Source organism: Gavia stellata, chromosome 12 (genome assembly GCF_030936135.1).
Source record: "Gavia stellata isolate bGavSte3 chromosome 12, bGavSte3.hap2, whole genome shotgun sequence".
Lineage (NCBI taxonomy): Eukaryota > Metazoa > Chordata > Aves > Gaviiformes > Gaviidae > Gavia > Gavia stellata.
The window spans coordinates 25,734,361-25,878,539 of record NC_082605.1 but is presented as its reverse complement, the minus strand read 5'-3'; the positions used below and the strand labels follow the sequence as shown (position 1 = coordinate 25,878,539).

At 42.0% G+C, this 144,179-nt stretch overlaps 1 protein-coding gene across 1 annotated transcript; it reads left to right on the top strand.

Annotated features, from left to right (window-relative positions):
- The first annotated feature begins 26,068 nt into the window (after positions 1-26,068).
- Positions 26,069-142,292, top strand: FGD5 (FYVE, RhoGEF and PH domain containing 5). Its single transcript, XM_059823209.1, has 21 exons — positions 26,069-26,099; positions 35,944-38,878; positions 71,568-71,697; positions 84,981-85,039; positions 85,150-85,180; positions 98,914-99,065; positions 101,037-101,193; positions 104,602-104,689; positions 107,676-107,726; positions 109,292-109,350; positions 114,117-114,188; positions 115,678-115,746; positions 123,411-123,494; positions 125,110-125,189; positions 129,254-129,353; positions 132,482-132,619; positions 133,684-133,786; positions 135,522-135,652; positions 137,392-137,520; positions 139,285-139,433; positions 140,176-142,292. The coding sequence occupies exons 1-21, from the start codon at positions 26,087-26,089 to the stop codon at positions 140,210-140,212; spliced, it is 4,767 nt and encodes a 1,588-aa protein (XP_059679192.1). The 5' UTR covers positions 26,069-26,086; the 3' UTR covers positions 140,213-142,292.
- The last annotated feature ends 1,887 nt before the right edge of the window (positions 142,293-144,179 follow it).

Here is a 144,179-nt window from a genome sequence, read left to right as displayed (position 1 = left end):
GTGGCTGTACAAGATACTCTCTAAGCTACAAAAGGTGGCAAATCCACTTCAAACATGGATACAGGAGAGGTATTCAAACAACAGGGACTTATTAATCTCACGTGCCATTCCCATTGCCAATAACTGGATCTGCCTGTTTATTTAACTTTTTGAAAATAGTAAATTAACCAAAAAGTGTAACTTAATGTGGACTAGGTTTACTCAGGTCTGACAAATTACTTTAATTTTAAAATAAATCTAAGGGAAGACCTCTCTGAAAAACATGAAAAAAATGCTTCGATGCCTTTTAAATAAACCTTTTCATCTGAAAAATACAAAAATGTTTCCTCTCAGTGTTCCCTCAGACAAACCTTTCCAACTCCTCATTTTGAAGGAGCATTTTCATTTTAAAATCTGTCCTGAAGGTGGAAGAAAGAATTTTGGAAGACACAGATGATCACAGAAATAAAAGCAAAAATGAAGCATTCCATTCAAGTTAAAAGAAGCCCTTTGGGTGGATTTTGAGATGATGTTTTCTGAGGTGGATCTCTGTTCTTGCCACAAATCATCAGCTTTAGTTTAGCTTTGAGTAAACCAATCTTCCTCATATCCTTTTCACAGGTTTTTGGACAAGACACTAAACTGAAAAGTGAATGTTTGCCCAACTGCACCAATGATTTCATAAAGTACTAAAGCTCTGAAATACATTAATTGTATGAATTTATGTAGCACAATCAGACCAAGGTTAATATTTCACCAGAACTAGTGTGGAAAAAATGAGAAATCCAATCTTGTCCTTTCATTGAAGACAGCCAAGGTGACTCTTTGCAGTTTACAGCTTTCCACTACTGAGCTAGAAGCACACGGTCAAACTTCCAGCCTAGAACACATTTTTATAGCTTGATTGTAAACTCTTGGAAAACCAGGTTTTATAATACAAACACAGAGAAGCCCTGAATATTCAGTGGATACAAGTCAGCACCATAAGGAAAACCAATTAAAATCAGGAAATATATGGCCAGCAGAGATGTTCTCGTCACTGGTACAAGACATCCACTTTGTGGCATGCAAGAAGGACTCCAAGGGAAGCATTGTAGGAAACAGAGGCAACAGAGAAATTGTGTAGCCGGGCTGAACTTGGAAGCACTCCAGAACATGAAGGGCTAGGTTGGTGAGGGACACAATAGCTGGCAGACACTGGACCTGCGTTCAAGTGTCTTACAGGAGATACAGACTAAAATAGTTCCTAGGCTAAGTCGTTCAGTGTTTTGTACCTCTGTACAGCTTATTCCATAGGCTCATGTACACACAGAGACAACTTCCCATTAAAGAGACTACAGATAGCCCTGGACATGGAAATGCAGAGCCAGCAAGGTTCACACCCCCTTTAATCACTTATGAGGGGTTAGCTATAATCCAATCCTTTCTGTCTGGACAAGTTTAGTCTTTTTAGAGAAAGTATGCTTAAGAGTTGGGGTGGGTTTTTGTCATGGATAGATTTTTGACATGAATAGTTTTGATACTTCCCTAATAAATCATCTTGCTTGCATTCCTCAGGTCAGCCTGCTGATCAGGTCAGAACCTGAACACCTGAGTCAAGCTGCAATCACATCCAGGTTGACAAGTCCTTTCTTCCGAACCAGTCATCCACCTGCACAAACCTGCAGGAATCACAAATATGTCTCTGCCTTCAATCCCACAAAGAGCACTCACAAGGATGCTCATTAACTGCTTTTTCAGGCTCCTAAAACAATGCACAGCAACCCCTGTCTTAAAAAATATATCTATTCTCTAATTTGAAAAGCTGTTTCTTACATGGATCCTTCATGATAAAAGACACACATGTACTCTGAATTGACATCAACAACAGAAGTGTATGTTTGCACATTAAAAGCTCTCCCGGTCCAGCATGTATTCAGGTAGACACCCAGCAGACATCAAAGCCTAGAGTGCATTTCAGGTCAAACAGATTTCTCTCAATAATTGTTATTTTCTGAGTTGACTTCTACAGACAGTGAGAGGGAAAAAAACCAGCTTAATTTAGCTGCTGACTTCCAGTAAATAATGGAGAGTGCTAGAGAAGTAGGAGTTGGCTGTGAGTCCAACTGCTCTGCCACCCTTCCCCATTTATCTTCCCTCACTGATATAAACAGCTCACAAATTTACTGAAGGCTTTGACAGTCTTGGGAACAGCTGTAATGTGCAAGCATAAATGTATCTTTGTGTTTGCATTGTAGATACTGCATAGCTCAGACATTTCAGGACAGTGCAAACCCAAATTGGGATGCTGGATACAGCATGTACAGCATTTATGGACAGCAGTGCTGAGATGAACTGCAGTGAGTGCTTGTGCTCAACTGCAAGGAGCAAGTGACAGGGCTGGCCGATTGCTGTCCAATATCTCATCCTTACAATTATCTTTGGTGCTGCATTTTGGATCCTTACCTCACTGAACTCTATGCTTTTCAATTTGCCTCATCATCTACTCCAGGCAAAAGAAGGGGACACTGAAAGGTTCCTGGTTCATCCTCACACCAGGTTTTTCCTTCACAGAGGTACACAGACATTTGGGTATCAGTTAGCGTCACCCTGCATGTGAGGTGCTCCTTGGAAAGCTGTATTAGCTAAGCTAACTTAGCTTGGGAATCTAACCCCAGCCATACGTGAATCACGCTGCTACAAGAGGAGACGTCTCCTTAATAGGGCTGAAATGAGCCAAATCCAGTCTTTGAAATTGGATTCAAGAGTTCCTCCATGCCATGCCTGGTCTCAGGGTAAGAAGGATGTCTGAAGTTCTCTACAGCCACTGTGCCTAAGCTCATCTTTCTAGCCATGAAGGCTGACTGTGGTCCTTCTTCAGTCTCTGCTAGCTGTACCTGTAAGGTACAGATCTTTGCATCATGCCCTATTTCCTCATCTGATGCTAAATCAAAGCCTTCAGTCTCAATATCCACACACCTGGAAGTTCCATACTCTTTTTTTATCTATTGGGAGTACCTAAAAATTATATAAAAACATAGTGGTATTGAATTAATAAATCTTAATGAGTCATTAATATATACAAACAATGTGTTTTGTTATGCTTCATACAAGTCTGTCATGAGTATAAAGAAAAATTCATGCAGCTTTATTTATACAGAAATCTACAGCATAGTCCACAGTGGTGTATTGCTTGTCATGATAGAATCATGAAAGATATATGGAAATATATCTCCCTGAAGATCACCACAAGCAAACCATGCTTGTGCATGCAGGCAGGAGCAAGAGTCATGCTGTAGAAGCAACAACATCTCAGAGTGTGGTATTATGTCACGGTGACATTTAAATTCCCATTCAGATTTTAAACGCACTAGTTGTCACCTAGTAGCTCTCCCACCTCCAGACAGTGCAAAAAGGTATTCCCATTTATCCCTGAAGAAAAGCCAAAATGGAAAATGCTCCCATTTTACACTGGAGGCACATGTCCTTTCTGAGGATAAGGCAAAGAATTTGATGAACTAGTGAGTATAGAAGGCACTTACTGATTTTAATTCAGAAGTCCTTGGGTATCAGTAATGCTTAGGACAAGTATGACATAAAGATTTTGCTTTTACTACAAAAGGGATATTAAAATTTTTGTCTTTGCCATGGGGCTTATAGTATCCCCAAGGCTTGCACTGGAGCTTCCCTCCACCATAAGACATTTCAGAGCTGCCAGCAGTAAATGTCAGGCACTTAACAGTGCTCATGTTAGTGCTGTAAGGTGATACCATTCAGAAAAACTAGAGAAAGGGCCTCTAAATTTCTAGCCTAGCTGCTTATGCAGCATGGATATGTTTAGCCCCAGTGAAGAGCAACAGAGCTTCATTGACTTCAGCAGAACTGCTGCCACTTATATTGAGAGACATTTCTCTCCGTTAGTTGTATATAAATTCAGTGTTTGAAATGGATGAGCTCTAATTATGGGCTTTACCCCTGACCTTCCAGTTAACAGGTATTTAAACACTGTACATCTCTTGGTAGTGTACCTGCATGAGGGTTCATGATGTTGAGTCCATGCTATCTCTTCTCCCTAAGGCACATTAATCCTTTCAGGTTGGTGTCCAGCAGAAAGGCAGATGGTTTGCCCTGCACCACTGCCTTCATAATGCCATAACTCTGTGATTGCTAAAATAATTTAATAATAACTTGTCTCATCCTTTTTGGGGGAAGCAAACCTCTCTAAGAACTACTTGCACAGACTATCCATGCATAGAGAACAAATGGGGTAGAAGGCAGGTCAGAAATGTGCAGTCTTTGTGGTTTTAGAAGGCTTTACATTCTTCCTTGTAAATGTCCATGAAATAACTTCCTTTGTTTTACAAGCACATTTCACCAGCAGAGAACTGCTAAAAGCGTACATCATACATCTATTAAAGGGAAGGCTGTCAAGGAAGTTCCCTGGTTATTCTTAGTGCTGGGTTACTGCCTGTTAACAGTGGTCTCTTTCAGCTTCTTGAAGACCTTAGTATCCTCTGTTGAGTGATAATTATGAAAGTAACTTTGGAGAAACCAACACACTGGCTGATTTAGAGAAAAGGCAGAGAATATAACTGTGATTTATTTGTTCCCAACCAGCAGTAGCCATCAAATCATCAACTGCTCATTTGCATTCCCTCAGATGGTGCTCAAGATAACAAAGTCTTGGTAGAAGAAGAAAGCTAAAAGATTCCATAAAAGGGTAAGACTAAAAGTGAGCATTAACAACCATAGGATGGTCCTGACTGTTTGTAGACTAAGGTGATGGACTTGCATGAAAAACTGCATAATTAAAAAGGCTCCTACACTCAAAGATTGCTATTGACATGACTCTGCTAAGCCACTCATGAGGAAGCAGGAAACTCTTGGTGCATACTAAGCAATATTTGGCTGCCCTGATCATCACTTGTGTGAGCACTGGCAGGTGTTACAGGCTCCAATGGCTGAGCTGCTTTTGTGATCAATTGATGCTTTAAGGAATAGAAGTGTGCTGGTGACAAGGTCCCCAAGGTAAATGAAAGCACAATGAATCCAAGAACCATACACCTCCAAAGCTCTCCCTTGCTCCAAACACACAGACCTGCTCTCAGCTCCTACAGGACACCCAAATACTTTGGGCAAAGTCTGGCAAACAGCTCACCTTTCCTGAAGTGCTTTTGCATTTGCAGCTGCTTCGTTGAAAAGTTCAAATGTTATAAAGTCAGGATGCCTCAGACCTAATCTCTTCCTATTCCCAATCTGTTTCTATGTGCATCTCTTTCTATTCCCATGTGAGACATTTTTAGAATTATAACAAAAATCCTGTTCCTAGAGTCCCTGTTTCGGGTGTTCTGCCAAAGTGAATGCACTCAGGTATTTTGCAGCCTAGCCTTTTCAAACATAGACAAATACTGCTATTTAGATATGTTCTATCCAAAGTGCTCACACAGCAGTCATCCCCAAAGTATCCCAGTACTTCACAGAAATCATCAAAAACTTGTCAAAGTCTTTTGTAACATACTTTTTTTTTTTCTTTTTTGCTTCTGCACCTGGGAGCAAGTGCAGGGAGAGCTGGGTGACAACTCATGCTTGAAAATGAAGAAAGGCAGAGAAAAATTCAGCTGGAGACAATTACAATAATGTCATCATCTTCCTTATTATTTTTTAATACACTACTATGACTGGTATGTTACTTGTAATAAGCCATTGGATTTCTCCTTAAAATGTTGTTCATCCTATAACTGTAATGATGTTCTTCCCTTGGTGGCTTTCAGAGGTCAATAAATGTAAGTAGTACAGCAGCTGCTTGGTCCAGGGCTTAATTAGCTCCACAGAGCCAGCTGGTGAGAGTGGAAGCGAAGCAAAATCCTATTCAGGATAGTTTGAATAATTTGCTGCAGACATGGAAGATGAAAATGCCAAAGAATTCCCCGCTGTAAAATGGAATATATAGACTTTGCTGGTGTATGGAGGCAAGTACTGATTGCTGAAAAGGCAGCTATTTTGATCAGAGTGGCAACAACTTACATCAGTCCTCATTTTGCAAGGTATCAATAACTGCAAACACAGATTTGCTTATTCGAGGCAGTCATCAGCTAACTTTAGCAACCTCCAAATTGTGGCTATTAAGGAAGGCAGCTTTATGAGACCCTAGTTGCTTTGCCACAAAATTTTACACAAGGTTTCCAAAGGGTCCTCGAAAGACAACAGGGTTCAGCAAACTTAGCTTTGGGATGCAGTTATTAGCTTCTTCTAATGACCTGTTGGACACATGTATCCCCCAATCAAATTTCAGGACCACAATTAGACAGATTGTTAACCTTAAGGATGTTTCATGATACTTCAGTGGCAACAGCACAGTATGGAAAGTCATTTCAGTTTAATCGGAAGCAATTAGACAAGAGAAAAATTAATTTCCATGAGACCCTTTTCTTCCCTGTTTGGTGGAAGAATTCAAACCTTCATTTTCAGGCCTTCCTCCAAACCTTCCAGTCTTCTCAGGAAGGATAACTTATATGGTGAAGAAATCCCCTTCTCACCAAGTCCTTGAACAGCACTCAGAGAAGAGACAAGAATGAAGAAATTACTATCAAATGGCAAAAATGAGGCTGTATGACAAGCTAGTGAGACACTTGAGCAGAAGAAGAGACAATATGGTGGTCCAGAAAGTTCTGAGGACAAAGGACTGACTAGATTTGATACAATGAGGGGTTCTTCCCACAGGGGAAGAAGAGAACCATCACTGCTTGCAGAGATGGGTGTGAGGTTTGTTTAGCTTCATGGTATCAAACCCTGGAAAAAAATATATTTTGCTAAGATACTTTTTATGGGCTCACACCTCATCTAAATGAAATAAAAAATGTTCCACTGCTCAGTCCATGCAGAGGATTTGATCTGTCATGTTTATATCGGTAGCATCTCCTTTTCATTTCATACTCTATAGATTAACCTGCTGTGTTTAGAGAGAGGAAAGTGTGCTGTACCATACTAATGAATTTTTAGTACAGCTTCACAGCTTTGGTGAACAAACTGAAATACGCTGGTTGTCTCTGTCCCCTGCACATCTTCATCTAGTGGAATATAGTCCCTATTTCACCCGGTTGCAGAAGCAGGCTAACAACCAAGAGTTGCAAGTTACTCTTCACAAATAAGCTGGACTGTGCACGAGTTATTCTAGGTAAAGATTAGAAGAACAAATTTGGATCTGGATTTTAAAAATGCCTTTGACTGGTAGTCTCTGTTCAGACTTTGGGTTCAGCTTTTTATGGAGAGATAATCAAGCTGCAATATGCAAACCTTTTTACTTTCACTTTTGTTAAAACCCAGGATTTTTTTGTTAAGAAAAGGAGGCATCGGTGTTAGGACAAACAGAATCACAGCTATAACCCTGACAGTTGTTCTTAGGTTGATAAAGAATTTTCCAATGAAGCCAGATTTCTGTGTGGTGCATGCGAGTGGGGAAGGTTTTCTAGGAAGGAAACTTTTTCAAATGTTTCTCAGAGCATTTGTCCTGCTTCCTGATCATCTGGCTCTAATGTGCCCATACTAACCTCCCTGCCAACAGATGGGCAGAAATTGCAGGTCTGCTTATGTAGCAAGTAAATCCTGCATTTGGTCCAGCTTATATGTGTGGCAAGAGGACCATACTATCCAGTGCCTGATTGAAAAAACAGCTCTGTCAAAGAAAAGAGAGAAAAGAGAACAACGCATGAAATGAGAGAGAAGAGAATGAAAATAGGAGGAAATGAAGCAAATGTGCAACCAATTATGTATCTGTGATTTTTGTTAAAACCAAAGAGATAGGGAGGAAGAGAGAGTTTCATCCTTACGGGCAAATTTTACTGTAGGAAGTGTTTTAGTTGCTTTCATTCTAAATTGAGGTGAATAATCACTATCATAGCTTTCACTGGATATTGCATTAGCACGAAATTGTCCCAAATCAGAGATGGGGTGGTCCCTTGATGCTGTACACAAACATAGCAGAGAGGATCCTTACCTCAAAAGGGCCCAAGTACAATAAAGGAAACAAGAAGCCAGTGCAGTGAACCTTGTTATTCAAGTGCACAGTGCCCACAGGACACTATCATGCTGTACTGAACTGAGATTTGGTGGTGTTTGAAGGCATATAGCATTTTATATTTTTTAAAGTGAAAAATTGAAACTGGTCATAGAAAGCAGATACTTTCACAGGAACACATCTTTTGCTGAAAACTCATTTTTTTTCCAGCAGAAAGCTTTTTCTTAGTGGATTCCAAGCTGGATGCCACGTGGTGGTTTGGGAGGCCACAGAAATGATGCTCTGTGGTCAGGTCTTTATTTATGGAGTCGTATTACCTTCACAACTTTTCCAATTAAAGCTTTGAGGGATAGACTATTTGGCAGAGTCATTTGTATATGGAAAAGAGGATCCAAAAGAGTTGGGGAATCATGGGTCTAGGTGAAGCGTTTCTAAAATGCTAAGATGTAGAGGACCAATGATTTGGCAGTTACTATAACACTCCATGAACTAGCAATTTCAATTTGGAAGAATTCCCTGTTCCATCTGCATTTTTTCATAAGACTACTACACACACACACACAAACACCAGAAGCCAAGAGAGACTTAATTATTTTTGTCTCTGGATTTAACCTAGCATTTAACATGCTTTTCCCAAGTTGCTGAAGAAGAAAAATGCATACTGCAAAATCTCTGATAGAAATTACTAATAGAAAAGCTTAGTTGGATAAGATGACCATTCAGAGACAGAACTCCATCTGAAGCTATTAGAAGTCAGAAGGGTGCCTGCATCTTATCAAGCTTGTTCTGAAAGGTCTCAGAAGAGCTGGAAAAAATATGAAGGCTTTCTTTTATCCTATGGCTTGGCTAAATGACCTCATTATGGAAAACAAACCCTGTTCTAGCCAGCTGTTATCATTTCATCCCCAGTCCCCATGCTTATCTCCTTTGAAGTTGAGAAGAAAGTAGAGATTTCCAGAGACAAATGTGAGCCCCCATGCTCTTCCTTAGCTAAACAGTGTGAAGGAACAGCCTTCCCCCCCATACATAACACTAACCACAAGCCTCACAGCTGCTCCAAAGCAAGCCACAGAGTCAGCCAAGAAATGCTTGTAATAGAGCAGTCAGGAAAGTGCTGAGAGACCCAAATGCTGTTGCTGGGAAAAACACATTTCAGTCCTTCACATCTGGATCTCACAGTTGATAGGGTCACCTCATGTGTGGCCAGAGACACTGCCAACATACTTAGGAAGTTCACTCCTATCCTTCAGAGGTCACACTGCATGCAGCATGGCAGAATCAAAATAGAAAATACAACTGGAGAGCAGAGCTATAGCAAATGGGGAAGAGTAATTGCACCTCCTATATTTAGCTTGTCTTTTCAAGGTGTTAAGTTGGAAAGACAGTTTTGAAGCTCAGCTGTAAAAATTCGTATCTCATTTGTGCGCCTTTTTTCAGTTGTGTTCCACAAAAACATATGAGTCACATTCTTACATAGTATGCCAAAAAAAAAATTGAAACCCAGAAATATTTGTTCCAGGAAAACAATTATTTTCATTTTCATTTTCAAAGTTTCTTTAGGACAGCATATGCATGTAATTTTCTTTAATACTTCTTAAAAAACAGTTATCAGTGTGTGCATATTTATATACATTAAACATATGTGTGTGTGTATATATGCACACAATAATCAGTGTATGTGTGTAAATACATATACAAGTACATATATAAATATCTATAAACAATAAACATATTGTATGTATATTTAGATGCCTGACAGTTCAGTTGAACCTGATGAAAAGCTCATAATCTTCAAAACTTGGCTGTGAACTAACAAAACACAGGCATTGTGAGGTTGTTCAGTGGCCCGGTCATACCAATACGGTAAGATACAATACCTATGAGCTACCATGGCCAGTCACTTAAGCTGATTTGACCGATTGGTAGTTTAACTGAGGTCAATTACATAATACTCAAAATCATGTAATTATGGGAGCACAGTCCTGGGAGGTGGCTTGAACAGCAACATAGTGCCAAATTCTATCTAGTGTGATCCTGGTGAAGCCATTGGAAATCTGCTGAGAATAAGCATGTCCTGTTGGGACACAAGAGCTGTGTACTTGCTCAGTGGCAGTAATTCACCCCTCTGGAGGGCACCAGTTTATCCTCCTGATATTTCTAGGAGGTTTACGGAAGTATTTCTGTGAAGCTCAGGGCAAATATTATCCAATTTGCCTATTACACCTGGATCCATAGCCCTTAAGGGCAGGTACCATAGTTCCATTACTGTGGTAGCAAACCTTGCAGGACTGCACAGCACCTGCTAAAGAGGGAGCAGTTCCCTCTCTGTCCCTGCATCCTACTGCAAAGGCCAACTTTGGTAGCCAGGCTGCTACAAGGGAAAAGCTGTGTAATTCTTTCCAGGAAGTGTCTTTTTGTCATTCTGCCTTCTAGGCACAGAGTCCACCCTAGGATCTACCACACTATGTCCTCTTACAGATGTCCTGCTCAGAGGGTGCTTAAAACTGAGCCACTAGTAACAGAAGTAATAAAAATATAAATATTTATCAGCTTCTTGTAGTCTGTTTCAGTTTTGTTTAAGATGTCAGCTCTTCGGGCAGGAAAAATGTATTTTTCCTTGGCATGCTTAGCAAATAGTAACAGCAAATTGACCAAGAGGTCTTCGGGACACACTGCATCTGTATACATGGTCATACTTTGTTCCCCCATAGATCCTAGTTGTAGGTTTAAAAACAACATAAATAAATGATTGTCTTGCTAATTAAATCCACATTTGGACCCATGCTATGCAGATTCCATTTCAACTGGTTATTTTATCACTTTTTGCACTATACCTACAAAAAAGTTTTTGTGCTAGATTAGTACAGATTAAGGTCTAGATATGTGTGGGCAGTAGATAGGATACAAGGCTGAGGATGGATAAACATGCACATATTTTTCCTTTGAATTGGATTCTTTGCAAATCACTTTCCTAAATTCTCCTTCCTGTCCATTAAAGAAAATTATTAATTGATTAATCTATATCTGGCCTACAAGAAAAAGGAGGTGGTAGAAAAATTTCAGGAGCTTACTCCTGATATTAAAAGGGATGGAAAGTACAAATTGGCAAGAAACTCAGCTGGGCAAGGGAGTTTTACAGGTAGATCATATAAATCAGGGGACTTGCAAGTGGGAGAAAACCATGCAGTGAAAAACTGTGGAGACAGAGATAGGAGTGCTGAATCAATGATGTGAAGCAGAAGAGAATGCATGAATTTGAAGAGGACAGGAGACAAGCAAGGAAGGCGATTACCACCTTTGTTTCATGCAGGCGGCGATAGGAGAATATGACTATTACTAAATCTGAAAATGAGGAGGCTACAGTAACCAGGAGAGAAAGTGCTAGGGTTTGGGTAACTTTTCTGTCTGAAAAGAAATGACAGTTAAAAAAAAATTCCTAGAGATAAAAATTATTCTGCAAAACCAAGTCACAATTCTCTTGCAGCATTCATAAATAGCTTAAAATCTTGTTTACAGTTGTAATTTCTATTTGATGGAGTTATTGTCAAAGAGATTAGGAACTCCTTTCAGTTCAGAGACATTTAAATTTAGCAGCAGGAAAAAGAAGTTTGTTGAGTGTGGAATCCACCCCTGCTGCTCCAAAACAATCAGAATCAGGAAAAAGTAATCAAAAGGGAGTTTTAATGAGTTATAGAGCTATTGTTTACCAGGGAGGGCTGAAAGCCTGAAGCCCAAGCCTAGAGGACCTCTGTGACCCTGCACTGCCTCTTGGTGGCAAAATATTTGCTTGAAATTACGTCAAAACAACACAATGTGTGTGTCCGAAGGCCAAGGAGGGGGGGGGAACATTGAGAAAAATAGTGGAAATTCCCTGAGTCTCAGTGTACCGAAGGCTCTCCGTGAAAAACAAGGCAATAAACAGCAGCTGTATTTGTACATTCAAGCTAACACAGGCAGTGTCTCCCTCAGCGGTGCACAGGGGAAGGCTGTATCTGCCAGACAGCCAAGAAACAGTTGCAACCCTTTGCTCCACAGCCACCAAGCGCGGGGCAACTGCAGGGCAGATCCTGCTGGGGCAGGAAGCTGAAGGGGGCAAGCGCCCACGGGCAGAGCGGGCTGCCAGTGCCTGTGCAAGGCCCAAGGCCCTCTGTGGCCAGCAGTCCCAGGGTAAAGAGATGCTGCCGTAGTCTCATGAGGCTGTCAAAACGAAAGCTTCACAGGGGGATGAGGAAGCTCTTCTGGAGAGGGGCTGAAAACAGGAAGCTAATTTTTCCGAGGAAGTAGTTATACAGAAGTGCTGGGTTTTTGAGGAGGGAGACTTTTGTTGCTTTCCCAGAAGTCTCCCTGAGGTAAAAAAGCACAACATCAACTTAGTGCTCGGAAGCAACAGGACAATTTTACTGTGGTGCTCCCCAGCAGTTATTTAATCAGTAGCATGTCTCTGAAAGTAGCCTGCTGCACCTGCCTGGTCAGGGAGAGAGAGCATTCCTCTCTGCCTGTCCCTGGTGACGTCTTGGGTGGAAAAATCTCTGCTAAAATGCTCATGACTTGCATTAAATGCAAGTCATGCTCCAGGGAATGGGTACAGCCCCCACCAGCCTTCCCAAAAGCATCTGAGCAGGCGGAAGTCAAAAAGTATAAAAATAAGGAAAAAGATTAATGTTTCCCAGGGAAAATGGGCACATTAAAATGAACAGCAGACCTCCCTCTGGAGAAACAGTAACGAGCTGTGTGCACTGCTCAGACAGCGGAGTCGGTGGTGACAGGGGTGCTACATGTAGGCTGAAGTTACATAGTATGACAGATGACCTGCTCAGCCACACACTGCATGACCTGGAGAATTTGTTTACATGTCCAACAAAGTAATATTCCCAACACAACAATCCCACCGGGGTACCAGCCAGATCCTTGGGAAAAGGAATTAATTTTTACCTTTGTTAAAATTCCAAATAGCTATGTTTTATCTGCACAAGATCACTTAATCGGGCATATGGCTTTCCAGGGAAATGTAAAACAATAGCTTTGTCTAAAGTCCTATAATTTTCTATTCACTCATATCACTCCACCAAGAAGCCAAAATATTTTAATTAGATAGAATGTCTAAAGTCAGGCTGCAAATAAGAACTTAAAAGCAGAAAACACCCATAAAGAGACTTCAGAAGTGGCCACTAAAAATCAGATTCTTCAGCTTTTTGCAAGGCCTGTTAAAGATTTTTAGCCCATTAACATCCACAGCACCTACAGCTGCCACTTGAGCTGTAGACAGTCAGCATTTTCTGCAGGTCAAGTTCAAATGAGCTGAGGCTGGACTCAGTAAAATTAAAGCATTCAGGCCCAGTGACTGCATCTGAAAGTTTCATACACACTCAATAATACATGCTTGCACATTTACATGCACACACCTGATTTTCTAGAACATGTGCAATCATGAGCGGTACTAAGACCTACTAAGGTCTTGCACCACTATAATTAGCATCTGTAAGTGTAGTTCCATTTGGTATATCTATACCATATATGTTAAGAAAAAACTCACCTTGATGTCATGCATGTGTCTAAATAAGACCCAAGATGTTTGTTACAAGTTTATCTGTTAGAAGTATAATCTACAATAAAGGCAATATAAATGAGCTAATACTACACAGTTTCTCAGCTTTTACTATGCTGGTAACTTTAGGTCCATTTCTGAATTTAGAATCAGATTATGGATTTGCACAGACATACCAACACCTGTAAGAACATCATGTTTATATACATAAACAGAAGCCTAATTACAACCATTCTTAATATTTTTGGCACTTATTCTTCAAAACCACAAGCCCTCACAAGCCCTCATTCAGCTGTCAATCTGGAAAATGCCAGGATGTCTCAAAATGTTATTTACAAATGAAATGCAGGTCATCAGCTTGACTTTTGGAGCAGAAGAATATATATATATATATATATATTTTTTTTTTTTAAGCCAGCAGAAAAAATAGTTGTAGTTTCCTTTCTTGATGAAGGAAAACATGTTTTGCCTTGTCTTATATCTGTAAGCAAAGCTAGATCTGGGAAAAAAAGACATATAGTAAAAGGCACAACTACCCCCGCCTTCCTCACTGCTCACTCTCTCCTGCAATTGTGTAAAGCAAGGAAGTAAAAGGCTGGTAGAAACTGAAAAACATGTTTTTCTTTGAAAGTCCATCCGCAGAAATATTTATCAGCTGTTGGCAAAACACACAAAAAATAATATTCTTTTTTTAAAAGCCTGGTCCTTTTTTCACTGAAAAATGGAGGAAGTTTGAAGTCCCTGCTGTGAAAAACAGGGTTTTTATTTGCTGCTTTTGCTTTTTTTACTGCTCACTAGAATCACTGAGGTCTTTTGCCACTCAGATCTGCAATACTACCCAGTGTATTTTTGTCTTCTGGTCGTCGCAGTCTTCCTTCTTCATGCATGAATGCCACCAAAACTATCCATGGAGAAGAGAATCTAAAAACCCACTCATTTATCTGGTTGTTATAAATAATTGGCTAGTAGAATGATCATCCACGGATGGGTATGTGGGCAGAGACGGGCTGTGTCCAGACCATTCAGAGTACTAAAGCAGTACGACTCCTGGCAGACTGCCCTCAGAAAGGTCCCTGTTTTGGAGGATGAAGGAGCCCCAGTGGGGGCGGTCTCTGTAGAATACACCAGGTCCAGTCTAGCCAAAGCCAAACCCCAAACCTTCCTCTGATTTAATGTAAACAGCCAGGCGGGTCTCAGGGTCCAGGATGGTCTTGTGGGGTATATAAGGACATCATAAACTAGGAGCTAAATCCCTCTCACACCTCACACTGAGTCCTAGAAACAGACCTCTTTCTTCCCAGCCTCTCTGGCTCCCTTCTCTCTTCAGCTTGCAGCAGGGAAAGTTGATCCCAAAGGAAACACACTTGTTTTCTGAGTCCTTCCACACCATTGCTTGACAGGATCTGCCAAAAATGGACTTAAACTCTTCTCCCACAAACAGGTGCCCAAGGAAGAAAAAAAAGTAGAACAAAGTCCTTTTCTTTATTTTCCCACTTCATTTCCTCAGTGTCCATTATACTGAAATCACAGCACTTCACAAGACTGTGAAGAAACCTTCCTTATGGCAGGAAGAAAGACACTTAGAAAATGTGGACAGATACAAAAATGTCCCAGAACGAGCATGACTTGAATTCTAATGGCTTCAGTAAAGAGGTGTGCAGAGCACTGCAAGAAATTTAAAGAGGCCACTGTATCTGTGTTGTAATGATATGGAAGTAATGGGCTAAAACCACCCTGATACACAACTGGTTCCATCACTGTTGCCTTAACTAAGGCATACAAAAAATGTCATCAGACTGACCATGAAAAGGGTCTGGTTCAGCCACAGCTAGAGGAAACCAAAGATGTCCTGGAGTGATGGAAACCCAGGTAAAATATTGTCTAGCTTCCTGCAAAAAAAAAAATCCAATATCCTGATTTTAGGAATGCAAAGTACTTTAAACCACATTGAGAATATGTGAGCTAGTGGGTGCTCCATAGCTCTCAACAAACAGTCTGAAAAATGGTGCAGGGCAGGAACATTGGGGAACACACCAGAGTCTCCTGGTTACATGCACTGAGAAGGGATAGAAACAATGATGACACTGTCTCCATTATTAGAATCAATTACATTAATGGATATATGAGAAGAGGGAGTGGGGAGAGGCGAACTGCTTCATAGGCATATGAATAATGAGGTGTTAGTGTGTCATATCTGTCCTTATAAATCAAAACACTTAAGAAAATTAAATAGCTTCTAATAATCTCACTTGATTAAATTGTGTCCCTCTTTTTCTCTGCTTGGATCAAAATTGGATTCTGAGATCTCTGACCCAGCTTTAGAGGTATCGTAAATACTACCACCCAGCATATACAATTATTGTGTGTCTCGTCACTTCAGTCCTCCCTATTAAAATCCCTTCAGCTGAACTTTCCTCCTCTCCTCTTGATACCCTGTCACTGAAGATCTGAGTCTGGGATTGGCGTGTAGACAAGAGAGAAGGAAACAGAGTGTGGGAGAAGTTGCAATGTGAGTCCACTCTTTATCAGATGGTAAGGAATTCAGAAAAAAATTTATTTAACAGCCCAGCAGCAGGGAAGATCTTTAAATCAGACTTCACATCATGTTTGACTTGAAAGGCAACCATGATACAAATTTGAGAAGCCAAGTTTCATTAATTCCAGGGCTCAGTACTTCTGAAAGTACATACTACCCGAAAGTGAGCAGAAGATACTCTTGCTTTACTGTGACAAAATGATTGTACAGACACTTACTTGTTTTGTGTACACCTTCTTCTCCCAGTGATATCTAAAAATGTTCCAAATGTATAACTGGGGAGTGATTAATTCAGGAACAGTATTTATGTAGCAGTTGTGCCTACAGGACCACAAAGAAGTGCTCCAAAGAAGTCAGTCGCTCAGATACCTTCCACAGAGAAATCCTGGTGAAGTCTGAAGCTAATGTCAAAATTAGGAATGAAAGAGATCTTTACATCCTTGAACATCTGCAATGACTTAGAAATGCTTGCTAGGGGCAAAGCCATGCCAGGCAGAAGAGAGAGGTCTCAGTGCTGATGCTCCAGATCAGGAGGATACCTGAGTGCATTCGTTCCATAAAGCTTTCATGCATCCTGTGTTGCTTATGCAGCAAACTATGATCAATATTGGTGGGGCTTCTCACCATACATACCGGTGCCCAAGAGCAAGCTGAAAAATTGCCTGGTTCAGTGAGAAGTGAGTCAGCATTGCAGGAATGCCTCACACCCTTCCTCACATGTACTTCCGCTTGAAGCACATTGACTTGCACTGCAGCCAGGCCATGGAATAACACCCCAGAAGCTGGAAAGGACTTGGCCTGCTCTAGACATGGAAGAATAGAAAAAGTGATCTTGGCTGCCTATGGGAGAGACTGAAGAAACAAGGAGGGAGATGCTCAAGATAAGAAATTTTTGGCATTTCAGACCGTCTTCATCCCAGTTTTGGCTTCCAGCAGAGCTGGCTCCAGGGGATAAATATATCACAAGCAGTTTATCCCAGTCTGGGCCATTGTGAAAAATGTTTCCGTATTCTGATCACACCACTTTTCTATAACCTCTCCTCATGCAGTGTAACATCAACTTTTAAGAGCTAGATTTAGGGTTTTTTCCCCCAAAGAGCAAGTCACAGAAACAGTGATGAACTGGAAACACTGTAGCAGCAATCTTGTGTCTCATTACATTCTTCTTACATTTATAACTAGGCTGAAACAAGAAAAGGTACATCCAGCTTGTGTTCAGCTTAAAACCTACTGTTTCTTCACCTAATTTGGTGAGGGGAATGAAGGTGAGCTTGTCTGCTTTATGACCCAGATCGCTCAATCTATCAAAATAAATTGCTTCTCTCAGCAAACTTTGCTTCTCCCTTTAAAAGTCATTTGCAGTGACTTTGCTTCTCCCTTTAAAAGTCACTTGCAGTGAAGGACACGCTTCTGTGTGTATGAAAATCACAGGAAACTTAATGAGAAACCTTTCTGCTATAAGGCCTCTCTATCCACTACTGGCAAAGGCATTCAAGTGGTCTGGGTTACAGCAGACATAAGCCACAAGTACGTAACAGCTTCCCCCTGTTATCAGTAATACATAGCAGATTACTGTAGGTACAGACATATGCGAAATAATTAGCCTAGATTTTGAAGGTAGCCATTCTAGGATCAACAACATAGCTTGCTGGCAGGAAATCGGATAGTCTGAGGGGATCCTCCCCTGTGGCACTCTACTCTCAGGAAGTCTTTGGTGAGAAAGGAGCTGAATGCAAAGGGAACGATAACTTCTGAATGGTGCTGTGTCCTACTGCTCTGTTTCCTTAAGCCTGAACACCGGGAAGAATACTTGGACATCCAAAAGGCCAAATTTTTTACTGTCTGTGCAAATACAGAATTACAGAAGTTAATACTCATTTCAGCTATGCTCTGCTAGCAATGGTCCTTCAATGATGCAAACTGCCAATTACAAGCATGTGTGTAGTTTTCTCCAGGACTATAATGGACTGCATTCAAACTACAAGTGATTTTCTGAAAGCTCCACTTCAGACTTCTCAAGGAGACCTGATCATAAGTGGAAAACTACTCAATGAGCAAAGCATGAGATGTCAGTATTTTTTAGTCATACGATACTTGTGGGATACAACAAGTGGTCATTAAAAAAAAAAAAAGGACTAAATAATATTAAGATACACCATGCAAAAAACCTGAGAGGGTGACAATGTTGCCATGTTCAGTCAATTCTCCAATGCTAAGGTGGAGGAACAATATTACAAAATTATGTTCCAGAGGTTGCTGAGACAGGATCAATATTTAGTCATGAAGATGAAAAGCATTTACAAATGCTTCCAATGGATAGGATTAGCATCTGCTAATTAACCTCCAGACTGTTTAATGAAGCAGCAACGTGGGCACAGAGGGGTGGGAGCAGTGGTGCACAGAGAGGCACTTTCCAGCCTTCAGGGTAGATTATGGCTTGAATTATGACCTCCCACTGTATCCGTTATGGCACCCCAGTGGTTAACAGGAGCCTTCTTTGTCCAGGGGTTGCTGCGGAGACGGTTCCTGTACCTCAGGAAGCAGGGAAAAGAGAAGTTTCCTGTTTTGAAGAAGGTTTAAGAACTATTTTCCTCCAATCAGGCAGCAGATGCCTGGGCAGGAAATGGAGAACGCAGCTGCCAGCCCCACTCCCCCCACTCCGGGTCAGCGGCTGTGCTAGTCAATGCAGCCAAGGTTTGCCATAGCCAAAAAGGCCCCAGTGACGGGAGGACTTGTGGTGGAAGGTGCCTGGAGCGAGACTGACACTGGAGCGAGACCAAAACAAATCCAAATACTGAGAGGAAATGGGCGTTCGACTTCCTCCCTATATGTACCTCTCACACGGCACATTGCACCCAGTATATGGCCCTGATAAAAATGAGGCGTGTAGTTAATTGTCATGGTTCAAAACAATGCTCAGAGGTAGCAATAGTCATCGTTGCTGTAACATTTTCTCTTGTCGATGATTCACTGCTGAGGGAGACTTACATGTATTGGGGGTTGTCAAATGCACGGTCCCGTCAAATGCAGGAAACCAGTCAAAATTTCTCCAGCTGGGGGTGTGTGTGTGCGTATGTGTGTGTGTCCCCTTTTTCAGATGAAATTTAGCAAGAGTGTTTGCTGACCTCCAGGAGTGCAATTCAGCTCTGGCCCCAGTGAAGCTAGAACTGCTGTTGACTTTGTTTGTGCCAAATCTCAGCCTTTTTGACTCAGTGCCCAATTTTTCTTTCACTGACATCACTTTTACACCTGCATAACATTTGACCCTCAATGGTAATGCTCCTCACTTAACACTTGCTCACTTTGAGCGATGTCTAAAGCACCCATTTGCCATCCTTCGGCTCCCAGCTCACAATTTGATTCTCTGTAATGTTATTTCCTCCGGTGCTTTATGTAACAGACGGCATCTGAGAGGGTGGGAAAGGCTGGAGAAAAACAAGACTAACTGCAGTAGGTAAATCCATAGAAGTGTATTTTCAGCTACTTCTCTGTTGCCAGTAGAGCTCTACTGACATTTTGCAAATACAGGCACCAAGTGCTTTGGAGTGCAGGATCGTCACATCCCACTGAGTAAAGATAAACATGTTTCTGGACACATCCTTGTCCAAGCTAAGTTACATTAAATGAAGCTTTGCCTGGGTAAGACATGGACCAAATCTGAGCAAGGACTTGAGGATTAGGTATCTGGGCAGCTGAGAAGGAAAGAAAATGTCCATGGCAGAGAGGAATGAGGGGACCCAACTGTGGAATTGTATAAGCTCTCAGATTTTGTACCATTGCCTACCAATATTATTTTTTTACAAAAATACTAAGCAATAAAAATCTCAGAAACTTGATCCATCAGAGGAACCTTGATGGCACCATGAACCTGAATGGAAGGACATAAGCCTCCTTCCTGAGAGGACTGGTACTCATCCTAGGGGCCCTTTATTGAAAATGGTGGGTGAAACAATCAGATGTTCATTTGATTAAGTGAGAGTCAAAGACATACTTAGAGCATTTCACAGCCGTATTGATTTGTAAGGAATACAAACACAGACTGGTCTCCCAGGAACTGACTCCACTATCCTTCTAGTCTCCCTCTCCTAAAGTATTCTGGGGTCTGTACACATCAACCATCCTTCAAAATCTAGTATCTCCTGCAGTTTGTGATGAACTCTCTTAACTAGATAATGGACAGCATGTTTTCGGTGTTAGTCATGAATAACTGGTAATTGTAATCCCTTTTCTCTTATTGCAAAAAATAGGTACTGCAAAAAAGGTATGCTACAAAGTAACAAACTGGTGATACAGGGAATATTCATCATCTTGTAGCTATAACTCTCCTATTCTTCTCTTCTTCTCCACCCCCTTTGTGTTTGTCTTCACTTATCTTCTCTTGCCTTTGATTAGGATGTAAACTCTTCAGGGCCAAGACTGTGCATATATTTGACAGGTCCTTTGCTATCAGTTTTGATGTGAAGAAGAGCACAAATGTAGAGTGAAAGCAGCGAGCAAACTGTATATCATACAAGGTACATTGGTGCTCAAAAATAGGAAGAAATGATCTTTATATGCCAGAAAGTATTGTACCGAATTGCACTGAGATGAGGAGATAATGCTGTCAACTTTGACATGAGCAAGCTTCACTTTAGGACACTTTTAGTTTAGCTAGTTGATGGGCTCCTGGAGGGTCAAGGATTTCATCTCAGTCCCCAAAAGACTTGACATTTGCTTGAGTTTCTCTCTTCCAAAGAAGAGTTCACCATTAATCTTTGAGATCTCATCCGAGGGATGGTCCTTCAGCTTCCTTCTCTACCAACAGCTCTCAAGAGAGCATTAACTTCAAACTGCAAGATCCTGGGGTGCTACAGTGCTACAGACCTAAGACACGTACCTGCCAATGCACCTTAAATCCTAATACAGCACATCTCTGGCAATGGCTCTCGTGGCTCCCCAGGCAACTGGCCAGTGACAAGCTGTCACATACAGTGCTCCCTACTATTCTGGCTCTGAGCCCCTCAGTGTCAGGCAGGCTTTTCAGCAGAGAGGAAAAAGAAACCAAGAAAGTGAGGGAGAGATGACATACCAGTTACTGCAGGATATAGAAAGTTCCACAGACACAGGAATTTGTCATCAGGCAGCAATGACATAAGTCTACAACTGCCCCCAGTGCTATTCCATCACATTAAAGATAAATATCTAAAAAGTGTTTACCTACCAGTATTTACCATATGTGTCTATTACTATACTCATCTCATCACAGCTGCCCACATTTTACATTTAATTTTATCTGCTATCCCAAGGAATGCATGTGGTTATTAACATGTATTCACTTTTTTCCATCCTGCTTTAGTAAATGATTTCACTTTTTGTGACATGCAGCACCAGCTTACCCATGTATAATTGAAATGCTTATGTACAATAATGTTAAAGCAGACCTGATCAGCATTAATCCATGCCAATATAACAGACTTTCCCCCATATATTAAGCCTTTCAGATGCCCCAGGCACCCTTACAGAGATAAACACAAGAGATTAGCTGCCCTATGCATTCTGTCCTATGGATCTACACGCTTGGGCTTTGCCAGATCACCAACAGGGATGAGTGCTGTTGAACCACCTCTCCCTGTCTGTGGTTTCCTGGGTGGCATACTACCAGCTACAATACACAAGGAAATATCAAAATAACATGAAAATAGGTGATTTCCCGGGCAACTAAGACCAGGTGCATGTAAAGATTTATAAGACAATGTTGGTTTCTGAAATTGTACCGACTAGGAAGTAGGAAGCTTAGTTCAATATCATTTTGGGGGCAAACACCTCCTCCTTCCCCAATGCTGTATTCTTAGTTTGATGCCAGAAAATTTCTTTAGTAAGGCCACTGACACCAAAACAGTAAAAAAGAAACCCCAAAACCCGAAACCCAAACCTATAGACCCTAATTAAGAAGAGATAGCAGGGTGAAAGATCATGAAAAATGCCCTGAAAGACTGCTTATAATGAAGCAGACCACATCTTGAATAACACCTCTACGTAACAACATAAGGTGGCTTAAAAATAACAATTGGGATGCATAGGTAGTGTAGTATGATAGACAGAGTCTCTAGAGCTTCATTAAAATGGTAAAGAGTGCTAGTTTATGTTACAATGAAAAAAAATAAGACTCCAACATGCCAGATAGCTCTGATATAATAGGGCACTTAAGTATATGGAGTAGCCCTACTTAAAACAGATTATGCACTTGCTTAGATTTAAGCATGTACTTAAAACATCAGCTGGATGGGGACCTATAGGCCTAGAACGTTCACCTTAGTTTTAAAATTCATCAGACATTAAATGGATAGTTAGATTATGTTTTGAAGGAAATCCTTTGTTAGAAGTCATCTTATTATTAGGAATGTTTGAATTATTTAAAAAATACATGTTTAATTTATTTCAGTAATTGAGTAATGAAAACAGATGTGTCAATTTCACTTCTAGTCAATTAAGTCACAGATTCTCCCTGGGGAAGATGATTCCTCTGTGCCGAACTCTGCTTGCTTCAAGGAGTGTTTTATATGGTGTGACCTCCACCCTTCAATACTCTTCACTGAAGTACATGCTTGCAAAAGTGGAGATTCCTCTTTTGGCTGCAAAAGTTTAATTTGACCTTTCAGCATCTCCTGAACATGTTCACATGCATTCACCTTCCCATTCTTCCATTTGTAATACAGATCATTCCCCATTATTTTTGAAGACGGTTAGAGGATAAACTGACAAATTTCAAGCGGTTCTTTTATGGTTCTTATTTGCATTTAGCTATAAAGCTCCTAAAGCTTTTCATCATTTCAGTACAGGAAATTATACCCTGGATTGCCTTTTAGACTGACAATAAAGAGAATATAAGCCTTTTGCTTACTAAATATACTATTGATTTTTTTTAAGATAGTGCGCAGATGTTTGTTTCTTTTTCCCTGTTGCACCCAAATTGTAGCTTAACTGCCCACACAACAGAGTTCTTGGGGTCCAAAATTAGTCTGAACTGCTCAAGAATACATTCCTTGGTGAACAGCACAGTATCTTGTAGCAGTGCATGTGTTGCATTTTTAATCAACACAAACCAGTTCAAAGTTCAAACCAATCAGATCTGATAAAAGAGGGGAGTCAGCGACTCCTGGAGGTACCCTGGCACCCTGCCCTTTGTGGCAGGAAGCAGATTTGAGAACAGGCAAACAGGATCTTCTGAGAAGCACTCACCCTTTCCAGAGCTAGGTCACAAAACTAATCGTGGGTACTGCCTGCCCCTCAGCCAGACTCTGAGCTACTGGCATAATGCTAGGAGCAGGAGTTGTCCCCTTGTCATTAAGTATAGGGTTCTCTTGGAGTGTTTAGCTCCTTTCACAGAAAACGGGAGAGAGGAGTCATTCTTCGCTCCATGAAATTTTTCACAGATTGGTTGTTTGGATCAAAACCTATGAAGTATCATAGTTCCTTGCCCTACAGCAGACCAAAAAGGATTTTGAGTGAAGTGCACATGAGAAATAACACAGCAACTACAAGACCACCTGGTCTATCTGCAGAATCTCTTTTACAAAGGCTTTGCTTTGCTGGTAACATACTTAACCAACATTTTTCCATTATGTATCTAGGTATGTGAAAACTGCCACCTAGACTATGTTTTTCAGGTTATTAGGAAAATCCCCCAAATTCTGCAGCCCACATTCTAAGTTCTTCTGTGAAAACATGTATGTTTACTTCCTGTTGCGCCCTCCCCTAGTGCATTAGTATTTTGCAGCTGTTTGACCAAAAAGTTATTCTAATGGAAAAAATATTTAAGGAAATTTTTCCAAATCACCTGTACTGTGCTTGATTTTTTTACTCGTGCTTTCTTTTCCATTGTGTCACATAAACTATCTCCCACACTTTGCAAGACCCTAAATTCATATTCCTGAAGCTGCTTCAGATGATGCTTTCTATTGACATTAAGTTATTTGTGTTGATTGACACAGACATCAAGGCTGCAGGTGGCAAGAATAAATCAGGGACCAGTACCTGAAGATGGGAGAAGGCCAGATGACTGCTGGCCATAGGTGGGCCAGGAAAACCCATTTAATTCCATGCACCAGGGCACATACCAGGCATGTTATGCTATGAGGGAATATATAGGCCTTTCCATTGTCTCATCTGTGTCAGTCAGAGTAGTAATGAAAGGGCTGCTACTGTGAATTTATGCATCTCCAAAACCACACAGGATTGCAAGGGCTTGCTCAGAGGTGTAGTGATATAACCAGGGTCCCCTAGAGAACCAGAACTCAGCATTTCTGGATATCAGCCTCAGTGGGAGAGACTCAAGCCCACAGAAAAAAGGGTTTAATTCCCATTTCCCTCACTGCTTGCTTTCTCTCTTCAGAGGTCTGTCCACTAATGTGCAAGGCCCTCTGCACCCATCAGTCACAGTGAGACAGCATTGAAAGGTCAGGAAAAAGACCTTTGACTATACTACAGAGCATCTGCCAGCAGGATGATGTTAGTTATTAGCTACTTTGCAAAAGCAGAACTAACAGCATCTAAAATGAAGTTGCTCTGGATGGTGTTAGCAATAGTCCTAATTTCTGTGGGATTCAAAATGTCAAAGCAGGACCTGACCGCTTCACACACACCCCGGCCAGGACACTGGGCAAGTACAATGTGCTGCTTCTCCCCCTTCGCAGCCTGCTGGCATGCAGGGCTTGGGGATGGCTACAAGCATCCACCCTGCCCTGGGGAGGAATGGGCCCTCCCTGCCTGGGGCGGCGACCCCTGAGGTCAGCTCAGCCCTCCTGGGGTTTCTTTCCCAAGGGAGGGAAATTTGCAAGCTGCGCTTTCTTGCGAGCAATACCAGCTCCACTGGGAAAGGGCGCAGGGCTGTATTATGCCTCCACTGAGAGGAAGGGGGCGATCCAATCTTGTCTGGGGGTTAGCGCTGCTGCCAGCCCGAAAACAGGGAGAAGGGCCCAGCCACGGATGCCTGTGCGAACTTTGTGGAGCCAGGAGCTGGCTTACGGGAGAGGGGAAAAGACAGCAGTCTGAAGCTGTCTGAAGCTGCTCTGAGCAAGCGTGGTTTGTATGCGAGGGACCGTCCCTGGCTTCCCTGCACTCAGACACCGCTTCCAGCAGCAGGTGCTGTCGGCTCCGCAGGGATGCTCCGGGCCAGGGGAAAACGCCCGGGGCGGGGCGGGGCGGGGCGGGGCTGGGGGGGAGTTCCTCGAGCCTCGTTCCCTGGGGGTTCCTAGACGGGGGCGGTCGTGTCCCACGGGGAAATGGAGCGGGGGGGTGGGAAGTATGGAGCCCGGGGGGGGGGGGGGGGGAACGGATTGGGGAGGATGGATGGATGGAATGGGAGAAAGGATGGAGAGGAGGGAAGGATGGACGGCAGGAAAAGGATGAAGGGGGAGAAGGATGAAGGGGGAGAAGGATGGATGGAGGGGATGGGAGGGGGGATGGAGGAGATACGGAGGGAGGGAGGGAGGGGAGAAGGCGGGAGGAGGAATGGAGAGAGGGGGACTAAGGGTGGTGGAAAGGGAGTGGGGAACACGAAAGGGGGGCACGCGAAAGGGGGGGCGAAGGACAGGGCAACCCGCTGCGCCTTTAAATGCTCTTGCCCTTGAGCACCCGTGCCGCGTCCCTCTATCCCCATCCCTACCCCCACCCGCGGGAGCCATCGGGCTTGCTCCGCGGCGGGGAATGCCTGCGCGGAGCCGGCGCGCCCTGCCCTGCCCAGCCCGGCCCGGCCCCGCCCGGCCCAGCCCCGCGCGCCGCCGGCCGTGCGGGGCCCCGGCGCCGGCCGCCGCCACCGCCCCCCGACGGGCCGCGCGCGGGGCAGGGCGGAGGCGCGTCGCGGCGCTGACCGCCCCCGAGCCGGCACCGCCGCCTGCCCAGCCCGCCGCTCCGGGTCCGGCTGCCCCGCCTGCGCTCCCGTGCCCCCGGTGGGGCTGTAGGGCCGGGCGCGACCGCGAGGGGCGAAGGCGGCGGCGGCCCCCCGGGACCATGCTCTGAGCGCCCAGGGCACCAGCGAGCAAAGTTGCGGTGGAAGATGAACAACGCCGGTAAGTGCCCGGGGCCGCCGGGATGGCTCGCCGCCTCCGGACATCTTTTCCCCGGGGCCGGCAGACGCCGGGTGGGCTTCCTTCCTCCGGTACCGGCACCCTCCTTCCCCTGGGCCGGCACACCCCGCCTCCAGGGCCAATACCACCGGGATGGCACCCCTCTCCGGGCACTGCTCCTCCGGGGCTTGCACCCCGCCCCGTCCCGTCCCGGCATCCCTCCTTCGGGGCCGGCAGCTCCTGGGCCGTGGCACCGGGGCTGGCACCTCTCCTCCAGGCACCCTCCGTCCAGGGCTGCCCCTCCTCTTCCCCCCGCCGCGGCAGGTGCTCACTGGCTCCCCGCGGGGCACCGCGCACCCCGGGGCTGTGCATCCCCCGTCGCTGGCCCCGCCGGGACAGGGACAAGCAGCAAGGCCAGGCGAGGCGGGGGGTTCCATGGAGCACCAGGCTGGCAGATCGGGAGGGGGGGACGCGACTCTGCGCCCACTCTTCCCTCAGACACACTCAACCCTTCACAAAGCTCCTAGGAAATTTGCTGTGACTTTCTTTCCAAAAGTCTGGGGTTTGGGGAGGTAATGTTTTCTGCAGAATTTTCTCTCCAAGGCAAACCCAAACCCTTCCTCCTTCCTTCTGTTAACTTCCCAGAATTTTTCCTTGATGGAAACTGGGAAGGTGAAAGAGACAGGATGAGAAGGGAACAGATACTAAAGACAAGACATTCAACAGTTAAACTTTAAAAGAAGTCACTAGAAAATCGGAGCAAACTTTAAATTGTCCACCAACACATTCTGATTTTCAGGGGCGAGGTATGTGTGTAAAAAAAACAAACAAACAAACAAACAAGGAAACAATTACTACTAACTCTGGAGTTATTTAGAAAAAGCTAATGTTGCATCTAGAATTAAAGAGGAAGAGAAACAGTCCCTTTGTGTTAGCCCTAAAATTTTCCACTGTGTTTCCTTGTTCCAGAAGGTCAATGTTGCTGGGCACCTCACTTGCATGGGTACATCCTGAAGCCCAAAGATTTCACCGCTAGATACCTTGCCCTACAACTGTCATGTGTTGGGAAACTGTGAATCATTGTTTGCCAAAGCACAGGAACGTAAGATTGGAAAGGATCTTTTAGGTCAAATCCAGCCCTCTGCTGTTGTATCAGCATGTCATACCACTCCTCTGAGTTTAAAGTAAAAGGTTCTCTTTCCCCTTGGAGCAGGGAGTGAGACACTCTTCTACCCAAAAGGTGGTGACATTTCCATTCTATTTTCTCATCCTGTCTGGACCGGACTCTGTCCCTCCCAGGAGACAAACTCATTTGAAAGTTAGGTGAGCCAGCCAAAAATTGCTTTAGCCATGATGCTCCAACCTCTCTTTCTTCATATCTCCATTATTTAAAATAGACCGGCTCTAATCTGATCCTGTTGTCAGTGGAAGTACAGTGTAAGGAATATCAGATGTATCCATTTCTAAAGAGTTAAATTTTATTAGCAGTTTTTATTTTTCAGGAATGTAGGACTGTGCTGGTTTTGGCTGGGGTAGAGCTAGTTTGGCTGGGGTAGAGTTAATGAATCAGACTACCTTCATTACCAAAAGCAGTACCCGTTGTTACAGAACACAAGGTTGTATTACTCCTTTTATTAATTCATCAAATTATATCTTAAACCAAAGCTTTTTAGGTCGCTCTCCTGCTATTCCTCTCACAAAACTGAGAACCTCTTACCATTGCTAGTTCTTCTAGTTTCCAGACCAGATTCATTGCCATTTATTCTTCTGATTACATTGTCCTTTTGCTTAAAAATAGTTCTTTTCCTCCTCTGGTGTTTACCTCCAGGTTGTATTTATAGAGTGCTCATATCCCTTCTCAGCCTTTGTTTTGTACATTCACACAATGCAAGGAATGTCTCTCCCATCAATGCAAAGCAGAACTTCCTACTGAATGTGAAGGAGAGGGGCATTTATTAACTGGCACAACTCGGGGACCAGCATTAGCGATCTTTGTATTACAGTAAGTAAATACATAGCACCAGTAAACAGTCGTATGTGCATGCATATATGGCAGCCTTGATCCCACAGAAGTTAAAATAACAACAGACAGAAAACAGGAAGGGAGATATGGATTATCCTCAGAGATGCCGAACTGATAGGAAAAGAAAGATGAAGCAGTCCACCCAAGGTCACAGGAAATCTGTGGTAAGAGACAAGAAACAGACCCCCACTTGCCAGCCTCACACACAGGACCTTCCAACTTCCAAGTACCGATTTGTTTGGCAGGTGCTGAAATGATGCTGCCGATAGGAAGAATGTACAGATGTTAGACTCCAGATTGTTCAGAGGTGTAAGCAGACTATATATTCTTTCAGCTGCTACTGAAAGTGATATAGAAAAGCTGCCATATGTGCCTGTCAGAGAATTTTAACCAACATCATCTTTGGCTCCTACAAAGCAATATATGAAACAACAGGTGAATATAAGCTGTCTGCTGCAGTGTGAACTTCCTGTTGTGAAATCACAGCCAAATTGGAAACATCACAAACACTTACAGTTACATTAAAAAGAAATATATGCCAGTAGTTTAGAACCAGGATTATTTAATTGTCATGTATATGTGGTTTTTCATAGTCAGCCCCCCCCAGCCCTACCAAGACTTGTGTGTACAGTCTGCTAGAGACAGTGAAAATGCTGGAGAATTTTCAAGATCAAGATTTTTTGGTGTTGAAATTCTTCCTTTTCTGATTACATTGTCTTTAGATTTTTCCCCTTCCCCAGCAGTGTTTCTCTGCGGGATGTTATGCTGTTGTATTATATTTACAGATGGCTGCAATAAAGTTATATAGTAAGAGAAATTTGTAAGCTATTGATCTGGTATCCCAGAGTCATAATGCATTGATAGAGGATGGATTCCAGTAACTGTACAGAACAGCATTTTATTTCTGCAGAGTGGGATGTGCTCTGACAGCCCAGCTGTTAATATTTCAATTAAGATTTGCAAGAAGACAAAATTCCCATGGGATAGTTACTATTGACTATAGGTCTGTCTTCCCACTAGTGGAGCCTTCTTGCTATATACAGAGTACTTTTGATCACACATTTTAAGAACATACACTGATAAGAGAGGATAGATGTTTTTGAAAAGTATCAGATTTATGCAGATGCTGAAATACCATTTTCATATATGTCTGAGGCATTTAGGAGCCAATGACCTGCTGGCTTTGAACAGGACCTCAGATCTCAAGTGCCTAAAGCCCCAATTCTCAGAAGACACTTAAGTATCTAATTCCTGTTCAAGTCAAAGTGGGAGCTGATACCTAAACCTGGATTGAGGTCCCAATTGAAAGGAAGACTTGCACTCCTATGTAATTAGAAAATCCTAGTCTAAGTACCTTTTCCATTTCAGGTGACTCCCATGCAACTGTTTTCGTTTTTTATGTAACTTGTCATTTCAAACTTTTCTCTGACAGTGTGAAATAAGTGATGCATTTACATGCTGTAAAACAAAGAGAACTACTTTTGCAGTGAATATTGCAAAATTAATGACATCTCGGTTATTTACAGTACATCCTGGGGTCCTACCAGTGACAACACTGGTGTTTTATGAGTTGAATACCTCAAAGGGATTATACTTTCCTTGTAAATCATGCTACCTCATCTATTTAATCTCCAACACATTGAAGCACATTACACAGTTTATGCCGGGTACTTAATTCAGAATGACGTTGAAATGGCTTATCTACATAGGCAGCTTAAACACACCCTCACTGTCGGACTTGGACAGCTGGCAGAATTGTAATTACAGGTTGGAACCTACAGCTTCCTGTACTGGAAATGTAATAAATGAGTTTTAGGAGACTCTGTGCTTGGCTTGCCTTACATTCCTGGCAGCATGACTATAGTGGTTGGTGCCCATGTTCTGGCCAGGTCCAAAACCAGCTCTTCATCTGCGAGGAAAAGCAGTCTGTTTCACTTTCAGTGAAGCTCTATGTGTTATTTTGATAGGAAGCTCTGTCTACCATTCTCTCAGAACAATTTCTTCTCTAAGGAGTAAGCACCATGGTCAAAATATAAACCCGTGTATTAGGCTGAAATAGACACAGGTACAGAATTTCCTCTCTGTCCCGCTTTGTAAGAACTTGGTGTTGTTTTGGTAGCGGAGGTGTGGAAACTTCTACCTATGATTGTTTCCATGAGTTTCTGGGTTTGTGCAGCACTTGGCACATGTGACTTTCGTCAATGGTATGAGCTCTTAGACAGCACTGTCATGCTGCATGATGGCTCTCCTGATGGCTGCTGGTATAGGATAGGTTCTTTGTTGTTTCACGTCATTGCCTAGTTCATAAAATAGAAATGCTACGATGAAATAACTTCAATCCTTCCTGGTCCAAAAAATTTTTATGTCTATAATAGTGTTTCAGCAAGTGACATGTAAATGAATTCCTCTATTTACTGCTATTCTTAAGGTTGCTTATTCTCATTTCCTCAATAGTGGGACTTTGCTTGCTTCAAATGGGGAATTTGATCCCAGTCTTTGGAAGAACCTACAGATTTGCTTGATAAAGGCAACTGTATAGATGCAAAGACACATTGATGTCTGTGTAGTATTTTAGTAGCACATTCCAATTTAAGAGAAAAGCATTTATTTTACAGAAATAAAGTCTGGGTTAATTAGATGGAGGACTGGTTAACTGGCAGTAGCGAATCTCTGTAGTAGTTATCTCTGTAATATTATCAAATGGTATGCATAGTGCTGGGACCAGGATTATGTTGATACTGTCCAACATTTTCCTTGGTAGGAAAGCAAATAGAAAAGAATCAGATGACAAAGTTCACTTTATGATGTAAAGATTGGTGAAAGGGTAATTAACAAAGTAGGCAGGGCAGTTATATAGACAGATCTGGATCATTAAGTTGGATCCATTCAAACAAATTACGCTTAATGCATATTATAAAGCTATTAGTTCAGAGACAATGAACAGGCAACACAGCCTTTTCCAAAGGAAAAGACTTCAGGAAAGGCAAAATTGTCCAACTGCAAAGATTTAATGAGTTAATTTGTTCAGTTTACCAAAGAGAAGAATGTACCAAGACATAGCTGCAGGGAAGTATATGTCTTCCCTAGAGAAATACTGAATAATAAAAGCGTCTTTAACCCAGTGGACAAAACAATAACAAATGCTGGAGATAGAAGCTGGAGATAGAAGCCAGGCAGCACTAACTGGAAATAAAGGCTTTATTTTTAAAATGAACAATTCATTACAGGAATAAGATAAGGATGATACTGAGGTATATACTACAACTTTTGCTGACTTCAGACTAAAGCCTTCTCAAAGGCAAGTTTTAACTTTATTCTGATATAGCTGATAGAGTGAAATTATACAGCTCCTCACCAGAGCTGAATGAGACTTTCTGATGCCCTTGTCTGGATATTCTCCCTCTACCTCCTCTTTCTCAGGCACTTGCCATCTGTGAATTTCAATCCCTTCTTCCTGGGCAGAAGTAGTGACAGACAGGACTTGTGTGCCTTGGTTTCCACTGGGATTCTAGGTTTGGTGCAGTCTTGTCCCACTGTTGCTATGTGGTCCCTCCACCTGCATTGTCACTTCCATCCAAAAGCTCTGCAGATCCCTGAACTATGCAGTGCGTCTCTGTCCTCTCTTCTCAATGTCTCTCCCATTTTAACATATGCCTGAGTTGAATTCATGCCAAAGGCATGAAGAAAACACAGGTCCACAAAAGTTTGTTGGTCAGAAAAAGCTACTTTGAGCATCTTAAGAGATACCTGAACTGGATTGTGGCACCAGCCAAGGCTGGAACTAGTATCTGCACTGTGGAGCGAAGTCATTTCTTGGGCCACCATCAAAGACCGTGGGCCTGGGACATGCCTACAAATATCCCTGCAAATATGAAACCTCAGTATTTAATTAGGCCTTCACCCCAAAACCAGCTGCTTGAGGTGGGGTGGGGTGGTGATACTGGTGGATATGTTTCCTCATAAGTCTTAATTAAATTCTAGGCTAATTTCTAAATCTGGAGAACATTTGAAAGTGGGTAGTTGCAGTGTTTCAGGCAACACCCCACTACAAAATGTTTATTGTTTCAAAGAAACACTTGAACAGTGAAGGCTGTATGGGCTTATTGCCATTCCAGGAGAGCTGCTAGGCTACTGTTCACTGCTTAGAAACTTGGAGAGGAGAGTAATGTAATTTCATATGGGCCATGGCAGGAATGAAACCATGGTGAAATGCAGGTTTGCCTGAAGGAAGGTGGGTAAGGAGAGGAAGCGGTCCTTGTCAGTACAAGGAAGCATCGAACAATAAGGGGAGGAGCAGGCTAAAGAAATTCTTATTCCCCAAGAGTTTCCCTTAAAGCACAAGGTGGGTGTGTCTCCCTCCAACATAAAACACATCCTAAAATAAACATGCACAATTATTTGTGAACATACACATTCCTTATGGTGCAATGTTGTTTTGTGTCCATTTAGAAGTTATAGCCAGAACCTTTCAAGTGGCTTAGACAGCAAAGGAAGCAGAAATTGAAGCAGAATGAAATTATCCTGATAAAAGGCAAACAGTGGTGCTTTCTTTTCAGTAATTGTTTGGGTTATTTTTTAAACAAACACTCATACTCCTCCTGCCACCTCCCCCCCCCAGAAAAAAAAAAGGAAAATTGTTTAAGGAGCCTTGTGAAAGGCAAGATCAACACACAGAGCAGTTAGGAAAAAACTACGGAAGGAATCAGCAGTGACCAGTAGCTGGCACAAGTGGGTAAGAGTAGGACATCACAATGCCTATTATTACCATACTGTGAACAGGGTCCATTACCATAAGTTCTGTTCCACCAGCAGTATTACTGAAGGTAGCAGAAGGATAAGCTCAAGATTACTTGATTCCTTTGGCTGTAGAAAATTATCACTGGAGGCAAAGTGGGTAACTGTGTTTAAGCTTTTTTTTTTTTTAAGTGGATGTCTGCATGGTTATTTTACATAAAAGAAATTAGTTAATTACACTATTGTATTTCAAATTTGTTTAGGAGACAAAGCTTGGGACATCCTGGCATTCTCTACAGTCCAGTCTTTTTCTCATTACGCAGTGTTTCAGTACAGACACTCCATCTGACAAGAACAAGGATGAAAATGCAGAGACTGTGCTCAAGCCTTGTCACATCCCAGGAATGGAGTAGGGATAGTCATGTCCTACTCTTGTATAAACATTCCTTGGAAAAGCCAGACACTGCAGGAAGTGGTATAACACCTCCTAAGTGATGTTTCTTCCTTGGAGTTAGTACTAAAAATGCCTCATTATGGTGGTAAGGGGTCCCTTGTTGATTTCTGGTGGGAACGGTGTAAGGACTTAGTTTTAGCTAAAAAAAAGTACCAGAAAGTTAGTTTAGGATGTTCAGTCATTGCAATAACTGATTGAAAAATCCAAAAGGTAGATCTGGCTGGGGAGCCAGACTTAAGAGATAACTCAACCCACTTCTATTTTTAACTGCTGCAGACTTGCTGCTGGCTGCAACAGAAGCAATGGTACTTCAGCAATGGTGAAGTGTTTGGCACATAGCATTTCCAAAATAATCTGGAGGGAAAGATTAGCTACCCATTCTGTGATTTCAATAATTAGGTAGATGCCCTGCAGCTCAAAGCACCAGTGAAACAAGAGTACACACTACAGTACTGGAGACTGGCGAATATGCAGTTCTCTCTCCCTCCTTTTCTACAAGTTGTTTTAAGCCTCCCCCACATGAAGCTGGATCAGCTAAAACCCCAGATACAGAATAATTCTTAATCAGTATATGTGATAAGGCGCCTGATTAGAACAGGTTTTTCACTCCTCCTAGGCTGAGCTGAGATCACTGACTCAGTTTTGAACTTAGATGAAATCTCTCTGGTGTCTCATAATTTTAGAAAGACTGTTTTCTGACTACATCAGAATGCCAAATTGTCAGCATCTTTCTGAGTATTGGAAGAAACTTCAGCAAGGTTAAGAAGATCAGAAGAAACAGCCTCCTATACCTCCCAGAGTCTAACCAAATATTCCAGTATTAGTTCAATACAAATTATTCCAGTTGGATTAAGATAACAATAAGAAAAGTACCATGACACCAAATAGCAGAACAATCAGAGAATCATTTTTAAGCAGCTTGCATTCAGTATTATTCTCAGAATGGTGCATAGCTTAATTTTAATTGTCTTCATTTCCAGATATCAAAAGTCTGCATTCCAAAATACTCAAAATATAACAGCACAGTAGCTACACTTCCTGAAAATTATACCATGATTTAGGATAGGATTTCACATAGGAACCATGTCCCAAATGGTGACTCTTGAGATGCTGTTCCCTTCTTTCCTATGTGTAGGACATGAAGATTTTGCACAAAGAAAGAAGTGTTCCTGTCTCTCTCATGGTGAAATAGTTTGTCTTGTGTGTTTCCTTAAAATGGAGAGCTCCCCTTTTTCCACTAAAATGCGTAAATTAAAATTGTAAAAAGAATTAGAGACTTCTAATTGATTAATCATGTAATGGCTAGGAAACATTAGCAAGAGCAAAACCCTTCTCTTTACTTATTACCATCTGTAAGCATTTGGTGTGCTGGCTTCTTCACATCACATATGTCATCTCATCTAAAATCTCATGAGGGAGGATCCCTATTGTTGCCTATTTATGCAGCCTTTCAGTATTTCATTTAGTTATTTAAAGCATATTAATTTCAGGACCATTTCAGACAGCTGGAAATGGCTGTGCAATGTAAACTGTACTGTGAGTAAAATGGCCATATATGACTTAATTCATCTGGCTTCAATCTAGCTTATTGTCATTCTGCTTCAATTCCCCTACATGTGTGTTAGCACTTCCACTAGAAATAGTTTAGAGACCCTGGCTGGCCCTATTTTGCAAGATAATTTACTTTCTAAAAGTATATTTTGCTGTTCAGAGAAGATTGTACCGGCAAGGGGTCCTGGCATTTACAGGAGGATGGAGGATCTTCTGACTAAAGAAAGGACTGAAGAAGCTGTACACTGAAAACTGAACTTCAGTTTAAACCAGTAACTCTCTTCATGTTTTGGGTTGAAGTATTTCATTCAGTGCATTATAGCTCAGCTGCATAATCAATGTAAAGTATTAGCCAAGCTTTTAGCAAACCATTTTACCCCTCATGACTATGTTGTTTGACAAACAAAATGTAACTTCATATTTTGTTACCACGGTAATGGCAGATGGTAAGACTGTGCGTCTGGGCACCAAGTGTTCACTTCAGTTTGGCTGGGTTGAGTTAAACCTTGATCTGTTGGTAGAACTAACTTTGTTCAATGCTGAAATTCTGCAAACTACACATTGAAATTAAAATCATTGCTACAAAGTGTTTGTACTGTGTTATAAGAACAGCTACTATGGCTGAAAGGCATTTCTTTCATTGCAGTGAAACACTTCAGCATCATTGAATCGAAGTATCCATACTTAACTCTTAGGGCAAACAGATTTCTGGGTCAGAATCAAAACGTTTCTAATGTCATTAGTACTTGTGAGTGCAGGAGGTGTTACCCATCTGTGGTTAGCTGTGTATGATACACCCTTGGCTTTGCAGCTGTACAGCTTTCTCTCCCCAGGTGTGCTAGGGCTGGCTCTAGTTCAGTTCAGTTTTGACCTTAAACAGTGTTCCCTGGAATAGCTACAGTGCCACATGGAAGCAGAGTGCATATGCTTTGCTCTTTCAGTTCTCTTTTCAGAGCTGAGCCTTTTATTGGATGGACTCCTGCATTAGAAGTCACTGGTATAAGATAAAGTCGACTGTAGGATATATTCTGCTGGCTTTAATACGAATCCACGATTACTAACATGGCTTTCTCTCTTTTCTCCAGAAATCACAAAGCCACCACTAGCACCGAAACCAAAGATTATTGGTCATCTTTCTCCAGTAGCTGTCTCCAAATTTTCTCCTTCACTGCCAAGTGCTGACATACTTCATAACCCGAACTCTATGTCTAGGGGTCCCAAACCACCTATTGCTCCCAAGCCAAAATTCTCAGCTGACACTGAAGGCAAATCCAGTGTTTATACCAACAATAACTTAAATAAATGCTCAAATGGGAAACTGGTATGTCTTGATGGAGAGCTGTATGAAGGAAACCAATGCAATGCTGATTGCCCAGAATCTGAGGCAGATAATGAATACATTGTAGTTCCTGAAGCTCAGCTGACCAGCAAAGACTGTAATGACTTGGAACATGAGCATGATGAGAACCTAGATTCCTCTGTGGAAAATGAAGTCTCAGAAACTCCAGAAGAGGTAGAGAAGGAAGAGGATAACATTGCTAATGATGAGGATACCAGTAATCAAGAAGTCACCGACAGTGAGCAGCACCATAACTCTTCAGATATTGCTGAACCAATGGAACCAGGCTCTGAAGAGTCAACCAGAGACTGTGACCAGTCCAAAGCACTTTGTGAGGAGTCCTCAGATGCCCCTGATGGGGATAATGATGCTTCCAAGAATGTAGATGAAGATGAGGATGTTGTAGGTGATTGCAGTGAAACCAAAACCAAAAAGGAAACTTCTAACAACATGGAACTGGTTAAGGACAATAGTGATTGTAAGACTGACAGTGATAACATTTTGAATAGAGATGAGGAACTAATGGGTGATATCTGTAAAGATACCATTGTAATGCCACTGCCTGCAGATGAATCAATCCCAGGTTGTGAGAAGGCAGGGCAGGAGGAACTGCCTGAGATTTTAGAAGAGGGAGATGGGTGTCTAGCACATGATGGTGACCACAGTGCGCATGCAGAGCTTGATTTGAACATGGAAGGGGAGTTAGAAAATTATGACTGTGCAAGCCCTGACATGCTGCCTGATGAGGCCAGTGAAGAAACAGCTCCCGGCTTAGAACCGCGTGAAGATGAACCCAACGCTGAAAATGGTTTAGGAGAGTCTATCCGTCAAGCAGCAGCTGAAGAGGAGGGAGCAGACCCAGACGAGCACAATAATACAAACACAGGAAATGCCAGTGATGGCTGCCAGATCACTGAGAGGAGAGGTGAGGAGAAGATATCAGAGGTAGCCTGTGAAGCAAGCAAAGACTCTGGGAAAGGGGAGGAGGAAACTGTGAATGCAGAGAATATGGATGATGGCTGTCAAATTGCTACTTGTGAGAATGAATGTGATGAGGAAATACCCATAGAACATTCAGATGAGAATCTTCAAACAGAAGAGACCTTTCTGGATGAAGATGGTTTGATCTCTGATAGTCTACCTAGTAGTCCAGGGATGGAGCCAGAGCTGGAAGATGTGACTGTTGAAGACCATAGTGAAAGTATTGTGGAAACCTCTAAGCTGCAACTTGAAGACAATGAGGTGGAAGCAAACAGCCTCAGCAAAAGTGTCCCAAGTCCACCTCAACAGGTCCCACTTGAGGAAGAGTTAGAAGTCTGTAAACATGGCAAAATGAATGCAGAATGTGGGACCAAACGTGTCTTGCATGAAAACCTAGCAGTCCCTGAAGTGGTCATTGTGCCTGAAGAATCAGAGGAAAGAGAAACTAGCAGTGATTCCCTAGATGACCCTTACGTGCTTCCTGCAGAAAATGAAATTGCTTATGATGGGCAGACTGATTTAGGAGCTGATCACAGTAAAAGGGATGAATTAGGCATGGATGGTGAAAACAACTTGCTGCCCATTGATCGTAAAAGCATTGTCACTAGAACGCGGTCGCTCTCTGGGAAAATGCCGGGCTACGTCCCAGAAACAGTTCCAGAAGAAACTGGACCTGAAACTGATTTACCATCTTCCCGCAATGGCTCTGGGACAGAAGATTTAAGCAATAATTTATTTTCAGTGGAAGGAAAACCAATGGAAGCCAACAGGGCATTACCAACCAAGTCAAGATGTTTCATTTTATATCCCCGATCTTACTCTGTTGAAGGGAGAGAGATACCTGTCTCTGTTTACAGAGAAAGTGATGGCTGTGTATTGGATGATGGTAGAATAAAAAGGACAGAAGACAACTTGTCTTTGCCTTGTGTCAATGGTTCCTCAGGTAGTTTTTCCCAGAGAAATCATCTTTCATCATGTGGGGTATCTACTCCATCCTCAGTTGTTGATATACCACCTCCTTTCGAACTTGCCTATATCACCAAAAAGCCAATCACTAAAAGTTCCCCTTCACTTTTGATAGAGAATGACTCACCTGATAAGTATTCCAAGAAAAAGAAATCTTCCTTTAAGAGGTTCCTCACTCTAAAATTCAAGAAGAAAACTGAAAGTAAAGTCCATGTAGATGTTAATGTTTCCTCTTCAAGGTCCTCATCAGAGTCTAGCTATCATGGGCCTCCAAGGCTGATGGAGCTGGACAGGAGGAGCCTAAGTAGCTCACCGCAACTCAAATCACATGTGGGGAAGCTCCGTGCATCTGAGTCTCCCTCAGCTGTTCTTTTCTATAAGGATGGTAAAAGAAAAGGAACGCCCAAGTCCTTCAGCAGGAGTGTGTCAAGGGTGGAGTCCTTCGAGGACCGGTCCAGACCTCCTTTCATGCCACTCCCATTAACGAAACCTAGGTCTATTTCATTTCCCAATGCTGACACATCTGACTATGAGAACATTCCTGCTATCAGCTCTGACTATGAAAACATACAAATTCCTCCTCGGAGATCCACCAGAGCAGGAACTTTTACTGAGTTTTTTGAAGATCCCAGCAGGGCATTATCTGCCACTAATGAGAATGACGGCTATGTGGATATGAGCAGCTTCACTGGCTTTGAGAACAAGCAGCAAACCACAGACCAGGAAACAGAAAGGTACTGTAATAAATTATTATGTAAGACCTGCTAGCCTTGGCCAAACAGGCAAGGCCTCCCCTGCTAGGTATTGTAGGCAGATCCTCGATGTTGCTTGGCTTATACCCCCTCTCAGGAAATGCTTACAAGAAAGATTGGAAGAATACAAGATAAGCCTTTATCAGTGGAAAAAAAAAAAGACACTAAATTAACTCTTTACCTTGTAAAAGTATACTAGCAAGTCCAGTGGATCTGGATCCTATAGTTTACAGATACAAACCAAAGAACATTTAAAAATATTTGATTTATCTAATGGATCTAATTTTTGTGCCTTGGGGAGGTGGGGAGAGCTTGCTTTGTTCTTCAGTAAGAAAGGTTTCTGACTTCTTGACTGAATGAAAAGAGATCCTATTTGCTGGAAGGGGTCCTGCTTCCTTTTTTCATTCCTGTCAATTTCTCAAAGCAACAATACATATATAATTTATCTTTCAAAGTACATCAGTTAAGTATAGACCAGAAAATCCCAAATCATGAACTAATTGGACTAGACAATTAATTTAAAAAGTTGCTTTAAAACCTATCATTATGGCCCTTTGACAGAGCTGCTGATTTATAAATGAATTAAATAGCTCTGTCTGAAATCGTATGCATTGCTAATGTTAATAACAATCTTTCATCCCATTCCATTAGATTATTTGCAAACAAGAAAATGTCCTTTTCATAGTTACGTATGAGCAATGCACTCAAGACCTTTTAATTTGAATTTGAATCTGTTCTCAGATTATAGCATACAGTCAGTGGAGTGCAAAGATGTAAATAAGAAGAGTGTTTTCCATTAAGTTCATGTTAAACAGGTAATGAGAAAACAAGGTGCAAAGCAAATAAATGAAAAGGCATGTCTTTAATGCAGTTGTATTTTGTTAGAGCTGTGTGAAAAAGATAAACATCTTAAAAGCAATGTTTTCATGTTCATTTTCACCCACCATTCTCCTTCTAAAGATTTAATACTCCTGTTTCTATGCAACATTTATTTTTTCTGGTCCTCTCCCCTGTCATTGTGAATGGAATAAACCATGGGCATTTCACACATCCCTCTTCCGATATTTCAGACTTGGGGAGTAAAAGAACTTTCCTTTAACACCTCTGAACGAGTCTTGCAAACCATTTCTGAGACAAGAATGACGTACAGTGCTTTGTCTTTCTGAGAGAAGCAAGAATTGGTGGGGGTGGGGAAGGTGAATAGACATGGGGAAAGAGATTGCATCAGTGCTTGAGCTGTGGATCCATACGTGCCTGAAGCTGAGGGGTCTGGGACACAGGCCTGTGGTTTAGCTCTTTGGAGATGTTGGCTGCCTACAGTGTTGGGAGCCCCAGTGGTGCTGACCCTGGGACATGGTGGAGTACAGTGCAGCTTCACAAAGCACACACCGTCATCCCCAGAGCAGTGCTCAGCAGAAGCTGCATTAGCAGGGCCTGATGGCCCATTAGTCACACTGCTTTCAGCGGTTTGCATTGCGCCCAGCACACTGACGTTTGCTCTTGGAAAAGCTGTCCAGTTCTTTGTGTCCACGAAACACCGCCCATTTTAGGTAGTTCTTGAAGAACCAAGTTAAAAATATTAAAACTACGTCAATTGCTGTGACTTGGGCCCATTTATGAACTTCCTGTGGAAGCTTGTTGTTTCAAGGGGAGAGCCAATCCAAACTGGTTCAGGAAGTCTCAAGGTCAAGGCGTGAACATAATTTTTCAGTCTGCTGCTTGTTGTGCATGCAGTTTTTGCTGTTGGGGGAGAAATGAATGCTAGGCTCCTGAACAACCCCTTTATCAAGATAACTGGGGTGGAGAGGAAGAGCATCAGGCAGACAGCAATACACATACATTGCTGCTGACATAGCTATTTGCTATATTTGTCAGGATGTTTTGGACAAAGACATGTCTGAAAAGTTTTGATGAAATGTAAATGGGTAATACAGATCCGATGGCATAATATACTTGGAGAAACAGTGTATGGCCTAATCGTAAAGCAAAGCAAATTGTACAAGTACATGTACATGAACCTATTTACACATGCATACATGATGTATGGACATGGATATTTTATTTTCTTCTAAAGCAGTTCTGCCTAAAATATCTCTCAATGGATTTAAGCTTTCTAAGACGAATACCTATCAAACACAGCTTTACCACAACCACGCAGGGATAAAAATTACTTTGAACTCCAGCCTGCTCATATCCTGAGGCTTATTTCAATCATTTGAGAGTACAAATGTGTTGGATTAAACCCTTGCAATACGTGAGACTTGAGCCCATGAACTTCTCTTTGGTGCATTCACCTGCAGAGCACTGGTATTTAGCATCTGATGATACCTTATGGAATAGCTACATTTTTGATGAATGGCCAAGTACAATTCTTTTATTACATTTCAGAGAACAGAATGTGAGAGAGCTATAAAAGATTATAATAATCCAGGAACCTCCACTACTGTGTGTGATTGGGGAAAAGCGGGGTGGGAGGGGGGCTTACAGAAATTGACAGATGAGAAGATTCACTGTTTAATTTTCTTGCTTAAAAGGAAAGACCATGTGGAGTAGATTTAAACCAATAATTTCTAATTAGAAGCAATCACATTCATAGAAAATGTCCAATAACTAAAGCGTTCTAGAAATATATCTTAACTTAGAATTACCATTGCCAGAATAGAACTGGGAATATCGCCTCCTGAAGGGCAGTTATTGTGTATACCCAAAATTTAGCTATCTGGTATTAATAATTAAACTCTGATTCAGGTATATGACAATATAGATCATCATTAGCCTTCTGTACAGTGTAAAAATAATAGGACATAAGTGGAATTGGACAAAATTCCCCTGATCCTTCTCCAGTCCACATAGCGTGAATCAGACTCAATTTTCATTTGTTTTTGAAAAGTCACTTTCCAGCCCCTTTTCTATGAAAAGCTGCACTACAAAGTGCAAAGCAACACACAACAATTGTTCAGGCTGAAAGCAAAAGACAGCTGCGCCCCACCTCTGGGACAGTAGACTGTAACCTATAGCCTTAGCCTTGACCCTCAACAGCTGTAAGTCAGAGCAATTTCACCAAAGTTACTGGCTAAACTTTCATCAGATAAAAGTCAATTAGAATTAAAGTATTCTGGCACATGTCTTAAAGAATTGCTTCACTAACCGAGCTTGACCTTCGGAGCATCAGCTGTGCATATGGCAGTGGGATAAACATCAAGGGGATGGGAAAGAGATACCTCAGCCCTCACTTCATAGTCTACCACAGTATCACTCCCAGTGCTTTTAGGAGAGATGGAGAGAGCCTTTTATCAGGGTATAGATATGGTCAGGAAGATGGCATAGGTTGGGTGTTTTCAGAATTTCATTTGCCCTTTTTGCTTTCTATTTAGAGTCCATAATTTGGATTTACCAGGTTTGCTAAGTCTCAATCCTTCTTTCTGCTAAGATGCTCAAAATCCAGAGAGGAAAGAAGATAGGGAGAAAAGAGGAATAAAAGGACTATACCTGCAGTTCCACAGCTAATCGCACTGTGATGTTAAATATTCGTAAGAAATGAGCTAAAAGCCCATGTTGCTGTTACCTGTACATTCCTATATCCTTCTACATGAAATGGTCATTGACACATATTAGAAGAACCTCAGTCTGATTATTGTACTTAAGCAACAGCAGGACTTCCTCAGACTTTGACTCTCAAGTGAATTCTTGGGGGCCAGTATGGGGATTCCAGTGCTCTGTGCAATTACACCAAGGCTCATGGTAATTCCTAATAAGTCTCTAGAATTGCAGTCTTATGCCTGTAAACTACTCCCAAGGCTCTGACTTTCCGTTGCTTTCCAAGACATAGGGCACCTATCTGATGCTTCTCAGCTTTAGTACAATCAAGAAAGCTGATCACCTCTTCAGTATCCTATTCCTTTGTACATGTGTTTTACTCCCAAGGGATGTGCTTCTTCAAGAAGAAGATGGAGAAAAAACTGTCTTTAGTAGAAAGTCAGGAAAAAAACATGGTTTATGTGTGTCAAGCAAGTGATACCTTTCCTTTAATTTGGCTAGACTGAAGCAGGAACACACAGGTGCTTAGGGACTGATACAACAGTGCCAGCATCTGAAGTGCTAGCGTTGGAGAGCATGCTTCATAGGTAAGCAGATAGTTAAAAGCTTTGTAAGCAGTCCTCTTTGTGCATAGTCAGTGTGGGCTTCTGCCAGGCCTACACGCAAGATCACAAGGACTACATCAGCACAGACCAATTCCAAAATGTATACCAAAATCATATTAAAGTTAGACAGCAATAGAACCACTGCCTATGGTTGATGGGCCATAGAGAATGTAAATCCCCCTCCTTTAAAAGGAGAAAAACCCAGTGGATGAGCAGTTACTTCCCCCTCCAGTGAGTATTTAGCTGTCCCCTTGCCTCACCACTGGGTTCATCAACCTATGTTCTATCAAATTATGCCACTTAAGTGATTATATCCTCTCTGCTCCCTGCAGGTCGTTGGTCACTGATTAGCTCCAAGACTGCAGCCAGTCTGTATGACTGCCTATTCCCTACCCTTCTGTAACATACACAAAAAAAGCCTAACAAAAGCTGAACATAATAAACATCTTAGAACATGAATTCTCTGCCTAAAAATAGTCTGAATAACATGCTACTCAGACCTTCATATGCCCTTAAGCTTAAGGTGAAATTTAAACCATTAGAGTGAATTTCCTCCAACATAGCAACCAATAAAATCAAGATGTCCTATTCCTGGCTCTCTCTGCTCCTTCAAATGAAAAGCACGTATGTTATATAAGATTAAATCACTAACTCTTAGAGAGGCAGAGTGTGGTATCTAAGCACAGCGTATGAAAGGTAAGGTGAAAGTGTAGATATAATTATGTAATGGAAGCTTCAGTATAAATAGTTCACATGCCAAAATAGCAATGACCAAGAAAGGACAATCAGTGTTGTCATATTTAAAACAGTAAAAGAAATATGCAGGAATATTATATATCTTTTGTTATAATTGTGAATCAATGTCATTTAGATAACCTCAAGGAAATTCACAGTGCTTTAATTTACATAAAAGACCAGCAAGTTTTCAAATAAAAAGAAGGTTCTTAGAAAACCCAGTACAGCAATACTGCTAGGTTTCGCAAAGTGGCAGCATGTCAGAGGTGCTCAGATAATGTAGTGAAGGACAGATGGGCAAGCAGGCAGAGAGATGCTTATTTGGGGAGAAACACTCATGAGGTTAATAAATGTACCTGATATGATTTGAGAATAACTGCTGAAAGAATCCATCAGCTCTTTATCAAAGGCTGATGCAGAATTCAGCTCCAGTCTTTATCTGCATCTCTAACATGTTTAAAAATCAGACAAGTACTTGCTGAACTGAGGCTCAGTAAGGGTGCCGGTTAACCTACAAGGCTGTTATTTAACGCTCAAAGCAGAGAGGCACAACTTGAAAGTCTGATGCATACATGGGCAGAAGCAAATGTTCAGGACTGTTCTATGAAGTCCAGCAGAGTGCTCTGAATTAAACCTGCATGCAACTGCACCCATTAAAGCAGGGGGAAGCTGAAGATGCCACCTCTTCATTTCTTTAAATTAGTTGAATAAATCAGATTTTCTTCATCAATTTCTTCTCCCCACTCTCCTCCATTTTCTTTTTCTTTCAATTAGTGAAGACATTTGAAACAACTTAATTTAACTTCTAAAGTAGGTCAAATAATGCCCACACCACAGAGTTAATCCCCAAGCATGATATGACTGAAGCCTATAAGACTGCCTTCATATATCTGCCTTCATATATCTATAGCCTTTGTATACTTTCCTTGTTGCCAAAAAGTTCTGGAGATAAGTGTTTTGGAAGGTTGTGGCTCACATATTCATTCTGTCATTCAAGAAAATGTAGCTATAATTGTGGTTCATAAAACAACTCTGTTCTCCCATTAGAAAAGAAACCAGAACTGTTTCTAAAAGGGTGGTTTGTTTTACTGCTACTTCAAATTCACTCACTTAAACTCATTCCAAGAGTATGAGAGAGCTGGAAAGGTTTCTGTAAAGGATATTAGAAGAGTTTAGGAAGTCTCTTCACAATTGGTTAGAGATCCCTTTCATTCAGACATTAATCAGACAATCAACAAACACTTTAAAAGGTTTTACAGAAGATGGCTGAGATTAGAGTCTGGCCCTGCGGATCTCCATTGCTTGTAAGCAGAAAGCGCTTTTTCTTTTTTTATAATAAATGTCATTACCATTCTTCTCCTTTAAAGACTTTTACCTTTTAATAAGAGGGTAAGTAGGTAAAACCTTCCTCCCCTCTAGTGATCACTGGCCCCATGTGCTGTAGTCACAGGTGTGTTTGTAAAAGCCTACCTAAGAAAATGGCTGAGAAATAAAAAGTGCATAGAGTAAAAGCGGAGATAGTCTGCATGCTAGAGACCTAATTGTAGAGCTCATGCCATCCAGTGTCTATGGCTGAACTATGTAGCACTCAAAAGTCCTTAAATACAAAACACAGTCTGTTTGGAAGGTTATTGTCATTAAAACATGATCATAGAGATGCTAATTCCCTGCTACGTTGAATGCAGTTATGAGTAGCTGAGCTTGGCCCTCCAGCCAGTCATTCTTCCATAGACACTTCAAGTCTGGATGCTCAGTGGAGCTGATACTGGGGTGGAGATTTTGCCAGTGGTTCTGTCAGCAACATTGTGTGCAACTCTCTGGAGCACAGAATCAAGCTTTTTGACAGGTTTCAGTGAATGCATCTTGCCAAATGCAAAAACATCTTCCCTCTGTCTCTTAGGGTTTATATTGCATTTGGAAGGGAAGTCTGAATTTCTGACCTGATTTAAGTAAGGCAAAGGGCAAGAGGTAAAACAGCCAGTTACAGTGATTTGACCAAATGTCATTGACCAAGTAAGGACTCTTCAGTGTCTTCAGTGACAAAGCAGGTAGATGTGCCCTCTGCAGTTGATCACGCTGCTTTCCCAAGTAATTCTTGTTGCAAGTTGTGTTCTCCTTGCCATTCTGGGGTTATTAACACTGCAGATCCCAGCACACAACCAACTTTTTGGGGAGATCACTGGGGCAAGGGAACAAAAAGCCTTTCCAAGACAGTAATTGTAGCTGCACATCAGTTTTACTGTTATGGCTGAACTCCCAGGCCCAGGGAAGGACTGGTCCTTAAATTTGTGCATTTACTGATCCCATATACCATCTCTATTGCACATCAAAAGTTCCGCAGGAGCACTCCCTGAGGGTGTGGCAGGTTATTGTCTGTGTAGGACCTGTTTCTCCTCTGATGCCTGATTCCTGCAGCAGTTCTACACTGCAAAGGCTCTCTGTGAAAGCAAAGGAGCAGGTAGAATGAGTCCAAGCAGGAATCATCACTTTGGCAAAGTACATAATTGCTGATCAGAAAGGGACTAGGGCTCCTTGGTAAAGTCTGAGCAAGTAGCACAAGCAGGTACAGCAGTGGTTTAGCATTTGAAGTGTGCTGGTATGCAGCTGGCAGGAGAATGCTAATAGCAATGTCACCATTTTGATCAGCTCTGAGAAATAGAGCTGTGGTATCGCATCAGATTAGCATGGAGAATGGCCACTAGAAACTGCTGAAGCCTTTCACTCCTTGGATAAATGCAGCAGCAGCAATAGGTACAGCTAAAGCACCTGATTGCTTTTAATACAGATGCAACCTGCCCCTTCCATTGATAATTAATTCAGTTGAACTGTGGCCCTAAGCAAACCATAAGGCTATGGTTGTTTCTGCCTCAACAAAGAGCAAACGAGGGGGAAGAATTCTAAAGAGAGAAGCAAAAGAGCCTCATACACAAGGAGGACTTGTGAAAGGAGAAGCAGCACCAAATTTCCAGATGTTTCTGACATTTTCTAAAAGATAGAGGCAGAAGAAAGCCACATGATTTGTTAGCGGAAGAGCAGGTTTTGCTCTGTAATATGCTTGCCCATATGCTGCCCATATCAATACTATTCTCATCCCAAAGAGCAGCCTGGTTACTATAGTTTCTTGTTTAGGGTAAAACTCAAGGAGCACTTTGTCAAGAAGATAAAATCAACTCATACTTTGTATTTTCTGCTTGTCCCAGCTAGAGCTGCTCAGTACTGACATGGCTGTCAGAGGATATCCAAAAAAGATCCTCATTTTCAACACTGTTCAAACCATCTTTTGGCTTACTGCTGTACACAATAATAGCAATGCTGCCGACATTAGTTCATGCTATTTTACCTCGCATTTGGAGTAGAAGCAAGTTAACTCTAGACTAGACCTGGAGACAAACCTAGGCAAAGCAGGCTCTCGAGGCATCTGGACTAGGGAGGAAAGTTAAGCCTTGAGCTACAGATTCAGCCTAGATTTAAGGTAGTTGTTTTGGGAAAGATGTTCCCATCCTTTCCTCTTTTTGCTTTCTCACAGACACAAATCCTCGCTGCTGATGCCACTCATTTCCTAGCTCTCTGCCCCATAAATCCCTGCTCTGTGCCTACACTAAGCTAGCATGCACCCATAGAACGGATGAGAAGCTTTATAAGAGAGAAAATTTCCTTTTTATAGGTCAAGCACTTTTCAGGGCTGGTGACAATGTTAATTATGGAGGTAGCACGGAAGTGGTCTCAGGTCACTGGAAGACCTGTATGGGTCTATTGTATAGAATTCTGCTGACGGTTATTAAGCTAAGGAGAAACACGGTGATCATAAGCATTGTGAAAAGTTTTTTAAAGAAACATAAATAATTTTTTTAAACTTATATAAATCTATACATAGCTTTTCTTTATCTCAGTGTGGAACACATGCTGCACTCTGGATCTTGTAGATGGGAGAAAGTCCCATAAAAATGCTGTAATAGAGGGAAGGAGCATCAGGGATTTTGCCTAGAGACAAGGGGAAGAGACATTTTCACTTGCCATCTGGTGAACATGATGGAAAATAAAATCTCAGGAGCTTTCATCAGTTGTTGCACTTTGCAGCATAAACCTGAAAGTTTTATAAGTTTCAGAGCAAGGGATTCCAGTACTATATCCTGACTTCAGGCTGTGCATAGCCTATTGAAATTCTTGACAATAGCCATGGCCAGCTCTGACATGAGTCATGTCTTCATTTCTGTTTACTTTAGTATTGTCTGAATTGCCACAGGGAGTTAGAAGGTGATAGCAGTTAATGCAGGACTTCCAGCTGCTCAGAGACAGGGAGCAGTCTGCGGGAGATAACCCCTTGCTGCTCAGGTCTGAGCACAAGGCATGCTTCACCTTGTATTGTCAGGCATTAGAGGGGTGGGGAATTGTCTTTCCAAGACAGCAAGGACAGAAAGACAGCTATTAAATGCTCTTTGATGGTGGAGCTTTTCAAACAAGCACCTTTGAGAAGTGTCTCTGGACAGTATCAGTAATGTCATATTGATACTGAAGAAGGAGAGATTTTAATACATTGTCCAGATTTAGGTATCAATCTTACAACAGCTCCATGACCGCTCTCCTGTTTCCTCATATCCATGGAGCTGTTTGTCCTGGTTCATGCTGGGGATGCAGGTGTGGGGGCACAGTATAGGTAGTCAGGAAGGCAGTGTGCTCCCCCAGCCCAGCTTTGCGTAGCACCTCACCATCCACCACCACAGCAGACAGGTCCCAGCATAGCCTCAGGGGGCTGCCACTCCTCAGCCACAACATGCAGGATCTAACCCTAGCTTTGTTTATGAGGAATCACAGTCCTATATACCTCCCAGGAAAAGGTCCCAAGTCCTCAGTAGATGTTGGTTTTATTAGCAGCTGGACTCCATTCTTATGGCTATTTTTCTGATCAAATTACAGTACGGAGAAGGAGGAATGTGTACACGTGGCCATCTTCATGTCCTGAGGGCTTATAAGCCTGGGTAGACTTCTTTGTCTTCTCTGTTTCCATTATATGAACCAGAAATATAATTCAGTGGGGTTACACAAGAGGAGAGAGTCTCCCGTGTATTGCAGATTTGCACTGGATGATGTTTATGGGGAGTAGAAGTTATATCGGTGTGATTTAAGCATTGCTAGCACCACACAGAAAAAAGCATGTACTGCAGACAGGGTGATGAGACTGCAGATTGGCAAGATGCAGCCTGTTTGAAACCGTCAGGTCTTTTACTGTCAATGAGTGTTCTATGCACGCCTTTCTCCTCTCCCACCCCCACCCTGAGCCTTACTGAGAAGATTTATTGAATGAGAGATTGCACATTACAGTTCTGCAGCCTTTCCAGAATCCACTGCTCAATGATATGGGGTATATCTCTAGTTTAGATTTGTAACAAAACCAACAGAATGCTACTGCATTTTAAATGCAAACCTAATCTAGTAGTTTACGATTTGTTGTGCCACCCAGCAAAGTTATTTATAACATACAGCACATTTTTAATTATCCTACAAGAATTCTTGTTTTACAGGACTCAAGGGGGGTTAATGTAAAAACTGCCTTAAAGATTTGCTGTTCAGTGGCATACAACGATTAATTTTACCTTAATCAACCAATTAGAGTTAATGGATGGAAGAACATATTTAAGAGGCACTGTCTGTTTTGCCAAGATCCCCCCCTAAAGAGCTTATACAAGGACCCTTTCACTTGAGTAATTGGCTGGATTAATTAGATGCTATCCTTCAAAGGCCTAGAGCAAGCAAATTTAGACCTACCATCAGTGAACACCTTTTGGTGCTCTGTCGGACTCATGCTACACCAGCTTTATCAGTATCACAGGGATGTCCTCAGACTTCTTTTTCTCAAAGGAAATACATCTAGGTACTGATGAACTGAGACAAGTGATAGTTGCTTGGATCTGTGTTTAGCAGTCTGCATCCAGCCATTCTCAGCCGTCTCAAATTAAATACCTCTTCAGTATGTTGGCAGTTTGTCCTTATGTCTTGAATACATTTAGTAAATTTGGGCCAAAAACTCGGGTATTAACCCACCACATCTCCCTGATGGGCCCTCTAGGCAGGTGGACCTATTCAAGAATAGCTAGTTTGGTGTTTCTGATGAAAGTTTCTCAGTGACGCTTGTTGACCCTCTTACATTTCAGGTATCAGACTGCATTCTTAGTTCTGAGAGTTGGCTAGAAGAGCTCAGAAAGGTCTCTTCCTCAGCACACATGCCTTCAGAAATCATGGACTGCATACAGTACATCTTTGAAGTCAAATTTCCTGGTCCTTAAATAGATAAGGACAATATGCAAGCTAAAACAGAGCACCTCAAAATCTTTCCCGTAAACTTTTTGCTTTCACGTTGTTGAGCTTAAAAAATCCAGACAATGGCAGTGAAATAAAAACACATCACAGTGAATACACTCAGGGTAAAGAGCCACAGTGAGTGTGACCTATAGTAAGGTGACAAAAATGTAAAAACATATTTTAAACTGTGCTGGACAAACAATTTATCTTGCCATTTGATTGCAGTTCTAAGGAAAAACATGGCTTCAGTGGCTGCAAGAGAAATAAAATATGTGTCCCTAACTGAAAAGTCAAAAAAAAAGCCCCCAACAAAATAAAGGAATTCTGTAGTTCCCAACATTTTTTCTGATTGTTTCATTTGCAAGTAAAAAAAATGAGATATAGATACTGAAGTAAATTCTGAACTGAAACATACGTTTGAATTGCAGAATGAACATGGTTTTGATTTTCCAGAATTATTGGGGGCGGGGGGGGGGGAGCAGAATTAATTAATAGCTTAATCACAGCCAAATGTCACAGATCTACGCAATTTTTAATCATGCCAAGCCTAATTTTTCAACTAAAAAATCCTCAGCCAAGCAAAACTGCAGCCAGCTCTAATATTAATCTGGGAACTGAAACTGACATTTTAGGAGGCAGAGGAGAGCCACTGAGCACTGTCATTCAGTCCTACTTATTAGCAGCTAAGCTCTGTTTCTCTCCTTCTGGAAATACTCTGCTTTAACAACTGGTTGAATCTCTGAAACGCAAGAAAATTCAGTTCACTTGATGTTTCCCCCAGACGTCAGGAAAAAACAGTCAGATACAAGGTCTTGGTTAGTTTAGAATTCCAGGAGCTCCATTTGTTTTCCTGGTAAGGCTGCATAGTAGTTGAGTCTCAAATCTGATATGTGCTTTCAAGTCCAAAGGGAATCCCTGCTGGAAGGACAACCATGAAGATAAGAGGTTTCTTAGTAGTGTTAGTTCCTTTCATATGTCCTCAGATCTCTCTGAAAACTGATAGGAAAAGCTGCCAAACCTCCCTGCCCTTCTGATAGGGAGGTATGTATGCACACCCAGCTTGCAGGAGCTCAGGAACTTTAAAACCCAAGAGACTGGGGACTGCTTTGTTCAGGACTGGTCTTTGTGATGGGGAGAGAAACATTCCGGACACAGTCCCTCAAACTGCCTGAGGTCACTGAACCTTGCAGCACCAGCACTAAGAAGCACTATTACAATGAAGCAGGAAAAAGATGATTGCATTTTTCAATGTTTTCCTACCCCAAGACCAAATGACAGGACAAGCATATGCTGGCCTGAGAGGAACAGACAGCTCGGTTTTCAGCTTGTGTTTCAAGGGATCTGCTATGTAAAACTCCCCAACTCTTCCCTAGTAGCAAAATGATGTTGGGGATCTTAGCATGAGGCTAAGACACATTTAAGTCAAACTACCACTGCTTCATAAAGTCTCTGTAAGGGAGACTTAGGCCAGAGCTGACCATCTATGAAAATGGCCCTCAAGAGTTATATAATCTGTACAAATTCATTTGTAGCTCTGGCAACACAAATAACTGGAGTAATGCTGACAGTGGTAAGAGAGGAGTTTGTGAAGTCTTACTCCAGTCAAAAATACGTCTGGGTTTTTTTAATAGGGAATATTACTATTGTCATCTAGACAGGTTTCCTTCTGATCCTAGTTTCACTGCATTTTTCCCCTACTTTGTTCCCAGACCTGGCTGCATGGTGTTGATAAAGCAGCTGAACCTGCTAGTACAGGGAAATGACAACTCCCCTTCCATCTTAAGAGTCCTGCAGGGCAGCATGGTGTTCATTATGTTGAACTTACTGTGAGTATTTTCCATGGAAAGTATGGAATAATGAACTGGCAATAAAATGAAAATAGAACATAAAGACTCTGGTTCCAAGTTTTAGTGACTAGGTTACACTGCCAAAAATAAACAAAGAAAGAATAATCAGGAACATACCCCTGATCTTCGATCTACAATATGTGCCATGTCATCAGACAGTTTCTTTTTGTGAAATGTATCATCTTTTTCTAACTGGATCCAGAACTCATAGTCAGAAAAACATTGGTAAATGTGTCATAGTCAGAAAAGTGACTATATAAGTGGAATCTGGATGAGAAAATGATACTGTGCCAGATGCTTATTGGTATGCTCTGTTGATTTGTACCTCTGAGGATCTGAACAGCTGTTTATGATTTGACTGCCCTGGTAATTCACACTAGCACCTGAAAATAGAGTGAACTGAAACATTTTCGAAAAGGGAAAAATTTGCAAAAGCTTTCTATGTGAACCATATATCTGTTTTGACAAAATTTAAGGGAAACTCCTATATGCTGTAGCCTAAGATATAGAAAACCCAGCCTCTGCTTCTCCCGGGTCTGGTTTTCATGCCAGATCACTTTGAATCAGTCAGCACTGGGAGTTAGATTCTGAGTTTCTCACAACCCAGTCCCTAAAACACTAGCCATAGGGAGAAAGAAATACTCACAGGTTTTGGTCTCAGGGCAACCAAAAATGCACACAGTTCTGCTTCATTTCTAGAACATCTAAAACAATTTCAGTTTTCTGAGGCTCAAAAATAAATTTCTATGCTTCAGATGTTGCAGCAAAGAAAAACAGTTGTCTCCTGGTGAAGTCCTCTACAAACTGATCTACCAGTCTAGATTTGTACAGTATTCAGAGTTTGCCATTCTACATATAGCAGATAAAATGCCTTTTTCATCACTGCTTTAAGCTGTGAAGGAGTTCAGACTGTTTGACTTTCAGAGCCTGTGTAAAAGTGTCTCAGATGAAAAGCTGCGTGAGTGGGATGACAAAAAGAGGAGCAATACTATAGCAGGATGCTATTTTAAAAGGTATCTGAGGACTTTTCACATAGATAAACATGGCATCACTTGAACAATGAAATGTGTGTGACAGGCCAGGGACTTCAGAGAATGGAACCATGATGGGAAGTTGAGAAGATTTGTTGGAAAGTCTTGGAGCATCCCCTGCTTAAAGATACTGATGTTCATTTCAGTGATAAGTGAACAGATTGTTTAGGGCAGAGAACAGTATACCTGCTGCAAAACATCCTGCTACACCATATGGTATAGGGCCAGACAAGATCTTTTCAGAGTGGTTAGAGTTACCTCATGACATTTCACAACCTTTTTTTGCCAGTGGCTTCAACACCACAGTTTGTAAAGCAACGCCTATCTGCAAAGCAGTTGTTGAGCATATCAGCGATTTCCTCGTGTCAGCCAGCTATTTCCCCATGTCAGTCATGTAGTGAATCTGCTGGGAGTGTGTGAATCACTCAGGTTACCACATCTCTTACTCTACCAGTGTACCTTCATTCCCAGGGTAGAGACAGAACTAACAGCCATGCTTTGATGCTGCAGGCAGAGGGCAGCTGCAGAGAATCACAACACAACATGGTAACAGGGCATACCTGGATACTTCCAAATCTGTAGAGAGTAGGCAGCTTTGCTTCATTTTCCATGGCTCATATAGATACCACCTTTCCTTGCACTGGTATCCTTTCTGATCCACTGGTCTTCCTGCCCACGGTGCCCTCTGAAAAGTAAACAGCACAAAGTGGTTGCTGAATACACTACAGATATAAGCAGGACTGTGCACACACCAGGACACACAGGTGTGTGTATAACCCCCATGGCCCCATGGCCTTGTGCAGTCCACATTAAAGCCCAGACTACGGTGTTAAAAACAATTTAAGTTGATCTGTTCCCATCCTCCTCCTTGACCTTGGCCATGTCCTCTTCCTCTACACTGTTCCAGGGGCTTGTCTGACCCCATTCAGACAGCTAAATGGGCAAAACCTATTTGCTCTTCTGGTGCTGAGCTGGTTTCAGGTTGAGGACCCAGACCATACACACTAGCTTTATTTGTCAAATGGTAATGAAGGCACAGCCTGACTCTCCATACTACAGCTATGCTGCCAGATCTCTGACTGTAATATACACATGCAAAGAGAAAGAATTTTGCCCCCTGGAAGGTGAACTAATAAATGTGGAGCAAATCCTAAATCTGCCTGCACATAGAACACATTATTACAGAGATAGAAGCAAGATTAAGCCACAGAAAACCGCTTGACAAGGGCCAGCTCTTGTCTTTTGTATTCCTGCTTCAAGCTGTCATAACTTGGCCATGGCTTCTGGCCACATCATTACACAAACTCCCTGGGCTGACACTTCTGATGCCGCTTATATTGCTGGCTGCTTCTCCTTGCCCCCAGAGCAGAAGGCTGGGCGGCACTTTCTGTGCTGGTCTGTTTGCCGAGCTCTCTGCCACATCAGTGAAGTCAGTGAGGGTGCCACTGGAAGAATGACGGCAAGACTTAAGTGCTAGTATAGCCTGTGTGTGGGAGGTGTAAGCACAGGGTCATTTGATCGGGGCGGGGGGGCACAACAAAGAGGAACACTCTCAAGCTCTCTCGAGGAATTAGGGAGGCTGTATTTAAAATGCTTCTGAGGCTTGTTCCTCTACCCTTATTGCATGGGGTGCTGTTTCATAACAGAGCTCATTCCTCATCTTTTCTTGTTCCTTCACAGTTTATACGGCATATGTTACTCCTCTTACTCCTAGGTCAGGAATTCTGCCACAAATTATCTGTCTCAGCATTTAGACTTGTTTGTTACCTTTATACATGCAGCAGAGGAAAGTTCTAGCCCCCACTTAAAGAGATTCTCTGATACCTCTAACATATAAGCATTAAGGTTTCAAGCTTTGGGACAACAAAGTTTGGTGTACCTGTGTCATTGTTGTAATCTACCAGCCATTTAAGTGTCATGAAAAATTATCTTTCCACTTTCCATTAAAATCTGATGTCAAGCAAGCATCCAGTTCAAAATAGTATTTTTTTACCTGCTCACGTTGCTGTAGCAACTTTGATGGGCTTGGCTGTTGCAAGGCAAATGTAGAATGCGGATCTTAGGGCTTGAATTTGAAAGGAACAGGCTGATAGGTTTACAATATTTTGTCCTGAAAATGTTACATATCACTTTGGGGCCCCACCCAAATAAAAATTCACAGAATCACAGCATCACAGAACCATTAAGGTTGGAAAAGACCTGTAAGATCATCAAGTCCAACCACCAACCCAACCCCACCACGCCCACTAAACCATGTCCCACAGTGCCACGTCTACATGTTCCTTGAACACCTCCAGGGATGGTGACTCTACCACCTCCCTGGGCAGCCTCTTCCAGTGCTTCACCACTCTCTCAGGGAAGGAATTTTTCCTAATATCCAGTCTAAACCTCCCCTGGCACAACTTCAGGCCACTTCCTCTTGTGCTATCGCTAGTTACACAGGAGAAGAGACCAACACTCACCTCACTACAACCCCCTTTCAGGTAATTGTAGGGTTCTTGTCAGCTTAAATTGGTTTTAACACCATAGTCTGGCTTTAAGGTAGGCTGCACAAGGCCATGGGGGGTATAAACACACCTGTGTGTCCTGGTCTGTGCACAGTCCTGCTTATATCTGTAGTGTATTCAAATTCTGAACTTCACCTGAACTTCATCCTATAAAGCCACCTCATTATGGCTTTTTTCCCATAGGTTTACTTTTGGGGTCCATAAAGTTTACTTTTAGAATACATTAATAATTCAGAACCTTAAAATCATTCATCAAGCCTCAGAAATCCTGACAGAGTCCAATCAAATTATTGTTTTGATTTATCATAAGTTGAAACCAGTCCTGTATACACGTATGCAATCCTGCATGGGAGCTACTGGTTCGTTCTTTCTTTTTCTGCACAGTTGGTAGCCTGGAGTGCAGTTTGACACCTTATCAGGATCCACTGTTCTTATACCTCTCCCTTAACTCCCCTCTAACCTCAGTACCTTTCTCAGCCTGAGGCACATGTCAAATGAAGGGTTTATGCTGAGTTACTGCAAGGTTAATTCTTTGATTGCAGGACAGAAATATGTAAAGCACTGTGAGATCTCCTTGCCAGCTGCTACTGAAGGCACTTAAGCTGCACGCTTGGGTATTCTTGTACCACTGGATCTGAAAGACTGATGTTGTTACTGCTTTGAAAGGGACACCTTAAAGCCATACATTACAAGTGTCATCTCCACTTTGGAAATGGCAATTACAAATCCTAATACCACTTTTGAAATTCCATGTTCTCCCCTTATTCCCCCATGTGCATAACCAACTGTCGTTCTACTTATGCATGAAAGAAATTGAAATCAGTAATGTTATAACAATGCTTAGAGATAATTCTCTTATTTGGACTTATTATCATGCAAGGTGTTTGCAACTTTACTTCTAAGCAAGGCAGCACTTGCAAGAAATTCATATATTTTCTGAGTGTTGTAGTAGATTCAGACTTCGTGAAGTATTAGTGGTGTGTTACTGCTACTTCTCCTAATTTAAGACTAAAATCTGCTTTTTTAAAAGGAAGAAAAGAAAAACTGAAGACAACTGTTATTACCGGCTTTGGAAGTATCATTTTCTCTGTTATTTAAAAGGCTTTAGGAGTACTAATTTTAAGTCTTTTCCCAACACAACTCCAAACAGCTTAAAAAAATCCAAGAATGTTTCCCACCACAAAACCAAGCCCTCTGTCTTCCACCAGTTCTGCTGTCTTTTGGAATCAGGTGCCAAGAATTCAAATTTCTATTAATAAGTGGATAACTAAAAATTCTGGCTGCAGCAAATTATGATTGATTCAAGTTTGGTTTTGTGTTTGCATTTCACTGACACCATTTCCAAGCTGGCATCCTCCTTTGAGTTTTCACTTCTATTATCACTTAAGAATTATGCTAAGCTGGATCTTCTGAAATGATTATAATGAGTTGGATCCATTCGCTGCTGTAATGATCACATTTGCCTAACTGACACCTAATCACATCTCAGTCTAGGCTAGATTCCAGAATCAATAGTGTAGTCCCAGCTGTACTCTGAGTTTCAGGACCACATGTGCAAAAGTACAGAGCAGCTGCTGTATTGTACAAACCTAAGGACACTGAGGAACAGGACTTGTAAAGATATTCTAGTTCTGTGTAGCTCAGTGTAGTCAGTAACCTCCTTGTGCAGCCATGAAACACATCTCGACCCAGAGTCGTACCTATTTACAACTTTAAAACTCTATATAATGCTTGTAAGACAGCAGAACCAGTCCAACACTGAGTATCTCCAGGAGAGCCCACTGTGTGTTACAAACATGTCTTTGTTCTGCCTAGCTCCATTTGTGAAACTCCCACAGAATAATTTATGCAGACCTTTTCTGAAGTGTCTATCTGAAATTTTTTTATAAATTGCAAGTAGCACTGCCTAAATCTCCCATTGTTGGTGTTCTTCTCCCATGTGTGCCTTTGTGCAGAAGTCGTGCCAGCTTGCCTGCTTGAAAGCAACTGAGAGCCTATCTCAAGAACCCCCACCCCCAGCAGAAAGCAGCAACACTAGTGAACATGACTGTTAAATGGTTCCAGGTAGATTTCTGTATCTCAGCTTGGCTACAAGAATGTAAACATTACTCTGTGCCTTAACTTAAATAAGCATGGGCATGACTCCACTAAAGTCAGGGTGAATTCCTCCCAGTTTTACACCACTGTATCCAAAGTCAGACTGTCACTTAGATAAGTCATTTTGTAGAGAAGAATAGGGCAAAAGTGCTGAGCGGTTTCATTGTCAGAGGCCATTTGTGCTGTGACTAGGAGTTGCTCAACAAATCACTTGAAACCCATCCTGATAATTAGTGGATGTTTTCCTTGTTATCTTCTGTCCCTTGGCAGATGTGCAGTATGGAAAGTTTCAACATGATACAGATATATGGCCTGCATGGTCTGGAAGGAGGAAGAGTTTCACAGCACAAAATGGAGACTTTTGCCACTGCCAAGCACTTGGGTCTTCATTTTGCCCCTCTCAGTTCAGGTTTCCAAGCACTGCAAGGATTCAACACAGCAAAAGGTTACCAGAGATGGGGAACAGTAGGGTGCTGGGGAACAACAGGGCTGTGATTTAGCAAGCGAAAGAAGAAAAAGAGAAGCATAAGAAGAGCTGTGCTGATGCCTTAAGGAAAACCTCTGCTGGTGCTGTTGGATAGAAAAGTTTTGGGTGCCTGTGAAGCTAATGATTTAATGAAAGTAAAAGCTCTGTGGTGGCTGACATGCAATGTAAATAATGTGCTCAAAGGAGTCTATAAAGGGCAGAGCTGCCTTTAATAACCTATTATGTATTATCTGCCGCCCCATTGTACCTTCTGGCATGGTGGGGCGTTGGGTGCGGTGCAGCTGAGCGTCAGCCCCTGCTAGTTCATTGCCAGGTCATCTCTAGGGAGGAAGTGTTCCCTGTTTACAGGAAATGCAGGACAAGGGCCGGAGGGCCAGGCTGAGCGCAAGCTGAGGCCGCCACAGCTTACCGCCTCTCCAGCGTGCCTGGGAGAGCAGGGAGGGGGTGTACCACTTGTCCGAGGCCCAAGGACGCTGTGTTTTGTTTTCAGTCATGTCCAGCTTTTACTGTTGCTTTGTTTTTTCTAGTGGTTTAACACCACAGGATTAGGGAGGGGAATGGTGCTCGCAGACAGCCGTGCACCTCACAGTACATGTGGCTGAGCCTGAAACATGGATTGGCTGTGTAGGTTTGTGCAGGTGCCCCAAAACAAGAGTAACCCATGCATCCCAGCACATCTGGGACATGGCTAGTGAAACCTCACTGTTAGGCTTTCTCTTATCCCTTCTCTACTTATACTGCCCCAGGCTGGGTCAGAAAACATTCCCTGAGATGGAGCCCAAACCCCTGTGTGCTCCTCACTGCCTGCACTCCCTTCCAGAACTAGACATGCACCAGCACCATTGTTCTGTGAGTATCTCCAAGAGCAGTGGTTGAAGGTGGGAGAATTTTATCCCTAAAGTTGTTCAGAACAGAGCAAAAGCCTCATGCCCCTGACCAAAAATCCTCTTCCCCTCTCCTGTGTCCTACACCACATGAATGCAAGAAAGAGCAAAATTCAGATTGAAACGTTTGTGACATGAGGAAGAACTCCTTTCTGGCCTTGGCGGGCAAACAGCTTATGCCTCAGAGTGTGAAATGTGATTATCCCTGTGTTACCTTGCCTTGTCAGGCTATGTATGTTATTAGCAAACATCATGTCTTTCCTGCCCTTTTCAGACTTCAGCTGCAATATTTGCCTTGATGATCTCTCATAACAGGGAACTGACTGGCTAAACATATGCTGCACTAACAGGCATTTCCTTTTATTGGCTTTAAATGCATTTGAACTTTAATTTCCTTCAGTAATGAGCCTTCCTTTTGCAGAATGAATCAAAAAAATAATTTACAAATGGATACAAGAAAATAAATAATCAGTTTTAATAAAACAGGGTCATTCAGCATCCCATTGCCTCTCCCAATTACCATCACTGCATTAAGTTCATATGTTTTTAATTTTTTGCAATAAGGATGTCACTGTCTGAGAAGGACAGAGTTTGAACTAGTAACTGCTGGGCATGTGACTTGAAATAAAGCCAGGGATAGGGATACTGCATGTAGAAAAAAGTTGCGTTCAATCCATTTGGTCCAATAATAGAGGGGTTTTTTTTGGGGGGGTGGGTTGTTTTTTTTTTCCCCTCCCCACTGAATGGAGGGGATTTTATATATATGGGCTTTGCATAACCCAACTGTGTCCAGGTGAGATTCTGGTCTCCCTCTTGCATCTGTACATTATATCCAGTTATGAGCTAAGATCTCTATGACAGAGGAGTCACAATGGGCACAGGCTGGGGTCTGTGGATGGGAAGGATATGGCAGCAGTTTATGAGTCATTTGTAAACTGAGCATATCTGATTCTGAGTTGATGTGTCAAGCTCATCAGCACTCAGTTGGCTTCAGGGAGATTATACTTGTAGAGGACGTACCCCACGGAGAAAGAATGTTTGTACCTTCCTAGGTAGTTCCTTCAAACCTGCTTTGCTGACTTAGGGCAAGTAATTGCCAGTGCAACCACCAATACACACAGACAAATATTTAGGGTCATAACTGACATTCATTTCAGAGCTTTGGTGGATCTAGGCCTAACTGAACTCAACACCACTGCCTCTCTTTAGCAAAGAATTGAAAGAATTGTCTTTTAGCAATCCAGAACTGTGGGTTTGCTAATGAATGGATGAAACATCCTAGACAAAAAGACATTATGTCCCCCACAAAAGGCAGAGCAGAAATCAGCATTTACCTCAGAAATCCAGAGAGTTCAGTTACTTCTTATTCCCTCTATGTAGAAACAGTGAAAATGGTGAGCCATGTGTTGATAATTACTGGCAAAACCAGCTTTTAATAGCAGTTGTTCCACTGTAGGAATGGGACCAAGGATGTGGTCTCTAGCCTCTTCTATTTCTCTCTTCATCTTGTGGTGGCATTTTGAACCAAATACTGCTTTGATCTTTACTTGCAGGCACTTTTGAAGCCGTAAGAAATTTTCAGGAAATAAAACAGGGGGCTTTTTGGCCCTTCAAATATGTTAGCGGTAATTAAGTTGCATCATCCACTTTACAGTTTGCAACAGATGCAAAGAAAAGAAATTAGCAGGATCTCTAGAAAAAAAGATTCTACCTTTTTTTTTTCCTTTTTTTGTCCCTAATCCTGTTAAAGATAGTGACAAATATTCTTCTCTCTTTCTCTGTCCTGGCACTGACTAGGAATGTAGAGTGAAAGACAACAGGGAGGTGGCAGGGAGGTAATCCAGTTGTCATTAAATGAATGCTGCCACAATGGTTAAAACCTGAGCACAGCCTGGACTCTGTTTCTGGAAATCATTAAGCAAGGTATTCTTTGCCTGACCTCTGATTATTATTAGCTTGGATCACCCTTTACACTGTATATACCTTATGGAGACAAATAATGGGTTTGGTTCAAATATGAACACAGTGGAGGTTCCTTAAGAGCTGCACTTGTTCATACTGTTCTTTAGACTGGAAGTATGTTAAAACCTACTTCCAAAAGAAACCAGTTTACTCCAAGGAAGCTAACTCAGGCTGGCTGGTGATGGTGTGTTAGAGTCCTGTGATTAATGATAAGCCACCCAGGCTCCTTCTCCAGAAACTGCATTTTGGAATACTACAATCCAGTTTTAGAAGTTTCCTGTCCCTGAAGGGACACATGGGAATGAAGGAGGTGCTCAGGAGCTGGGATGGGGGAATCTGGATGTCCTCACTGGCCACATCACACTTGCTTTGCCCTGGAGATGGGTCCAGTCACAGGAGTCTCGCGCTGGCCTGCTCCCTCCCATATGATTAACATGGGGGGAATCACTGTGGAACTAAAACTGCACAACATCTGAACCCTACACAAATGCTCACTGCTTCAGGGAGATGCTGAATAGCTCTTGACTGACCAACAAATTTCTAGCACTCTTACACTGTCTGAGGAGGTTCTGTTGCAAGGCAGAAATGCGTTTTAAGTCTGTCCTAACACACATGATCATACCTTATAGACACTGTGATGGATCTACTGCATTGGCATTTGAAGGGACATTGCCAGCACATCTTAACAGCCTAACCAGCTACATTTCAGATGTATAAAGAGCCACTTGATGGAAAGGGTGGATACTCCACAGGTATCATAAAGCTCCAGGGATACGTTAATATAGATACCTTACAGGAAAGAGCACTCTCCTTCTCTCCTCATGATTGCTGCTGCAGCATAGACCATGAAGCAGAAGGCAAATGAGATTTATGAGCCTTTCTTTAGGATGCATCACGATGTACAGATTCATTGAAAGCAAACTGCAGGCAATCTGATCCTTACTGGTACAGAGGACATAGTGGATCACTTAGTGGAAGTGACAGGCCTTAAGTTTAGATTTCCACCAACTCAGCTTCTTGCTTTTTTTTTTTTTTTGAGGCAGTTGGTGACTCTGAAGGAGGAAACTACATCACTTGTGTGTGTGGCCAAGAGATGAGCATACAGCCAAGGGCATTTGTATTGTTATGCAAACAAAAATACATGGTCTTCCTAGGCCTTTATTATAATAACCTTGGCTGGGTATTTTTGCCATTGTTAAATCCCCCAGTTAAATTCTTACATCTCACTAATACTGACTGAATAACTTCTAAAAATCCTAAAGAACTGATGTGATCATTGCTGAGGAATGGGGTAGAATTTGCAAGGTCATTTGAAGGATAGGTGTGGAATTAAAAGGGCAAGTATCTCTTTGAGAATTGCATATTCAAGCTAGACAAAATACAGTATTTGTCAGTCTGTGACTCATGTTCTATGAGCTCTCACACCTGTTTTGTATCTCCAGTGCTCCCTCACTTCCCCTGCACATACCATCTGTGCTCAGACTTGTCCCAGCTCGTGCTATGGCAGGATCATAGGTAATAAAGACTTGTGTCCCGACTTCATTAACAAAGGAGTTAATGATACTACAACGATCAGTTCAGCTTCTCCTTCCTTAATGGCTTCATCCTCCACTCAGTCCACAGATACTTTTCCTTTGAAGTCAAATGTAAACATCACTATAGGGGCAGGATAACCAGAGAGTCTGTAAACTCCAGAACACATTTTTGCAGACGTACTAATACGTGTTCACAGGTGAAGGTACATAGATAATTACTACAGTGCATCTATACAGCTTCTCCCCACTCGGTACCTATCAGCAGCTCTACAATTATAATGTAACTGGTGCTAAATAAAAGACTTTTGTCGCACTGCCTCCTCCTGCATTTATTCAGTCAATTTAAGGTTAGACTGTCCCAGAAGGCTCATTGCTTCCTTTGTTGTGCTGACTAACTCTTGGAATGATTACAGACAATTGCTGGAGGAGCAGCAGATAATGTGTCTGCAATCTGCTCTCATTCAGCCATATCATTGCTACAAGGAAGAGAATTAGTTGGGGATTACCATGTCTATTGAGATACTACCAACTCTGGCACCATTTCTCCCCTTACTCTCCACATCCACACTTCTATTAGCATCTTCCATTGCATTAAAGTTTATTGCTTGCAGTAAGTTTATTTAGGAGTGCTTTTAATGAGCTAAAGAAAAATATCATATAGCAGAATAAAGAGACACAAGGTTTGAACATTTATGACTCATATATATTTTACTATATATAATTATAGGTTATATATGCATAATTATTTAACTATAAATTATATTCTATATAATTATAATGGTTAATTTTATATAAAATCTTAGCCTTGTTGCAGGTGTAGTTTAAGTTAATTCATTTGGCATGGTGTCATCTCACATGCACTTAGATATGCCCTACAAGTCACACAAAGTGCCAGGATCCATTTGAACTCTGAGGGAGGAAGAGAAAACTGCTGTAGCTGATGAACAACCAACCATGTTGTTTCAAGAAGCACTGATGTTATTATGGCAGGTCTTTAAAGACACTGGGCTTTGAGAAGGAATAAGAGGGAAAATGAAGATAAGATATCCTTTTGTGACAGATCTATTTATGTATCCACATTCTCAGACCCATTAGAGGGGCATTTTCTTTGCAGGGTTCTGACAATAAACTTAGTGAAAGAACAAATAAAACTCTGCTGTGGGTTGTTGTGGGTTTTTTCCTTGCAATTCAGCACAACAAAATAGTAGTTGCTTCCAAAAAAAAATCTTGTTGACTTGTGTCCAATCCATGCTGATTATCCACAATGATCAGGAAGGGTTTTTTTATACACTGTGTGTATTTTTGGTGCCCTCAAAAGTACCAGGGTTTCTTGGGGCACTGGGTTTCTAGACTTGATGGATTCACAGGGAAACCCTACATCCCCAGTGCTGTGGGGGTGGCAACACCAAGACATTTTGCCTTTCTTAATTGAGCACTAGGGAACAACCAGGTGGCAGCTGAACTGAGAAATACTGCAGCGCTGATAGCTCAAGCTACTGCAGCAGCTGGTATCAGTTCTGAATAGGCTGTTTGAGAAAAGACAGAAGGTAAGTTCCTAATCAGCTATCAGGTAGTAGCACTGTCCTGCTTGATCTGGATTCAAGGGAAGAAGCAAATAAAATAGCAAGTGACTGGGACAAGTAGCAATTTGTTGTGTCCCAGGTTTATGCAAGAAGCAGAGTTTGTAGTTCAGACCACTGAGACTTTCTGGTGATGTGCATAACTACAGTCTTTACTGATCATGTCTGCATCTGCACCTGTTCACACTTCACTCCTCCTATCAAACTCTTCCACTTGTTCCTGCCCAGTCAAGGTGGCAATCACTATGAAATCTGGCCTGTATCCCCAATTGCAGTGACTGAATCACAGATTTGGAGGTAGTTTCCCATATTCCTTCCTGTCTGTGATTTTTTTCATCATTTCTAGACCCATTTCATTGTGAAATACAAGGAATTGCATGGGTTTTCTTATCAGGAACTGCTCAGCCCCTCCTCCGCCAGAAATCCAAGAGCACTTCCTCTGAAACTCAGCCTCACTTTATATCTTACGACTGTTAATGAATTCCTAGCCTTAACCAGACTTCCTAGTAATGCCACTGACATTTTCACAAGACACTTGGTCATGAAGATGCTGGAGACATCTCATGGGGTCTGTCCAACTTTTTGACTGAAAAAATTTCATTACCAACAATGTCTACATGCTTTCCTAGCAAAGTTGCAACCCCTGCTGCTCACTTTTTCAAGGAGGGAGAGAGGGCAGAGTCAGGGAAATGACAGGAGAAAGAATAAAAGCAAAAAAATACTCTTTCTGTGACAAGAATAAAACCAAAACTAGCTGTCTGAAAAAATTTATGCCCATCAGCATATGGGTTACATGTGAGCTTGTATAGGTCTCCTTATCTTAAAAGCATTTTTAGATTCATGGGGTAATTAAGTGTAAATGATTAAGGATATGGGAACTCAAGAGGGGCTCAGCCAGGTGAATAGGGGACTGGGGGCAGAAGGGTGGAATATAGATTTTAATCACTGGGCTGCGGAGTTATGACCCAAATACACTAGTTAGTTAACTTCTGAGGGCAGCCTGCCTTGAAGAAGGCAGACCACAGTTGGCGGAAAAACAGGTTACAAACTGCAGTGAAGACAGAGACCTGATGTAACATCATGTCTTACTGGTTAAACATTCTTCGCACCTGGGAATGTAATACCCGATTCCCACATTTGTGAACATCAGGAAATTAAGGTCCGAACCCAAAACCCTGCCTTTTACAATCATTTCATGATGCTCTTATCTGACTGAGTTACAACAAATTGAAGTGTGAGGTTTAAACACAGCAAGATATTTTTGCATCCAAAGGACCCAAAGTCTCTCTGTGTTATAAACCAGACATTAATTAGGGGCTCCACTGATTATGACAAAGATGTCATGGTTAGAGCTCAGGACTTTGATACTTGGCAATGCAGCTAGACAATTAGTTTAACAGCACAGCTTGACACTAACTGGACTCTAGCAGTGCACCAAAGGACGTTTACAGAGGACTGTAGCTACCCAGAGATCCCATCTTCAACAGGTTCAACAGTTGCCCTAAATGTGAATGTAATGACAAGTCCAAGACTGCAGTCAGAATGAAGTGACCCCTTATTCTGCAGGACAGAAATCAAAACAAAAGAAATGCAGAGACACACACTATCTATCTTCTCAGAGAGGTCAGGGATAAACTAGGAGTGACCCATTCAATGCAATTACTTACATGAAACATGCAAGTAGATTGGAAGGCAATAATAAATGGAGAGCAAATATTAATTACCTCTGGCTTTGGACCCCACCGGGAGTACTGCATCCAGCTCTGGGGTCCCCAGTACACGAAAGACATGGACCTTTTAGAGCGGGTACAGAGGAGGGCCATGAAAATGATCAAAGAGCTGGAACACCACTCCTGTGAAGAAAGGCTGAGAGTTGGGGTTGTTCAGCCTGGAGAAGCAAAGGCTCTGGGGAGCCCTTACTGTGGCCTTTCAATATATAAAGGGGGCTTAAGTTATAAAATAGCTTACAAGAAAGATGGAGAGGGACTCTTAACCAAGGCCTGTGGTAACAGAACAAGGGGCGGCTGTTTTAAACTGAAAAAGGGTAGGTTTAGATTGGACAGAAGGAAGAATTTTTTTTACTATGAGGGTGGTGAGACACTGGAATAGGCTGCCTAGAGAAGTTGTGAATGCCCCATCATTGGGGTGTTCAAGGTCAGGTTGGATGGGGCTTTGAGCAACCTGATCCAGTGAAAGGTGTCCCTGCCCATGGTAGGGGGATGGACTAGATGATCTTCAAAGGCCCCTTCCAACACAAAGCATTTTATGATTCTATGTAGCCTTTTCAGTGTTCCCGGATGATGGTAACAAAATATGAAATCAGGAGAAGTCAGAAGACATTGGTATCCCATTGAAGAGAGTCTCCTGCATATCTAGGATAGCTAAGAATTACACTGGATTCACCTTGAAAAGCTACTGCCTGTTCCAAACGTGTTTCAAGAGCAGTTTCAGAGCACAGATGGACAGATCTAGATGGAGTGGTTTCCAAAGTTTCTGCAACCGAACAACATTAGGATAGCACAGCTATTCTTAGCTCCTTTTACTTTCCACCATAGTAGGTGAAATCTCATAACCAGCCACAAGAACACTGCTGAGAATTTCAACACGAAGCTAGTTAAAACCACCTTCAGCAGCGTAAGCTTGCACTACCAGACATTTAAAGGAACTGGAATTCAATGGTATTTTAGTGCCCAACTGCCTTAGGTTACTTTACAAATCCCATCTACACTTTCCTCTTACCAGCAGAGAAGCAGCATTAGCATTACAATCTTTTGCTTGTAGCTGTTTTCCCCATTTCCCTACAATATACTTTGAAATAGCTGAACAAATTCTGGGATTTCTATCAGGATTTGCATTGGGCTGAATGATGCTTTTTCTAACTGCTTAAGTGAGCCCATTTGATTTTGCCTAAGATAACACTGTCCAAATCAGTATCAGGAAGCCAGAATGTAGTTGCCAGATACTCTTCTAGAATAACTTAATTGAGCTCTGCAGAGAACTCCCATGAGATAAGCTGATATGTCTGATTTTGTGGCCCTTCAATACTTAAAGGAGGCTTGTAAGAAAGGTGGGGACAGGCTTTTTAGTAGGGTCTGTTGTGATAGGACAAGGGGTAATGGTTTTAAACTAAAAGAGGGTAGATTTAGACTAGATATAAGGAAGAATTTTTTTATGATGAGGGTGGTGAAACACTGGAACAGGTTGCCCAGAGAGGTGATAGATGCCCCATCCCTGGAAACTTTCAAAGTCAGGTTGGACAGGGCTCTGAGCAACCTGATCTAATTGAAGATGTTCCTGCTCATTGCAAGGGGGGTTGGACTAGATGACCTTTAAAGGTCCTTTCCAACCCGAACTATTCTATGATTCTATGGTTCTATGATTTCCATTCTTGCTTCATGAGATCATTGCACCCATCACTTCACTCTTCTTTCCTAGCCTATATCAACTTACAATTTCAGAGTCTTTCATTCAAGAGTGTGTTAGAAACTCATAGGCAAAGATCACGCAATTCCTGAAATGGAGCTTCTTCTCAAAGGCAACAGTTGTTTTAATTCAGTGTTTCTGTATCCTCTTACAGAAAAGTAATTTCTTGTCTCAGTTTCTGTGCATTTTTAAGATTGTGTACTAATGGTGCTCTCAGAAACTGTCACTGGGAACCAGTAAGTACCACCTGTGACTGTGGGCTTTGTGATCTGGACACGTGTCCTGAAGGAAGTGGGCTGGCAATCCCTGTCCTGTCCAACAGCGTTATCCTGGGTTGCAGCCTGCAATTTAACTCTGTGGTTCTGCTTTTACCCTAGCTTTATAAAGTTAGGTTGCTGTTTGTCCATAAAAGGGTTATTTACAAAATCACACTGAAAGGTACTTCACAGACACCTAAAATCAAGGTGCCCAGAGGAAAGCTAATGGTATCCTGGGCTGCATTTGGCAAAGCGTTGCCAGCAGGTCGAGGGAGGGGATCCTTCCCCTCTACTCAGCACTGGTGAGGCCACACCTGGAGTGCTGTGTCCAGTGCTGGGCTCCCCAGTACAAGAGCGACATGGACATACTGGAGAGAGTTCAATGAAGGGCCACAAAGATGATGAAGGGACTGGAATTATCTCTTCTGTGAGGAAAGGCTGAGAGAGCTGGGACTGTTCAGCCTGGAGAAGAGAAGGCTCAGGGGGGATCTCACGAATGTGTATAAATACCTGAAGGGAGGGTACAAGGAAGATGGAGCCAGGCTCTCCTCAGTGATGTGCAGTGACTGGACTAGAGGCAATGGGCACAAACTGAAACACAGAAGGTTGCCTCGAACATCAGGAAACACTTTTTCACTCTGAGGGTGACTGAGCACTGGCATGGGTTGCCCGGGGAAGTTGTGGAGTCTCCATCCTTGGAGATACTCAAAAGCCACCTGGACATGGTCCTGGGCAGCTGGCTTTAAGTGGCCCTACCTGAGCAGAGTGGTTGGACCAGATAACCTCCAGATGTCCCTTCCAACCTCAGCCATTCTGTGATTCTGTGACCAATGGAGATTAAACTGCTTTAGAAGAACTGCAGTGCATGAGGTTGGCTGTGACTATTTCCCTAGTATTAGAAATGGACTCTTGTCATGATCAGTGGTTACATCTCCTTAATCTTGGTGACTCTATTATCTTAATAAAGCAGTTTATTTTTCTGTTCTCAAATATCGAGTTGGAAGGTTCTTCCAATAGTGGCAGTTTACCTACATAGTCTCTTTGAAAGTGCTAAAACATGTCCAGGTGATTTTCACAGGGTGCACAGCAGCTTGTACTAAAAGACTTAATATGCAGTTATGGTAATTGTTTGGGCGTACTTGAAGGGTTTGCTCTGTGGGTAAGACCTTGCCCTGCATTAAAATTATATCATCCTTTTATAAAATTTCCCGCAACCTGTTGTGCCTCAGAAGTCATCTGCCACCTATCACTGCATCCTTGGTGTTTTCCTCCAGGCACCTGATAGTAGGATTAGTGAAGACCAAGCTGCCCAGGGTGCCTTCACCTGGTGCCCAGTTCCTGGGCACAGTTCAAGTCTTCAGGAGCCAGGATTGCTAGGAGACCACAAAAGCATAGACATATAAAATGGATGAAAGGATGTGAATTCATTGGAGTAAAACACATGCTGGGTATCAGGAAAGGTGTACTGCCCAAGAGCTCTATGACAATATAGAACAGTCTCAGAAGTGAAAACCTGAGTGCTGCTGGAGTGGCTGGAGAAGGGCAGGATGGAGAGGGTGGCATAAACGTGCCTGTGCCCATCCCATGGGCAAATGAGACCCATAACATTCTGGGACTTCTCTTTAAACGCAAGCCAGTGCCACTAGACTGCAGGCCTACTATAAACGAAGCCCTTGCAACAGTTCAGCAATATTGCAAGTTTTGCTACTGTATGAGCCTTTAGTAATGCCATTCATAATCATTATCAGACTAATATACTGAGGCATTCTTTCCAAATTATAATGTGTTCTTATATTAACATAATGCAGTCATTTATCAGAGAGAGAGAAAAAGGAGGGAGGTACTTAATTTCTGCTGGGGCAAAGAATTACAAATTGCAGAAGGGCTGTGCAAGTAAGGAGAGAGACTGGCTAAACTATTAATAAGCCTCCTGAGCTGTTCCTGTATCTGCCTTGCTCTTGCTTTCACTTGTGCTGAGGCCCCTTTGTTGTTGTAGCTAGGCAGGGTTTCGGAAGTGCCGTGATGCCGCCCACACTGAAAAACTGCAGACACTAATAATAAACAAGAGAAGACAATGGTGAGGAACAGTGCTGCTGCTTGGCCCTTCGCCCAGTCATGGCAAATGCACCAGGCAGCTTGTGAGAGCTCCTTGACTCTGCACATGAGGGAGAAGCTGGCAGCATAAAAGAAAGGCTGGCAGCCGCACCTGCATGGGAGACACAGAGACCTATTTGCAGCTTGGAAGTGAATGCAGATATGTAGGGAGTTTCCTTTCCGAAAGGAAATGTGAGTCTGGTCAGTGGCCTTGGGAGTCTCTTTCTTCACTGCCCTCCCACTTACATTAACCCATCTTTGTCCAGCCTCCTGTCACTCTAGCATTGGCTTTGAAGCTTTGGATTTGTTCACATCTGGGATGCCCAAGTGGGAGACCAAAAAAACCCAAAGAGATGATGCAGAGCTGTGAAAGCAAATTAATAATGTTTCAGAGGAAATGAGAACTAAAGAAATCATACACACTGAGTAAGCCACAGACCAACCTGGTTGGCCAAGATGTCTACTGGAACACACGGAGATGTCAGATTTTGTTTTTCAAGAAAGCAGACTTGCCCTGTTGGCTGAACCCTGGAACCTACCCCTGGAAATGTAAAAGGCTTGGGGCCACTGTGGTGTATAAGCTGTATATAAGCTCCCAGAATGATACTGTGGCCAAAAATACTAATCTGATCCTTGAATGTAAAAACACAGTAAAGTGAGGTAGGAAGAGATGGGTGTTACCACTGGTATACTTGGCACTTCTTTTGCCAGTGGTGGAATATTGAGTCTTGTGTTGCAGTACCAAGAACAATACTAAAACTGGCTGGTAGTAAAAACTGGTGCTAAAGTGGTTAGTAAATTGGATAATGCTAATGGATAATTGGATAAAGTTCAGAGATTTTAGAATGATTAAATGATAGGAGGCGTGACATTGTAAGACACCAAGATATTCACCTCTTTCATATAAAAGGCAAAGTGAAGAGACAACCTGAATACAGCCTCTGAGTACCTGCACAGTAACAAAGTTTGGAAGACTGCCTCCAATTCAGCAGACAAAGGTTTAACAAGATCCAGTATCTGGAATTTGGAGCTAGGCATATTCAGATCAGCAATTAAAGACACCTTTCTAAGGCAAAGGGCAGGCACCATCTGGACAACCTACCTCTAGTCATGCTTTGTGGATGTTTTGAAATCACTGGCAATTTTAATTTTTAAAAAAGATTTTTTTTCTAAAGGAAAATGCTGGGATGCCACTGGCCTGTATTACACACCAGATCCAGTACTCTTATCGCATGGCTTTCTCTGGGTTTCTGGAGCTGAATTCAGATTCCCTTGAAACAACTCAAGGATTCTGGGATACGAGTACCTTGTGCTTTAATTGATGCCATTGGTATTACAGTTATACTTTTCTCATCCTTTTAATGTTTTCACAGAAAACCCATTGTTACAATATCTAACTTCCATTTTTAATGAGCACTGAGATGTTAGTATGATTTTATTACATCCCTTTTGAGGGGTTGACTAGGGACCAACAAAGCAGTTCTGGTTGCAACTAAGTATGAACTTTTTGCTCCAACCTGAGTCAGAACACTGATCCTTTGGGGAAGCTTGAACAAGTTCAGTTAACTTCCCATTGCTCCTTTCAGATCCTTCTACTTGCCTAAATGGTTGCTGTTGAGCCTGGCAGCAAAAAAAGGAAGCTTGAGAAATCTTGCTTTCCAAGCCCAGCAGGTCTGCAGGGATTCCCTGCCCCCTGACTGGTTATCTCTGGGGAATGTGTGGATTTGTTATGTCTGAGCAATAGCAAGTGTCGGAATAACACCAGTGAGCTAGTCTGTTCTTTCTCTCTGCAGTGCCTACACCGAGCCTTACAAGGTGTGCCCAGTCTCTGTGATACCGATGGAGGTTGTCACATCAGATGAGGAACAGAAGAGTTCAGAAGATGATGAGAGCAGCCTGGGTGATTCCAGCCTCATCAACAAGGTAAAAGAGCTGAAAATGGGGAATGTGTGAAACCCAGAGAGGGAGAAACAATTTGCAGAAGAACTCTCTCTGCTCTTTGGCTGGTGCTCATTTAGAAACGTCAGAGACATCAATCCTTTATTCCCCCAGCGCACTAGCAACAATTTACCCCTCTAGCCTGTGGCAAAGCCAAAGAACTGCAGTCCTAAGATGGACAGTGGAGGCAACATAGCCAGCAGGAAAGGCCCGACTTGAATGTCAGGAAGAATGTCTCACTCAGGAGAAGGATTGAGCTGCAATGTTGAGAATTTTAAAACTACATTGAACAAAACAATGACAAATACATTATTGGGACCAGTTCTGCATTGGCTGGAAGATGGAGTAAATTATCTAATAGGTCTCTGCCATCTCAAAATTTTCCCATCATGGGAAAATACACTCATGTTTGGGTTTATTTTACTGACTTCTGATGAATAAAACAGCTCTTAAATTATGGAGAAGACCATGGATATGTCACCACAGCTTAAGACCATACAAGGCTGTTTTAACCTCCAGTAAGCTGACTAATAGTGCAGGTGTTAAAGAAATGGCATCAAGCAGTTTCAGGCACAAATTTATCTTTGTTTTTCACAGAATTTTTTTTTTGTGTGTGTGTTCTTAAAACCTAATATGAGCCTAACAATCTAATGTTGTGTCTCTGAGTACAAGCACCCACTGCATAGCCCATTTGGTATGCATGCAACAAATGGATATGTTCTTCTGAAGTCTTCCAATTTGAGCCCCAGGAGCTAAGGCTGCATAGGAAAATGCAAAACCTGATTTCCTACACCTCTCTCTCCCATTCATTTTGGCCTGGTCTCTCAGTGTTGGCACAGCTAGCTATGTGGCTTCCTGATTGTAGATGGCTTGTGTCTGGTCATGGGCATGTGTCAGAGCCTGCAGAAGTCCATGCAGATGCCTCTCCAAAACCAAATGATGGCTGAGTAGGGGTCAACTCTGTCAAGGAGAAGCCTAAGTATATTGATTCTAGGAAGATCAGATCTCTTCAGGCATTTCCAGAATGTGAAGCTTTGTTTAGGGGCAGGTGTAGAGAGAGGGGAGCAGAATATTCCCCTTAGCAGAACACCAGTTCTTGAGAAACAGAAAAAGAAACTGCAAGCAGAATGACAGTGAAGGGCAAAGGAAATTGCTGTTGCTCTAATCTCTGAGGGAGAATAGCTTCCTTTGATTTCCCCGTAATCTGTATTACTTTTAGGTCTACCCTGCAGGGTGCTGAGCTGCCTCTGGTACCAGTGAAAAAGACTGTGGTTTGATCTCCTTGCTGACATGAAATAAATGGAACAGTTGCAAGCAATGTTTTTTTTTTTCCTCTGAGATTCATGAAATTTTTTTGGTTGTTTGTTTTCACACTATTTTGGAAAGGGAAAAGCCTTTAAATTTCTGACATTCCTTGTTAAATGAAAAATATTTTTCCTTTCAGTTCTATTAGTTAGCTGACAAAGCACTAGCATTTATAGAGCATACACTAGTGTGTTATCTAAGCTGATCAGGTTTCTCGGCATCTCTTAGTTGTGATGCCAGTGGAGATGTGACAACAAAATTGTGACTTGAGTTCACAAGGGGAATGCATGCAATCACTATGCACTTGAAAGCAAATTCATAGCTGCTAAAAGCAATTTTATTGCCATTTTTTTAGGGTTTTACTCAAGACACCAGGAAATTACGGTTTTCTAAATGTCTCCCTTATTGCATCTCATGCATTTTAATTGTTCTGTTGTGCTGGGGTAACCACACTGTGTAGCTGTCACAGAAGGCAGCAGCACTTAGAGAACAAGCATGTGCTTCAGAGTCTAACTGGAGGTATCCCTCCCACTCTTCAGGTGAACACAAACACATGCCTGATAGGGAACATCAGAACAGTTCTGGTTGTTTGGTTGGCCTTTGCTTCCCAAGCTAATTGTCAGCAAAGATCACAGTACACGGGACCAGACTTCCACAAGCTCCTGGGGAGCTGTCTTAAAACAGCTCCATCTAAGTACAGGCCGTATTTCCAAGCTGGCTGATGAATTAGGGCACGTGGCTATTTACCCTGCCAAGAAGCAGGCCAGGAAAGTAGACATATTCTGATCTAGCTGTAGGAAGATTAGCCTCTCTGCAATCTACTGGGCTCTAGCTACAGATTCTAAACAGAGGTTGGAGCAGCAGTAATTTCATCCCTGTATAAGCCATTTGCTTAGTAAGCCAAGTCAGGGAGCTGTGCTTTTATGTGGGACCAAGAAAAGATCTAGAGATGAGAAGTGGCACTGAGACACCTTTAAGCATCTTTGTTCTTGTAGCCTCACTAGGGCAGGCATCACTTTGGACAGACTAAGGGGGTCCTGGGAACTATCCTATCAAACCCTGTGTGCCCCAACTGTCCCCAGGACCTAATCTGTTAAAGGAGACACCTGATCTGGGCATTCCGAGTCCACCTCTGGCATCAGGACTTTCTTGCCACTTCTGTAACAGCCTTAGCACCACTGCTGCAGGCTGCATGAAGCAATAGTCAAAAGATGGCCAGGGAAGACCCAATTTCCTCGGGAAAACAGTCAGTGCAGGTTCTGACATGAAGGATGCAATATATTTAACTGTTGTCTTTCACCCATGCCAGCCACAGAATAATAGTGAAATGGGAATCTTCCAAGGTCTCATGCAGCCCACACTGTAGAGTCTCTGTCAGAGACAAGGGCTTCCAGTTTACTGTAATTAAGAGTGAATGGGCTAAATTCCATCTGTTCACAGCTCTTGTCTCAGAAAGCACTGGTGTCTTTACAGAGGACTGACAGAGGACTGTTTTACCTACCCTACTGCTCCCGCCTCCTTTTATTGTCTTCTCACGCAAATCTTCTGGGTGCCAAGGGAACATTAGCTGCCCTGTCAAAACCTGTCTCTATAATGACAAAGTGCAAAGAACTTGTCCAGCTCCCCGATGAAGTGATGTATGTCCTTGGACCAAAATCCCCAGGACAACACAGAGTGGCTGTATAACATGAAGGAGTTCAGAAGCACTGTCACCTGAGGAGAATTGGCAGAGACATGTTAGTCTGGATGCCAAAAGTAGTACCATGGATTTTGAAATGAGCTAATTTTGTTAAAACAACTGTTTGAGGCTGGCCTACTAAGAGCTGAATTTGGATTTTAAAAAACACACGCGCACACACAAAAAAAGAACCTTCTGGGGTTTGTTGGTTTGATTTCTGTTTTTGTCCTCCTCAGGGAAACTTAGTTTAAATAAAGGCATGAAACAACCTAGATGATAAAATCTCCTCCCTGTGTTCAGATATATGATTTTCATTTGCATTCAGCTGGATTCTACGTGCTGCCTTTCACTGTCATGAATGAATTCCTGTACCAAAATGCAAGCAGCCTGCTTCAGTTTTTCTCACCTGCTTTCTCCTCGCCTGCTTACTGGAGAATTGCAAGACTTCTAGTTTGCAGCAGAATTTTCTCCTCTGATGTTAAGGCTGAGGTACTTAATGTCTTCTTTGCCTCAGTCTTTAATAGCCAGACCAGGTATCCTCAGGGTATCCATCTCCCTGAGCTGGAAGACAAGGATGAAGAGCAAAATAGGCTCCCCATGATCCAGGAGGAAGCAGTTATTGACCTGCTATGCCACCTGGACACTCACAAGTCTATGGGGCCTGATGGCATCCACCCAAGGGTGCTGAGGGAGCTGGCGGAGGAGCTTGCCAAGCCGCTCTCCATCATTTATCAACAGTCCTGGTTAACGGGGGAGGTCCTGGATGACTGGAAGATTGCCAATGTGACGCCCATCTACAAGAAGGGCTAGAAGGAGGATCCGGGGAACTATAGGCCTGTCAGCCTGACCTCGGTGCTGGGGAAGGTTATGGAGAGGCTCATCATGAGGGCGCTCACGGGACACGTGCAGGATAACCAAGGGATCAGGCCCAGCCAGCATGGGTTCATGAAGGGTAGGTCCTGCTTGACCAACCTGATCTCCTTCTATGACCAGGTGATCCGCCTAGTGGATGAGGGGAAGGCTGTTGATGTTGTCTACCTGGACTTCAGCAAAGCCTTTGACACTGTTCCCCACAGTATTCTCCTGGAGAAGATGGCGACTCGTGGTTTAGACAGGTACACTCTTCGCTGGGTTAAAAACTGGCTGGATGGCCGAGCCCAGAGAGTTGTGGTAAATGGGGCGAAATCCAGTTGGCGGCTCGTCACAAGCGGAGTCCCCCAGGGCTCAGTTTTGGGGCTGGTCTTGTTTAATATCTTTATTGATGATCTGGATGAGGGGATAGAGTGCACCCTCAGCAAGTTTGCAGACAACACCAAGTTGGGAGGGAGTGTTGATCTGCTGGAGGGTAGGAAGGCTCTGCAGAGGGATCTGGACAGGCTGGATCAATGGGCTGAGGCCAACTGGATGAAGTTCAATAAGGCCAAGTGCCGGGTTCTACACTTTGGCCACAACAACCCCAGGCAACGCTACAGGCTTGGGGACGAGTGGCTGGAAAGCTCCCCCGCAGAAAAGGACCTGGGGGTGTTGATTGACAGACGGCTGAATATGAGCCAGCAGTGTGCCCAGGTGGCCAAGAAGGCCAACGGCATCCTGGCCTGTATCAGAAATAGTGTGGCCAGCAGGAGCAGGGAGGTGATCGTGCCTCTGTACTCGGCGCTGGTGAGGCCGCACCTCGAATACTGTGTTCAGTGTTGGGCCCCTCACTACAAGAAAGACATTGAGGTGCTGGAGTGTGTCCAGAGGAGGGTGATGGAGCTGGTGAGGGGTCTGGAGCACAAGTCTGATGAGGAGCGGCTGAGGGAACCGGGCTTCTTTAGTCTGGAGGAGGCTGAGGGGAAGAGACCTCATCGCTCTCTACAACTACCTGAAAGGAGGTTGCAGAGAGGTGGGTGTTGGTCTCTTCTCCCAAGTGACAAGTGACAGGACTAGAGGAAATGGCCTCAAGTTGCGCCAGGGGAGATTCAGACTGGATATTAGGAAAAAGTTCTTTACTGAGAGAGTGGTAACACAGTGGAATAGGCTGCCCAGGGAGGTGGTGGAGTCACCCTCCTTGGAGGTATTCAAGGAGTGTGTGGATGTGGCATTGTGGGACGTGGCTTGATGGGCATGGTGCTGTGTGGTGTAGGTCAGGTGGTTTTTTTTTTTGTTTTTTTTTTTTTTTTTTGTGTGGTGGTTTTCATGTGTGGGTAGGTTTGGTTTTTTTTTTTGTGTGTGTGGGGTGTTTTTTGTGTTTGGTGGTTTGGGTTTTTTTTTGTGTAATGGTTGGACTTGATGATCTTACAGGTCTTTTCCAACCTCAGTGATTCTGTGATTCTGTGATTCTTTTTAAGGCTCATTTTTATAAGTAAATATAATTTTAAAAATTAGCTTTGTACACACATTTCCTGGTATTGTTTCAACATCTCGTCTCTTTTGAATCCCTGCTCTCCTGGGGACCTGATTCACTCAAGTGTGGAGAAATTTTTAGGGCCTGCTGGAACCCCTCTTCTGTAAACGATTTGAATCATAGCTAACAGTATATGTTGAGGTATTTTTTACATTATTAGCTTTATTTTAAAGAGCAAAAAAAGAGGGGCTTTCATCTCTATTGTGTTACAGGAATTTTTATTACTAAAAACCTATTTGGAATTGGGCAGGTATAAAAATGTAAAACAGGAGGTAGGTTTTGAATTTTTGCCTTTATTCCACTGGGGGTACCTCAGACCCTGAGAAGCTGACCATTTGTCATCAGAAGTCACTTGGTAGTTTTGATTCTTCTGTATAAGAGTAACAGTGAAAATTAATTCTTTCTGGTTAAATAAGCACTTTATTTCCTTCTCTTCAGTCCGCTGGCATATGATAACAACCTAGAGAACTCAGAGGCAGGTAATGCTCTAAGTTTTCTTAACCTTTGTGATTCTACTTGGTTATATTATAAAAAGCAATGTCCTTCACTTACGCTACTGATGGAGATTCACTCTTTTTTTTTCCTCCTGCTAAGCTAATTTAGAAGAGCTCCTGGGCCATCTCTCATTCATGTGTCTTTTATATATGTTCATTTAATTAAATTCCTCCTAATTTATCAAAAGGTGACATATGGCTTTTCTGTACTGGGCTCTCAAGGTTATAGATAGCATCTGATCTGCCTACAGAAAAAAAATATGGAATTAGGGATTCCAGTTAGGAACAAAAAACTTGTATCAAATAAAATAAGGACTTTCTCTTTATCTCTTATCTCTGAACACTCACTCACGAGACAAATGCTCAAAGTCCAGGATATAGAACCCCAGATTTTTCCTCTCATTGAGCTGGATTGAAACCTGAACTTCGTGATTGTTTTTTACTGCTAAAAACAGATTAATCCATCTTGGACCCACCCAGCTAATAAGCATTAAAGGAATTAAAGGGGAAATGAGCTTAATAGTCCAGATTTGACTAGACACCAACTTCAAACTGCGTTCCCTTTGGCAGAACTTAGTTTTTGTAGCAGTCTTGGAATTTCCAGTTTTAAAAGGATCAGAAATAGAGACAATATAATCTTGAAAGTCCGCTTTTGAGAAGCTCAGCTGCATGGCTTGAAATGGACTAAAATCAACACATGCTGGTAGGTTTCACCTATTGCTGATTATGATATGAGTTTTTGAATTGCCTCAGTAGTTTGAGGAAGGTGCTGCATATGCTGGATCATCAGCTACCCCTCCATAGCTTGCGCCACTCATTTTAGTGTGAGGATCTTCAAGCAAGAGTCTTCAAACTGTTCCTTTCTTGTAGGTACTTTTTAAGACTGGATCTTCTGGCCAGTTGATCCCTTTTGTCACTAACTTGCTACAACCTCCAATTGTTATGAAACTGAAGGGAGCCCCAAGACAATTCTTTTACCACACCTAACCCTCCATCTGGCTGAAGGACCCAGCAGGGAGGAGTGATTTTTATGCTGGATCCAGAGAAGAGTAAAAAACATCTGATGCAGATTAGAGATCAAACTTGCAGGCAAAGCAGAAAGCTAGGTGCTAATCTTTAGGTTCATTGTGGGAACATTAAGCCTTTCAAGGGATTCACTGAGATGATAGTATCAGGAATGCATCTGCCTTCCTACCACTACATTAACAGCTCTACTTGGGGAAGTAGGTTAGGCTTGGGGGAAGGGCAAACACCTGGTGGTGTGAAAATTTTCTGAAGAAATACATGGAGATGAAGCACAGATTTTGGGTTCTGTAGGGATGGGTAAGTGGCAGGAACCCATCCATCAATTTAAGAATTAATTTTCCGAGCACCTTGCAGAGAGCCATGCAGATGGTCCCGTAACAGCACTATAAAATGTGTTGCCTGGGACTGGACTTCAAGAGCTATTTCCATCACGCTGCTTGATCCAGACTGTGTCCAGATGTGCTAAAGGTATGCTGATCAAACAAAGCAACAGGCTTAAAAATAACCCCAATAGTCAATGGAAGGCATTTAGACTGCAATCAGTTGCACAATTTGCATCACAGGGATAAGAGGCTGAGTCTTCCTTTACACTGTGCCTTTGGAAGGAGAAAGCAGTGGCTGGGCAAAGAGGGTGCTAGGAATATTGTAGCAACGTCAGCTATTTTAAGAACTCTGTTATAGTTAGGAATGACATATAGCAAACCCTACATTAAGCCACTAGGTAAAGGAACAATTAAAAACGCTCTCTTAAACCTGTCTGTAAACACAGGAGGGAGTTTGATCTGAAGAACTGAAGGGTATCTCAGAAGAATAATAAGAAAATACTCCGACTAACCTGGGTGAATACCTGTAAGAATTATAGTCTATAAAGCACTCAGGAAATAAATTAACACAAATCCTAGGACAAGTAATAAAGCCATAGCTGGAACACAGATCTGCCTGCCAGTTAAATGTATGGGAAATCTAAAAGTAAACCAATCTGTACACAAATACTGTCAAGTTTAGTCTAAAACCAGCAATATGTTACAAGGAGCAGTATACAGCCAGCATGCGAGAGATGTGATCTTATCCTGGTGGCAAAATGTGAAAGTCTGTAGCGAAGTGAATAGCATGTAACCAGAGCAAAATGGTATAAAAGAAAGGGAATTCAGACCAGATGTGGCTGGATTTTATGCCAATGAAAACCCAAAGCATCCTGGCTAGCCATTTAGGACTTTTGGTGTAATATATCTAATCCTAGCCAGACTGGAGGGGTGCTCATTACCATTATACGGTGGTGTGCTGGAGAGCAGGGCATGAAGGGGAATTTCGTACAGAAACAATCCCTAATGCTGTACTTGTGAGACGGCAGCACTGGAGGTAAGATGCTCCACCCTTCTCCCAGGTATCAAAATAAAAGGCAGTGGATGAAAAGGGGGCAGCAACCCAGTATGGCAGATGGAGGGGATCTGCGCCCCAAACAAACAGGGAACACTGAGCTTAGCCTCAAAGGTCTCACAACAAGCAGGGCAGCTACTGTCTCATGGCAGCAGTACATAAAACTGCTCCTTATACATTTCCACTGGCTGAGCTTGGTTTCCAGACGCCATTAATCATTCTGGTTTGCAGACCTTCAACCTTCACATATTAAAACACACACACACACACACACACACACAAAACGGAAACCTGTGCTGGAGTTGGGAATGACAGATTTGTGTGCCTTGAGGAAGCACCTAATTCAGACGCCTTTCAAGGGACAGCTCTTGATTTATATAATTACAGTGATTCCCCAGGAGAGCTGCAATCTAGCTCTTCAAGGAAGGGGCCTGGGAGACAGGAGATGTGGACTGCTTTTCCTTCTCTCTCACTGATTTCACAGAGCCAGCCTGAAAAAGCCACTTGTTCTTGTAATGCCTCAGTTTACTGTTGGCGCCCCTGTGACATCACTGTGAACTGCTACATAGTTCATAATAATTACAAAAGGGGCATTATGAAGTCACTCAGCTCAGAGGCTGAAGCTTGCAAACTGCTGTCAGCCTCTGATTGTGACAGTAGCGCTCTTGTGCTGGGTACCATGCAGCTACAATGCACCTACCCTGAGGAATCTGAAATAAGATACATACACAGGAAAATGCACAAAGAGAGGCCGTTTGTCCATGTCAGCATGGCAAACCAGTGGCACACATAAGAACGGAGCTGCTGCTTGTATTGACTAGTTACCCTGCTTTTGAAATGCAAAGGGTTACTCCCTGAGTATTCCAGATGAGTGGCTTGCACAGTACTAATGCTTCAGGTTTTAGTGAACTGTTCTGTGATCTACTTGTGCTGCTCGTAAGCCATACAACCCCATTCCAGCCCCATGGCGGCAGATTTGCCCCCAGCCCCACAATTTTTTAAGAGAGACCAATCTGGTTCTGATCAAGGTCCTGCAAACAGCTGGGTCAGCACAACTGAGAGCTGCCACTGGGCTCAGAGGGCAGTGACTGGCACTGCCACCGAAGTACCATCTAATCAAAGCATGGCCTGTTAGGGCTCACGTCAGATCCCTTGGCATTGCTCAGAACAAAGCCAGAGCATATAAATGACTCGGTGTGGAGATGTCAGCGCTACATTAATGGGATCACTGCCATAGAGAGAAGGGAATCCTGCAACAGTTAAGTGCCATATTAGCACACTCAGCATGGGCCATTAGCCACCTTTCTCCACTGTTCACTACTTGCCCCTTCTCAGCCCAAATGTTTGTTCTATCAGAAGGCACAAAAGGGACATGAAACCTAAAGTTTCACAGTTTGAACTACTAAGACTAGTACTGAACTTCAGCTGTGCTTACATGTGTGCTCTGTACAGAGCTGCAGGCTTTTAGGTCTTTATCGTTTTAAACAAAAGCTTTCTGGTGGTGGTGTGCTTCATTATACATTGGGAAACTGGCTGTTGGAGAAACTGGCTGTTGGAGAAGGAGAAACTCTGAGCAAGTCCCAAGTTATCGCTAGGTCTCAGTTTTCCATCAGTAAACTTGGTATCCATTTCGAGGAGGGCTGTAGGGCTTAGTTTGTTAGTCAATAGAGAGATGATTGCACAGTATCACCGTTGCTTTGCAAGTTATGCTGATCAGCTGAGCTGTAGCAACTGTTCAAGCTCCTAACCTGGTTAAAGTGCCTTTGTGTTTGCAACCTTCCTGGCACCAGCACGTTTTTCAGAGTGGAGAGAACAGGGAGCTATTTCAGTTATATATTGCAATTTTATATTGTATATTGCATATTGCATATTGCAAGCATTTTATTAAGCTTTTGGTTTTGGGGAGGATGGGGTGATGATGCTATGAGACAAGAAGACTCAGTGAAGCAGAAAGCCAAGGGTCCCTACATGGCTACATGGCCTCCATCTGCTAAGCAGAGACATGCAGTGAGGCCTAGAGTGCAGCTTCTGAAGTGGGAACTGGGAAGGAACCATACCGCAGGGCTGGGCACAGGACTGGCTGCAGGGAGTAAAGATTACTAAAAAGGTGGCCGCTTGGCAGTGTTATAATAATCACTTGGACTTTGTTTCAGAAACTTGATGCTTGAGGGACCTGCACCCCCTCTATCCCCTATTCCCAGAAGTCTGTCTCTGGACACTGTCGTCAATCTCAGAGTTCATTTCCTGGTTAAACAAACAGCAATTAAATAACTCAAGACAGGCAACGCCTAGAGACGCTGTCTCAAACTTGCCCTAGACAGGCCATGTGACACTGGGGTCCCTGTGTTTTGTCTCTTGGCTAAGACATATTAATCATAAGAGGAATTACAGAGTGGACAATATGTGTATGCAAAGGGAAAGCGGGCCTGGCCTGCTGGGGAAATGTACTCTGCTTCTTGGCTCTGCGGAGCCAGGCTTGTCCACAGAGGACGTGTTGGGCAGCCAGCATTGGGCCAGGTGACCCAGAAAGAAACACACCCCCTTTCATTTCCTCTGCTATGCCTGTGTAGAGAAAATGAGAGAGAATGGAAAACTCAGTGCCTCTAGTGTGTTCCTACAGCAGTTGGGACAACCAGGAGAGGCACATCATGATCTTCAAGAGGTATTCACAAAGTGGAACCAGAGGGAAAGGGGCAATCAAATATTTGCTCCCAGCAGGAAAGTGAAACTGAGGAAAAAAATGTAAGATCTTTCTAGTGCACTCTATTAAACTGTAGTGTAGTTCTCCAAAAGTAAGTGATTCAAAGCATGCTCTTTGGCACCCATCAGCTAAAAGGAACAAAGCATAAGGGGACATTCCCTCAGACACCTGCTGCTAAAGGAGAGATGGATTAGACACCTGAGACTGATGAATAGTTCACTCTATATTTCCTTTGGCTCTTGCAATCTTCAGTTGCCTCCCAGTAAAAGTACACAGAAATAAACTAAAGACGAAAAAAACATCACTGTGACACTGTTCATTTTCTATACATGAAGCCTCATTCATTTAACCCATCATCATCAGGGTTCAAGGACTTTTTCACTTGTATTCACTATTGATCAGATCATAATCCTCCTTGTGGTCCATCACCCCCAGGGTGACAACTCACAGAGCAGCAAGGGATCTTTAGTCTCCTCATAGAAACAGAAGCCTTTCCTTTGCTCCTGTGTGCAGTCAATAATGACATCTATTTGCAACATGCTTTACTGGCCCTTGGTTCCTCTGAAATAGGCAGTGGTGAATTCAATTGGAGCTTGAATTCCTTGCTTTTGTAATGAATACCTAAAGTTATTAAAACCTGAAGAATCTTAAAAGTATAACTTCTGTTCCATCACTTATTCCTCTTCTAATTTACGGATGTTGGGCAGTGAAATTGCTTCGATTATGTTTCAATTGACCTTGCTACTGGGTTTTTTACACTCCAAGTGTAAAAATGACTGAATGACTGAATTTCAGTTTCCAGCATTTCATAGAATGTTTCATTCTTTCCTACATTGTTTGCAGCTTACTGCAGGCAGAATGAACCAGAAACTTTGGGAGGGGAAGATAATCCTGAAATCCAGAAGTTGATCCCTCTATAGATACAAAAACTGGCAGATGGTTCACTATGATTATGGAATGGGACTTTGAGCAACTCAGATACTTCTATTGTGTGCCAGAACGCCTGCATCCCAAGGGAATGCTAATGAGGAGGAGGGATAGAGAGTAAAAAGTCTATAATGCATTTAGCTTGAACTGGCTTAGACATTTTTACTGCTCAGATCTGCTATGTCAATCACGGTTGTATATCTGATCTATCAAGCGTGATTTGGGAAGTCAGCATTTGTGGGAAGCTGAATTTCAGTTTGGGGTCCTATCAATACTTTTTTTGAGGGGTCCCAATTAAGCTTCATATTCCCTGACCCCTAGCCACCCCCTCATGCAGAATTTGTAGAGGAAATATAGCCACAAACTTCCCACCTGACTGTTATACCAAGGGACTGCATCATGTCGCAGCAAGTACCAGTCTCTCCTGAGTAGGCTTTCAGAAGCAGGATCTTGTAAGCAATGGGTTTTCAGCATACCTGGTCTGGCAAACAATGCTGTGAAGTCTTGCTGCTGAACTCACCTCCCCTGAGTCCCCTTTAGGTCACTGAGGGCTGCTTTTCTTTACTACTACTAGACTACTGTTTCAGTTCCCTACTTCACCACTGCTAAGTAAGTCAAACTTTTCCCAGTAGATTCCCTTCAGTAAGTATTTCCATGCTTTGGTCATTTCTTACCATAAGGATGAATAATGAAATAGGAACAAAGTACCCTAATTAGCCACTTGCACCCCAAAGCCATACACTTTGCTTCTTTCACCGTTTCCTGTGTCTTTTGAGATGTGTACCAGTTAAGTAGATGCCACTGAGATTTCAAACAATGTTGTCTGCTGGAGTACTGAACTGTTTGCTTTCTGGAGATATCTATGGCCATTTAGCTTAGACATTTTATTTAGCATGCAATAAAGCCCTTTGATCCATTTGCTTCCACAGGTCTCACACAAGTCAGAACAGTTTGGAATATGACCATTTTGATAAAGAACTCCCTTTTCCATTCAATTAAGAGTACTAAATAGATGGTATGAGCCTCAACAGCCATGAAGCTAGCCTATTCAAAGCTAAGCACTTTCTGCTTCTCTGACAAATTTTGGACCTATAACAATCAACAGAAAATTCCTCTCTTTCTTCAATAAGAACACGTTTTTCAAACTTGACGTCTGCCTTAGCAGCTATTTTTGTACTATATTACTAGTATTTGAATTGTGGAAACAGCCTGTCATGGAAAGGACTCGAGGATGCCAGACACTGAACAACAAAGAATAAAAGCTTGGTCACTATTTTTACTGAAGGAATATGTCAGTTCAAAATGCTCTCTAACACTGCTTTACTTCTTCGAATGAGACATCTCTTAATTGTTTCTGTTCTTTGCTGTTGACAGAAAGAAGGCCAGTCCAGAGCTTACCTCATTGCCCAGGAGCTGATGTCTTCAGAAAAAGTGTGAGTTTTTTGTTACAACCTATCTGTTGCTCTCCTAAAACTGAAGCTACGCAATCCACCCTTCAGCATTGGTTTGATGGCAATTAATAAAAGTTTGTCTCTTTCCCCAGATATGTGGAGATGCTCCAGCTATTACGTATGGTAAGTAAATAATTTTAATCACTGAAACCTAATCGCCCTTTTACTTAGCTGCAATTTAGACGACATAAAAGCATTGAAGGGACTGAAGTGAATTTGAGGAGGAGTGGCTTACTGTGAACCGTTGCAAAGGAATATGTCTGCCACTAACCTGCTCTTGCTACAGATCCTCAAATCTAGCATTTATCATTCACAGGGAAAAGTGTTGGCCAGCAGTGCTTGCTGGGGCTCTGAGACTGGTGTAAGATGCAGAATAAGCCTAGTGCAGAGAAGGAGATGGTGATAAACAGGGGTGAACCCTCTCTCTTCAGAGAGAGGCAGATAGGAACAGAACTATGAAGCATGGGGATTTGGTTTAAATGAATTCACTCAGCTTCCTTTTAAGCTTCTCTTTTCTGATAATGCAATATCAGTAATATCCAGTGTGGTCTGGATATCCACACTGTGACACAGGTAGTCACCATGGGCAAAACACAAACTCTGGTGTCAGAAACTCATGAGGGAACACAGACAAAGAATCACCGATAGAAAGCTCTTGCAAGGTATAAACCCACTGGTGGCTTCGTCCCAGAAGACTTTGTGTCCCTTTAACAGCTGCCACTGCTTCCCTGGAGACTGGTACACAGTTTAGGTAGCCTCACTCTCAACATCTTTCTTGGCTGTTAGTTGCAAGGCAGTAGGGAATAATAACCACTACACCAAGCATGCCCACTGCTGCTTGGAAAGAAATTCCCTGAGAAGGCAAAAAGCAGCTCCAGGTTGTCCTTGGAGGACACCCCAAACCCTAGCAGTGGACAGGAACTCTGATGGAGAGAAAAGTAATGATGTCAGCATTGTATTGCTGCCTGCTCATTGTGCCTTTCAAGAAAGCTGCTAAAGCTTAAAAGCCTTCTCAGGCTTGGACAACAGAGGCAGAAAAGCGGCCTTAAATGTGAGAAACACCTTGCAGGTGACTGCATTTCAACAAATCAGAAACTGCCCAGCTGGTCAGCTGGGAACCAGACACTTTAAGGGATTCAGCTGCTTAGCTGTAGTCTATCAATATTTTGGTAAGTTGGTGATAACCTGCCTAGCCATTTGCCTCATCTATCCCGGCTTTCCTCTGATTTCTCCACAGCCAAACACATTATTTGACACTAGTGAGACATAGTTGTAGTTCTCCGTTGTCCCCTGGGGAAGCCAGGGTGGTTTCTTCACCTGTGGACTACAGGGTTTCTGATCGTTAAGAATACCCACAGAACTCCTTACTGAAATTAAGATTTCCAAAAGTATCATCAAGAAAACAAAGAGACAAGCTTCTGCCAGCTTCTAAATCAAAACAGAAGAGAAACATACACACAGGAAGTTACCATGCACAGAGAGTATTAGCCGCTCTGCATCTTCATTAGATGCATCCGATTAAAACATTCTTAATGTATTTAATTTTCCATTTCCAAGTACATTTATACTTTGGTACATCATGGACAACATGTAAATGCAGGGCTGAACTACAGTGCGTGTACAGTGTACTGTATTTAGTGGTGGTGTCTAGGAGAGACCTCTCCTTCGCATTATATCCTCACATTTTCCATATACCTCTAGGAGATAAAAGTGGCTCCCTAACATGGCCTGAAAAATCTTCAATATATAGATTTAAATCTTGCAATGCACTTCAATGACTTCAGCCACAGCATGAATGGCTGCACATCCTCATGGCTGCTATAGCATCATGTTACTGTCAGGCTACCTTGCCTATGCTCTTGCTGGGCCGGGAAAGGGATGCTTCAGGACTTTCCCAGTCCCTTCAGGACTTACTTTGCCCTTTACTCCTTCCTCTGGTAAATCCCTGTGTGGTGAATTTGGCTCTGAGGCTATGTGTGTAAACGAGTAATTTATGCATTTTCACAATAATCCTATTTTCTGCCTGTACAAATCATTTGGAAGGAACAGGAAATGTCATTTTTGCTCTCTTTTCCAAGTTGACAACTTTAACATGGGACAGGGATTCTGGTTTATATCTTTGCTGGTTTTTTTTAGTTTAGAAACACTTACAGATTTTAGCAAGTGCATGCTGCTCCCCTCCAGCTGGATGGACTCCAAACTGTTGGTAAACCCTAATAAAAAGAATCTTCGTAAAAATTGCAGCTCATAGCTTCGGGAAAAACTCAGTTTGATTGCTAATTTTATCTGCTGCAGTGCTCCAGAGTTGGCTCAAAGGTACGAGGGAATGAAAACAGAGTTTTCCTGGCTTGACTCAAAAATGTAACTACTCCCTGCTCTCCTCTTCGGAAACTCAGACACTTTCTAAGCAGAAATGTTTATTACAGAAAATAAGTAACATTACCTGGAGCTTGGCCTGCCAGTCCTGCAATTAAGGTTTTAAGGCATGAGGGAAATTGGCTCTGTTTTAATTATACTTAATCATTAAGTTTAGATCAGCTGGTTAATTTAAAAGGGAAAAAATACTGGTAACAGTACTCCTATGACTGGGCAAGTTCTTCTATTTCTGTCAGTCATCAATTTTAATTGGAAGCACTTGTTTAGATTTTATATATGTTTCAGTCCTGTAAGAGAATATTCCACTGAATCCTATTTTGCTGGGATTTTGTTTCCCTGCCTGCCCATCCCACTGGAATAGAGGGATCTTATGAGTGTTTTGCATATGCTCATTATTTCCTTAATTATGAAAGTTAGAGCACCAAAAGAAGAGTTAAACTTTCACATTAAAATAAGAGATGGCTCTAAAGTAAACCCTTGAATGAATGCATTGGTTTGCAAAGTTAAGCCACTTACAGGCTGTGCAAAGTCAGAATCACTGTAACCATGCACCCTTCACTTTCCCTGTCCCAGTTCCCATTGTCTCAAGTTAGAAAGTTCAGAAAGATCTGCATCAATTTTAGGATGAGATTTTGGGTGCAAAATTTTGATTAATGATTTTCTTCTGCAGTGGAAAAGTATCCTTCTTGCCCCATCACCAAATGCATCCACTCCTTTAGGGGCTACTGGAGGCTTTTTTCAGCAGAGTCAACAAGGGAGTTTCTCAGATGAGATTTAATTGTTTCTAGGAGTTGGCTTTCTAAGTAGTGAGGATGTATGAATGGCACCTGGGTTAGAGACTGACGGAGAAGAGAGGAACAGCCAGTCTGTTCTCACACTTGACTGCTAGTTCAGGCATTCCTTAGATAGAGAAAAGATCAAAAATCTTTATGGGAGCAGGATCAGAGGGTTCATTTCTGTGTTTTATTGGGTACCCATAGCCGTAGCATACCCCATCTCTACTGCTATAGGCTGATGTCTGCATGATAGCTACCTACTGCACTGGCATTCAGAAATAATCTGCAGGTTTCTCTGTTGCAATCATGTTCAATCTAGAAAGCCACAGTCCCAGCACTGTTACCTTTCACCCCAACTACTGTTGGATCTTTATATTCACCTGTTGCCCACTGTATTATTCCAGAAATCTAGAGAAACTATTACCAATTTTACAACATGTAAGTCCCTCAGACTACAGCGGTATTATTGCCTAACTGAAGCTTTTCGATACTGTCATACCGCAAAAAGTTACAATGAACTAATTACTCCTTTTTGCATATTTGAATAGTGTCAGGAATAGTCACATCAGTAAAAAATTGTGCTTCGCTGTGCACTTGCTGTTGACACAGGTCTCACTGGCAGACGTCACAAGCAACCACCAGTGACCACAAAGACACCAAGCTGCCCTGAAGGTACAGCACCCCATTAATGGCCAGTTAGGACCAAAGGCTTCCTTGATAGCATATCTCAGCTCAGGCAAACATTTCTCTCTGTTCCTCATCACCAACTTTCTCAAGAAAACAGTTTCTAAATGCTCATCTTCAAGTCTCAAGTCTCATCTTCTTATATAAACCCATATGTGGTAAGAAAGGCAAGGAACTAAACCACACCCTAGCTGCTTTCAGAACGGAAAAAAAGGCTTTTCTTAAGCCTGCAGCAGGAGCAGTTTCCCATCTCATTTCCAGGCTTGGCTGGGGCTGCTATTCATTCAGTATAACAGAATCTGTTTGGCCTTTCAGCGGAGACTTTAATAAATTGATTGATTGCCAAAACGATGACATTTCCATACACCCACTCTGCTATTGAACTGAAAGAGTGGAAACATTGTGTTAGCTCACAAACTTGCTATCAGTTGGTGTGGTAGTAGTGATAATAATCTAAAGGGTTAGCGGTTATTTGCCCTACTCAAAGGTAATGCAATTCTCCAGAGCAGGGAGTTAAGAACTCATTCTGGACTGAGCAGATGGGACTGGCAGGGCCTTGCAGTCCAAGTCCCTGATCTCTTGGTACTCACAATTTAGTTTTCCAAAGTTGATTAGTCTTTGCATTTCCTTCAGGATCATTTAATCCTCCAACTTTGTCATTTTTTTCTCCTATTTTTCTTCGCCAGTCATGCAGGCTGCACTTGTCAGCTTTTTCTTAGTGCTTGCTCCTGAACAAAAATGCTGCAGGTTGTTTTCTCAGCCTAATGTTTCACACATCACCTTCAAGGACCAAGAGTCTGGTTTATTTGCTTCCCTTCAGCCAGTCTGTTTCAAATGACTTTACTAGATGTACACAAATCAAACTCAGACTGCCTCAGGATCCCAGTCTGTATGGGATCAAGCATTTGCTTGACAGTGTATCATGTTCACATTTATTTTGTCTTTGGGTTTTGTACATAAAATCACCTTTTTTGTGCATAAAACCCTTTGAAGTCATTATTACTTCCCTCTGAGGCATTTATTGAATTAAAGTACCTAAAAGGACAGCTTTGCTCTGAAAAAACACCAGTCCCAACACCTCCCTGTTCAAAGAAAGTTGATCCTGTTTCCTGGTTTGCATTTTCCTCATAACAATGGGCCACAATTCTTAGAAACACCAAGACCCAGATTTATGCTTCCTCAGTGTGTGAAGATATGGATATGAATATGATACTAATAGATATAACATGTGCTGGTTCTCCAGCCTTTGGAGCAGTTTGGGATCCAACCCTGCACTGGGCATCCCAAGCCTTCTGACTGCAAAATAAATCTTAGGAAATAAAAAAGAACAAAATCATCTTAGCGCTTAAGTCACTAACTCAAAGGTACCTAACTGCAGATTATCATGACGTCAGGCTCACTGGTTAAACTCTACTTTCAGAATTCTTGTGGGCAGCACATGATCAAGAACAAAAAATAAACATCTGATTTAGAAGCCACTGTTACATGTTAGACAAAACAGAACTCCATCTTTCTAATTATTTACCCTTCCAGTGAACAATTGTCTGAGCCTTTTTTACTACCGTGAATTTCTTGGATGATGTTCAAAATTCTGCCGGACCAGTCAAGTCATTACTTTCCTAATTAAATGCTTTAGTGGATGGAACGTGCTGGCTAAATGAAGAGCTAGCTGGCTGTTAGACCCTCTGAAGTGCTTATAAAAGCCTGAAGATGCACTGTCACAAAAGAATAGCCTGCCCTCACTTACAGTAGGTTGGGTTTTTTTTTCTTTTATGTATTCATTGTTGTCTTCATCGGCAGTGGAAAAATAGCTATGTATCAGCCAGGGAGCTTCTGCAGTGGGAACGTCGAGCCAAAATAGCTTTCACATAATCTGTGTATCTCTCAAAAGGAGAGGGAAGTCAGTTTGGCATCAGGACAATTCCCTGGTAACAAGCCTCACCAATACAGTATTTGCAATGTGTACTCTACAGCTTGCCAGCTCTGAAACTCATTTGCAGTGTTTTGGATGAATGTGTGTATTTGATTGCATGTGAGTGTGTGTTGAGGTCAGGGTTCCTGACCTAGATTGTACCCTGCAATGGCAGGATAAGAGACTAATTGTGTCTGCTGCGATAGTTATTTTCTGCTGTTCATCTGGCATTGTTTCTGCTAAGCTCAGTAATGAGAAATTTGGGAAGATCACTGCCCAGTGCAGATCAAGGGTCAGTCACTCTGCTACAGGAGATGTGCCACTTCTTAATTCAGGGGTGCCACTTTCACTTTCATCATTAGGAGAGAGGCTGCTAGCCATAATGAAAATACCTCCATGACCCACCCATGAGTCAGACTTGGCTCATAGCATACTGTACAGCATCTCATGCCTGCATTCAGCTTCAATATGGAGACTCTCTTCTCCACCTCTGAACTCTTCACCCTCCCCTCAGGTGTAATGCCTAGATGTCTAAAAGAGCCTTGGATCCCGCAATATGCAGTGTCTGTTGAATCCACCTTCATTTTAGAAGTGAAAGTGGTTGTAAAAGCCTGCACCATTTTATGCAATCTGCGTAGACTTCAGTTGTATAAAGTTTGGGCTGCAGTAAGATTTCCTGTTGTCCTCCCTGGCCCACTCACAAAGGGTCAAATATGCTTACTTCCCAATATTATCAGTTCATTAAAGTATCAGCTTGACTTGGGAAGCAATTACAGTTCTAGATATACATGCAAAATGATTTTTGGATGCATGTTTCATTATTTATTGAAAATTATAGAAGTCTGGGTGCCAGGTGGGAGTTGTGGCATGAGCAATGTAAATATGCTGTGTGCAGACATGATTTCTGCAGCTGAAGTGCCAGTGTCCCCGCCTGGGGACTGAGGCAGAAAAATGGCTATGGTTTTCCACTAATGTATCTGCTCTGTACACTCCCTTTTTAGTTTTTTTTCTCAGCTCTGTTCCTTAATGGAAACTCACATATTTCCCCAACCAGAATTCTCCTTGAAAATTGTAGAAATATCCTAGGTGAATTTATTCACCCATCAGTCCTTTCCTGTTCTTTAACACAGAGTAGAGGTATAAGCAGGGAAGCTGATTCAGCCATGACAGCATTAGAGGTCAGACCTTTGGTTGGTATAAATTTATATAGATTTCCTCTGGCAGGTGACTGTAAGAACTGCAGATGATTAGCTTCTACAAAGCACTGCATCAGACTCCTTTTGAGTTAATATTTCCTTCCCTCATTATCAACATCATGAAGATACTTCAGAATCTGGGAAGCAGTTGAGCTCTTTTCTGCTTTGTGCATTATTGCAGGTAGAAGTGTCCTTCCTTCCAGCGAGACAACGAAGAGCAGGTAGAGACTTTGCTTCAGCACCCAAGATCTGGAACATACAACTTAGACTGCAGGCATTCAGAGCTTTTCTAATCCGGCCACAGAGTCTAGCAATCTGGTCCTTCTAGTACAATGTGCACTTTTTGGTCACAGAAATACTTTTCTTTTCAGATATTTCTCTGGAACTGTTAAAGTGTGGCTTTGCTCTACAACCACCATATTCTACTAGAAATTCACAATTTCTGGCTCAAATGCAGGCCTGATGCTGGGAACACAGTGCTGAGAGCCAGTAAGAAGGAACTTCCATTCCCACCTGCAGGGCAATTGCTGGTCAAACTGTAGGACTATAAATTGCTATTGGCAAAGCCAATATAATGGTGTTGTACTCCCTTCTCCTTCTATTCTCCTGCCATTATAGTCAATATGCAAGAACTAGGTTTTCCATTATGATTGGATTAGCATCTTACACACTGCTGCTTTAGAAGATGAACAAGTAACAACAGAAAACTAAGAAGGAGATCTAGCAACTGATCAGCATTTCCTGGCCAATTTTAAAAGGTTTTCTTTCAAATAGAGCTACCTGTTTAGCCACACCTTTAAGGTAAAATCTTGACTTTCTCTCCTCCGGTCTACTCACCTTTCTAATCTACATAGATGCTTTCAGCTTATTGCAGGTCGCAGAACCATCAGCTTTTTACAGTGAAGGTAGAGACTGATTTCAGTCCTATCATTTCCTAACTACCCCTACTAGACTGGTTGCGGTAGTCTCTGGTTCCCCAGGGATGCATGGGCCATTGGATGAACTGATCTAACTTGGCCTATTCCATTACACACAGAAAAAGCAAACAGATATCCTGGATCCAGACTGAATTACTGTACCCTGGATTATTTTCAAGTAGAAGTTAAAGAAGATAAATCACCCAACATAGCAATATACATATTTACACATATACAAGCAGTTTTTTTCTCCTGGGTAAACTCCTTGCCTAAAGCAGTGGTTTAGCTGACAAGAGATCAGTTTTCCTTCCTTTCACTAGGGTCCTGCAAGGTTAAATGTTCTCAGGCTAATAAAGGCTAACTGGCAGCAGGGCTGAAATGCAGAAGGGACCACAATATGTATGGGATGTATCTATCTTGCAAAATGGCTGTTCATATGCATACAGGATTGCTACAATTTATTTTTGCAGCTGGACTCCAAAGCCCCATATTGGAGAGATTTAATACACAGCCTCACCATTTCTGCATCTGCTCACAAAATCCTGGAAGCAAAACCTAGAACTAACTCTTGTCCCATTAACCACCCCTTTTGCCTTTGGATTAGAGTATCACATTTCACACAGATGTTGAACCCTGCAGAGAACTTTCTTGCTAAGTGCTCTACCAAAAATCTCTGGCTGCTGGCATTGCTGACTCCTTTGAAAGAGTACCTGGAGATAACTACCTGCTACAAAGGTTTCCAGGTTGCTGATCCCAGGTAAATTGGGCTACCTTTCTGTAGCCTTAAGCCAGGTACATAAATCTTTTGTTTTCCAGAACTCTCCTGTAATCACTGCTTCTTCTTAGCATTGGCAGGCACTGCCAGCATCTCTAAAGCATCTCATATCCCAGCACTCTACAGTGAGCCTCGTCACCTCACAGGGGGTATCAGATTCTACTCCAAGGGCCAAGCATGTGACAGTTAGGCAGTGCTCCACATAAACCATAAAATCTTTTTGAAACTAACCCCACATTCCTCTGTGTCTCATGCCCTTATAACAGGCTCCAGAGGGAAAAAAATGTAACCTGTGTGTGTTAGTGATGTGCACAAACAGAAGAAGAAAAAAAAAAAACAACCAACCTTTGTGGCTCTGGGTTTTGATCCTCTTTGTTTCATTTAATTATTTGTAGGGTTTATTTCAGGGATGTTACGGATTTGGCCATTGGATAGTTGTAAAGGGCTTATTTATGGGTGCCCAAAATGTAATGAAAAGTTTTATGTTTCAAAAATGTATTTTTATAACACAGTTGCTAACTTTCTATGTCACCTAGGTAGCTTGGGTTATGGTTTCACATGCACACACAAACACTGGTGCAGGTATAGGCATAAGACAGGAGTGAGATCTGCAGGCTCATATACCCCTGGATGAGACTGAGCTCTGTGGCCATCATGCCAGGGCCTTGAACTGAACAACTTCAGTTTATGCTTCTGTTCTAAGAAAGTTTTGACACAGCAGGGAATTATATGGACTCAGTGTTTGGTACCTTCTGTGTTCAGACATGGGGCTTGGGTGACAGACTTGGAGACCTTCAGGTGCCATGATTGATTAGAGTTAGTGAGACTGCAGAAGCACTTTGCATTTGATTAATGGCTTCCCTGGCACTCAGCATTTTCAATAGTGACATAGTTATTATTTTTAATGGATGTTTATAGTGATTACTGTTTTGCTGTAGGTTTTTTATTAATCATTAGGAAGCTGGCTATCCAGGCAACTGGAATTAAGTAATTTGTCTGAGAATTCATTATAATCAAAGGGGCAGGCAATTAATGACTAATTAAATCCACTGAGATGCTGTGGGAAAGGAGTGTTAATCTTGTTGCTCAGCTATGGTGGAAAGTGGATAGATACAGAGCTGTTCGATGTTAATTTGGAAAAGATGACATTTCTGTAACATAACAGGTTACTTAAGCACATTAGTAGTGAACTTACTACAGCTATTCACTTCCCCAGACACAATAAGCTGAAAGAACCCTTTGGATTCTTTCCCTTTCCCCAGTCTGGATTAATTATGATGACTGAGGACTTTGAAAGGTTGCAGATTCCTTTGAGTTAGGAAAAGCATCCAGAGGATGGGTTGACTGGCTTAGTTGGTCAGAAAGCCTCTGGAGTGTACACTGGCTGAAATATGTAGTTAGATAGGCTCACTCACACCCCAGAAAAAAATAGGAGCTGGAATAGCACAACATTGGGATTATTTGTGGTACTGGGTCAGGACACATTGTAGAAATCAGACCCAGAAAATTAGGAAACACAATAATACTCTTTCAGAAAATTTTATCATCTTATTTTATCCAGGAAATAGTTAGTCAAAAAGAAAATTGTCATCATGATCTTTTTTTACGTAATTCTAGTGGCTTTCCAGAAAACAAATGCTTCATCTGTCAGTTGCTAAAAAAGCATAGTGTATGTGTGACTTTCCTTTTTACTAGTATCTATTAGATATTCAGTCATTCCAGTTCATAGTGAGCCAGTGTGTACATTGCAGTTGACAGTGTTACAACAGAAAAGCCAGGAATGAATCTGAGGAAACTAAAAACTGCTCTTGCCTCGAGTCAGTTCCTACTGGTGAGGAGAGAGGAATTTTGAATTTCTTTGCCCAGAGGCTCTCCTGCTCCTTATAGAACTTTTCAGCAGGACCATAGTCATACCAACCTGATCCCCAGTACGCTGAAATCAATACAGCTACCTTGATTTAATCAAACTAAAGTGGACTATCTAATGTAAAAGATGGATCCCCAGTGAAACATATTCTGTTGAGTTGCTCATACCTGGACATCAGCAAGTTTCATGGAAGTCAGTTCTTTGAGACTCCTCCTTAATTACATAAGTAATTAAGTGCTGTACTTATGTACTTATTAAGTACCATGTACTTATAAAACTTAACTAGACAGAAGACAGAGTCATGAGAAATGCTGTGGTAAATCCCAGTACAGCTCAGGGAAGTTCATAAGATTGTCCCTAAAAGTTCAGGGAACAGAATTTGACTTTTTGGCAATAGGTTTCATGATCACTAGATCCTGACAGAGGAAGATACTCAACCTATCCCATCCTGGTTCAGGGCCAGATAGAAACAGCTTGGCATCTTTCAATGAGCTGTGCGACCTCAGAGGTTTCATTTTATCAACCCCCTGCTTCCTTTCACAGCACATTTGGCCACATCACATACAGTGGGGTAGGAGGCCAGGAAATGGTCTCTGAGTGGAAAAAACTAGCTGCCATTTCTATTAACTCATCCAGCAGAATCACCTTCTCAGCGATTGTTAAAGCAGCTGCATTTTTTTTTCTGATGAATTGGCTTCTACGGGCAGACAGAGAATGTTTTTAATATATCTTTGAAAAAAAATTGGTTTTAATAATAACTCACTGTTTGCAGAGTAGTGTGCGAAAAAATACATTCACAGCATGGATCTGGCCAGACTGGTCAGACACTAAAGCTTTCCTACACACTAGATCTTGGGCTGAAGCAGAGCTCAGTGCGAACCTGCTGGAAGAACAACTCCTGGTGTGATGGCCTTAGTCTGACAGGATACAACCAGGGCTTTAACACCAGCTCTGCTGTGACTATATGCTTGGGCTTTGTATGTGTTTATGAGCTTCATGAGATCACCAAAAGCTCCTTTTGGGACATGTTTTTTTTCTCAGGATGCAGTGTTAGCGTATCCATAATGTAGTAGATGATTCTGTCTTAAGCCAAAGTTGGTTGTTTTCCTGGTAATGCTATATTCCAGTAAACCTTGTGGTCTGGACTACTGACCAGACCACACTAGATCATATAGTATCAAAGTGGTCCCTCCTGGCTTCAAAGTCAGTGAATCTAAGTATATGCAGCTACAAAGCCTCCATTCAAGTATTTTTAATGCTGAATTTAAAAACAATACCTGATTTGAGGTACTTACTGGAAAAAAAAGCATGTGTAGGCTGGCTAGCAATAAGAGAGAATGCTGTAATCCCCTAGCCTTACCTTCACACAAAAAAAAAGAAAGGAAGGTCAGATAAGGACAGATAGTATTTTTATAAGGAAGGAAGCTTTGCAATCTCCTAGTCTGCAGCTGCTGCACCAAAACGAGTCATCAGGAGCTTTCAAAGCTCATAGTTAATGTGGCCTCTCTACTGAGCCGTTGTTTTGATTATTTACTCTGGTTTTCACTCTTACCCCTTTTTTCCTCATCTTGTGCAATAAAAACTCCATGCACTTCATGGCTTACTGGGATGCAGAAAAAGATTGGAAAAGGCATGCACAGAATTAGTTTCTAAGCAATTGTGTATGAATGCCTGGTTTCTGCTCTCATCACAAACTGGGATGCACTTAGGTTTCTAATTGTTCACTTATTTTCATAGAAAAACTGAGATTCAGATACTTTGCCCATGAAGACCTGACTAGCAGAAATGGGAAATTCAACAGTGAGAGCCCAACCTGACCTGATGGAGGAACACACAGAGTCATCTCCTTACAGGGAATACAGAGGAGAATTAAACCTGTAGCAGTCCTGCAGGACCATGCTCAGACAAACACTGAACACTGTACTAACGCTTTTCAATTACTTGTACTTCTAGCAATACTGAAGAAGCAGGTGCTGAAATCACACCCTTTTAATTTCATTGAATGAAGGCTGCTGCTTTTGAACAACAGATACTGCTATGAAGATAAACCATCCAGTTACAGTGCCCTAGCTCCTGGCAAAGGCAGCCAGAATCCCTGGGTTAGGAACTTGCCTCACACCACTCAGCAGCAAAGCATTAGTTATACTTGCACAGCATCAGCTTTCCTGCCTTGTTGTGTTGTGCATTCTCTTGCACCCCATTGTCACAGTTTGCATTCAGACGTCGCCCAGGCAGCTTTTAATGCCTGAGCTTCTCTAGCTGCTGCCTGTGAAGAGGGGATGTGTCTGGCAGCAGCAGGCAGGGGAAACAGCAGTGGCTGGTAGGAACCTGGAAGGGACCAGGGCAGCAAAGAGGCCAAAGTCTCTCGAGTGTACCCAGGTGCCAGCAAAGGCTCCTTTACAAGTCTAAAGCAGAAAAGATGGATTCTGTAGGAAACAGGCTTTGACCTGCAAACATTTCAGCATCCAGAGCTCTGGATGAAGGAGACTAAGCAATGTTTTGCACACAAAATACTTGCTGTCTGCTGTTGGGATGGTTTTCTAATGCCTGGGGATCTAATACAAATTACCACTGCAGTTTCAGATGGAGGCCTTATTCCTCACTTCCAAATCAAAGCTGGGGAAACATTTTGCTATGCACTCTTAAACAGGTGCACTATTATGTACCAGAGCTGGCTACATTTTAATAGAGAGGAAATTACTCCTGTGCTCACATAATTTATAAACCACTTCAGGATCAAAACCATTTCTATGATGAGGAAAAAAGGTCTCCGTTAAGTTTCATAGGGAAAATAATTTGTTCCCTAGCTTAAATTTATAGCTGCTGCTTCTCTTTAAGTTCAGATTTGGAGACAAGTGTTGCAAATTTTAGCACAAGACATATAGACATTGACGTTTTTCATGTCAAGCTGTTGGACCCCGTGAAGTGACGGGAGACTCTCATCCTTCATTTTTTAAAAATATGTTTCTGGTTAAGAAACACTATAAAAATGAGACCAACTACACCCAGAAAAGCAGGAAAAAAAGGCAAGGAAAATAAAAAGATACCGAACTCATTGTACACATATGATGGCCTGGTCAGGTGAAATGTTCAATTTTGGGTTGACAGAATTATGAAATTCAGCTGAAAATGTGTATGAACTAATGGATAGAAGAAAACATATGTATATAAACTAATGGATGGAAGAAAACATATGCTATGATCTCCTTGCTATACAGAGCACACTTGATCACTATTGATGGCATATCTTACAATTCCTAGAAAGCACAGTTTAGGAGTCAAGCAATTGTAATGATAATTTCAGAAAAAAGACTTTAAGTCTGTTTGTCTAATTTCTGTATTGCTGTTCACAGGATTTCTATGAAGGTATCTTGAAAGTGCTTGGAGAAGAAGATGAAAATGAACAGGAAGAAGTTAAACTCAAGCAGGGCTTAAGTGAACTCCCTGAAATTTATGAATTACACCAAGACATCCTGGGAGAACTAGAAGAAAGAGTCCTTAAATGGTAAGTATGGAATGGCATGGATTGATGGCCTTAAAATACCCTTCACAGCAGGTGGGTAAACTTGTCAGTGTTCCCTTGACCCCACTAGCAGGGAGGCTGGGATTCCAATGGAGATGAAAGGAGTGGAACCTTAACTACTTTGGCAGATTTTGCATACAGGCAGGCAGGAAGTAAAGGTAGAGGCTGTCAGGCTAAGAAGCCAAATACTGAAACGTTTGCACAGTGCACAGCCCATGAGTCTGAAATGGCCCCATCAGTCAGTGTGAGGACAGCCTGCTTTGTATGCATTATCCTCTGATGTCAGTTCATGGGCATCACCAAGCAGCTTCACACTCATGGCATGAAGGTCACAGAGTCATGCCACGGGAGGCAGGAACAGCAGACATCAGAATTGATCCTAAAGAAGATCATCTGCTTACAGAAGTCTACACAGCAACTGTGTAGCTCTCAGATAAGGGACACCCCCTTGCTCCCAGCACCAAGGCAGGGCTCTGCACAGGCTAGGCTTCCAAGCCAAACAGACACTGTCAGCCTGCTGAGGGACTCCACCTAAGCCAAACATCCTCACAGGGTGAACTCTTTTCATGAGAGAGTAAGACCATGCCTAGGACAAAGTTTCAGAATTAATTCAGTTAAGGAGACCTCTGACTTAAGCCAGGCTGCCAGGCCCTAGTCTATCAAACTGCTGGAATAAGAATGTCTAAGAGAAACTACCTCTGCAGACCCAAGCTGACTAAACCTACAGCAGCCAGCAGAGCCCCTGGCCTAGACGGAACTAGTCTGTCTCTGACAGCTTATGATGGACCATGCAGCCCTACATTTCCACCCGGCTGGACTCCAGGAGTCAGTGGTCACTGACAGTGGCTGATCCTATCCCAGCACTGCCACTGAGCAGTTAAGGAACTCAAATAGATCAGGAGAACTTTTCAGTAACAATGCTAAATGCAGGGCACAGCTCTCCTTGTCAGCACTGCACTTTCAAATCAAAGCACACAACAAGGAATGGAAAGGCTAAAGGGAACTGTATATTTGTTCGTGTCCACCAAGGAACTGTTACAAGTGGCAGAAAGACTTAAAAAATTTAATCCATGATTTATGATTTATACACTTACAACACAAACAGAAGTGGTGTTTCCAGCTGGGATCTAAAATGACTTCTTGTGTACTACAGAAGTCACAGACCTACTCTAGCAGCATGCTGCCTGTTCCCTAAGACAAAAGGGACACAACTGGAAATGCCCTAAGATTCTGTCCAGAACTACTCTGTGGCACTGGGAAAAAAAGAGGGCTGTATTGCAAATGCTGCCAACACAACAGAATGACACATGGCATAGGGCTGTGCTCATACAGGTTCCCACATCACCACCACCCTTGAACCTCCCAGTAAGTCCTTCCCTGTGCCTGTGCTCCCCCAGACACTCTGTTGCTCTGACAAACCCAGGAACTCATGTTCCTCTCTTAACTATGATTTCTCTTTGGCAATCTCAGATTTTGTCCTGTTCTCTCCTTGTACATGCTTCATAAATATTTCCATACTGTGCAACTGGGTGCTGAGACAGATGATGGTGGGGCAGTGCTAAGAAGGGGACAATGAAGGAGAGCTGAAGATACGATGTTACAACTGAAGATGTTATATTATCCCCTACAACCAGTGCTAAAAGCACTGCAGCAGCTGGAAGGTCTGTTTAGAGAAGCAAAAGCTGTGTCCAGAAAGGAGACATTCTACCCACTACGGACACACGGTGCTGCCATGGCAAAGGCACAGCTGAAGGATCAGCCCCTCATTGTGCCCATTCTACAGCAGCCCGTTTTGTTGTCCAGTATGTCTCTTTCCTGCCACTTAACCTAGGCTTTAGCTGCACAATGTCCTTAGTCGCTGTGTGTCTACACAATGAGAAAGAAGTACGGCTGTCCTTCTTTAATTTTTATTTATTTATTTATTTTCTGCTTCTTTTCTTTCTGTGGCCTTAGGGATGAACACCAGAAAGTTGCTGATGTTTTTCTCTCCAGAAAATCAAGGCTGAATCACCACACAGCATACATTGTGCAGTTCGATAGGAATTTGGCTTTGCTAGATGAAACCTGCCTTAAATATTCCCAACTGGCTACCATAATTCAGGAGTTTGAGGTAAGGCTCTCACAGTTTTTTACCTGCACTAATACATGGTTATGCCACACGGCTTACTCAAAGACATTTTTTCTGCAACTCCACCAGTGTTCACATAGGGTAGAATGGGAGAATAGCTCTCTTCACACATCTTGGTGCTAAAACTGAAGTGAGGTGTTCACATGTGCATGACGTGTTTCTGTGTCTGTGTCTATTGCCCACACACTCCTGTGTGTGCATACAGAATGTATGTTTGTGAATCTACAGATCTGTGAGTATGTTTTGCTGAAATATATGCACACAGTGGAGTAGTTTCTCAGTCACCTATTAACTTATCAAGCTCTTTGAGGATGTGTTAAAGTTAATAACTATTATTATTACCATGTCTTCATATTTTCTCATCTTTCACTGCGTTTTCCATCCTTTCTTTGGTACTGGATCTGGCCAGGATGAAGTTAGGGTTAGCCTGTGTAGGTGCTTAGCTGCTGGCAGCGATCAACCCACAACATCTTTACAATCGCATTTCTCTGCATTTTTAAATGCCTGTTAACTGCTTCCTCTGTTTACAGAGGATGTTGTGACAGGCAACACTGAACTGCATAGGAAGACACAAACTCCACTGGCCAGACACACAGAGGGTTCTTTTCATCTAGACTCCCTGAATGGTCTGTAACCTCTAGGCCTATAACCTCTGGCCCTGTAGCAAGAAACATGTATTTTCCAGTTGTGTTAACTCAGTCATCTGTGCTGAATAACTGAAAAACACCATCAAGATACATGTCACAGAAATTCAAAGATTCCTGATTACATTTTAAAGTACTGGCAATGTGGCCACTTCACATAATTTCAAAAGCATAAACCCATATGTGGATGAGAAAGTTCAGTTGGGCTACACTGACTCTGTTGAGCTAAAATGGTTAAAAGCTATGCTGCTTTATTGTGAGTCTAGAACCCCTGTTTCTTATTATCTTTATCTGGTAAGAGAAATGACATTGTTTACTTAGGTGGCAGAGGGGCTGTAAGGATAAATTAGTTATCGGACCTTAAAGTTATTTAGAATGCCAGCTCTATGGAGTATGGATTGTGTTTTTCTCTGCAGCACATGTGAAATATTAAGGATAACAATTAATTTCAAAAGACATTTGGAAGTCAGCATTTACAAACGGATACCTTACAGTCACCACAATTTTTTCCTGTCACCACAATTTCCTGCTAGCAGATGAGGGGAGCTCTGATGGCGCACACTGCTGTGAACATGAACTCAGCAAATGCAGGGTTTCTACTGAGAGCCTGTATTCCCAGCATCCCTCCCATCCACACACCTATACACTTCTGTCTTAACTATCAACCCTGAGAATTAGATCTTATTCCTAAGAAAGCAGATGAGGCTTGTCCTAGGATGAGATCAGCAGGATTTTGCCCTAGAATCAGTGAGTTCTGTAACTTCTTGCCCTCTGGCATGCATGCATACATACACAAATGAGGGGGAGGTGTCTCTCAGTCCTTTCCTATTGCATTTTTTTAAAGCATGACTACTATTAGCTTTCCAGTCTAACAACACAGAATTTAGGGCCTCATCTTGTTTCTGGCACATTTGACTTGAGTATGGGCGACTGGGAATGCTCAGCACAACCCCGAACGCACATTTGTTGAGAGTAGTCAGCCAGTTAGAGGAGTAACACAGTAACGTGAAACATCACTACTGCCTTGGAAAATGTTGTCTCTTGCCAGCCTTCCTTTAAACAGTTAGATTCCTATTCTCATTTTGTCCCTTCACAAGTAGCAAACACTTCAGAAATGTTGGTCAATGAACACTGAAACCCTATGAAACTTGACTGGGTTTTTGACTCAGACCTTGTAAGGAACCAGCTCAGTTTTGTGCCACTCCTGTCGGGTCCTGTAAGCTGCTGTTTCTTGGTGCCTCTGGAGATGTGGAGACTTTTGAGGATTGAGTTTTGTGGCTTGCTGTTGTTTCCACAGCAATGTTGTGACACTTGACAGATATACAGCAAGTTTTCTATTTTAATTGAGCCCTTATAGAATGGAATAATTTAGGTTGGAAAAGACCCTTAAGATCACTGAGTCCAACTGTAAACCTAACCCTGCCACTAAACTATGTCCCTAAGCGCCACATCTTTTAAATACCGACAGGGATGGTGACTCAACCACTTCCCCGGGCACCCTGTTCCAATGCTTGATAACCCTTTTCAGTGAAGAAATTTTTCTGAATACCCAATCTAACCCACCCCCCCCCCCACCCCCGGCGCAACTTGAAGCTGTTTCCTCTTGTCCTATCACTTGTTACCTGGAAAAGAGACTGACACCCACCCCACTACAACCTCCTTTCCTGACCCTCCTTTTCTCCAGACTAAAGAACCCCAGTTCCCTCAGCCGCTCCTCGTAAGACTTCTGCTCCAGACCCCTCACCAGCTTCATTGTTCTTCTTTGGATGCACTCCAGCACCTCAATGTCCTTCTTGTAGTGAGGGGCCCAAAAATGAACATAGTTGAGGTGCGGCCTCACCAGCACCGAGTACAGGGGCACGATCACTTCCCCATTCCTGCTGGCCACACTATTTCTGATACAGGCCAGGATGCCGTTGGCCTTCTTGGCCACCTGGGCACACTGCTGGCTCATATTCAGCCGTCTGTCAATCAACACCCCCAGGTCCTTTTCTGCAGGGCAGCTTTCCAGCCACTCATCCCCAAGCCTGTAGCGTTGCATGGGGTTGTTGTGACCAAAGTGCAGGACCCGGCACTTGGCCTTGTTGAACCTCATACAATCGGCCTCGGCCCATCCATCCAGCCTGTCCAGATCCCTCTGCAGAGCCTTCCTACCCTTGAGCAGATCAACACTCCCTCCCAACTTGGTGTCGTCTGCAAACTTGCTGAGGGTGCACTCAATCCCCTCATCCAGATCATTGATAAAGGTATTAAACAAGACCGGCCCCAAAACTGAGCCCTGGGGAACCCCACTTGTGACCAGCCGCCAACTGGATTTAACTCCATTCACCACAACCCTTTGGGCCCAGCCACCCAGCCAGAATACAGTTGCAAGCAGAAGAAACTTTCAGTCCAAAAAAGGAATGATTACAAGCTTCGCTGAGATCTGATACCTCTGTCTTCAGATGCCACCCTAAAATCTTTATCCAACCTTTACCTTCTAAATGGTTTTGCTTTCCTCCCTTTTCCCTCTGAGTCCAAACTATTTGTGAATGATATCATAGGAAATAAACTGTTTACAGTACTCCTTTATAGTCACAAAGACAATACCCCCTAGCAAGCCAGGTAAATTGGGAATGATCCAATGGAATTTGTGCATGCAACTGGTAGCAAAATTTTGTACTACACATCAGGTGGAGATGACAGTTTGCTGCTGAGCTCACACATCCCTGATCTTTGTGTTTCCTTTCCCTTTCACTGAGGACAGCAGAGCTCTGGTGGCAGCCCTCAGAGTGTGAAACACCAGCTTTTGAAAGTGGTGCAGCGTGTCTTCCAGTATCGTGTGCTGCTCACAGGTCAGTAAAATCACTCTCAAAGGTACTCAGTGGAAACCCTCCCATGATGTTCCATGCCTCTACTGTGCCACACGTTGATGCCAAGACAGCTAAAATAGGGCTGAAGCAGTGTGGGATTTCCTGGGAACTTCAATATGCTTAGAACAGGATGCAGGAAATGTCAGGGAGCCTGGGAAGGAGCAGGCACTTCTTCAGCACAACCATGCTGAAAGGTCACAAAAAAGTGTAAAGTCAGGTGCTTTTTCCTGGCTTTTTCCTTCTGTAAATTAGGAGGGGCAGAGTTCAACCTCATTGCCAGCAAACAGGTTTGATTTTATTTATGTCAAGGACAATTATCAGAGACAGTAGGGGACAGTGGACTGCACTGCATCCTGTATGACAGCGGCAAGCACAATCTCCTTCTACTCCATCAACAAAGCAGTTGTACTCAGTACTGCACCCTAAGCCCCATGTGCAGCACACCTAAGGCTAGAGATAACTTTAAGTCAAAATCCCAGTCCAATTTATTGGCATCGTAGGAGGCAGAGATCCGAATTTACATTAACAGTACATTTACAGATTTTACATTTACAGTAACGCCTTCCCTTTACGTTCAGGACCATATATATCACTCTCACCTGGAGTGTCTCCAAGGGGGGTTGTGTTCCCTCTGGTGGCTCATTCTCTGCAAGCCACAGCAAATCTAGGAGCCTGTGAGGGGAGCAAGCTTTCTGGAGCAAAATATGGCCCCTAGAAGGAATTGTGAAGTTTAGGTTTGTAACTAATGAACTGGTTGGGGAAGCAAATAGTGAAATGTAACAATGAATCTCAGTGTTGTCAAGTAATTTAGTCAGATCAGAACACAAAAGAGCAGGGATCCATAGACATAAAGATGGAGAAATGCTTTGGGAGTATGTATATGTGTGGATGGAGGGGGATGCAAGATGACTTATGCGTGGGACAGTAAAAAGGAAGCCATAAACCCTGCCCATACTCAACAGCTGATGAAGGGCGCAGCATATTAGAAGGGACTCCTATAAATGCAGCAGAACAAAGTGACCATATGAAATTTTTTTCCACAGCACAGATTAGCAGCAGTTTCATCTTGCTCCAGACACTTTGATCAAGGATGCAACTCATTATTCACAGCTGGTTTTGCTTTTTTAGTAGGAGCAATACAAATGAACACCGGATGCCAATAGTAGGACTTTTTTTCTGTCTGACTTGCTTCCCTCTCTGGGTGTGTCTACATTAAGGGCAACTTTCCAGACTTGTGGGCTGCAGTACTTAGTAGTCTCACATGATCCTTACAGTGGTTTTAGTGCACGCACACAAATACTGCGTCTAAGAAAAAAGATTTGGCATGTACCTGTCAGAAATACCCCCACTATGCTTCATTTTCTCTGCCCGTTTCTGTGGTCCACAAGGTAAATTGCAAACGTGAAGCATGGTGTTTTGTGAGAGAGCTGGAAGGGTTTCAGTGCAGCTCCAGTGATTGGATTCCATCTATGCTTGAAGCAATTCGAGCTTCTCTTTGTGTCAGGTACTAGCACTAATTGGGAAAATGAAAGCTTTTGTGTGTAGTGAGATAAGGTCTGCTGGATTAAGATATTGCAGAAAATAGGTTTACTGCTTCAGTTCTTCACCTCAAGAAACCAAGCCCCTGTTTGCCTGCTAGGACAGGGTGGGTCTGGAACAGTGCAGTCTTTCAGATTCTCTAGACAGGGTAAAAAAAAAAATTAAAATATGCAGGTGTACTTCTGTGTTCATAACTGGCTGTTTCTACCAGATAAGGAAGGGTATTTTATGAGGCTATTGCTTGCCAATTACTGCACTACAGCCAAAAGGAGTTGCCCACTCAGTTAAATGCCCATAGCCAAGGACAGAGCTTGCAGCTGTGAAAAGGAACGCTAAATATTGCCTGATAACACTGTACAACCCCTTACTGCCTGAGTATAGGCAGATGCTTTCCTGAATGCATGTAAAAGCCAGGTAGATTTCAGGACACCAGGGAGGGCACAGCACCAGAAAGACAAACGTATATGGATAGGACATTGAAGGGAATGGATATCCATGCACAGCACCATTCTAAGCACAGAGGCCTAGTTCTTGGATGCAGAATTCAGGAGCCTGGATTCATCAGAAAGATAAGAATGAAGTATTTCAGGATTAGTCTTTTAAAATGGTGGCACTTATATACTACAGTCATTAAAAGCATAAAGACACAGACAAAGAACCGACAGGTGATCCAAGGCAAGTAGTCCGAATAAAACTGGCAGGTTAAAGGTTTGTATATAATGCAAATATAATTGCTGTAAATGTAAGTAAGTCATATTGTGTGTATATTTCACAGAACCTATTTTTAGAATGTGATCGAGTTCAGCAGTAATGATTGAACTCTGCATGTATAGAACCAGAGTCTCCTTCCTGTGTCTATAAAATGCATATAATTCACTTACTATAAATATAGAAAAAGTCATAACAGCCAACACCATTCATTCAGATGGGAAAACAGAATTCATTAGAAGAACAATTATTTGTAAAGTGGTGCTACTCAGCAATTCTCTTGGCTGAGAAAGAAGGAAATATCTTTGTCACTCTCTGTTTATTCGTTTATACCTGCCAAGTTATATGATGAGTCCAAATCTGTATCAATGCTCTTGAATTGATCCTCAAAGTGGAATGCAGTCAAAGATGAGTTTTGCTTTGGAAAGAGGCTATATACACTTAATTATCTGGGAATAAAGTGATATGGGACATTACTGTGGGTGCCCCATCCCTGGAATTGTTCAAGGTCAGGATGGACGAGGCTTTTAGCAACCTGATCCAGTGAAAGATGTCCCTGCCCATGGCAGGGGGGTTGGACTAGATGATCTTTAAGGTCCCTTCCAATCCAAATCATTCTATGATTCTATGATTAGGATTTTATGTTTTAGCTAATAACACTAAAAATTATGTGGATCTCTATTCTGATTGCTGGATGTCTGTGTTTGATTATTTTCTACAGATTACTTGAATAATCTTTGCCCTGATTCTACAGAGTATGAAGCCACACAAGGTAAAATGAAATGGGTAGAACAAAAGGTCTGCTTTGCTAACTCTGCTTCTAAAGAGGTACAGGATCTATACTGGTAGTATATGGAAGAGGATTATTTTCAAGATTTTGTGTTAGATGTAAGATCTATAAGAACTGATTACTAATTTAGACAAATTATTTAGGGCAAGAACCCTATATTTTTTTCATTGAAACGTGGACTTCCCATAGTTTTGACACGATGAACTTACAGAAGAAGAAATTATTGTCTATACAAGCATGGTGCAGATATTGTCGTTCTGCCCCAGTCATCAGGGAAATCCTAGTCTTCTTTGGCTCCGTCCATATTTGGCCTGGTTATTGTAAAGTCAATTGGGATGGCTCCACCCACTTGTTTGTGTACCATTATCTATGGTATGCATGCTGTGCTCTGTGAACTTTGGAGAAACGCAGGAGGTTTGAATCATATATCCGTATTCTGGATTCCTTAAGCCTAAGTAAACTTGGAAGATATTGCATAAAAATCAGTTCTACACAATCAAGAACAAATTCAGATACTCAGCTGCTAACACCATCCTTTCCAACAAATCAGATGGATAAAGCAGAAGTCTCTTACTCCCAACTGAAGTCAAAGCAAGGTTTAGCTGTGGCCTCAGTGGGAGTAGCTTCCAGGCTGGAGTAAGCAGGAATAACATTGTATTAATGAAACCAGTTCACCTCACTGTTGCACTGAGTGTAAATCCAAACCAACTCATAGCAGTAAGGTCTGCAACTGACTGAAGGTCAATCTGTTCTGACCAAGAGTAGAGTCTCATGCAAGATTTAGGACCCTAGTCACTGACAGTGGGACTACAACTATACCAGTAATTTAAACAAGGCCAGGGCAGACACTCAAGTCCTGTGGCCACAATTGCCCCTCTTGGTTGTGATTAGTACATGCTTGTTGTATTTCTGGCCAGCAATGGCTAGCATGCTCCCAGATTATGCCCAGAAACAGATAGCATGCCTTGTTCCACAGGGGAAGAGATTTGAGATAAGGGCCTTAGCCTTATGCCACTGCTCTCAGGCCCAGCAAACATGCCCTGGCCCAAGTTATTTGCCAGTGGAGAATCCAGGTGTTAATTCATGTCACCACTTCATATACACTTCTGTCAGAAAGGGATGACCTGTCCTCTCCCTCGGCAGTAAGGGGAAACAGATCACCTTAGATTGCCATGCTTTTGGATAACTGAAGCTGGGTTACATTAATCTCTCCCTACCACAAGCTCCAATTGTCAAAAATCTGCAAGTAGAAAACATCACAAAAAGACTTTGTGCCATGCTAGGTGCTTAAAAGGGACTGCATGAGCTCTCTCGGTCAGCACAAGTATGATGCACAGTTTTTCACACAAGAGAATGATGAAGGGAAGGGGAACTGACAGCACTGTGCTGTGTCTTAAATTTGCTGGGCAGTTGCATTCTGAAGGTGCCAGAGAAGTTGGGGATGTTGTTTGCTTTTGTTTAAAGATGCCCTTGCAAACAGAAGGGATTGGGGTTATTTTCCTACTCTTTTATGTGATTTACGGTGTTTGTTTTGCTTCATCCCTCAGCTGCCTTATTCATCATTTCTGAAATCACAGACCGAGCCAACGACAGCATGCCCCAAGCGGTGAGTCCTACCATGGCACATGCTCTCCTGATCGATAGTGTCTTTTCTGCACATCTGCTGAAGTGAATGCATATCTCTGCTAAATTCTGAAGCCTCGTCCAGGGTGAGACTCAAGGGTTTATGCAGATCTGGTTTACAGTACTGCAGATACGGCGTTGGTCTATGCCCTTTAGTGCAGCTGTGCAAGATGTAAGTCACCGTAGCAAGCAGCACAAAGTTTTTTTCCCTCTTGGGGTTGCTGAAATGGTATGTGGAGCAATGAAGTGAGAGATGGAAATTTTCATGGTTCTATTTCTACCCTGGGATGTTTTTAGATATGAAATGTTGAAAACATCACAAATGTACTGTCAAAGATACATTCTGAGCTAATTTACATAATTTTCCCACAATTCTGGAATCCCATTTTACTTCAGAAGAATAGGTCATGGTTTATAGTCTTGCAAATGATCACACAACCAAATAGACTGGCCAAGACTTTCATAGGTTAGAGCTCATGTCTAAATTCAGATTCAGGCATCTAAATAAGTTACACAGTTTTCCAAAGTAACGAACAGTTTCTGCAAGGTCAGTGCAATTTATTAATCTTGCTTACATGATATTAGAGTCCTAATTTACTGGCAAAGATAGCCTGTATATAGCTGGTCTTATGATCATTTGTTTCCAAGGATCTAGGTCTGATTTTTGTCTAAGATGATAGGAGTTCTCTACTGACATCAGTAAGAAGCAGTGTTGGGAGGTATAGGAGGCAGCAGAGAGACTGTCAGACACAGGATCCAGCAGGTTCCAGAGGAATTGGTGGACCTCTGGGTGATAACTAAAGACTGTGCCTTTCTTTTTGTCATACTAGTGACCCACACCTGCAGCTAAATTCTCTCCTGAGGTCCATGTTTGCTTTAGTTGCACAGTCCTAGCATTCAGCTCAAGTCATTAAAAAGCTACAGTCTTTGCAGTTAAATTAAATGTTGCTCAGTAAGTCCATAGTTTCAGAGTCATTCTGTAGAGTAGCCAGATTACATTTCTTTTTATGCTAAAACTGTAGGCTTGTTAGACCTAGAAAATAGTCATATTACAGTCCAAAATTTCAAAAAATACCATTTTTAAGCACTTCTTTTCAAGGTATTTAGATTACCAAGGAGTACATGCAGTTGCTAAGAAAGATGTTGACTATTACGTGGTTTGTGTTCAACAGCATGCATGTTAGAGAACAAAGCACCTCATTCCAGGCATCCTGCATTTCATGCAATAGTGAGTGGTTACACTGAAGTGTTTCTTTCTCAAAAGGTGCCTCATCTTAAGTATTTTATCATTGCATTGGATCACAGGGATTTCAAGTGATTGGGAAGGTATCATATCTTTTGGGAAGCTTTCACATTTTATTTCTCATTTGAACATTGCTGAATTTAACATCCTGCATTGGGATTTTCACAAAATCACAGAATCACAGAATCACTAAGGTTGGAAAGATCATCAAGTCCAACCAAAAAAAAAACCCCCCCCCCCCCAAAAAAAAAAAAACCAAAACCCACCACACCACACAACAACAACAAACCACAACACACCAAAAACCAACCCACCCAACACCATGCCCATCAAGCTACATCCCACAATGCCACATCCACACGCTCCTTGAATACCTCCAGGGAGGGTGACTCTACCACCTCCCTGGGCAGCCTGTTCCAATGTTTCACTACTCTCTCAGTAAAGAACTTTTTCCTAATATCTAGCCTGAACCTCCCCTGGTGCAACTTGAGGCCATTTCCTCTAGTCCTGTCACTAGTCACTTGGGAGAAGAGACCAGCACCCACCTCTCTGCAGTGCCTTTGCTAAATTAAAGATCTCTTTGGCATTGCAGCATCCTTCCCTATGGTTAACTACAGATGGTATTCAATTAACTTCTTTATTATTTCATTTACTGAGCAGAGAGAGGGTTGTTAATAATCACTCAGGCACCAAAACATGAAATTCAAGAGACAAAGAGAAAAAACACCTGGGCATCAATGCAGACAAAGGGAAGAAATTAAATGTCAACCCTTCTTAGTAAGAGCTTCTTTTCAGGTAGGATTTTAAGGTTGAAGGAATGAATGCACAGGAATTGTTAGGGAAAGACACATGCTGGAGGCCACTACAGCTAGGCACCATCACTTCTGACTCAGCATATTCCCTTTAACATCTCTGCCCTCTAGCTGCAGGGGAATGGAAGCACTGGGTGAAGCAGTGAATTCAGACTGTGTGACACGGTAAAAATGCAGTAGGTCAACTAGATGAAGGATGTATGCGAAAATATTATTCACAATTTACAGATGTGCAAACAGAGGCGTAAGGCATACCATCACCACATAGCATTAAGTCTATCTGTAACTCCAGAAGACATTCACTAGTTGAACTAAGCAGGGTTTGTATTGCTCTCTGAACTTCTGCAATCTGTTAGAGGCCCTGAGATGCTAAGAGCTATAAATCATTGTTGCTATTAACAGCTGGTGAATTCCTTGGGGAGGCGTTCCTCCTGCATAGACATAATGATAATAGGATGGAAGCTGCAGTTCACTGCTAAAATGGCCAGAGAAAGATTTCAGCCACCCACATCTGCAGTACTAGTTGGGTGGAGCTTTTTTTTCATTTTTTAATCATAGCTTGTGAAGGATATTTGAAAGGAGAATGATGATAGTTTTAAGGAGAATGAAGTAAACTATATAAACAGGGAATTTTAGGGGAACTGTAGGCAAACTATACCGCCCTCAGATGCCCACATTCCCAGATAAATCACTTTCCTTCACATGTGATGGCTGTTTGACTTCCTACAGGAAATGAGTTTGCTACATCTCTGTCCATTTCCTGGTGAACATGTGTCCATATTGCAAATGTCAGCATTACAGCAGGCGCCTCTGCCAGCAGTCCTAAGAAAAGCTGAGGTGTATCCGAGCTCCAGCAACTTCTCCTCTCACTCTTGTAGAAACCCCAATGAGTAGTACTAGCATTAGCCATGAGTGTGCTCAGAGGAGGGCACTGCCTTTTCTGTGGATGAAGAATGGGATTCCATTGTGGTAGCTGTCAATTTGACACGTTTTGCTATGGCTAAAATACCCTTTAATGATGGGAAAGTCCTTTGCAAATGCCTTTTGCAAATGTCAGCTGTCCCATGATCCCTGGTATTTCCTGTGCTATTAGTTTATACATTCTGTTTCCATTTTGCTGGCCTATAGTATTTTAGAAGTGACCTGAAAAATTCCATTTGTTACTTTCTGCATTGCAAAAGAGATACATGACAGCTGAAATTCTGGAAAATGTGTCAACTGCCAGTTACATTGCTTGGCACAATGCAGCCCTGTGCTGGTCAAGGCTTGTAGGTGTTTCCATATGTTCGATATGCAGTTACTGATTAAGAACTAAACTTAGTATCATGCTAAACAAGTGTAATATTTCATCAGGGTAGTAACATATGGAGGTATTTCAGGCCCATCTCAAAAAGCAAGCTGAGACAGGTACATTAATTGTGTTAGCTGAAATCCAGGGTAAATTAGCCTTGACAGACCATCATGTTGACATGGATACGCTCTTTCTGGTATCTGTGATAGCCTTCTTAATTAGCTGATTCTGTAGACAGCACCAATTTCTATCAGGCAGATACACTGTACAATCTAATCGTGTCTAACTAAGCCCAGGGGTATTTTAATGCCGGTCAATGGAGCATAGGAAAACAGACCATTATCTGTCATAGCAGAAAACTGTAGTCAAAGGCTGCCAGGTCATGAAGCTATATCAAATATGGTCCTTAGTCTGTAGTTTATCTGGGTGCGTAACTGAGGATTTAGGATACAATGGCTAACTTAGACAAGAGACTCCTAATTTTTAGACATATTCCAGTGATGACTCATTGCTGCTGTGCAGCCCATTCTACTGTTCTGACCAGACAATACCACAGCTGAATCCTATGTACAAGCCTCAGTTTTAGCAGCCTCACCTGCTAAACAGAAGGAGATTTGAAAAGACTCTAGCAATATTGCAAAGGTACAGACATCCCTTCTTCCTCCTTTGTATAGTCATCCAATACAATCTTTTTTTTATGAGAGCACAGGCTTAGCTAGATTAATCGTATTTACCATCTTCATAGATAAGTTCATGCCACATGCCAGTGCCCAGTGACTGTGCTTTAAGGCCAGGTAGGCAGTTAATGGTATCAGAGTTTGATAATGAACTTCCCAATCTTTGCAAAGCATCAAAAGAGAGATGCAGCTTTATTGCCTGCTTACTAGTTAACCTTCTAAATCCCCTATTGCAAAGCCATTAATCCGTTATCACAGAACATAGACCTCCAGATAATCCTAGCAACAGTCTTATAGTATCCAAGCATGCTTTGGATTATCCATGTCATGCCACTAATGCACAGGCCTTTGGAGCAGATACTGTACTTTGTCTCTGCATCCAGTTTATTAGTTCCCAGAGCAAGAAAGTCAGCAAAGAGGCCAATGTATAAGTACCATATGGAGTTAGCAGGCCCTTTTGAAGGTGAACTGAGGTATCAGAGGTAACAGGAGTATAGAAGGTCACAACAGATATGAATGCAGGTGATGAGGTTTTATAAAACCTCTAAGGCTGGAAGAAGACTTTCTGGGCGTAAAATCCCTGGGCTCAGTTCTCTCTGAAACTTAATTCTGTAATACCACTTTTAGAGAAATAAAATGATGAGGAGGGGTAAGGGAAGAAGGTTTGCCTGCTTGTCTAAAGAACAGTCACCCTGCGGTCTCCTAAATGCTGTTTCTCTCCCCCAGGAAAACTTGCAGAAGCTGGTACACATTGAGCACAGTGTGAGAGGGCAGAGTGGCCTCCTCCAGCCAGGAAGGGTGAGTGCTGCAGGCAGACCTATGCTGATAAGGGCATTGTTTCCGGCCAGCTATATCTCTGATTGTGTGGATGGCCAGATTTCAGACGTCTACAGGTGTTGTTTACTGCGCTACTGTGATAAGAGTTGAAGCACTGGTTTGTGTAAAAAGCCATCATTCTGGCAGTGCACAAAGAGATGTGCCGAGAGCCTCGAGCTGGGAAAGACATACATTACCCCTGCTTTTACACAGAGCAGCCATTTGACTTTTCACTCCAGTTGTTCTCAGCCACCCCAAGTGTACTGTGTTTTGATGGAGCTGCTGTTTTCCTCCTTACATACTCCTGTTGAAAGGTTGCAACACTAGTAGGAATCACTTGTAGCCTGGAAAGGCTTGGAGTTTTATTTGGCTGGGTAAGAGCCTTAAGTCAGGGGAAATTAGTTGTTTTCAAATTTTTATTCTCACCATTCCCCAGCAGTGCTTTTAATGCAAGACATCATTTTTAAGCAACACATGAGCAGAAATGTGGGAGAGTGTATAGCTCTGGCTTACTATCCACATCAAATGCAAATGTCTTCTCCTGGCTTTCAAACCTGTTGAGTTTCCTCAGCTCCAACCTGCCTCTACACTTCAAAAGATTTCTTTCTTGATCTCTGCAACTCTAAATTTCCCTTCAGTGCACCAATATCTTTAGCAAAACTCATGAAGCAATTTTCAAGGCATGCATATTCGTAGCGTAAGAATACTCATCAGCCAAATACTGCAGTCAACCTCTATTTTTTCTCTAACATCAGTATTCTCACTTGCCCTTGCCAGGCAATGCTTTAACAAATTCTGCAAAGCACAGCATACAGAATTTGCGGGATTGGTCTCTTCAATTATAAATTGTTCTAGGGTGGAAAACTACACCATATTCTGTTCTCCATCTGAAAAGAGTAGATGACTTTTAATCACTGATGTAGTTCAGTTATTCTAGACCTTTTCAAATGTTATTGCAAGTTCTAGTATGCTGGTTTAACTGCTTACATACATAGTCCTATCTACATACATAGTAAAAATATGGACCAACAAAGTATTGTGGTTGCAAACATGTACAAATTATGTATGCAGGCATAGTTATGTGGATCTAGCATTCTTTTTGGTCTGTTTTAGAGGATTATTAAAGACAAGTTCTTTTCTGAAGCCCACTACACGTTAGCTTTGCAATCTGTGACAGTCACCTCTGAGCACAGTCCACACGGTGCAGAAGCAGTGGGCTGAGGACAAGTGGGTTTCCAAACCATTTGGTTCTGATACAAATGCAATCCATGAAGAGCAGCAGGGCTAACCCAGGCAAAGACTAAGCCAGATCATAAGCAGCAAGGCTAGAAGCAAGTGTTGAGGTATCTATCTCTTCCTGTACTGATGAAAGCAGTTAGGGTAGCTCTTTCCCCAGGAAGAATATTCTCTTTTTTCAGTAAGATTCAGAATGAGACATCTCAGGATTACAACTTGCTGTTTTCTCCTTCAGATCTTTGTTAAAGAGGGAACACTGATGAAAGTCTCTGGCAAAAACAGGCACCCTCGGCATTTGTTCTTGGTAAGATTTCTTTTATATTTATTCTGTCTCTCTCGTTATCTTCTCCTGCACTTCTGCAGCCCTGAACCCTGGCAGAAACTTTCAGGCTGCAAATCATTTAACCATCAGCAGTGATGTGGTGAGTCAGTTTCTGTTGCCAACAGGGCTGTAGCCCTTTTCACACGTCCCATTGGCCCTGCATATAGGAATAGGGGCTGTGCAGCCCTCCATTTGTGCCACAGCTATGTACAGCCCTGACTAGGCCATAATTTTGCAAAGGAGTGCAAGTTTCCAAGGTGATCAGGAGGACGGGAGCTCCTGAATACTTTCAGCAATTAAGCTTCACAGTTGAAAGGCCAACCCTAAGGCCTTAGGAGATCTGATTAGAAGCAACAGAGAACACGCTGCTGCTAAAGTTTATGAAAGCTTTCTTTGGACTCCCTTGGGAGGGATTTGTACCCTTGAAGCTCAAGGACTGCGTATTAGTTCGTGCTGTCCACATCTGTGTAAATTACCTGATAACTCTGTGCATTGCCTTGGTCCCTCTGAACACACACCTCCAGCCTCCTGTTGATTAGAGCAACAGTTTTCAATGATGGTTTGCAAAATTCTTCTGAGATAGTTAAGAAAAATGAACCTTTCATCAGTTGGCTGGAATACCCTTCACAAGGGTCCACAACCCTACTGCAAAAATTGCAAGTATTTGCAAATCAAAACAGATTAAAACCCTCTGTTTTGGAGATATGCTATTAACACTTCGCTTTCTGTTTTGCATGACACACTACATTGAGCAGTTAGAGAGTATCTGAGATTCCAGGCTCTTGAGCTCTGTTCCCAACTTTTCAGGTAGCTTATTGTGTAACCACAGGCATTTTTATGCATTTATCAGTATGAAGGGGAAAACAATACTTGCCTGTGTCTTAGGAGTTTGTTACCTGCTTACCTGTTAGTTTTTGAAAAATTCTTCAGAGCTCCTTTCCAGGAAAAAAGCCATAAAGAACTGAGCATTACTGCTGCTATTAACATTAAAGTACTGTTTGCAGAATTTATTTTTAAATAAATGGCTTATATGCCTGGAATACATATTTGCTGTAGCCTCTGTAAGTGCTGACAGCCTTTCACCCTGGGACCATTGTGACAAGAAGAGATGGCTTATTACAGAAGTCATACATTTTGCCATTAATTCTTCTTATTTCTCCCTCTTATTAATATTTCCTATTTGTGCATGAGTGGATGCACAAGCTTCTTTGCCTCCTCGATCATGTATTGCAGTCATAATCAAAGATCAGATGGGATGAGACACAGTGCTGGCACTGCACTTTTCTAATGACTTCATTGGTTTCTGTGAGAATTCAGACTTTCATGTACTGGAAGTGATGGATTTCACCCAAATCTTCGAATATGAGATTGCTGCAGTGCTGTTTTACTGAGTCGGCATCAATGGACTGTAACAACAGCAATAAATGTCAAAATCATTACTTTGCTGCAGCCAAGGGAGAATGGCCATGCCAGAATCTCCAGGAGCTGGGCTTAAGAAAAAGTGTTCTCGGCAGTAGTAACTCTGAAGCCTACTGATGACCACTTCATAACAGATAATACTTGCTTCCTTACTGATCTCTCTTCTGAAACACTTGCCTTTGCTGGTGTTACAAAAACACTTTGGAGTTCTGGCTAAAGCTGGGACCAAATTCCAAAAAGTTGTTACCATTTCATCTTCCAGTATGTTTGTAACTGCCATCATAATCCACTACTATGGCAAATACTAAAGTGTGACAAACTTAGCTATTTTAACTGATACAGAGAATTTAAAAGGAAGATCAGAAATCAGGTTGGTAATAAACATTGAGAGGAAAGTAACTTAAACTTGGGATAAACTGAGATAAATTTCAAGTAGTCCAAAATGGTTGTATCAGCTTGAAGGTCACAAAAGGCTGAAAGTATTACTGGAAGAAAGAAAGCACAGAAATTAGTTTCTGGCACTTTCTAGTTTAGGAACTACTTTTGATTCCTGAGGAGAGTTCAGCTGCTTAAACCTGGATGTTAACTGCAAAGACAGAAGTGTGTCTTGGCAGCTGGAGACATTACAGTAGCCAATGTCCTGTTGTTAATAGATGCTCTCAGTATTGAGAAACAGTGGGTTTTTTCTTCCTTTCAGTCAGAAAGGCAAACTGTGACCAAACGTGCTGTCATGCAAAGTATGAGGTGGAGCTAGAGTAAACCATAGTGGTTGCTTTCAAAAACCGAGAGACACATAAAACTGGCTTCTTTCCTTCTCTAACACACTAAAGTTGCAACCTCTTCAGGCTTCCTGCATTGTGTCTCCTGTTGGGGTGGGGGTGATTGGATCTTGGAAATAGTTTGAAACTTATTGGCAAATATCTGCCTTTGGGTTCAGTGATTTTTTTACTCAGTCTCCTCTACCCTGAAAGCTCCTCAGGTTGCAGAGCAATGCCATGTATGGTGAAATTGCAGGAAAGCAGTCACTGTGGAATATGGTAATTCCTGCATTAGCACCTGAACGTTTTTGCATTATCTGCTTGTCACTGCTAATGCTGTGGAATTTCTGTTGTGCCACCACCACTCATGCATTGCTTAACAGACTATTTAGCCTGTGGATACATTAAGACAACTACTGCATAGCTATGGCAACGAATTTTTGTCTTGGCATATAGCATCTTTACTGCATCAGTCTTAAGGCCCTACCAACCATCACTGCCAACACCTTTTTGGAACAGCCAAGGCCTGCATCAATATATCCTTCCCTCTGCCAGCGCATCCAGCCCAACGCACGTGCTGTCTTGATTCTGATTCCTGGGGACACTGTGTGGAAAAAACCCCAACCCCAAACCCCAAAACCCCAAGACTAGAATAATCTCCTAAACACTGTCTCTTAAAACCCACATTTATTTAAAGCCCTTATCTTCGAAGGACCGTATCATAATCCTTTGAAGCCACTGGCAAAACTGAGGTAGGATAAGCATTTGTCCTAATGTATTAATCAAAAAAACCTTTCAGAACTGGCTTTTTTTTCTGATGCTTCACATGTCAACTGCCACTCAGAAAGATCACCAGAAGCTAACATGTATAGGTGTAATTTGGTTTAGCTTTGGATGAAATAAGTCTATCTACCTTAGCTACCCAAAACAGATTTTTACATGAAAAGCATTTTCTGAAGTTCTGAGTAGTGAACTTACTCTGACTGAAGCTAAGTCAAGCCCAGGACCTGGAGAGAATTTCAGTGGAAGAGTATACACTGAAGGATAACGCTGAGAATTCAACCCCTACACATCCCAGGAGATGAGCCGACCAAACTAAAGTTGTACTTAGAATATGCGATAAAAATTGGGTGCGGGCCAGACTCACTCCTACTTGGCCTGTGCATTCAGAGTGTGCTTTGGTGGTGTGTGTGCTTGTGCTCTGAATATATGCCTATAAGGAGCGTTGTATGTCTATGCACAGCCCATATAGGCATGAGTGTGTAGGACACACATTTAGGGGCTTTTGATGTGCATATTTCTGTGGGTGTATGTTGTGTGTATCACAAGGTTACTTGAGCTGGCTGTTTTGTGCAGGCTGATGGTATTGTTGAATCTGGTGTTTCCTGGCAGGATGTTTGGTGAGTTTTGCTGTGCGCCTGTTTCCTGAGTCCAGTCTCTGTTTAAAAGGATGTTGGGGCCTCTTTGCAGCACAGTATGGGCTGCTGACACTGGCAGGTCCCCTAACTGCCCCCCAAACACAGGACTTTGCAACTCAGACGCTGTCTCTTATCTCACCCTTCCAAGAATTTCTCTACAAAGGCTGCTTCTGTTGCAAGTGGGGTCCGGGAAGCTGCTATCAAATGGGAGACTGTTTAATGCTCTAGCTGGCAGGAATGGAGTATAGGAGGTTTTGGAGTCAGGGCTTGGAAAATGCAGCCCCAGCACACATTCAGGCTGCTCCACAGACACTCAGGGGATGTTTAATGCAAACTTGAATAGACCAACACAGGGTTCATAATGAACAATCCTTTAAAAGATTCAGAAAAAACAAACACATGGTAGGAGCTTTTAGACAGAGAGTGCATTACGTATGGATGCCAGCAGTTCAGCAGGGCATAGATAAACTTGTTTGGATCAATAAATTTGGACACTGTAGGTTAGAAAACTTGCACTGACCTCTAATGTTATTGGGTTCCCATCACAACAGGGGATTATAAAAGGAAGGGGGGAAAAAGAAAAGTAGTAACAGAAAAAGAAAAAATTAAAGAGCAGACGTATCCTTTGTGTTATCAGTTGTTGTTTTGGGGTGTGCATGGAGCTGTGTGCTCTGTGCTCATGTGCTCTGTGTGTGCATGGAGCAGTGCAAAATAGGAATATCTGCTCCCATATCAATATCTGAGCACTTTGGTGATCCCAATTATTCAAAAGTTTTCTGGCAAATAGGAAGTGGCTCTGAAGCCCAAGGATTTCTAGAACTCCCCTGAGGGTTGTGGCAGTCGATCTCTTCTACCACAGATTCCTGAGGGGCTGCAAGATCAGCTTTTATCATGGCCCAGTCCTCACTGCTTCAAGGTACAGTGTGCAGTGTGAAGCAGGAGGATGCATGAAACCACTGGTACTGATGCTAGTTCTGCCCATACTTTTCATATAGCCACCACTCATGTCTCCAGTGTAGATGTGGCAAAGGAGACAGCAGCAAGTGCAAACTCTTTCTTTCTTCATGAATATGTGTGCCTTTCTTAGCAAGCTTCAAATATTTGTCATAATTTCATTGTGTCAAGCTGTGGCTGGTGGGACCTGAGAGTCACAGCCCACCGCTATATACTGTGGGGGAGAAAAACAGAAGGAAGGAAAAAAAATCCAATGGGCAATTAAAAAGCAAAGTCATCATGAATGTTTAATATAATCTTGGGATATTAACCAGAGCTGTCATGACAACAGTATGCACCAGGGTGTCATCCTTAATCAACAGTAATAAAAGAATGAGCTGCTTTTTAAAAAAATATATAACTTTATAAATAAATAAAATAAATGGGGCTTGCTATTCAAGAAACCCAGTAGCACATTATGCCAGAATCCTGAAAATCTCTGTTAGGAGTTCACATCCTTGGGCTTAGTGCCTATAACTAGTTGCCTTTTCTTGTGGTTTGAAATAAGCCTTAAGTACTGGCACTGATGACTGGCAGAGGAAGTCCTGTTTTCTCAAAAAATCCTTTGAACATTCAGGAGGTAGCAGAATCACCACGCAAATAATGAGATTTCACTAGTATTCTCTTATTTCACAGAGTATCCTCTTAATGTTAGCAATCAAGTCTGCCTGCCTTTTTACCTTTTTCCCACCTGGCTGCCGGAGTCCTAGTTCCTACTAGTAATATCAAGTGAAAATAGCTTTCATCTGCTTTTCACTGAAAGGTTTACATATGCTCAGTTTTTTCTGCCATAGCCTCCTAGATACTCTGTGTGCAGTAGGTTGTGATGAATTTTCTGGTTATGCATAGCCCTGGTTAAACTGGGAATCATCATGTGGTCAGTGCTGTGCAGGTGTCACTGTGCTGATTGGATTAATGTTAGCATGGAGGGTAATTTATGGAGCAATAAGTAAATCACAGAAGAACCCTGTGACAAGCCATTTGTCACCTTGTTCTAAAGAAATCCTATTGTGTTGTTGCAAAAGGAGTAAATGCTCCACTTTAGACTACAGAGAAGAGAACATGAGACTATTCTGACTTGATAATATGCTTTTATATCTTCAGTTGAGAAGTGTTATATTAAAAGGGCTTTAGACTCCCCATGAGTTAAGACTTCCTAGAAAGACACAGAGAAATATACAGTAGAGTGGCCAATGCAGGAGAGCATGGGAATCTTTTTGTTAAAATGTTAGAATGAAATGTTTCAGCGTTTTCTACAAAAATATTGGCTGAGCCTACTCAGTAAACGGAATTCAATTTTTAAAAGTAGTAAAATTTGAAGTAAAAGTTTTGGGGAAAGTCACTCTTCAATATATTTTGCCTCATGTTAATGGGAATCCGCATTGTAAAGATGGGCAGCTAATGCACATAAGCCTGATTTGCTGTGAATCAAACAGCTACTTAATGAACTGGTCTCCACGAGTGAACTCATGAACCTAATAAAGGCAACAACAGTTTTGCTGTTAAGTCCAAGGTGATAAGGATTTAATCCCATGAGTATTAATTCCATGTCATTTTTCTTTAGCTATTGTTTCTGCTCTGTAAGAAAGCTGAACTATGACCTTTTAAGAAAACATCCATAAGGCTCCACTTTCCAGGTTTTTTCAGGCAAGCAAATTAGTGAAAATTTTACACCAGCAGTGTTAGGTGGTCAGGCAGTACTATCAAGACCCCAAAATTTCCAGTCATATAGGATACATTATTTTATTGCCAAATCATTCTTTGGTTTCCTCCCTTGTTCTCTGCGTCTCTCTTTATCACAGTTTTCCTTCCAAAATATAATATTATTACCATTCAATTGGCTATATTTAAATGTCAGAGGAAACCAAGTGAAGCTGGTTTCTGTCTACTTTTTAATTTCTTGAGCATTTCTGCCTTTAAGATGCCGTGTCTCTGGCATCACACAGTATTACCTATGCCTTGGTTTTACATTGCCTTGCACATCTTTGTTCATAGTACCCCAGCACAGTAATCAAGGGGCTGTCTGAGTTTACGCATATTGGTACTGATGTGAGAGGCCTGGGAAAGGCAAGAGAACATGACCTGCTCATTGAAGTAAAGCAGAGAATGCATACATACAAGCGTTATTTTGGCAATGTTAAGGCCTACCGATACTGCTATGCCTTCTAGTAGTAAGGGAAAAAGAGGCCAGCAAAGACCTACAAGGTCCAGTTCTGCTGTTTCATTTATTTGTTTATTGGCATGAAGGTGAAAGGCTGCAATAATGTCTATGATTAAGTTAGGCAAACAGCAGAGAAGACCTGAACGCATTTAGTATGAAGCTGTTTGAAAAACATGCATTCTGCAAGGAGTTGTGAGAACTATGGAAATATTCGGGGTCTTAAGGTACAGATTTTTTTTTCCTCATAAAATGAAAAAAAGTTTCTCTTTTTGCCCTTCCGTGGTCTCTGCTGCAGCCCACAGACTCAACAAAGCTGTCATATGTCTAGGCGAGTTTTGCTAGCAGTGAAGTACAGTTACTGCTCTCAAATATCCAAACCATTCCTCCCGGAATCATTCCCCCAGACCGTGGCACCTCTTCTCACTTCCACTTCCCTTTTGCCCAGAAAATGGAAGTCCGTGAAGCCCAGCCATACTGCTAGCCTCACCGCAGCTTCACTGTCAGGGGGACACAGAGAGTCAGAGCTGCAGCATCCTGGGCAGTTAGTTGGCATTGCCAGGTAGTAAACACAGAGCCTGCTTTCCCTACTTGAACATGGCATTGCCCTTAAAACAAGCAACTGTTTCACCCAAGCTGAATAAAAAAGAGCTGATTATCTACTTGCTTAGCCATTAGCAACAGTCAAAAACGGGAAGAAATCAAAGTCCTGGATGCAGACTCCCCAGAGTTTTGTGGAAATGCAGGTCTTGATCTAAGCTCTGTGGCTTGGGCCTGTCTTTAGTAACAGTCCTAGCAGTTCATCAAGTTACTGCTTGTTCTGAGTATCTCCCCCAGGAGTAATGGGCAGACCTGCAAGCCATATTGCAAATTATTGATTTTGTCTTTCTCTTCATATAGATGAATGATGTTCTGCTGTACACATATCCCCAGAAGGATGGCAAATACCGACTGAAAAACACCTTGGCTGTGTCAGGCATGAAGGTAATGCCTCATCTGTATTATAGGCTGGAATTAAAGTTGTATAGTGGGCTGTTAGTGCTTTGCTGGTTTATGTCTCATATCCAGCTGAGGGCAAGGGGAACAAGGGGATGGACCTGTTATCAGGGGATTCCCTTGCCTCTTACAGGAGATAAAAGGAAAAATAATATAAAGCAAACATAAAAGATTATCTGTAAGGCTGTGACTTAATATGACAGCCTTATTCAGGCTGCATAAATAATACAAGCCAAAATCAGATTTACCATCTGATCATGAAACTGGAGACAGAAAAGATTTATTATCCCATTTTGTCCATTCCCCTTTTCATGTCGTCAGCCAGTACATGGTTGTTCCCTAGAACATATTCATTAGGGCTTAGTCTGCCTGGTTTTAAACTCCTGCCACTCAAAATTTATATAAGCCTTCATTTGTCTGGTTTTCATGTGCCTTTTAACTGTTTTCATCAAAAGCATTAATGGGTTCAAAAAGTGATTAGCCAATTTGATGGTGAAAAGGTGTATTGGAAGCTATCACATGCAATGACATAAACAGTCTTTTCTTCAGTAAATTTCTAAATTGCAGATTACAGAAACTGGACACAATTATCCTGTTCTTACACTCTTTCCCTAAGCATCCACTGGCACCAGTACCTGTGCAACAGGAAATACTGGGCTGGAGAGGTCTTTGTTTCTTGCCTAGCCATCCATTACATACCTCCTGCCAAGAACCTTCATAATGTTCTATAGCTAATATGCCAAGGTGTATTTATGTGAAAGAGGGCTTGAGGTGGCAAGTCAGGAGTTTGGGGATCTAGGAAACATGCAAAATGAGAATTACTAATTGATTCCAGCAGAATGGCACAGGTGGGTTATGAAAAGGTGGGACACTGATGACCCTAGAGACCTGATAGTCTAAAACTAACTATGGGTTTCCAGCTGGGGTAGGAATCGCCAAAACACTCCACCATTAAGTGACAAGGAGTTGCAGAGCAAGTCCTTGTTGGGGTGCATTTGAAACACTGAGTCACTGGCATAATAGATGCTTGTTAATAACAACGTATCAATACCATGAAGCTATGTTTCTCCTTAGTTGCTGTTAGTAGGCAACTAATACATTACATGTCAGGGAAAAGGTTTTAGCTGAGCTGCAGTTTTTAAGTTTTTTTTTTTTGCTCTTAAAGAGCCTTGCTGCAGACAGGCATTCACTGAACTGAAGTGCTTCACTGTGTAATGTCTGCATGTCAGGAAGAAAGTTACTTCCATTCATTCCAAGAATAGCCAAAACTTTTGCCCAAAATGCTCTGACACTTGTCAGACTAAACATCTCCTAAGCTTGTCATATTAAAATTGAACCCTGATTGATACTTTATCCTTACCTTTATAGTTGGATTAAATGATTTTTTTTCCTTTAGCACCACCACCATATTGAAATAGAGAGCATTCCTCATTACACCAGCAATACAAAAGACAGAAAACCCTACCTGCCCATCTCTTTGCATTGAAGTATGAAACAGATGGCTCGGACATCATAGATCCATATGCATTGAGACTTGTACGGTGTACTGGTTATAGACAGTTTAACTCATGTCCACATTCATGTTCATGGCATTTGTCTCTAGGTCAGCCGCCCAGTGACAGAAAAAGCCCAAAACGTCCTGAAGATCGAGTATGATGAATATTGCCTGACCCTGTCAGCAAGGTACTGTCCCCAAACAGCCATGGCAGAGGATGTTACATTCTAGAGCTGTATCTCTAGATTAGTCTGACCAATACCCAAGACTTAACTGGTTTTTCATTCTTTTTTAACTCAATTTCAGTCTGTGCTATTGAGACAGACAATAGCTGAGTGCTTGATTACACAATGAAGATACTCATTATAAATGTGAAGCTCATAAACTGTAACTAATTCAACTCATATACTGAGTAAAGATTAGGCTCTTGATAACATCTTAAAGAGAAAGGAAAGAGAAGAAAGTCTGTTACTAAGAAGCCTGAGTCCTTTCCATTATCTTTCACACTTTTCCCCTGTGACATTAAGAGTATGTTATATCTCCCTTTTATAAGTTCACTTGTTACCTCATACCACTAGGGTGGCAAAACTGCTGGAGAAAATAGTAGTTAGGTAATACCATGCAACAGATATAAAAGCATTTAATAGTGCCTAAATGACAAAGACAAAATTAAACCTTACTGGCAATCTCATGCGTCTTTCTAATAAAAGGAATTTCACTAATGAGTTTGTGTAGTGCTAGTACTGATTGCAACTGGGAGTTAGGATCTCTGTCCTGGGATCATAAGCTAATGCCAGAAAGAGATTGTAGGTCAGTTTCTGATCAGAAGATAGCAGCGTACTGTATTTTTTCGTGCTTCTAGCCCAAAATTATCCTGCAGATTTACCTAGAGCTACAGCAGAAAGGTGGCTGGCTTGATTTTCAGGTGTAATTTACTACAAAAGACATAGCACACTGCAGTGGTATTAAAATTAAGTCTTCCAAATAACAAGGTCTTCAGTGCTTTTAAGTACTGACTTTCCCACTATCAGTCTCCAACTACAGCATGGCTGGAAACACAGCAGACTTCCCTGAATTGCACAGTGCAATAGAAAGACAGGGAGGGCACTTCCTTATTCAGAATAAGAATTTGGAGCGCTCATCCTTCCAGAGCACTTGCCATCTGTGGGCAGTGCTCAGATACCTGTCAAAATGTTTTTTTTCTATTTCCTTCTATAACCAGCAAATAAGAAAATAGCTGAGATTTTCTTAGAGCTGCACACTCATCATAACCCTCAAAATAGACACACAGTACTTCTGAATTACCTGCTGCCAGTTACAAAACCAGGATGTGTACAGTCCTTCTGTATTGTAGAGGGGAAATAACTGCTGCATGTCCCTTTTATTCAGGGCAACTGAAGTTGGCATCCCTAGTGAGAAGCTTGGGATGTTCTGCTTGCATTGTTAATGTTGTTTCTTTGCCTTTGGTACTCATATCAAGTCTGTGCTTAGTTAGCCTAAACAAAGCATGTAAGGCCACTGCGAGCTGCATTTCTTTGGTAGTAGATAGAACCAGGGCCTGAGACTAAGGTTGCCCTTCTGATAACAGCCAGACGGAGACCTTCCTTGTGCTTGCTTATTCTGGGACCGATCTGCCGAAAGTCACCCAAGAACATTTTTTCCTCTCCCTTTCTGCACTGGCTGGCGGAGCTGATGAGACACTGGTGGGACAGCATGCTCTCCTAACCCCACTGCACAACATCCTTGGCCTGCTATACTCACCAAAAGGGGCACCAAAGACAGAAAAGTACCAAAAAGCTTCAAGTGTGCCTAAAGACTGTATCTTTTACTGCTCACACTGAGGTGCTGCAAGTCTGCACTGAGGGCCAGTTGTTAACAATCACAACCCAAACTTCAATTACACTTATATGAGACAAGGTGAATGCATTGAGGAAATATGGCATGAGCGCCAGGGACTAAAGGCAGTGGAATGAGGATGACCAACGCTCAGAAGTCAGTGTGGCTATATGAGCAGGTGGCACGGTGAAGTCTTTACATCTCCTGCTGAAAATGGCTCACTTACCCAAAGAGCCATGTTATTGGCTTGCAGTGAGCTGGTAACAGATCTGAGCACAGACCCTTTATAGAGAAGGCTCAAACTGCTCTTGTACCTTTACTTGCATTTCAAAAATGTTCTTCTTGGGCACAGGGGTAACCATGTGGTGCCCACATGAAATACCAGAGCACTGGGAGAACACAGTCAGTGTTACCTCCCTAAAAGGCTAATTCAGAATGGCAGTGATAGCACTGACAAAATCCCATCCCACCCCAGTCCAGTGTCTGTGTTCCATGGATGTCCCCTGCTGCCCAGGAGACTGCAGTGACAATTTGACCCTCTCTTTCTATTTGCTTAAGGAAGAATATATGAGCCAACACTGACAACTGATGGCTCGGCACAAAAGGTGCAGCCCAAAAATCATACAAGGACCAAATGTGGCAATGGTGAATCAAGGTCTGAGCTTTTATGAGCCTCATCGGTTTGGCAAAAATTCCTCTGAGCATTCATGCAACCAATGAAATAGCTAATTAAGAATAGGCTAGTGCCAATTGACATAATTTATCTTACTCATCAGCAGACAGGTGTTATTCCCACATTTAGACACTAGTAACCTGTAGTTACTGCCTACAGATGTTTAATGGAGTGGAGAAGAGGTTAAAGGGGCCAGTTACATATCAGGCTTTTAACAGCAGATTGTCCCTCTTACCTGTTTTTGCCAAAGTGGCTTTAATTTACATCACTACATGGGCCATGATTTCCTTTGTTTTTTTAAATCGTATCTTAATTCTCAAGTGAAGAGAATTTCCAAGAAAGAATTAGCAAGAGAAAGGTTGAAACCAGGACTTCTTTTAGTGCTTTGCAGGCTGTGAACATGATTTGTCTGGAAGATACAGACATCTTCAGATTTCTTAGAAAGTGTGATTTGACAGGACTTTTGGTAGTAATAAGGACTGACTAGTAGTGTGACTCTCGCCAGAGGTGATCTCCTGTAACATAGCCCCTTGGCATGCAGAGGTTAGCCTGTATGCAGTAAATACACTTGTTCAGAGTTTCTGCTCCAGGCTTGTTGATTTTTACAGAGGCTGGTGTTTTTCAGACAAGGGCTTATGCTCACGGTGCAAAGGGATGCTAAGTCAGAGATCATTGATAAAACCTGGCATTTCCTCTCTTTTTATGCTTTATTATGTTTTTAAAGACAAATTTTTCTCAGATGTCTTGTTTGGTGGCGTCCATGAGGACAGTGTGAGGAAATCACAGCTGAACAGCACCTGGCAATGATGCCACTGCTAATTTTCGCAACAAAGTCTGGAGGGTAGCTTTAATGTGAGTGGCTGGTATGGCTCGGGGAGGGGAGACCACACTGAGTCGCATTCCGTCCTGTGACTGGTGCTGGGAACAGCTAGAGCTGTGGACCGTTTCAGATGGACAGGAAACGCAGTTTGAAGTCACAGCAGGAAAACCAGCTAACACAGGCAGGACAGCTTATGGCTGTCACAGAGCGAATGCATCTGGGAAGTAACAGGCTCTAAGAGCCCTGCTGCTTTTCTGGGATAGCTGGACTGGCAGAGAAACACAAAGTGCTCACTGTTTTGCCTTGTGCAAAGGGGGCATCTAGGGGCCAGTCTGGAGAACTACTGGCCTCCATGCATAACTAGAGGGAATGCAGAACTTCCTTCCCAAACTGCTGTCCTGGCCTCTTGCCAGGAGACTGGAGATTGTCTATAATGGAGCTAGAGGAAAATGAAAGCATTCACATCTCTACCATGGGTGACAGACTTCTGCATTTCCCAACACGCAGATCATCTAAGGATCCCACTTGTAGAGATGAGCATAAACACGCTTACTTTGAGCAACCCATGCCAACACTACATGCCCTAGAGTGCCTAAAAGCACATGACATAAAGAGACATTTCATATGGCCCTATGTGATCTAGCATTGCGTGGCTTACAGCACAGTCAGAGACTACTTTGAAAAATTTCCTAGGCATTTAGTTCCTTCTCAGTCACAGTCCTAACCATGGATCTACACTAATCATCCCGCTGAATATGTCCAACAGTCAATTTTGTTCCTGGTCAGAAAATTACCAGTTCAATGCAATAGTGGGGAAAAGCAAACATTCATAAAGTGAAGCTTTTCTCCTCTGATCCAGAAACAGCTTGTTTCAGTCCAGGCTGTGCATGGCATTGACTGCTCTGCTGTATTTCATTCCACAGCTCTTGCTCGGAAAGGGATGACTGGTACAGCTGCATCAGCAGACACATCCCAGATGACTGCAAAGCTCACAACACTTCCACTTTCCACAGCAGCGTGGAGGTAAAAGGAGGCCAAGTCTTTCAATGCTTGAAAGGGGAAGGGAGAAGGGAGACAAAGAGAGATAAAGGAAAGGAGCAGGGTTATAAAATGCAAAGTTCCTAGTGGCAAGAACGTTCTTACTATTTTCATTTAAACCAGTATGCCAGGCTTAAATAATGAAGCTCATCACAGCTCATGGGACAGCTCTGAAATGGTAATCACACTCTATACTCTGAACTTTGCTTAAATAGGAATTCTTCTGGAGGAATACTATTTTGTCTTAAAGGGTAACTATTTTGGATGAACTAAAAATAGCTACAAACTTCGTAGATTTTAAGAAAACAAAACTACCCATTAGTTACACCAATATCATACACACAATAAAATCACTGCCAGTGCAAACCCCACCAACAATATTCTAATTGTACCAGCACAATTGATGTATATTATTGTAATCTCATTCATTTCAGTTGTACTTTGCCAGTACAATTGGCACTGACACAGGTTGCCCAGGGAGGTTCTGGAGTCTCCATCCTTGGAGATACTCAAAAGTCACCTGGATGCGGTCCTGGGCAGCTGGCTGTAGGTGGCCCTGCCTCAGCAAGGGGGTTGGACCAGATGACCTCCAGACATCCCTTCCAACCTCAGCCATTCTGTGATTCTGTGATTTAATTTCTGAAGACTTCAGAAAGTAAAAATTCAAAAAACAAAACAAGATTTTCCTTCTGGCCTGAAGCTAATCTACTTTCAAATATATAACAAGAAAAAATTAGAAATTAGTTAGTATAGCAACCTAAAAATATATATATATATTTAGGCCAATGTCAGTATACCCAACGTCACTCCAATGTTCAAAAAGGGCAAGAAGGAAGACCCAGGAAACTACACACCAGTCAGCCTCACCTTCATCCCTGGAAAGATGATGGAACAGCTCGTTCTGGGCGTCATCTCAAAGCATCTGAAGGAAAAGGTTATCAGAAGTAGTCAACATGGATTCACCAAGGGGAAGTCATGTCTGACCAATCTGATAGCCTTCCACGATGGCATGACTGGATGGATAGATGAGGGGAGGGCAGTAGATGTTGTCTACCTCAACTTCAGCAAGGCTTTCGGCACTGTCTCCCACATCATCCTCAGAGGCAAGCTTAAGAAACGTGGGTTAGATGAACAGACAGTGGGGTGGATCGAAAACTGGCTGATAGAGCTCAGAGGGTCGTGATTAGTGGCACGGAGTCTAGTTGGAGGTCTGTAACAAGAGATGTTCCCCAGGGGTCAGTACTGGGTCCAGTCCTGTTCAATATATTCATCAGCGACCTGGATGAAGGGATAGACTGTGCCCTCAGCAAGTTTGCTGATGACACAAAACTGGGAGGAGTGGCGGACACACCGGAAGGCTGCGCTGCCATTCAGCATGATCTGGACAGGCTGGAGAGTTGGGCAGAGATGAACCTTATGAAATTCAACAAAGGCAAGTGTAGGGTACTGCACTGGGGGAGGAATAACCCCATGCATCAGTACAGATTAGGGGCTGACCTGCTGGAGAGCAGCTCTGTGGAAAGGGACCTGGGAGTCCTGGTGGACAACAGGACGGCCATGAGCCAGCAATGTGCCCTTGGGGCCAGGAAGGCCAACGGCATCCTGGGGTGCATCAAGAAGAGTGTGGCCCTCTACTCTGCCCTGGTGAGGCCGCATCTGGAGTCCTGTGTCCAGTTCTGGGCTCCCTGGTTCAAGAAGGACAGAGAGCTGCTGGAGAGGGAACAGCAAAGAGCTACAAAGATGATTAGGGGACCGGAACATCTTTCTTATGAGGAAAGGCTGAGGGACCTGGGTCTTTTTAGTCTGGAGAAGAGAAGACTGAGGGGGGAATCTTACCAATGCTTATAAATACTGAAGGGGTGGGTGCCAGGAGGATGGGGCCAGTCTTTTTTCAGTAGTGTCCAGTGACAGGATGAGAGGTAATGGGCACAAACTTGATCATAGGAAGTTCCATGTAAACATGAGGAGGAACTTCTTTACTTTGAGGGTGGCAGAGCACTGGAACAGGCTGCCCAGGGAGGCTGTGGAGTCTCCTTCTCCGGAGATATTAAAAACTCGCTTGGATGCATTCCTGTGCAACCTGGTCTGGGTGACCCTGCTCTGGCAGGGGGGTTGGACTAGATGATCTCCAGAGGTCCCTTCCAACCCCCATCATTCTGTGATTCTGTAAACCAAATCCTTTTTCAATAAATGAAAAAATAATTTCTTTTGCAGCTCTGCTTCTGATGTAAACCTGAATGGGCGCAAGGAGAAATTTGGAGGCATTTGATTTTTCTGTGTTTAAACCCTACTTGTCTGCAGAAGTCTAATTTCCTCATAGGAAGCCCTCCTAACAAACAGTCCTTCAAAGGCACAAGAGCTTGAGCTATTTGTGCCAAACAATAAGCTGCTGTGAACTGACAGTGGGGTACCCATAATACTTTGGTGCTGCACCTGAAGTAACACAACTTCTCAACATGGCTTACTAGATTGGGTTCAGTTCCACACTGACCATGGCTCCCTGGGCTTGGAGCAAAGACACCTGTACAACATTACAACATGGTGCATTCCAAGAAATAGGAACAGTGAATGCATTTTTTAAAGCTGCTTACATATATTCAAATCAGCCATGGCAACCATGGATCAGATTTGGATTGGTTTTACTGTTTTCTGTACTCTCTCTTCCCCGATCATAGAACTGTCCCAAGGTGTAATAACATAAAGAGCTCAGGCCCTTTTCGACTGAAAGCTACAGAGCTTTTTATGGATATTATTTCTAAATTACTAAAAAGATGGCTTTAACTCATATTCTTACCTGCAGTCTGCATATGCAATGAATCAGATCCTTGACTGATGTAGAAAAGTATCAGTGCAGGACCAATGATAGATCTACATGGATTTTTACCTGTTGTGACTCTGGCTTTAACAGCACCACGTACTGATTGGCCACAGTCCTTCAGTGCTGAAGCAGCTGTATCTCACTTACAGTGTGCATTAGGAATTAGAAAATTTCAGGATCTTAGCAGGTGAAGGTAGACTGAAATGAGAGGAGAACTGTATGTGATGGAGCAGGGCTGACTGAGTGTACTTCGGAAGCATGGATGCTTCTTCATTTGTTCTTGTTTGATTTTAAGCTAAGGGAAAGAATTGGAATACCTTTGGGTGAGAGGCCTCCTACTTTGGTACCTGTGTCCCATGTCATGATGTGCATGAACTGTGGCTGTGACTTTACTCTTACTTTGAGGCGACATCATTGCCATGCCTGTGGGAAGGTAAGAGCTGTACAAGCTTCTCAGGGAGCTTTATTCACACCTCTAGAACACTGGCTGCCACTGCTGTAACATCTGCAAACTTGTAGCAACATCAAGACTAGAATTTGACTTCTCACATAACCTGTTAGTGCTTTGCTAAATTAGGTAATTAGGTTTCTAATGACTTTAGTAGGAACAACAGTAACCTTCCTTTGAGGGTCAAATTAATTCCCAAAGGCTAGTCGTTGAAGGCTTACAGGATAATTGTTGCTGATATACAGCTAGCTCTAGAGACAATGAAGCAATACACTAAAAATATAGGCTCTGGTCTGGAACAGAGTAGTAGCACATCTAGTCCATGTCCTGTCCCTAATAATAGCTGGTAAAATTTTCTTCCAAGAAAAGTGAAGAAACTCAGCAGTAGAGCGTGGTTTGGTCAGTGACCAAAGGGAAAGTTTCCTCTGTGCTCCGTTGAAGAGCTGCTGCCCTTTGCCCTAAATCTAAGGGGATCTATAAGCTTTCTTGGTTTTGTCCCTTTATCACTAACTCTAGAGATTTGTTTATACACATAAACCTGCAGTCCTGTTTTAAACCATGGCTGTCTTTTAGCCTCAATGATTTTTTTTTTTTTGTATCAAACAACCAGTAATTTTTGCTAGTATGAAAAAGCATTTAGTTAATCTAATTCCACAGAGAAAAATCATTCTGTACCTACACAGGGATAGCAGGAACATGCAAGCTTGCTTAAGAAAACAGTGTTACTAACAAAGCTATGAATACAGAAGTAATATTAAAGTGGTCTTTCTGTGATTCACTAGCAGGGAAGGTATAAGTTCCTGGGGAGATGGGCGCAGCAATGGTGCGCAACCAAATACAGTGATCACTTCTGCTTGGCTTACAACAGTGTAAGTCTACAGCAATCACATTTCAGTCAGTAGACTTAACCTGACTGCCACAGTTTTAAGAGAGAGTCATATCTGGTCCACTATCCACTTCCTCTCCCAACCAGCTCAGAGGATTTGTTTTGTATGCGCACATATAAAAATTGAAATTATATTTACGGGCATCTCTCCTTGCTGGAACAGATTGTATGTCGAAATTGTTCAAGAAACAAGTACCCTATGAAGTACCTCAAAGATCAAGCAGCCAAAGTCTGTGATAGCTGCTATGTGGAACTTAAGAAAAGAGGTAAGGTTCCTTCATTCTTGGCAAAACTGACAAACCCATTTCCTGCCTGTATAATCGGGAGGCTTTAGAATCTGCCTACCATGTTGTGTTTTGCTAAAGAGGATTTCTCATTTCAAGCACAAGGCATGTGTATTGAAGTCCCAGGATTCCCAGGCTGTATGACAGCGAAAACTATTTTAAGCAAGCCAGGTTCTCTGAGGGCTCCCCGGCCTTTTAATAAACCAGAATAACTATAAAAACTATGTCCTCTGAGGAGCGGCTGAGGACACGGGGTTTGTCTAGTTTGGAGAAAAGGAGGCTGAGAGGCAACCTCATTGCTCTCTGCAGCTTCCTGAGGAGGGGAAGTGGAGAGGGAGATGCTGATCTCTTCTCCCTGGGATCCAGTGATGGGTCAAATGGGAATGGTTCAAAGCTTCATCAGAGGAGGTTCAGACTTGACATTAGGAAACATTTCTTTACCCAGAGGGTGGTCAAACACTGAAACAGGCTTTCTAGAGAGGTGGTCAACGCCCCAAGCCTGACAGTGTTTAAGAGGCATTTGGACAATGCCCTTAATAACATGCTTTAACTTTTGGTCAGCCCTGAATTGGTCAGGCAGGTGGACTAGATGATCCTTATAGGTTCCTTCCAACTGAACTATTCTATTCTGTGATGTAATTGTAGGTGATAGCTCTTCCCTGTCACTTCTAATGAATTATCCATTAAAGTAAAACAATGGCTTTACAGTTCCTCACTGTCCTCATCCATGTTGTAGCTTTTACAACATGAAATGCTGATGTAAAGTGCAGAGTCACTAAGAGCTTTTCTACATGGGGAGTTAGTCTGGTTACAGACGAAAGCATGACTTCAAAGCAGAAGAGGCATTGCCTAACTAGAATTCTGTATTATTGTCCTACTATAGAAGTCCCTTTTCTGATTTAAATACACATCCAAATCAAAGACAAAGGCGGGGCAGGGGTTGCATATATATGAACAGAGAATGAACAAGAAATAATGTTCTTGCATAACTATTCATGTAGACGATATCTAAAAGTAGGCACATTATACTGTCAAGAATAAAAAGGCGGGGACAGATGAAGTTTAATTTTTCCATCCTGATTAAAGAAATTCACACTAGCCAAGCAAACACATGAACAGATGATGCCACAACAGCCAAAAAAGCATCCCCACGCCACTGTGCGTGCAAGAAATGAAAACTCAGATTTGTGCTAAAAAAATGCTATGCTTTACTAAGAGCTTCCAGATAATGTGTGTTGCCAGAAGCGAAATCATGAAGATATAAACTCAGACAACTGGGGTTAATGGGCATTGCCAGAGACAGAATAACTCTCTCCCATTCAGAACTCAAAGAGAATGGTTCATACAGAAAGAATGTCCCATTAGTGAATCTATCCTGCAAAGGTGTTACAAAACATAGAGGAGACAGATGGAAAAGCCATTTGCTTAAGGCTGATTTAAAATTAGAAGAAAACAAGCTGTGTTCTGTGCTTTGTCAGCTTTCTTGCAGGCTTCTTTCAAGTAGCTGTAGGTTATTACCATCAACCTAGGGTGCTATGAAATCCACCCATCTAATCAGACTGATTTGAAAGAAAAGCTAAAATAAAAACTGGCTATGGAGGAGGCATTTTCCTTAGTCATTTGCATTAGTGCATTGTGTGTGTCTCTTACCCCTAGTCTGATATGTACCAATTCATCCATTTCCCCCTTCCCTTTCTGAATTTTCTTAATCTTGCAGAGCGGCCACTAAGTGTGAGCTTCCCTCCAACTTCATCCAGGTGTTCAAGCAGTGCCTTCTCCTCTGTCTTCCACAATATTCATTATTCATCTTTTAAGAAACAGAAGAAGATCCCTTCAGCTCTTACGGAGGTAGGACCAAGCTACTTGAGAAAGGCAAGGCACTGTAGAGAACTGTGTGCTCATACTTCAGCAGCTATATTTATAATTTATTCTGTGTGCAGTGGGCTCAGCCCATGCCCTGGTCTACTTTCATCATGCAATAATTTTTTTCTGTTTTTCACAATAGTGTTTAAGATACAAAATACTCTGAGCTCTGAAGATAACCACAGGAGCTTCTTGGGCCCACTGAGAAACTCAATTAGAGCAGCATACTTCAATTTGCTCATCAGCCTGTGAAGTCTTTAGAAAACTAAGATGACTTCAAGGTACTAGATAGTACAAGGCAGATCACAGACAATGACAAGTATCAACAGAGCATGATACACTGTTGACCAGTTACCTTTTTTGACAAGACCCTTACTTCTGAAATCTTACTTTGATTTCAAGAGAAACAAAATACCACTTACTCAGGGAATAGACTCTAGTCCTTGGCAATCAATTCAGGAGCATACATGTTTAATCAGGCACTTTCCCTCCAGCTCAAACCAAACTATTTTAAATAAAGTGGTTAAAATCTTCACCCCACCAACATAAACAAATAAAATTCCCACCAATTTCAATGGGGCCAGGATTTCTCCAGCTATATTAGTTTTCTTTCCAGGAACAAGGTCCCAGTCATGTTGATGTAGTCTAGGTAGCTAAGTTGCCCACTGAACTCAAGCACAGTAAGGTACTCCCATTTCACTGAGAACAGCAGGTATTTATCATTGTATTAAAGAGAACGGGGTGCAAACATATTGCTGAACTCATTTTACAGTCGAGACACTGGAATTTCTTGAGGTTGGTTTGTTCTGAGGTCAAACTGAGCCAAAGATACAAGCATGTAATACAAACACACGAATACTGAAAGAACCGGCAGGCAAAATTTCAGCCCCATTAGGAAAAAAGCATTGCCTTTCTATCCACAAGGAGGCAGCACATGTTTATTAATATGAACTGTCTCACAACAGCATTGCTCCATAACTTTTTCTAACTTGCTTTACCCAGGCCCTGGTACATTTCTGTTCTGCTGCAAAACACTGCTATAGCACTGGCATAAGAGAAGACTGAGCAGTGATACAAAAGCTGGTTTTGAATCTCTGCCCTTTGTTTCTAAATCCAATACTATTACAGTTTACTACTGTAACTAATAACATACACTGCATGTTGTGTGTGTGTAGTTCCAGCTACTCAAAATCTGAATCTTTAACAACATTAAGCACGTAGATCTCAAAATACTGCTGTGAGAAGGGTAACTCTTCTCAGAAATATTATTTCACAAATGAAACCAAGTCATAGTCAAGTGATTAACATAAACTGATATAAAATCACTGCAAAGTCCTAAATATACCCACATCTGAGAAGTGTTCAGCCACAAGACTGTAACTCCCTTTTGGAAGCATGTACTTTTAATACAGAAAAAAACAGACCTGAGAAAAGGAACAAAATTCAGCTTCTCAGAACACAACTGTAAACTTGCTGACCTCAATAATAACCCAACTGCATATTTTCCATCAGAGTTACTGAGAACTAAGTTTAACCAGAAATCTTCAAACAGTTAAAAAGAACTATAATACCACGCTTACATTTTTTCTGTCTCTATATTTTTAATGGTCTGCTTATGGTTTTACGGACATAGACCTGGTTGTCTGGTGTGATGTGAACATGCATAATCAGGAAGGGAAAAGCCTTTGCTGTTAAAAATCCTGATTTCTCCTACTCTGCTCCAGGTGGCAGCCTCAGGAGAGGGAGCTACCATCAGTGGTTACCTCAGCAGATGTAAGAGAGGCAAAAGACACTGGAAGAAACGCTGGTTTGTTATCAAAGGCAAAGTCCTCTACACCTACATAGCAAATGAGGTACTGTGCAATCTGACTTGAAGTAGTTTCCTATCTGAGTTCCCTTCTTTACTCCCTGCAGGCAGCACAAGTAAATGTGAAAAGTATAAATGGCAGTTCTCACAACTACCTGCCTTCTGAGACCTGGTCCTAACAGGCTGAGTCCCCAGGGAGCTGTCCTTAGGTGAGGGGCCCAGCCACAGCCCTAGCTGGACCTCGGCAGCCCTCTTCACAAACTGCCCTTCATTATTTGACTTCTTGCTATTCATGCTATTCTATACTGTAAACCACTGTGAACCTTAGTCTACATATTTACACCTGAAGACTTCAAGGTCCTTAGGTGTTCTCTGGTACACTTGGTAACTGCCAGGTATTTTGTAGATAGATGGTGCTATGATGAGAGATTCTTGTAGTTTTGCAAGTATAAATAGGACGCATTTCTCCTACTAGTACTAACAGGGAAAGACAGGAGGCAGTCTGCAGAGATGAGAATACTGCCTTGTGTGTTGGCCTGTAAGCTCCTCCTTACAGCCAAGGAGGTTGGATATCAACTAGATCATGTTTATGTATTTTGTCTTTTCCCAGTCCCTTTCCTTATTTTAATTTCTTCTCCTCTGTGAACAGCTGCAATACAAATAAACTTGAAGTAAGTGTGATATAAAGTTTGGTTATAACTGACAGATTTCATAAGCAGAAGCATAAAAATTCATTTTGCTGAACAAAGGACACAGAATGCAAGAACTGTAGTAACAGCAATATTTGGTACTTCAAGACTTCAGAACACTTTGTGAACACCTATTAAACTTTCATCACCACTGTGATGGTTGCATGAAGCAACATTACCCCCTTTAAAGAGATGAGGAGATTGAGACACAAAAGAGTTCATTATTTGGCCAGCAATTCAGACCATTAGCATAAAAATCTGTATCCAATACATTTATCTTACCTCTGCTAACCTTAAAAGTGATAATTTCTGGTTCAACAATAGGGAAAAAGCAATGGATGGCTAATTACAGTTTGCATTCCCAGTTTGCAATTTAACTTCTAAAAGCAGAGGCAAAGGCAACATACACATATAAAAAACATGACCTAAATAGAGTGACCAAAACTGCAGCTATCAGTTAACAGCTAAACTGCAATTTGATTAAGGCTTATTGTTTTCTTTAAGCTGCACAAAGCCGTGTCTGGCAAGCAAAATTCATGGACATTTCTTAGGAGTAAATTAACAATTAATTGCATTACCAGCTCAGAAATTTCAAAGTTGCGTTTTGGAAAGCAAGTGTGCGGTTTGAGACAGTGCAGATTTCTAAAAAAGTTCCTAGTGCTATGAAAGGAAATTACAAGGTACCAAAAAGACTACTACTTGCACTCAGCAAATAAAAAGGGTTGAAAGGAACATAAGTGGGAGCGGGTCTCAGGCTTTCAGAACTGTTGCTGTATTGTCCCATACTCTCAGCAACCTCTAGTTTGTCTCTTGGACCATTATGTCAAAGATAGCCATTAAAGTAATGGCTAATTTGACCTTCATGGCCATGTGGATGATCATGAAGAACTGGACTTTCAGAGGTGGTGTTTGAGTTTAGGACTAAGACTAGATAAACATGTGCAGTACATAGGCACTGCTCCTGTTTAGGTTAAGAGCCACCAGTCCAGCAGAACATTCACACTACTGCTTTTGCAGTCCTGTCAGAGAGGGGTTATATCATTATTTGGTTTTCAGAAAGAGCCCTCAAACCGTTACAAGCTTTCTCTCTATATTTTGGTTCACTTCTTGTTTACTTTCAGGACAAAGTTGCCACAGAAAGTTTACCTTTGTTGGGTTTCACCATTGTCCCAGAAAAGGAGGAAGGAACTACGGATACAGTTTTCCATCTCTACCACAAGCAGACTCTCTTTTATAGTTTCCGAGCAGAGGATAACAATTCAGCACAGAGGTACGGGGCAGACTTCCACACGAACCAGTCCACAGGTCCAAAAGCTTATGTACGGCTTTTTCCTCTCCTTCACATCAGAATGCCTTCATAAAAAAGGAAACAAACACAGCTTTCAGAGTGTTGATTAAGCCCAATTGCATGTGACTGGCCTGGGTGACATTAAAAATCTACCTAGTGGTTTTTCATGCTCCCTTGTATAGGTAAAGAGGAGGCTGAGTCTCAAAGAGTCATGCCTAGAAATCTGTCTGATGTGATTACTGTACAGAAACTTCTCTGAATTATGTGTTCTATTTATCCACCTCTTAGCTTCCTCATCAACAAATAATTGTTTAGATTTCCCATTCTAATGCTACTGCTTCCACATAATAAAATAGTCATTAAATTAGTAATAAAAATGCCAGCATCTCAGGACACACAGGGAAGGAAATGAGTGTTTATGGGAGGTTTTGTTGCTTTTAAATATAGTTCAGCGGTTTCATCTTTCCTATTCTAAGGCAGCACTTGTACTATCTTTGAGATTTTACAATAAATTACTGGTAAAGGTTGTATTAGAACACAAGAGTCCTAGTACCCAGTTCCCTGCTTTAATCACAAAACGATAGTTCCTCATTAGAGCTGGGATGGAAAATACAGTCATCTTCAGGCTTTACATTCTTAAAATACTTATTTTTCTTAAAATACCTGTGTTCTTAAAATGCATATAATTTTATATGTACCACTTTTTCTTTCCTGCCCTTTTTAGGTGGATTGAAGCCATGGAAGAAGCATCCGTATTATAGCAGCTATCACTCAATGGACTTGGAATAAATTCTCAGATTTCTATACATTCCTTCATCTGTCTTACAAAACTGAACAGTGTATTTTAGGCAAACTGGCTACATGCACTGGATATGAACTGTTTCAAAATTGCTTTTTTTGCTTCCTCCTCCTTACATCCGCATTTTTGCAAATGGAAACTTTAAAATAGAGAATATTTATGGTGATCTTTATATCTGTGCAAGTTCAACCCATACTATAAGCTTCTCCTCTGATCCCACAGTAAATGAAGTCTAAAATCAAGACAAGAAAACACATGGAAATACTGACTACAGTAAGTAACAGGCTCAGTTCTACTTACTCTAGAGCACTACCCTATTTCATTGGGTTGGTTTTGATGTCTACCATGAAATGAGAAACAATGTAGTAAACAAATGCTCATTTAAAGCACTTTATTATGTTTATTGAACTACAGCTTCATTTTTTCCTGTTTCTCAGGAGTTCTGTGGCCTGATTTATTACTCATCCATTAACAAGTGCCAGCATTAAATTATGCCCCGTGTATGCTAAATTGCTTCCACAGAAAATGAAAAAACAACACATTCAATTTACCTGGTCTACCAACACTTCACTGGCTATGATCCAGGGTAATTACTTACTACCAATATAAAGTTTTACACAGATCACTGTATAATTTATTTTAAAGGGTTTCATTTCATACCACTGCAGTACTTTGAAATGCACTCCAGTAGCTCTACAAATCCAGACACTGAATAGTATCACTTCTCCCTAAATACTGCATCAGACTCAAACCCAAAGGTTATTTTTAATTTATTATAAACCTACAGACAGTTTTTATTTAACACTAGTCTACCTAGTAGTGTTAAGATTTTTATCATCTATTTAAATAGTCTCTTTATTTTAAAAGCTCCTGTTGTTTCTGCTGTTCTTGTTATGAAAAATGTCATCAAAAGTTTAATCCATATAACGAGCGCACCATTCGAAATATGCTGGTGGGCCGAAATGCACTTGTCTGAACCTGCTCTGCTGGAGTGCTTTGAAACTCCTGTGGCTAAACTATCTCACATCAGACTGCTGTTGTGCACTACATCTCCAGGGCTGGATTCTCAGCAGCCAAGTGTCTGTATGACTTCAAAGATGCTACGCTGCTTTACACCAGCTAAGGATATAGATCTCTGGAGTTTGGGGGTTTGGTTTTTTGCTGTTTTGGGTTTTTTTGTTTTGGGGTCTTTTTTTTTTTTAGTGGTTTGTTTGGTTTTTTTTATAAAGAAGGATGAGAAGTGGTGTTCTAATCATTGCAATAAAATGGTTTCATGTCCTATATTTGTCATAATATTTGACTGAGGAATAGAATGGCATTTATGATTAAAATATATCTTTGTATAAAAATACCATGTTCAATAATTTACTTACATTAAAATATATTGGGGGGGTATTACTGTCATTTTTCCCTTTCTTCAAGAAGCTTAATGGATATCTGAATTTTTGACCTTAACAAACTGTTTAGAATTGTCCGTATCTTTAAAGGCCTTTAATACGTATCCAAATGATAAAGGTAGTTCAATTTATCACCTGGAAAAACAACCGTAAAAAAAACAAATACACACCTACCACTGAATAAAAATATAGTTGTTTTGGGGTTTTTTGCTACATCTGAGTTTCATAGTTTCATAAAGAATAGGTTATCATATACAAACAGAAACAAAGTATGAGAAAAGTAAAACTTTTGTATTCTTTCATTAATGGATGAACACCAATGTTAACTCTTTGTTTCATGTTAGAATCATGGCCTTGCTACCAATACACTGTAAATGTTTATCCCCCCTTAAAAACATTTTGCACTGACAAAAAAAATAAGAGAATGTTGAATACAGAGTAAGATCTCTAACCATGGTCCCAAGCAAAACAAAACTGCACTACAGAACAACAGTATTATGAAGATTTAGGTGCTGACATTTAGTGACTGTTGTATGAAGTTTTCAGTTATAAGCAGGAAATGAATACATGAAAATATTTTGTTGTAAAAAATAAGATACAGTGCTATTAAACATTGTTTTAAGTAATGTGGAAAAATAAAAGAGCAAAACGTAACTGCACTTCTACAGGCTTTTCCTTTACATTATTTTTACCTTCTTTAATTCCAGCTTTGCAGTTCCAGTTACTGTTAACAGACACTTACCTATTAACCAATTCTCTGACAAACTAAGGAAGAGCATCAAATCAGAAGATGGTAGTGGAGTTATTCTGGTAGAAACAGGATTTAGACCTAATTGCTATTGTGAATTGTTTCAGTCCACACTACATTTACCTCCTGTAAAGCCCGCCCACCAGTCAACTCTACTTCAGTTACAGATATAAATGGTCTCAATATAGCACAAAGAAAGAGGAAAAAAAATGAAAGTGTTCTCACAATTTCAGTCCAACTGTTAATCTAACTTGAGCAAAGCTAAGGACCAGAGACAAAAATTATCTTCATTTCAGAGTTAATCCAGTAATTACTTTTCAGAAAATTTTAACATCTTCAAATAGAGGTATATAGACATCAGTTTACTATATGCCATTTACTTACAAACAGCTTTCTTCCTAACTTGTAGCTAGTATTACTCCTTTAAAACAAAGATTTTTTTTTTCCTCACCTTCACAAATGTTTCCAAAAAAATTCAGTAATAAGTCACAATGTACTAGCTACTCAGTCAATAGCTCAGATGTAAGCTGATCTCATTTGTTGTTTCAGTGTTCTTCTGTTTATTTTGCTACTTATTGAAAACATTAAAATTATTAGCCGTTATCTGCAACTAATATTTAGATCTATCTTACAGTATATGCCTAGTTAAAAGCTGTTTTTTAAATAGTTATGATATTATTTTTCCAAGTCAAAGTACATGTCATTCAGAGTTGGAGAGCATTCAGACATGACAAGATCCCATGCCATTTACACAACCACTGCTGGTCTAGCCCTGGGACTAGTACCTTTCCTGACGTAATTCTGTGTTGCTTTTATGATTGACAAAAACCCCACAGCTATGAATACCAACTAGGCTTTTCCTGTTCACATGCTACTTTGGTCCAAAAGCAATAAAGACTACTTTGGCTGTAACCATGTTCAATGAATGTCACTGCTTACGAAGGCAAGAAAAGTGCCAATGCTCAGGGAGGGGAAAAGGTATTCCCTTGTCACTTTGTGAACCTCCTACATGGTACACTTAAAACACTAGTCTAACTTCACAAGTTACTTGGGAACATAACATACAAACTTCTATGTATTAAAAACAATGAGATCCTTCAGTCTGGATAACACTGAGACATCACTTTTGATCAAGTTTTGACAAGAAAGTTTCTAGAGCCCAGGGCAGGTTTACAATCCCTTTCAGAGAGACCCAAGTAAAATAAAATTTAAAAAAAACCCTGATCTTTCCTAAAAGAACTGTTTCACAAATATTCTGAATGTCTTCCTTTTCCACAGAATAACACCACCAGGAAACCTTTAAAGTGCCCATGAAACAGCATTGTCCTTCTTTGCCATACTTTCTTTATATTATTACTAAATGACAAGGTTTTTACATTCTTTTGATTATTTTAATAGCTTTTTTCCCTAAAGAAGTGTTGCAGCTTGCTTCTAATCTATATGCTTTGGAAAGGCATGGAACACATTTTATAAATAAATATGCTCTGATTTTTTTTAATCTTTTTACTTGTAGTACTACGTTTTTATGTCCTTTCCTCGCTCTTCTAAGTTAAAAAATACTGGAAGACAGTTTAAACTGCCTAGTATTTGTCTCTATTTTCATTTCACATGCACATTATTAACTGGAGTACTTGCCAGCAGACAAATGTGATCTTAAAGAAAGCACCACAGGAACTGGAATTAGTTTCTATTCATACTGACAGTTCTTAGAGAGCAGTCAGGTCCTTTAGTAATAATTGAGTATGTCATATTGAGAGGTCACTGTAGGTGAATTTTGGGACAGG

What these genes read in the sequence shown, in the direction of transcription:
- FGD5 (XM_059823209.1), top strand. An exon ending in AGAGTATGAAGCCACACAAG is followed by an intron (nt 107,727 to 109,291) that starts GTAAAATGAAAT and finishes TTCATCCCTCAG; the next exon opens with CTGCCTTATTCATCATTTCT. An exon ending in ATTGCCATGCCTGTGGGAAG is followed by an intron (nt 132,620 to 133,683) that starts GTAAGAGCTGTA and finishes TTGCTGGAACAG; the next exon opens with ATTGTATGTCGAAATTGTTC.